This window comes from Strix uralensis, chromosome Z (genome assembly GCF_047716275.1).
Source record: "Strix uralensis isolate ZFMK-TIS-50842 chromosome Z, bStrUra1, whole genome shotgun sequence".
Taxonomy (NCBI): Eukaryota; Metazoa; Chordata; class Aves; order Strigiformes; family Strigidae; genus Strix; species Strix uralensis.
The window spans coordinates 17,800,699-17,941,540 of NC_134012.1; the positions used below are offsets into that span (position 1 = coordinate 17,800,699).

A 140,842-nucleotide genomic window follows, 5' to 3' on the forward strand; every position below is an offset into this window, starting at 1 on the left:
AAGAAAAAAAAAAAAGCAGGTGAAACACACAGGGGATTCCTATTCCGTAGGTACCTGAAAGGGAACTACATTTGAGGTACAAAAACCATGGTACCCAGCTGCCTTTATAAATTAAAACCTGTAATGCTCACAAGAGCTAAAGATGTTTTCTAAGACTAACAATTTCCAGATATTCAAGTTACAACACACGTACTGTCACATAGCCGCTATTTCCAGGAAGAAAAACTGACTTCTTTGTGACACTTCTGCTTCAAAGCAGTATGAAAGGCATAAGCTCTGTCCCAAGCCAGATGGTAGAACAAGACTAAACTACCGCACTAGAGGTTAAATCTGGACCCGTCTTCTCAGCATGTTTTCTGAAAGAAGTTTTTTGCTAAGATTTTTCTGTGAATAGCTGTCTAAAAAGAAGGGGGTGGTGTCTTTAAACCAACATCTGGTCTAAGAAAAGAGGCAATGAACAATTTTGTAATTATATTGGAAATGCTTCATCTACAATAATTAGAACATTCATACAGAATTTTCCAGAGTCAGCTTAAAATAACGCACACAATACATTAACTTCAGAGCATCCTAGATCCATCAGTTGGTTGTATTCACTGACAGCGACTTTCTCATCTGCAGGTTCACGTTTGCCCAGCAACAGGGCTGATGCCGCTTTCCATGACACACCACTGAGGGGTATCTGATTTCAGTAATCAAGGTGGAAGTTAAGTTTCACAAGCCAGCAGGCTGACAGATTCCAAACTACATCTGTGCTGATAAAGCCTGGAGGTTTTTACTCATGCACGGTAGCAAAGGAAGCTCCTGCAGCAGCCAAGCAACCACTGGCTCTGTAGGCAGTATGGTGCAAGACAGCAGCCAAACAGTAGTCAGCAATGAACCAAAGCAAGCTTCACATCTAGCTCCAGGGTCAGGACCAAAGCTGGCAGAGGGACTATTTGACTGTAACTGCAGTAGCTTTGGAGAGCTTGTGGATTGTCTCACTTTAATGGGCCTGTGAAGACTGACCACAGCCATGTCAGCTTCACACTGTGTGGTTGTATTAGAGCCAGTCCCTATTTAACAAACACCAGTACAAGCCCAAAACATTAACATGTTATCCTAACTGGTACAAAACTTAACTATATCTTACCATGAATTATAAGTACTTGTGCATACTTATATTAACAGAGTATAAGATCTAGAATTCCTAAAAAGAACACCACAGAATCTTAGTTTAAGCCTGGGCAATTGCACACATACAGGAATTACAAGGCTTGGAATAAAAGACAAGCAAGTAAGGGAGTTTTCTTGACCAAGAGGCAGGGTGAAGTGCAATCAACTTCATTTGAGCTTGCATCCTGAAGCTTTATATAAATTGCAAAGTCAGTTTAATTATTTAGTTTATTTCTTTATGCTTTTAGAAACAACTATGGCTGGATAGAACAACAAATAGCAGGAAGGGAGCGTGAACTGCTTGTAGTCCTTCACTCATCCACTAATGCATACAAAACAAGCATCACAAAGTTATTCACTGGCCCATTTACGATGTCTGACATTGCACACCGCCTCTAGGGTGATGCTCATCATCCTCATAGACTTCTCCGTTATAGTGGTGTCTTCTTTTTTGAGATGGATCAAAGTCCACTAAATCCACTTGTTCCATTTCCTCAGTTTCTTCTATTTCCTGCCTTGTAGGTAGCAGTTTTTCAAGTAAAGACAGCTTATCTGAGGAGAGGAAGCCACTCTCTGGGAAGTTCACCTGAAAGCAAGAACTCTGGTTACTCAAGTCTGCCTGAATTGGTCTTTTTCTATCCCACTACAGGTCAAATATCTGCCAAAGTCAGCTTTATCATCACAGTTGACTTAAACCCAGTGCTTAAAAATAAAAAAAAAATCTAAGTCATTAGGCTATTTTTTAATGCCTGTGAGAAACTAGCTTCTAATTCTGGCACCTTAACCAAGTCTTAGCCAACATTTCTTCTGTCTCAAGCTGCCCTCCGGAATCACCCTAGAAGCAAAGCACAGGATACATTAACATTAGCCATATGGTCGCATCTCCTCTAAAACCATAGCAGACAGTGCCTGCTGCCACAGTTCTCAACATTAGCTTCTCTCCAGAGAAGAAATCAGCATCTTCCAGCCCAATCCTTTGCTCCAGCACAGGGGAAATTACTAGTCCATCACGACGATAAAACATGATGAGAGAAACTAAAGAACATGTCAAGCTGCCGTGGTTTAAACCCAGCTGGCAGGCAAACACCACGCAGAGCCACTCGCTCACCCTCCCCTGGCCCAGGGGATGGGGGTAAATTGGAGGGGTGAAGGGAGACTTTAGGTTGAGATAAAAACAGATTCATAATTGAAATAAAGTAAGAGAAAGTACAAGCGGGTAATGCACAATGCGACTGCTCACCACCTGCTGACTGATACCCAGCCCATTCCCGGCTAGCGATCCCGAAATACCAAGATCCAGCAATTGCAATCCCAGAAGCGAGAGACAACCCCCTCCTTCCTAGCGGACCCCTCTCTATATACTGAGCATGACGTTACATCAGATGGAATATTCCATTGGCCAATTTGGGACCAGTGCTCTGGCCGTGTTCCCCCCCAGCTTCTTGTACACCTGCACACGGGCAGGACATGGGGAGTTGGAGAGTCCTTGATCTCTCATCAACAACTGAAAACATCAGTGTGTTATCAGCATTCTTCTCGTACCAAACCCCATACTGAATCCAAAACACAGCACCACTCTAGCTACTAAGAAAAATGAACTCTATCCCAACCAAAACCAGGACAGAAGCAAATGGAAATTCCAAGCTATCTGAAGAAACTATTCTGGTACTTAACATACTTTCAGCACTGAGTGCTTCTCTTTGAACTGTAATTCCGTTTGATGGATTACATGTTGTCACCACTGTCAAAAACAAATACCAAACCACAACATCTGATAATTGTTATCTCTTCTTGATTGAGGTAATGCTTAGAGGTTAGATTTTGGATGGATATTCAAGTGCTGAACTGTGACATGGAAGTAAGTTGATGCACTTACCCTGAATTCTATGATCAGACGTCCTTTTTCATATGGTCTGCGATAAATTGGCATACCTTCATTCAACACACACTTAATAGCCCCATGCTTGACAACCTGGCCTAAAAAAAAAAACCAAACAAAAAAAACCAACAAACCACACCAAAAAAAGGAATGGATCCATGCAGGCAACAGAAATAGCTGTAGTTTTTAACTCCCTTGAATATTTATGTAACCTTCTACATTGTGTTAGACAGCTACACCAACATGTAGTAGTCTAATAGGGACTTACTGCCAGGTTGACATCTACATTACATTCTTGTAACCTTGTTATGCTTCCCAGAGGAAGCATACTTACAAATTTATTAAGTGCTCCATCAGTTCCAAGGCTGAAAAAGTGGTTTTCAGAGACCCACGGCCTTCAAGTCTCATGAGGTATCCTCAGGATACAAGTATGTCCATGAGGTAAGGTCTGTTACTATATCATGCAAAGAGAAAGTTACTGCTGACTGCTATCCAAAAATCCCTTTTTATTTAAAGATTTGTGCTGCAAAGACTAGGAAAAAAGCTTGATACCAGCATACATCCCTTGTGCATCAAGATGGGATGTTTCTGTTCCTTTAAATTTCCAGCTTATGTTCACTGTTTGCTTGGACTTCTAGCAGAAAGCAAACCAACACTTACCAGGATGGGAGGTAATAATAATAGTTCTATTATCCAGCGTTGTGATAGGCTTTTGAAAGCCACACAGTGCTTCAACCAGTTGAATATCCATAGACATCAGAAGGTCTTCATCTCGTCTAAGGCAGAACCAATCAAAAACAGTTACAGAGAGGGAGAAGCAGTAAAAGGACCATACCAAACTTCAGTATTTACCTTGGCAAGGACAATAAAGCTGCAATTTTAATAGAAGCACAGGCAATTAACTGAATATTGATGCAGCATCTCAAGTGAGCAATTACAGGAATGATATCCACACTGAGAGCCATTACTGATCAAGTCTAGCTATACAAGGTGTAGAAGTGTTTATTGAAAACAAATACTGCAAGGCTGTGAGACAAATTGTAACTCCCCAAAACAGGGCCTAAGAGAAACAGGACTGCAAGAAAAAACAGCCTGAGAGAGGTAAGGGATGGGGGAAAGCAGAGGCCCTCCGAGCAGAGGAACGTCTCAAACGCTTGCAAGTAGCAAAACTATAGTGACGGGGTGGATAGTGTGGAGTTTGGAGCTGATAAGGTGGCCTGGATAGCACAGGATGCGGCTGGAGGAGGGAGCCCTGTGCAGACAGGATGGTTCTGCTCTGGTGCATCTTGTAAAGTTTCAAGGGCCATCTGTCTGGTGAACGACCTTTGCTTCATTATCCACAAAATGCATATTAAAGTCGACACCCCTGCACATGTTAATAACGATTAACAAGATCATGCTAATTACATCACCCCATGAAGCACCTTACCCCTCCCCATCCATGGGATATGTAGGTATGTGGGTTGACCTAGGGGACGGACCCAAGGAAAGTGGGTATAAATCGAGGCAGGGTGAGGAGTAGGAGCAGGAAAGAAAAAAAGAAGACATGAAGAAGTGAAGAAGACAGATGCATTCCTGATGAACTTGGACTGGACCAACGCAGGAACCCAGGCTGGTGATCTCTATTTCTCTATTCTATTGCCCTCCTTTCCTTTTTCTCTTTTCCCTCACTACCATTAAGTTATTGCTTGCTCTAACTCTTGATATACTTAGCCAATTATTGTGTATCCTATTAGTACATTGTGGGAAGTTAATAAATGTCTGGACTTTGAGACCTGTCTTAGCATTGTCCACTCCGCTGGGGATTTATGAACCTGAGTCACTTGTCTCCCCTGTCTGAGCAGGACCTGACAAAGGCTCACTTGCATCCACTTTCAGTTGACTGCTCCTTCCCAATTCTAGAAAAAATTTATCTCTCAGCCTCCTAAACATTGCAACTGGGACAATTAATACCTTCCTTTATGCAGATTAACACTTCCTTAAGTGCATCAGATAGCTTTATATTACTCTGTTACACTTGCTTTCTGAAGATCTGGTACTAGGTAAGTCCGAACAGATGATGGCTACTCTGGGTTATGACGAAAGTACCATCTAGAAAGCACTAAGAGGTATCAGGAGGAGATAATGTAATTGTTTTAACTGCCTATTCTGACTTCAGTATGGCAGTGCTAGCAGTATCTGGATGCACTGCATAGTCAAGGGCTACAAAATCCTCCAGCCTATTCAAAGAATCTAGTTATTTCACTCACCCTGTTTTAAAGGTCTCTGGGAGAAGACTTGCCTGAAAAGTTAATTTTAGACTCTGACAGGAGAGGGGGAACATACCACGTGTCCCAGAGCAACATGACCCCACAAGACCAGTTAACATTAGGGGTTATCTAAGGACACTAGCACTGAAGGCAGTAGGCAGAATGATGGACTGGACAAAAATAAGCCAGTGGAGTTGCGACTTCCAAGTCCCAGGTAACCATGCAAACAGTTTGTCCCAAACTGTCCCTTTGGCATAGGTGATTCAGTATCTGGTTTCACTGTAAGTTAAGAAAAATCAGCTGAGTAAGCTTATCCAAAGCAAAAAGAACTCATTCTTAGCCTGCGAGCTTAGCGTTCTTTGGCACAGATTTCTGGCACCAGCTTCCAGAGCTCAGTACCATATAGGACAGTCAGGCAGACCAGCTGCAGGTTTCCCAAGAACCTTTGACTCACTGTTCCTATTTACAAGTACTTATCAGTGGTTGGTTTTGAGACAAATCCTTTCTCTAAATCCACTGATTCCTTGTTACTGCTACGAACAGAAGCAGTGAGACACCAAGCACAACACATTTCTGCATGATGCCCAGTGTTGCTTTTAACTGGACCTAAATGTACTGGACAGACTCATTCCACAAACCGTAACTTGAAACAAGGAGGCTTGCAACACCAAGTAGTACCATCCAGTAACATGAAATATTTGAGACATGGTCAATGCTGCTTGAGTCACTTTTGCTTTCGCAAGAAAGAACAGACAGGACTGATTACCCTGCCCAGTGCACTCCGGCAAGAAATGGAAGTGTGGGAAACCACCTTTGGTCAGAAGGGTGCATGCTGTATTTCAGTAAGTTTGTCATAAATAAATCCCTGAGCAAAAGTGAACACACTGTAAGTTTTCTGTGCCTTGAAGCCAAGTGGGCAATGAACAGCCTACATGAAATGGTAATTTTCTGAGGTAAATAATGGAATGCTATCCTAAAATATCACAAATATTCACATCTATTAAGCAAAATCTCAGGATTTTAACAGTTTTTAAAATTTGGGATTTGTAAACTCAGTAACTGTAACTGGTTTTGTTTGCCTGCCATCCCCTTCCACTGTCAAAGCTCACATAAGAATATCGTGTGCTACTAAAACACGAGTGACTGGTACTAGTTGTACCAGCATTCCTGCAAACCTCAGTGCTCTCTTGGTCACCCAAAGTTCTAGCCACATATCCTATCTACTGGTATTTTCAGTAGAGAAAAGGTGAGTGGTAACCAAGGAATCACACAGACAAGCATCTTGAGAGTTAATACAAAGAACTTCCAGAGTTTTTACCTTGTAAATAGAGAGTGGTCTTTTTGATCCAAGACAATAATGATGTCCCCTGGCTCTAGTCCTGGCTCTTGGTCCCCTTCACCATGGAATGTTATTTTCTGACCATCCTTCATTCCTATTGCAGAAAACAAACACATATTTTTTCATATTTTTAAGTGAAAAACAGCAATAAAAAATACTTTTATAGGCACAAGCTGGTACCAGGAAATCTCTGGATCTTTAAATTAGAACATCTGGACCTTTCCTTGAAGCACTCAATTTTTTTTTTTTTTTAATCCACTGACAAATCCAACAGTGGTGCTAACCTCAACTATGTCAAGACTATTAAGCTTAACTGTAGTGAAAAACAGCCACCTGCCAAGATAAAGTCCTCAAGGGAAACATTATCAAAACTGCTTTCATTAGATGCACAAGTACTAAAAAAAAGAAACACTGCATGCAAAATACATTCTGAGAACAAGTGACCAAGCAGCTTTTATAAATCTGCAGTTTTAAAAAAATATGTAGCAGAGCTACTTATGAAACACCATCTCAGTGCCTGCTGAGTGCAAGAAACACTCTCCCCAGGATTGTAACCATCACAGAAGAAACCCATTTCACCCACACAAAACTCTCCACCATAAATTCCAGCTGTCTCATGCTAGCCTACAGCAAGTTTTTCTATAAGGAAGGGAAAATAAACTCTTCTCAGTAATTTCCCTGTTTAAAATGTCAGTAATATACCCTACTAGTCCTCATTTAATGCTACTGTAGGATTTTCCCTGTTAAAAATAAATCCAGGCATTGTATAAGGTGTGCTTACACATACCACAGTTGCAAGTGATAATCAGGCACAAGTCTGTAGAAGCCATGTGCTTGTCAGCTTGCTCTATCTTACAAGCTGCACTACAGAGACTTCTCCCACCAGCTTTTGAGCAGCCTCCTCAACAGAGATGCATTTAACACTCAACACTGTTGCGTTCACCAATCACTGCGAGGGTTTGTGTACTGAGTTGCATTTTGCCAGGCAAAGACTCCCTGCACTGAGCAGTGCTGTCAGGGTTGCGTAGCAAACAGTTCTAAGCATGAGAGGCTTAGCACTGTCTCTGCACCGTATTACTATAGCAGACCTGGTTCCCCTTCACACTGAAACACAGTAGAAGTGATCGGAGTCTGCAGGGAAAACTTATTAGTCAAGTTAAGCCAACAAGTGATGAGTTTTATTTTAATCTGTCCAGCTACCTGATCAAGACTCAGGCTTATGACGTTGCTCAAAAATAACTCACCGCTTATAATACTGCAGGTTTTAGAATTAATTCTTAGTTATGTGCACAGGTATTAGATGCAAACAGAGAAGTAATCAACTTTCTCTAAAAAGAAGTCTACTTTTTAAAGGCAGCAACAGGCAATTTTGCTGTATATGTATTCAGCAGTGTTACTCACCAAATCAACACCATGCATTTGCTGAAGCTTCTGTTTTAGTGCTGCAAAGTCAGTAAATACATCCAAGTTCAATACTTCATCTTAGTAAGACATCTCACCTTTGTCAATGTGAACTTCTAGTATCTTCTTCTCTCTCACAATTTTTCTGCCAGTGCAGCTCTTACATCGGTCCTTGGGGCTGATACGCTCCCCATGCCCCTGACACTCCATACACACAGACTGGATTTGTTGCACCATTCCTGGCCCAATCTGATGAATTCTGATCTGCATACCTGTTCCTCTGCAATTAGGACAGCATTCTACTGCACCTTTCTTACCACCACGACCTGAGAATGAAAATTGGAGACAGATGGTTATGTGCTGCCAGAAAAGAAACCCAAAAACTTTAGAAGCAACTTGTGTTTATTTCAGCTTCAGTTACCTTCACATTTGTCACAGATAACATTCTTCTGCAGAGCAAGTTTCCTTGTTGCACCATTGTACATATCTTCTAAACTTACTGACAACTGATGGACCACATTTTTGCCTGCAAAAGAAAACAGATATTTACTCAAGTTTGAAAGCTTGGTCTCCCAAGTAATAGTAAACTTCCCATGTCACTATGCTCAAGTCATGATAAACCAAGTATATGAGCTTTAACACCCTGTTTTAAAATAGCTTTATCTTGTTTTGCTGGTATTAGTCAGTAACCCCTTCCTATCCGATCTCAAATTAGGTAACAATTCTAATGGCTTTGTCAATAACACTATTCTGTTAGAGGTAATCAGTAGAATAAGCTTTCTATGAAACAATAACAGAGACACTTAAGTTTTATAACACAGGACTTCAATTTTAACCCAGTGACTGAACACATCTCCTACAAGGAAGCGGGAGACGCTGTCTAGAGTAAGCAAAGTACTTTCTTCTTCTCACCACAGGACTTTCTGGAAACTGAATTGAGTAATTAAATTCTTACACTCAGGAATTAATTAGAATTCCAGCTACTGTAGGCTTAATTTTGTGAAGAATACCAAAGTTCTGGCTTACTAGGCATACTTTGATAAAACACTGTAACATTTTAACACAAACCCTTTTTAATTCCCTTTGTCACCAAGTTTACAATAAGTGACGGGGTCAGCACCACTCTTAACCAGTTTGTTTAACACTGGAGTCCTTCTCAGTGTAGTTAACTGGACTTTAATTTCTGAGCAGTATTTTACTGCAACTTCAACTCAATTCCACTGAACAGTACGAGAAAACAAAAAAGTTTCACACACCGAACTTGATTTAGCTATTTTATTTAGACATAGTTACTTATGGCAACTTAGTTTAAAAATTTTTAAGCTTTGTTACCGTTCTGTTTCCTGTTCAGCCTAACAGCAGCTGGGCTTACACTCAGCTAAAGGCTTTCCAAACATGAAATCTGGTTAGCTATTAACAAGAGACAATACACAAGAGACCAAACTACCACACTATGAACCAAATGCCCTCCCCTCCTTGTTTCAGGTGTTAAAGGCTGGAAACATTGTCTCCCATTTTGAGATCAAGCCTGTAACTTCATTTTAACGCTGTTTAAAGCCTTACGTCCACAGCATTCCCCTCAGAGACTTTAATCGCGTCTACCACAGCGATTATGCTATAAAGCCTAGGAGTGCTGGAAAATAGCACGTTACCTCGTCTCTCTCTCTGCATCCTCCCACCGCCGCCAAAGAACATGTCAAATATGTCCATCGGTGACCCGAAACCACCACCAGAGCCACCCTCTTTGATGGCCTGCTCGCCTCCTTTGTCATACAGGTCCCTCTTCTTTGGGTCTGACAGTACCTCGTAAGCTTGGGAAATCTGCTTAAACTGCGAGAAACATACATCCTGTCTCAGACACCAGTGCCTTGAAAGCCCAAACAGCACCCCGGCGAGCCCCCAAGAACCCCCGGCCACCTTCCCGCTCTCCCCAAACCCTCCCCAGCCGGACCCCTCATCCTCCGTGTCAGCACCCCCTGGGGCAGGCGGCCCCGCAGCCCCGTCCCGTCCCGCCGCCGACCTTCTCGCCCTCATTGGGGTTCTTGTCAGGGTGGTACTTGAGCGCTAGTTTTCGGTAGGCCTTCTTCAGCTCCTCAGCGGAGGCGTTGGGCTTCACGCCCAGCACATCGTAGTAGGTAGTCTCCTTCACCATGGTGGAGGGCGGCCACTGAGCAGCGGGCAGTCCCGCACACCGCGGCGGCTGCTCGCCCAGCGCCGATCGCGACTTTTCTGGAAAGTTCCGAGCCGGTCCCGCATCCGGGCGCTTTTGAGCCGGCACCGCTCCGCCCCGGAAGTCCCGCCCTGCCGGCCGCCACGCTTTGGAGCGCGGGCAGCCAATAGGGGTGGGAGGCGGAAGGCGGCTGGCCAATCACCGCCGCTCCCCGCCGGCCGAGGCAGCCCGCTGACGCCACGCCCGGCGTGCGCGGGCCGCGCCCCGCACTGCGCCTGCGCCGGGCGGGCGGCGGCTGAGGGCGCGGGGGCGGGCCTTGCGTGTCGGCACTCTGCCGCCGCCTCGCGTTGTCCGTGTGCACCGGGCAGGCGCTACCCCCGGTACCTCCTGCGCACGGCGCGGGGCCGTTCCTTGCGGGGAGGCACCGAGCCGCGGGCGGGTACGCAGCGGCACCTCGTCCGCCGCCTTTCCGGCCCCGCTCCGCACATTCTACCCCTCCCCCCGGGGGGGCCTGGTACCGCCGGGCGGGGTTCCCGCGCAGGCAGCCCGGCATGCCACTGCGCCTGCGCCGAGCCCCGGCGCGCGCGGGCCGGGGGCGCCTGCCTGCTTGGTTACGCTGGGCCTGCGCTGCAGCAGCCCATTGGCTGGGACAGGGGCGGCGCGGGCGGCCCGCGCGCGCGGCGGGGGCGGGGCGGGGCCCGGGTCCCCTCCAGGCCGGCGGCCTGCGGCGGCGCGGGCCGGTGGCTGACGCCGTGCGGCGGTGGAACAGGGGCGCTCCCGGCCGTCCGCATCGGCTGTGGGGTGCTGGCGGCCGTGGCTGTGTGCGGGGCCCCCGCCCGGGTGGTGGGGCATCGCGGGTAAAGGCGGCGCCCTGAGGCGGGGCGTGTAGTGAGCGGTGGAGGGGGCCCGTCCTGAGGTGCAGGCCGACGGGGCGGTGCAGCTGGGTGGGACGGACTAGCCCCTCGTTTTTCTCAGTGTGTGACAGTGGTGGGTTGCTTTCCACCGGGATAAACTCACCACAGAGTTGAGATTAGGAGCGTTTAGCCCCAAGCACCAGGCGGAGGGGAGGATGCGGGATCTTTACTGTCCAGAGTCAGGTTGGTGTAAACTTGAGGGCCCGGTTTCGCGGCATGGTCCATCTGCAGACTTGCTGCATGAACCACTCCCCCTCCCTCACCTTCTCGGTCTTCAGCCACTTTCTTTATTTTGGTGGGTAAATAAATCGCTCAGATCAACTCTGATTCAGTGGGAAACAAACCACTTTTTTTTTTTTTTTTGTGGGTGGGCTTTTCTGTCAGATGGAACTGTTGATCCAATTGATTTTTCCTGTATATGATCCGTGGATGTGAGAATATATGGTGATGTAGAAGGAAGGAAAATAGGATTGCCCTTTTAAGAGCAGCTTGCGCTTAGATCATGCTAGTGTTAACGCTGTGCTTTGCCTTGAATTTCAGAAACATGAACCCAGTTAGCAGAAGTGACTGAGCTAATGAATGGGCTGGCAACAGAACTCCTGGACCCCCTTCCACAGGAGGGTGACCCATCGGGAAGCTGCATGTTAGTAACATACTCTTTCTTTTCCTCTACAGCACAGTGATGAGTGTGTGCTGGCTCGTGGAGAAAGAGAAATGCAGTCAGCGAATGAAACTGCCACACTTGGAAGCAGTTGTAATTGGGCGTGGCCCAGAGACTGGGATAACAGATAAGAAGTGTTCACGGCAGCAAGGTAAGGTTTAGCTCAAATCCCACTTTCTACATGCAACAGCAACCAAACTTGTGAAGATACAGCATTCTTGTATTTGGCTAAATTACAGTGAAGCTAATGGACCAATGTTTTGGCCTAATTTCTAAGCCTGCTTTCAGCAGGGTCTAAAAGGAAAATAATTTTTTTCTTGAAATTGAAGCAGGCTTTCCTTAGGCTTGCTTCTGCCGTCACTGACTTATGGTCCCCTTTCTCTCGATGGTCCATAGCGTTGCCTGGTTCTTGGAAGTCATTGTTCTTGGAAGCTTTTTTTTACAAGCACTTATGGAGATCTCTGGGTCCTAAAAAATCAGAGGAGACACCTAATAACAGGCTTACCTTCGTAAACTAAGACATTGAACCTTAACATGAGTCCCCAGGCCCGCAGTCATGTTCCGCTGCCTAATGTCTTGCTTTGTGAGTGGCTCTTCATCTTCCTAGTCTTCCACCAACTGATTTTTAATATGACTTTTATTAATATGAGTTATTTTATAGATGCCCTGGCAGAATATGTAAAAACATCTGTGGTCTATAAAATACTCCCCTTCACGTCTTTCCTGCCTTATCTTCCCTCTGGACCACAGTGAGAATAGCAAGAATGTGTAGAAGACTTCCACAGATTTCACCTTTATTCTGCTGGTCCATGATGTGAAATACATGCAGTAATTTTGCTGATCCATGATGTGCAGTACTCAGGTGTGGCTCAGTGTATGGGTTGGTTCCATTTTACCTGTGGTCTGGGAAACAGAGGATGAGGCAGAAGTATTCTTTGTGTACATTCACAGAGATCAGCTTCAGAAGGTAGCAGATCTTAAAATACAGGAGTGTTTTCTGCAAGAGCTGGTTGAGCAGAGTTCTGGCCTTTTTATTTACACTGTTTTGTGATGCTTTGTTCTTTCTTTCCAGTTCAGTTAAAAGCAGACTGTAACAAGGGGTATGTCACAGTCAAGCAGGTATGTTTTTAAATGGGCGTACAATATTTCTGATACTAACTGGGATGGTTGCTGTACTTAAACTCCACAAATGCTGCAAGTGATGATTCTGATCACCGGGTCTGTAGGGCCTGAAGCTGTTCTATGGCTGAGGAGAGCATAGCAAGTGGCCCTTAGAAGGGATCTGCCTTTTTATTTTGTTTACCTCAATGGAAAGACTGCACTAGTCTCAGGCAACCAGGGTTGTAACATCAGGGAATGCTGTTGTGAATCCTCAAGTTGTTCTTCCAGGTACTATGGGAGATTTTGCAGTTCTTCCCCTAAACTTGCTGATCTGCCTCCTGATCCTTAAACTTCTAAAGCTGAGGCAGCCCTTCATTTTACGTCATAATTGGTTCTTGTGTTAATGGGACTGAGCAGTTGTGGAAGGTTTTTGTTTTGATGGCTGATAAAGCCAAAGGTGTGGTCACCTCTGGGATGGGATGGGATGGAATGTGAGACAGCACTGAAGGCATTCTCATGTTAGTAACTGGATGGATGTAGGCCTACTCTCTCATACTTAGGAGGACCAGTATCCCTGAGATAGCATGAAGGGAAAATTCTCTGGCTTCAGTGCTGGAGTGTGTATGTGTGCCTGCAGCATCAAGCATATGTGGACAACACATCAGCGTCTTTTGCCTACTGAGAAGTAGAGGAGTAACAATCTTCTGTCAAAATGCCTCCAGAGCTCAGTAAGCACAGGGACCCTACCAGAATCTGGTGGATCTGGCAAAGATCTCTCAGGCAGTTTTTCATAGAAGTCAGCCTTAGCCACAGTTTGAATAATGTGCTAATTGAAATCTCAGCACTGGGAATACTTTCTGGCAGTGGGTGCTAGCATGTTTTTGCTGCCTGCTCTAGAGTTGCTTCCCAGGTGATTTGTGTGTGGCACAGGGTTCCAGTGACCAGTTGTGTGGTAGCGTATTGGCCCAGGGGATGTGAGGTGTACTTGACTTGAGTGAAACTGCAGAACTGTAGACTGAAGAGATCCTGACTGGGATCAGGTGGGTGCTTCGTCACAGTGAATACCAAGTGATGAGAGGCACAGTGCTGTCTTGCGAAGCAGGCACGTATCTCAGTGACAAAGCTCCAAAAACATTCTGTGACAGAGTTTATCAGTCACAGGGAAGAGCTGTTTTCCTAAAGCTTGTTTCATGCATAAACATTAACCAAAAGCATTTTGCTGAAGATGGAAACTCCTAATTTCACTAGGGTCACCCTCATTCATGATCAGGCAAAAGTCATCAATCAAGCAGTCACTGTAGGTTGCCCATGTCACTTTGTGTTACCAGTTATGCCTGAGACAGAAAATGTATTGCTTTTCAATTATCAGCTAAACTTCAGGTAGCTTCTCAGTCTTTAAAACACTGTTTTGAGGGGAACATTATTTTAGAGTTGAAAAGAGCTATAAACTGATGCAGTGAGAGAGATAAAAATTTGACCTTGCTGTCCTAATTTTCCACTAGAACAGAATAAATAACAGAGCTGCTTTTGTGAAAGTATAAGATGCAAAATGAAAATAAAAGTATTAAAATACAGATAGGCTGGTATATACTTTGCACAAGCTGAGGTGGACGGAGAGGTTTAGCTTTTCAAAGGAACAGGCAGGTTGTCACCATATTTGAACAGAGTCTTCTGTGGGCTGAAGTAAGGTTATCACATTTGGCTTGGGAAATTAAAAAGAGACAGGAGGAGCAAGGAGTATATTCCTGTGTAAAGGACTCTTCTGGGGGCTCAGAGATACCTTTTTCCTGATTTCCCCCCACCCCCCGCATGAGAGGGAGTGTATTGCAAGTGTTAGCAGTGGGGTATGCTTGGTGAGCCAGCGGTTATGAGCCTGAACTCCTGTTTCTATTGAAATGAGCCAGGGGACTGTGCTTGTGTATTTGAAAGCAAATGTGTTGAAGTGACAGCATGTGGTAGAAACAGAAAATGTAGTAAAAAGGAAAAGAAAGAGAAAGTAAAATAATTTGAAAACAGGAAAACTTCTGGGGATGATTGGACTGAATATAATAGTTGTTATTATAAATTATTGTTATTAGAAATAATTGTTACTAAGACTGTTATTTTAACGGTTGTTTAATAGGTTGTGAATTTTTTTTGAACAAAGCGCGGCACAGGTCTTGCTGTTACTCTGTAGTCAGCTGCCACAGCACTGTCAGGTCCCTGTGACACCATGCTCCTGAGGGTTGTGTGCTGACAGCTGTGATTGCAAGACTGGGACACAGAGAGGTGTCTCCAGCACTGGACTTCCCTGGTCCTCTAGAGCGGGTTGGTGTGAGGAGGGGGTGCAGTGAATATAAAACGCATTTGTGTTCCAGGATAGTGATATTCCAGGACAATGAAGTGGTAGTTACAACATCATTTGCTATTTTTTTTTCCTTTTTCTCCCTACCAAAGATAGGAGTCAACCCAACTAGTGTTGATCTCGTGACTATTGGCAAGGATGAAGAGGTGAAAATGAAGCCAGGCCAAGTTCTGCATATTGTGAATAAACTTTACCCCTACACAGTGCAATTTGCTGAAGAGTCAGGGAAAACTATTACAGAAACAGAAGAGAAAATACAAACCGATGAGGTGCCATGTGAGGACTCCTGCGAGAATGATGATGTAGAGCTTGTGCCCAGAAAAACAATGAAGATGGAGGTGGTGGGCACACAAGGCAGTTCTGCAAATCCCAAGCTAAGCAATACTGGTGTATCTCCAACTTCGAGCAAAAAGGCAAGTGTATTGGTATTAGTACTTGTGCTGTTTCTCCTGGGGTAGTCTCCTCCATCAGGGCTTTGGTCTTTTACTTTTGTAGGTACTACTGCTGGGGAGATGTCTCAGGTGAACACAGATCCTCAGAGCATTCACAGCATGTGAGCTGACATGCACTGAGGCAAAGACTCTGCTCCTGACATCACTCAGGTCCTGAGAAAGTTACCTGGGACCCATTCTAACGTGTGCTGGGGGGTGTGTGTGCAGGGGCTTGCTTCTGGTGCCTGAGGATTTAATCTCTGGTTCCTGCTGCAGTTTCTGCTAGAAGAACAGTTCACATGATCTCAGTTTAGCTGGAGTCACACAAGGATACTGTGATGGCTCTTGAGATGAAATCTGCTGTGTTACAAATAGAGCAGTGGTTATCTAAAAGCGTATGCACAAGAGAATGGAACAACTTGACCCTACTTTTTTTTTTTCCTTAATTACTCTCCCTCCCACTGCCACCTCCGCCTGCTTTGGTCATTACTTTTGGTAAAACCATGTTTAAATTAATGAATGTTACCAGCAAAAAAATCTTTTGAAAGGGAGTTATTAGCCCTGCTCACATGGACAAAGTAAAAGACTGCTTAGTGCATCTGAAACAATGCAGTTGCTGGTGGAGAAGGCACAGAAATAAAACCCCTTAGGACAAAATTTCAGTCCCAGGTTGTGGTGGATTGACCACTTCATTTCTGAATTATATTTCTGGTTATATTAGGGCCAGATTTGTGGTGGTATGAGTAGGGAGACAAGACAATTCACATTGTTTCTCTGCCAGCACTATTAATAATTAAACATCTTCCTCTATAACAATACGATGAAGCTCATCGTTAATAATGCCTGTAAAGGGATCTGAACAGATAAAACATCTGTTTTGAAAAAAGTGCACTTGAGACACCTTCTGTTAGGTGTTCAGTAACCAAGTTAAGAGATCTCTGCTAGTGTTGGCTTGATCTCCTATGCCTTTCTTGTTTCCTGTACAAGCCACTCCTTGCACAATATCAAAAAATAAATGCATCTAAGAGTAGGGCTGCACACCACAACCACTTTGTTCTGTGTAGAGCAGCGTGTGGTAGGACAGTTAATGGACATCCTTGTACTTCCTTTGGCCCTTGTATCCACAAAGCAGAGTGTATTGTAGTAAAATAATCTGTCATCAATAATAATCAAGGACTGTGCCATAACATATGTGTGCAAATTATTAAATTCAAACAGATCTAGAACTCCCATTTGGAATTTGTTAAATTTCCAAACCTGGAAAGAGTTAACTTTGAATCTTAACAGTATCTTGTTAAAAGTTTTCAAAAGTAGCTTTGTGGGGGCAGTTGGAGCAGATGTGTTGGCATTTATAGAAAGGAGGTAATTCAGATGTCATTCAGCTGTTATTTTATTGCTGTATGCTAATGAAAGTACTTAACTGAATGCTTTAAAACATTTAATCGGATTCTTAATTATCTTGTAAATTATTTTTTTCTTTCTGTGCTTTAGGAACCTTTAGGACACTGGAGTCAGGGTCTAAAGAGCTCCATGCAAGATCCAAAAATTCAGGTGAGAGCTGTACACTGTACTTTACAGTAGTTCCTGTTTAACAAAGTTGAATGAGCTTGCTTTCTTCCTCTTACAGTTTAATGATCTGATTAACCAGTGGAGTACCGCATAAGGACTGAATTGTTCTCGCATCTCTCCCTGTAGCAGCATTAATTTGGGAGTTTCTACTATACTGATTTTGCAGAATGTCATTATCTTAATTATCTTTGAGCTCCCTACACTGTGCAATTTGCCCAACAGATTTCAAAAAGGTTGTTGCGAGAGCAGGCAAGTGGTACAGTTGCTTTGTTTCCTCAGGGAAACCAACTAAAATGGGGGTGTAGTTTGAAGCTGAGCAAGTAGCAGAGGTTCCTGTTTTCTGGCAGTCAGCGCTGCCTTGTTTCCAAGCATGGTGCAGTTCCCTGGTTCCCAGCAAACTCTTCACTGCAACACCTCTGTGCCAGCTGACAGGATGTGACCCCTGTCTCCTCCTCCACCCGGTTTCTTTGTACCAACAGGAATTTCCTGGGTGGTTTCTTTTAACCTGCAGATGCTCCAGATGCACCTCCCTCCCCCTGCTTCTGTGTGGCTGCATAATGGTTTTCCTTGAGCTCTTTTTTTGTTGTCTACTGCGTGCTTTTCTGGAGGTCAGACTCAAGATGCAGAAATCTGACAAAGGTCTTCGTGGCTGCACTGTATACATACTTTCTCATTACTGTATTCTGAGAGAGCCCTGAGAAAATCTTCACTATCCGTGTATAGAAACTACTTTCATTTTATTTTTAAGTTAAAGCAAATATATAGGCAGCTCCTTCTCAAAACCAAGCTTTTTAGCTCAAATCCAAAATGGGGAGAATGATCTCCATCAGTATTCCACTGTCTGGCAGGGTAAGGCCTGAAACTTGGGTCCATTTAGCTTGGGTTTTGGCTGGCTGGCTGCTGCATGTCCACCTTAACAAGAGTATGTGTTCAGGAGGACGAATTTCACAGACACCTGTGATACCTGGTTCTTGAAATCACTGAATAATTTCAGTTGGAAAAGGCCTTTGGAGGTTACCCTGTCTGACTGCTTGCACTCAGCGATTGCCCCAGTCTTTGTCTATTTGAGCTATTTCCAAGGGCAAAGATCCCACAGCTTCACTGGGCCCCTTCAGTTGATGAACACCCTCAGATCACCCTCAAGCTGAAAATAATTTCCTTGATAACTAATCAGAAGGTCCCTGTTTCTTGATTATTTTTTTTTTTTAAATTCAAGTCTAAAGTGTTGAGTAAGAGAACTGGATGCCCATTCTCCTGGTGGTGCCAGCAGCTTCAAATGGGTATATGGGAAATGATAAAGCTATTGAAATACTTGCTTACTTTTTAATCATGAAGCTTAATCTTCATCCCTTAAGCAGAGTTTCATATAGCACTTTTCAAGACAGTGCTTTCCAGACCCAAAAGCTAACCTGGTTTTAAAACTGTTCTTTGAATGTTAGAACACAAATAACTGTTTGTGACTTAGTGTTAGCTTTATTAGTTGTGCTTCTGAACCAAATATGCAAACAACAGACATCCTATCTTTGCTTTTTAATCAAATATTAAATAAATGGCAATATTTCTTTCTTCTGAAAACACTTGATCATGATCCTGTTCGCACTGGCTCCATATGCAGACACTGATGTGTGTATATAAAAATATGACAGCATCAACCAGTCTTGCTGCTGAAAGAATCAGTCCTGTGATTTATGTGCTGATAAAATTTTAATCTTCGTTCATGTAGAGCAAGACTGATCAGCTCTGTATATAAACACATGACAATAATTAGCAAAGATGACAAAGACATCATCCATCTCTCACCAATAGATGCAGTGCTAAGAGATCAGAGATGCAGAACACAGTTCCTGCTTCTGAACCTGACAGATTTTTATTGCCAGGGGCAGGTTACCTGCCCCCCTGTTCTCCACCTGCTTTGCTACTGTTTCTCTTCATCAGCTGCCTCCAATTGTTGCAAAAGGCAAAACAAAATGAAAACAGGGAAAGAAGGGCATGATAGATAGGAATCTGTTCTTCTGGTGAGTGATCTTTACAAAGTAACACATTGGGTAGCACAAACTGAAATAGCTCAGACTTGAATGTTTTTGTAACACTGACGGAGGTCTGCAGGGCTGAGCACACTATTTGTAGCACCTCTGAGACTTGGGTTTCACTCCAGAAATCTGCAAAGGACGAGGCCCTCCAGTGCACTTCTGTGTGCTCTATATGGAGCACAGTGCTGTGATTTTTCTTTCAGTGACTGCAAAGCTTGAATGTAGCCTGATGGAAGTAGTGTTTCCTAGACCTCACTGGTATCTGAATCCAGGTGATTTTCAAGAGAGTTCATATTCACATGTAGCGATGGTCAATTTACTGCTATGTCAGAATAGAAAGCTTTTTCCTTAAAGTATATAAAGAGGGATGCTGGAACATCTCCCCGTAGCTGTCTGGTGCATGGTATGGAAGTGGGCATGTATCCTGGACCAGCTTAGTTCCAGCAAAAGTCCTCCTTGAAGTGGAATGCTGTGCTGCTTGATATTTCTTTCCATATAGTAATCTTTCCTGGATTTTTTCCTGGCAGTCCCAGTTGCACTAGCAACACGTATGTGTGCTTAGGGACTTCTGCAACCACAATAGGACGTGCAGATGTCTTACAGCAAAATCCACTAAATATAGTGCTTATAGAAATAAGATATTTAACTTTCAATCAGTAAATAATCTAGCTATTTGTTTTGCAAGGTTTACAAAGATGAAAAGACTGTCGTCATCAAGGATAAATATCCCAAAGCACGTTACCACTGGCTTATCTTACCATGGGACCCCGTTTCAAGCCTGAAGTCAGTCACCAGGGACCATCTTGAGCTCCTGGAACATATGCATGCAGTTGGGCAAAAAATGATCGAACAGTGCCCTGCCAGAGAGAGTCTCGAGTTCAGACTGGGTTACCATGCTATCCCCAGTATGAGGTAAGACCTACATGAGTCATCAGGTGGGGACCCTGTTCTCCCAGTTATACAGATTTGGGGCTAAATCTGTAACATGATCTGGCATTGCTAAAGTACAGCTAATCCTCCTTGTCCTGGTTTAGCCAGGATAGGGTTAAGTTTCCCCAGCAGTGGGGGGAAGCTCTAGCTGGGTTATTCATATACCATGCTGATGTCACCTCCGGGCGCCAGAGCACCAGAGCGGGAAGAATCGGTGATCACGTGGGTTTGTGCAGTTGGTCCTCTCACTGCTGTATCGGTACGTACCTTGCTCTGTTCATTGTTATTACTGTTATTGTTATTGTTGTTGTTGTTGGTTGTGTTGCTGTTGCACTGATGTATTAAACCTCTCCTTATCTCAGCCCTGGGGCTTTGTATTTCACTCCCTTTGTGGGGGAGGGGCAGTGGCTGTGTGGTCTCAGACCCCGGCAGGGGCTAAACCACCACACTCCTAAACACTACAAACAGGTCAGTGTCGTCCCGTGGATGCAGCTGTGCACATGCTGCTGTGTACATGCCAATGGGCTACAGGGGCATCTGGGTCTGGTGGGAAATGCCTCTTGGGTTGCCCTAGCAGAGCTCTGGAGCTGGGGCTACAGCATGCGGTACGCCTGTGGCCCAGTCCTAGCGACACAGGCAGCGTTGCCAGTGGGCAGGTGCTAGGGCAACCCCCTCCCAGGGCGCCGGGCTTGGATCAGGGAGGCTCTTAAGCCTATCAAGTCCTGCCTGATCCTGATCAAAGATTTGAGTCTTTTGTGTAAGTAGGTGCTGATCTTAGAGCATCCAAATGCCTGTGGGTATTGCAGTCAGTGTTCCTAAGTTGTTCTCCAGTTCTTGGATCAACTGATCAAGTTGCATTCAGGTACTTTACAAAGTTTAAACCTTTGGTTTATTAAAACCCCTGTCTCTGCCTTTCTGGAAGCACAGTATAGACTAGTTAGGGGCCAATGGAATATTCAGACTTGTGACTTGACTGTTCAGGTGAAACGCTTGGCATGAGGCAGGGCTTGCAGAACAGACTGGGTTTCTTCTGTCGCAGGACTATGGGTCAAACATGGTAAGACTGATCCCTAAGGCTGGCAGTCCGACTGCTGAATCATGTTTGCAACTGATACTACTGCAAAAGAACTTTGAACATTAACATTATTCTTCTTTCTTATCTATGTAATATATTTGTTTCAGTCAGCTACATTTGCATGTAATCAGTCAGGATTTTGATTCTCCAGCACTGAAAACCAAAAAGCACTGGAACTCTTTTACTACAGACTACTTCTTAAACTCTGAAGGTAATCATTAGAAAAGATATTTCATAACATACAATCCTGGTTGTGGGTTCTGACTTTGGGCTTTTTTTCCAAACAAATGTGTAAGCCGTAAATTCTATTGTAGTAAGTGAAAGGTTGTATGTAATTTGAAGTATTGGGGAATAGCACTAAGTAAAAGTCAACTGAATTTTGTGACTGGTTTAAATTAGAATGCAGTGATGACGTGCTGTGCATGCGAAGCAGCGCACAGAGATTCTGCAGTGTCATGTGTTCCATGATGCTACATGGTCCAAATAACTCTGGTCTCTTATTTTTTTTCAGATGTGATAGAGATGGTACGAAACAAGGGAAAAGTGATGGTGAAAGATCATGTCTCTGAACTTCTCAAATTGCCCCTCAGATGCCATTGTTGCAAACAACAGCTGTCCACTATCCCACAGTTAAAGGAACATCTCAGGAAACATTGGCCAAAATGACTTTGCAAAAAATCATCTTACAATCTGTCTTCAGATTTCAGGCTAAAACAAAGACCTCAAAATGTTAGTGGACATGTATGCTTTTTGTTAACTGGAATGTGGGGAAAAAGTAGCCTGGAAACAACAGCATACTAACTTTGTAATAGCTTAGACAAAAAAAGCCCCATAAAATAAAGTGACTTCTGAAATGAAAGGTGTGTTTGCAGCTTTGTTGTGGTACTGCCACACTAATCTGTATGTCAGCTGAAGTCTGGAAGAAGTGTTTGGTTTAGATGAAAGGATTTATTTTCTCTCAGAAGCTGAGGCACATGAGCCCAGATCTAGGTTTCCACGGAGAAAGTAAAGAAACTATTACTTAGACATCTTTCTCTTGATGTGTTCTGCCCATCGCTGAAGTTTCTTTCAAGTGGTAAAGTTGCAGAGGCTGGTGTGTCTGACAGCAAAACTGTCAAAGAAATGTACTGAGAGTGCATGGGAAGGAGCATCAGCAACCGTGTCCCCACTTCACTGTGCCACACCATGGTGTGAAGATTTCAGTGCTGCTGAGCTTCCCCTTAGCTGTGGAGCAGGCATCGCCCCTCAGCAGGGTGCCAGGGTAGGCGCTGCTCAGGATCTAAGAGAGGCAGCCTATCTTTTTTGTGTACATAGATATATTTAATAATTTATAAAAATACATGTAGAATAGGCAATGACTAGCTTTACTGCTCCCCAGAGTAATAAGCTATCAAGGTTTGCAGTTGCTTGGCTGTGTATGTTGAGATAGGTACAGTAATTGTGTGGTTTAATGCTGCCCTGTTTCTCCACATGGGGATTGTCGTTAGCCTCTATCATCTGATTGTTATCAAGGTGTGAACTCCCAGATAGGCAGCAGCAGAGTAGTAGTAATAAAAATCTGTTTCTGCATCCAGAACTGATTTGCAGGGTTCAATTTCATTCTAAGCCCAGCTTTGACTTGTTAAGATGCCCTCTGGGTGAAATGGCTTTCAGTAAAAGAGCACACAGAGCTTTTGTTATAGAAGGAAAAGTGCTGTTCATAACTTGATAATGTATTCTGTGGGGAGGCGGTGTCCTCTTCTGTGCCCCCATGCAGCAGCGTGTTATCACACACACTCTGATGGGGCAAACAGTGACCTGTTGCTGCTGGAAAAGAACAAAGATATTCCTATAGTGGAATGGGGGACAGTAAGGGTGGGGGGCTTGCTGTGGCCTAATTTCAAACACCAGTCACACTTTAGTTTTTGCTCACATTAATATGCCTTAATTTAGAAAGTAAAACTTAAAAAAACAAAACCAAAACAATGACAAAAGCAAAGCCAGCCTAGGGCTTCACTCGACAGTCAAACTAGGGCTTGATGTGGCTGGCCCCAGAGGTGAAGCAGTGCTAATGTTTAGCAACAGAACTATTTTGGACCAAGAGCAGTTGCACATGCTGGAGAACCACGCTCTTCATCACATGGCAGATGCAAGCCAGAAAGAAAAGTCATGTTGCTTCACAGTGAAATGCACTGTTTATGCCCCACAGCCTGTCATATTTGGGTGTGTGTCATGTTTTCTAGCACCTCTCAGAGCAGGTCGAAGTGAAGCACAAACATGTGCAATCCATCTCTATAGAAAGAGCGCGCAGCTGAGTCACGACTGTCACACGCTTGCACGCAGAGTGCTGGTTTCTGAGGGGCAAGCCTACGTATGGTGTGATAAGTCAGTAGCATCAGTAGAACCACTGCCACCAGGGCTCCAGCACACATCTGCTGCTGCTTGCGCTGATCCCCGGTGCAGTGCCGGCAGGGGAATGCGAGGGGCACGTCCAGCACTCACTGGATCAGGTCACAGCTGTTTGGGAAAGGTCTGCAAGAAGAGCAGCAACAGACACAAGCTGTTTGAAGTCTGTAAGGGACAGCCACATATCCATGACCACAGGCAGCCTCAAGGCCATGAAGGAAATGAAAGCAGTAGTTGTAGACATGGGCACAGATTACTTCAGATGTGGCTTTGCAGGGGACCCATGGCCTTTCTATACTGTTTCATCTACAGCTGGTAAGTCCACACAGGAGACTGGGAGCAATCAAAAAGAAACTTTTGTTAGAAGAGAGCTTCAGAGTAGCAGCATACCTTTAACACTCACCAACCCAATAAGACACGGCATAGTGGTGGACTGGAACTGTGTCCAAGATACTTTGGAGTGTGTTTTCTAGACAGAGATGAAGATTCAGCCAGAGGATCATGCTTTTCCGGGGTCAGTGCCTCCCCTGTGTTCCATCACTGACAAGGAGAGATATGCTGAGATGATGTTTAAAGGATTTCACATGCCTGCCATCAACATTGCTTACCAGTCCCAATTATCCATGTACTCTTACAGAAAAACCTCAGCTCTTGTGGTGGAAAGTGGCCATAGCGTTTCACATGTGGTTCCCATCTGTGAAGGTTATGTTATATGTAGCATCACTGGGAGAGTAGATTATGCTGGTTTGGACATCACACATTATCTCATGAAGTTACTAAATGAGTCTGGAAACGTGTTCACAGAACACCAGCTAAACATTGTACAAGACATCAAAGAGAAGTGTTGTTACACTTCGCTGGACCTTACACAGGACTTGAGTTTGCCTGTTTAGAAACAGCAAATGGATTATGAGCTGCCAGATGGACACCTTGTCACTGTAGGCAAGAAGAGATTCCTTTGTGCTGAAGCGCTCTTCAAATCAGCCTTACTTGGCTCACAGCAGCCAGGGCTTTTGCAGCTGACACTCTCCTGTCTCAAGAAGTGTTATGGCAATGTCAACAAAAAAATGGTGGAGAATATCCTCCTGTGTGGGGGCAGCACTATGATGGAGGGGTTTGCCAACCACTTCCAGATGGAACTGGCCAAGATGTGCCCCAGTGACAACCTCATCACAGCCGCACTCCGTCAAAGAATGTCTTCTGTTTGGATTGGTGGGTCTATTCTGGCCTTACTCCACTCTTTCCAGGAGCTCTGGGTTTACAGGACTGAATATGAAGAACATGGTCCTTCCTGCCTTTTTAAGAAGTGCCTCTGAGGAAGACGCTGGCTGCCTTAGAAAGACCAGTGTTGACAAAGGGTATCTGAATAAATCCAAGAGAACCCCCCTTCCACCCCTTGTTGTAACAAAGAGATTTCTGCTGGAGCTGTATTATTTTGGTGTTATTCTGTGCCTGAAAAAGGTTTTTTTTCTTTTGTATTTTGTATTTAATGAAGCTAGACAGCAAACAGGTGACAAACTTCTACTCTAATGAGAGAATCAGGCTTCCATACAGCCATGTTTGATCAGAAATTGGGACATTTCTTAAGCTAACTCCGTATTTCTGCATTAATAGCTTACTCTAATTCCTGATAACTGCATCGGTTCCTAAGACCCTCCACATAACTCAGAAGAGCAAATTCAACATGCCTGTAAAGTCAGCAGCTAAGGTAGAATATATTTCAAGATGCCATGCCTCACCAAGAAAGCAAAAGAGCATCCTAGTAGAAATCAAGGGAGAGCAGACTTCTGGCTGCTGCTGAAAAGAAGAGGAGGTTCAGCAACTGTCAAAGTTAGGATTTCCTAAGTCAGAGTTCACTGAGGGGAAGACAATGGAGTTTAGTGATGAGTTACAGTATGAATGATTTAGAAGACTGGTCTTCCATCTGGATAGCAGATTTAAAGTGATTTTTCCTTGACAGGAGAACAGGAAGACCAGAGGGTCTGCAGCTTTGACCATCACCATGATGGAAAAGCAAAAGAACCCATTACATACATTAAAGGAACTGCTTTGTTTAGGCACAAGCATGAATCCACAGTAAGCCAGTTTTACCTTTTCTTGGGTTCTTTAAAGAGGTAATCTCTTTCTAGACAATAGATTAGGCTGCACAAGACCTCAGCATTTCCTGGCATCAGATTTAGGAACGTCAGGGATTAGCGGTGTCAGTGTCACATTTCAGTTGCAGGGCCAGAGCCCTCCACATCATTGAGAGGACCACAGACTTCCGCATCACCCCCTTTTCTCCAGATCTGAAAGATGGGCTTCTACATTTCATCTTGGACTGTGTTCTGCTATCTGAAGACCTAGATCCAGTAGAACACTCCTACCCTGTGCAGCCTTTCACGTGTTTTGCCATCTCAAGGCTTTTACTCTTAGAGAATCTCCTTCCAGTGCAGTCACAGTACTTGACAAGAGGTTTAAGCCATCCCCACACCACTCAGAATAGGCCATGTAACTCAGAACAGCTGGAAATAAGACCACTCCGAGGCTTCACACAACACTGACAAAGGATTGTTTTACCACTCCACTCCAGAACCCCAAGCCAGCGCAGCACATACAGTGCAAGCCCACATGGCCATCCCAATATTATGCAGTTCTTACATAGCAAAAAACAATGATCTGCAGCACTAGACACATGCTAATGCAGTGCAGTAAGAACACAGCCCATCACTGTGTCATTAGATACCTCCAACAGACAGGAAGTGAGTGCCCTGTTTGTGTAGGTATTTTTCCACAGCACCAAACGAACTGAAATGGCTTGCACTGAACACAGCAGCTACCATGCCAAAATTAAGCAAGGGAAATGGGGGCTACTACTGCTGAAAGGGTTTCCAGCCTCACCTGCACAGCTTGTCCCCCTCCTCTGCTCCCAGGACTACTGCCATTACTTCTCGAGTCAGATCGCAGAAGTATTCTGGGGTAAAACCTAATTCTCAGGTATGAGCTTAGATCGGTTTCCAGCTGAAACAGTTCTGCAACAGCTCATAACATTATCAGAGTACACCTGCTGATCTGTCAGTGCCATACAGCAGCATTAGCTGATCTTCTTTAAACTCAGATAATTAGGGTAGTAGTACCCAGCAGTGTCTGACACTGACACTCCCCACCCCCACCCCCGCTTTTCTTCATGTTTTCTTCTATCCGCACTCTCCCTGGTGTGAATGGGCACTTTCAGAACAGTAATGACTGTTGGTAGTGCAGGGTTCACTCTGATTTAACAAAGTGGTTCTGATGAAAATCTGGCATTACCAACACCCAGCTTCAACAAAAAAAACACCACTCATTTGTTTAGCAAATACAACAATTTGCTATTGCTACAGACATACTGGGGGGATCTCTAAACCACGCTAAAATGTGACCTGTCATCACAGCAGGTACCATCCACAGGAGGGAGTGAAGGCAGAGAAAACAGCCTGTCCAACACTGCTTTGGTTGCTTCATCCAGAAGGGAGGGAACAGTCATGGGAGATGTTGGATTCGACCAGCAGTGTTCAGAGCTGCAGACCCTGTTACTCCCCAACCTCACAAACCACCTCTGCCATGGGACGTGAGTGGCTGTTCCCATTAGTGTGATGCCATACAGGTCACAGTCACAACTGCATCAGGTGGGGGGACCCTTCACTTGCGCAGCCCTAAGAATAGTGTATCAGAAACACCAGGACAATGATTTCTGTAAAGATGTAATGAAATTATATGAAAAGTTACAATTCAGAGTCCACTGGGTTTCCTTGGCTTCGTTATTGGAGAAGGTGCAGTTTCCACTGTAGATTTTTATTGAGTTTTGGTGGAATAAGTAATTCTGGATCTGAAAGGCAAACAGGACAACTGTCAGAACAGAGGGTAGCAGCAATATGGTTTCTTCAGGAGCTGTCAACTACTTAGTCTACTTTTCTTTAAATCAAAGGACATTGAGAAGTCTCTGACACATAACATTTCCCTTTAGTGACTGATCACCAGTATGTATGGAAGAGTCCCTCCAGCAGAACCTGCTTACAGAAATAAATCTCAGAGGCAAATCAAGTCCCCTCTTCGTTCTGTGTTACCATTCAGAACAAGGAGGCAAAAATCAATAGCAGAAAGCAGAACTCCATTCATTCACCAGTACTGGGACATACACAACAGCCAGTTGGCTCTGGTAAGTGTGAAGTCAGAGACACCGTCTGTGTGCGGTGTGATCAAGTAAATGATCTGCTCAGGCAGGTGATTGAATTGAGGAAGGAGGTAGAAAGGTTGAGAACAATCAAAGAGTGCGAAAATGAGATTGACTGGTGGAGCCACACTCTGAGTCAAAGACAACAGGTAGAGGCTCTACAAGAAATACATGACTCCCTCCCCTCCTCTCACCAGGCAGAAGGCAGGCATGTGGAGGGCAGGGGGGAATGGAGTCAGGTCCTTCCTCGGAAAGGCAAGTGAAAACCTCCTCCACCCTCCTCACCTTCCCAGCTGTCATTATACAATAGGTATGAGGTGTTGGAACTAGACAGCCAGCCAACTGAAGATGGAAACGAGGACCCACCTGGTGAGTCATCCACTGCTTGTCCCTCAGCCCCAAGACTTATGACTTCTTCAAGTAAGAAGAAAAGGAGGGTAATTGTAGTGGGTGACTCTGTTCTGAGGGGTACAGAGGGGCCCATATGTCGACCAGACCCATACCATAGAGAGGTCTGCTGCCTCTCTGGGGCTCGGGTCAGAGATATTAAAAGGAAAATCACTAGTCTGGTGCAGCCCTCTGATTACTACCCCTTATTGGTTATCCAGGCAGGTAACAATGAGGTGGTAGAGAGAAGTCTTAAGTCACTCAAAAAGGACTTCAAGGCGCTGGGGTGGCTAATTGAAGGATCGGGAGCTCAGGTTGTGTTTTCATCAATCCCTCAAGTGGAAGGGAAAACCACTGATAGAGGGTGGAAAACGTATCTGATTAACACGTGGCTCAGAGACTGGTGCCACTGTCGGAATTTTGGGTTCTTTGACCATGGCGACGTTTATAAGGCACCTGGTCTGCTGGCGACAAATGAGAAAGGTGGAATGCAGCTGTCCCAGAGGGGGAAAAGGATTCTGGGACAAGAGTTAGCAGGGCTTATTGACAGGGCTTTAAACTAGATATGAGGGGGGAGGGGGAGATGACTGGGCCTGTTAGGAACAAGCTTAAGGGAAACGTGCCAAAGCTTGAAGGATGATGGACTGGTGAGGGCTCTCCCTCTGCCACTTCATTTGAGAGAAAGGAAAGATGTGGAATCACCTGAGAAGGGTCTGGTAGGGAATGGGGCCCATGCTCACAAGAGGGTGTTGGATTCATTAGCTCATCTCAAGTGCATCTATACCAATGCACGCAGTATGAGCAACAAACAGGGTGAGCCTGAAGCCATGATGCAGCATGAGAACTATGACATAGTAGCTATAACAGAAATGTGGTGGGATGCCTCACACGACTGGAGTGCAGCAATTGATGGCTACAAGCTCTTCAGGAGGGATAGACAGGGAAGGAGAGGTGGTGGAGTGGCCCTGTATGTTAGAGAATGCTATGAGAGCTCAGAAATCAAGTACAGTGATAACGGGGTTGAAAGTGTGTGGATCAGGTTAAGGGCCAATAAATTAGATCTTGCTGTGGGAGTCTGCTATAGACCTCCCACCAAAGCACTGAGGTGGATGAAGCTTTCTACAAACAGTTGGGAGAAATCTCGCGGTCACTTGCCGTTGTTCTTGTGGGGGACTTTAACCTCCCGGGTATCCGCTGGGATCACAGCACAGCGGAGAAGGAACAATCCAGGAGGTTCCTGGAATGTGTGGAGGATAACTTCCTCATACAGCTGGTGAGTGAACCGACCAGGGAAGGTGCCCTCCTGGACCTGCTTCTTGTGAACAGGGAAGAGCTTATGGGGGAGGTAAAGGTTGGAGGCTGTCTAGGGTGCAGTGATCATGAGATGATCAAATTTTTGATCCTTCAAGAAACAAAGAGAGGAGATAGTAAAACTGCCACCTTCGACTTCCGGAGGGCCAACTGCCACCTGTTCAAGAGACTGGTTAACAAAATCCCTTGGGAGGCTGCCTTGAAGGAAATGGGAGTCCAGGAAGGCTGGACATACTTCAAGAGCAAAGTCTTAAAGGCACAGGAGCAGGTTGTTCCCATCTGCCGAAAAACAAGCAGGAGGGGAAGGAGACCGGCCTGGCTAAACAGGGACCTTTGGCTGGATCTCAAGAACAAAAGGAGAATCTATCACCTTTGGAAGAGGGGGCAGGCCTCTCATGAAGACTATAAAGATGTAGTGAAGTTATGCAGGGAGAACATTAGGAGAGCCAAAGCACAGCTAGAGCTCAACTTGGCTGCAGCTGTTAAGGATAACAAAAAACCTTTCTATAAATTCGTTAACAGCAAGAGGAGGATTCGAGAAAATCTCCCTCCTTTATTGGATGCAGAGGGAAACATGGTAACTAAGGATGAGGAAAAGGCTGAGGTGCTCAACGCCTACTTTGCCTCAGTCTTTAGCTGTGGAACTGGCTGTTCCCTGGACACCCAGCCTCATGAGCTGGGAGATGGGGAGGGGAAGCAGAATGAGGTCAGCACAGTTAAAGGGGAAGTGGTCAGAGACCTGCTACACCACTTGAATGCACACAAGTCTGTGGGACCGGATGGGTTACACCCAAGGGTGCTGAAAGAGTTGGCAGATGTGCTCGCCAAGCTGCTTTCCATGATTTACCTGAAGTCATGGCTGACTGGGGAGGTCCCATTGGACTGGAGGGTGGCAAATGTGACACCCATCTACAAGAAAGGCAGGAAGGAGGATCCAGGAAACTATAGACCTGTCAGTCTGACCTTGGTGCCAGGGAAGGTCATGGAGCAGGTCATCTCGGGTGCCATTAAAAGTCATATAATGGACAACCAGGGGATCAGACCTAGTCAGCATGGGTTTATGAAAGGCAGGTCCTGCCTGACAAACCTGATCTCCTTCTACAACAGGGCCACCCGCTTATTGGATGAGGGAAAGGCTGTGGATGTTGTCTACCTTGACTTCAGTAAGGCCTTTGACACCGTTTCCCACAGTATTCTCCTGGCAAAACTGACTACTCGTGGCTTGGATGGGCACACGCTTTGCTGGGTAAAAAACTGTCTGGATTGCCGGGCCCAAAGAGTTGTGGTGAACAGAATTCAATCCGGTTGGCGACCGGTCATGAGTGGTGTCCCCCAGGGCTCGGTTTTGGGGCCACTTCTCTTTAATATCTTTATTGATGATCTAGATGAGGGGATTGAATGCACCGTCAGTAAGTTTGCAGATGACACCAAGTTGGGTGGGAGTGTTGATCTGCTCGAGGGTAGGGAGGCTCTGCAGAGAGATCTGGACAGGCTGGAGCGATGGGCTGAGGCCAACTGTAGGAGTTTCAATAAGGCCAAATGTTGGGTGCTGCACTTGGGCCACAACAACCCCCAGCAGCGCTACAGGCTTGGGGAGGAGTGGCTGGAGAGCTGCCAGTCAGAGAGGGACCTGGGGGTGTTGACTGACAGCTGGCTGAACAGGAGCCAGCAGTGTGCCCAGGTGGCCAAGAAGTTCCAATGGCATCCTGGCTTGCTTCAGAAATAGCGTGGTCAGCAGGGACAGGGAAGTGATCCTGCCCCTGTACTTGGCTCTGGTGAGGCCGCACCTCGATTACTGTGTTCAGTTTTGGGCCCCTCACTACAAAAAGGACATTGAATTACTCGAGCGTGTCCAGAGAAGGGCAACGAAGCTGGTGCAGGGTCTGGAGCACATGTCGTACGAGGAGCGGCTGAGGGAACTGGGGTTGTTTAGTCTGGAGAAGAGGAGGCTGAGGGGAGACCTCATCGCCCTCTACAACTACCTGAAAGGAGGTTGCAGAGAGCTGGGGATGAGTCTCTTTAACCAAGTAACAAGTGATAGAACAAGAGGGAATGGCCTCAAATTGCGCCAGGGAAGGTTTAGACTGGATATTAGGAAGCATTTCTTTACAGAATGGGTGGTTAGGTGTTGGAATGGGCTGCCCAGGGAGGTGGTGGAGTCCCCATCCCTGGAGGTGTTTAAGAGTAAAGTTGACTTAGCGCTGAGGGATCTGGTGTAGTTGGAAACCGTCAGTGTTAGGTCAATGGTTGGACTGGATGATCTTCAAGGTCTTTTCCAACCTAGATGATTCTGTGATTCTGTGAAGTAAGAGGCACAATGTTTTTTCTCTGGAGTCAGCCCTGGCAAATGGCAACAGACAGGTCACATCTAGAGGTTTATTAGAGGATTTCTCCAGGCAATTCCAGGACTAGTAGGGGAAAAGACTGTAGGACTAGTGGGGAAGAAGGAAGACAGAGAGGAGATGAGACCAGCCCTTGCTAGGTCTCTCAGCCCTAAGTTTGTGTGAGCTGCAAGGACTTCAAGATGGCAAAGCACCATGACAGACTGTAGCCTGGCCTGGTTAAGAGCCTGACCTAGCCACCAAAGCCAGATAGAAAAATTCAGCAGGTAAGTTACAAGCAGAGTTACCTAACACATTCCCTAAGAACTCAGACTTCCAATTCCCTCACAACAGACAGACACCACACACAGAGGAAGCCAGGAGTACAATTCAGACACAGGACTTCAGAGCAAGTAAAACCTTATTAAGAAGGCTGCTCACTTGCTGCCAGGTGGGAGGGTACAGCATAAAGAAAAGCAAGAGACTCCTACAACTGAATAAATGTTAAAACTGTTGGCATGTAGCAATGCTTGGAGAGCCTCAAAGCCCAATGATCTCACTGACGCTTCACACCCACACCTAACACAAAGCCTCAACTAACCTTTCATGACAGGAGTCATCATCCTCTTCTGCTGATAAGCAGCCATAATGCTGTTTGCAGTTGAATTGGGTCCCAGGACCTGTATGAAGAAGCAATCCCATGTTCCAACCTGCACAAAGCAAGGCTAAGAGCTGGGATACCTACAAAGAAAACTCTGCTGTTAGTCTCCAAAGGCAGAAGCAGCTGCCTGCAGGAGACCTCACACTACAAAGTGACTAGGAATATGTGATCAAAGCCCAGTAATGTCTCAGAGGCAGAGAGAGAGAAGTGCTTTTGGACAGCTTCTCAGGACACAAAACCCTTATCCCAGCACCTACTTCTTCACAGCACTGTGTCATGACTTGGCAGGCCTACTTTCATTACAGGGCGAGCAATATTTAAAATTCATCTGAGAGTCTCAGCTCCCTGTCACATAAAACAGTTATAATCGGTCCTTAGAGTCTTGCTAATCAGCAGTTAGTGAGAAGATACTGGGGAGTACCTTGTGCTCACCATGAACGCTCACAAACTACTTATTAGAAATAAAGACTTTTACTTTGGAAGGGAACTCAGTGCAGTCCTTGTGATCTCCTTATTTCACATTAAGCTGAAGCTTAGAAGCCTGACATAACCCTTCTTTTTGCAATGTACTCCTTATGATATTCTGGTTCAGACTAAATTGACCAGTCTGTTACCTTTTCACTTCACAACACCAGGCCAGACAACCACTACTCCAGTACATAAAACCTACGCTAACAGTTCAACCATCAGGCCTAAAAAAGAAAACAGTGTTTCTATGTTCTACAAATTGCTTACAATAGAGCTTACGAAAAGAAGTCACCATTAGGACAAGGTAACACGAGCCTTATGAGATCTCATTATGTCCAATGTGGCATTCAGTGCAAGGAACACAGGAGGCTATACTTGTTGTACACATCTAGAGTGTACCGACTTGGCAGGTACTGTACAGAGTGTCTATTTGACTTCTACAGAAAAAAAGCAGATCTGGAAAGCCAGGGAATGATTCCAGACTATTTGCTGGAGAAGGTAAAATACTGCTAAATGCTTGGTATTGCATAGCAAATGTGATGGGTATTGTGGATGAGCACAGACCGGGTTGACAGAGCTCTGCTGCAGGTCTGGAGTCCAGATTTCTGGGATCGAGGTCTCCATCAACTCCAAAACTTCTTCCAGGACTTGCTGCAGTGCCCCAGCTTGCTCATCATAACCAAACAGCACAAGCTGCTTCAGAAGGATGTGTATGTCTCCTGCAGGAGGGAACAGAAGCACAAGCAATTAACACAAGTATGCTAAATAAACAGCTGTATTTCTCTGGTATCAGGGCACAGGAAGGGGAACAGCAAATCAGAACTGGTTCTGTTCTTAGCGAGCCCCTACAGTGCCTGAGTACAAATGTCAGACAAATCTGTCACAGCACTGACAAAGCCTCACATCTCTGCTCCCAAACTTCAAATGTGGAGAGCTCACCCATGTTCTTCCAGGCAGAGGCAGATGAACTAAATCAAGGTCCAACACAGATGGTCTTATGGACCAGGCAGCTTCTCTCCCCAGCATATCCATTAAGAACAAGAGGGAGCACACTGCCTCAGCTGTCCTCACAAGATGTAGAGTGGATTAAGATTATCAGGTGTCCTACCCTTCACAGTCTCAACAGCACGAACATTTTCTCCCAGGACTTCCAGAAGGGCCATATCTTCAAAAGCACTCCCCTCCTTCAAGCTATATCTCTTCCTCTCAGCCTTGCGCCGGTTCTTTGAGGATCGCCTGAAAAGGAGGATGCTTAATTACAGTGTGCATAACAGGATTAGCTGTAACAGGGTAAGTCTGAAGGAACATCAACAGTGTGCATGAAACTTGTTACACAAGTCCTTACTCCTTCCAGCGAGAGGGGACTGTATGTAAGCTTATCTATCTTTGTGTCAACGTTTTCAGTGCTACTCAACCAATACCCTTTGTGGTCTGAAACACAATTTAGTAGTTGGGCTGTTTCTCTACTACAGAAAGGACTGCTCTGTGCTCCAGCAAGGTTAAAGTATTGCTCTAAGCACAAAGTAGGGTAAATTGTTTGGCAGTAGTCACAATCAGTCAAAGCTAAGCTCCACTTAAAACAATGTGGTGCCAGGGTCTGTGCTTGCCACGCACATTTTCATTTCTGCTATCTCCACAAGCTGTGCACTAATACAACTCAGTTCCTGCGCGTTATCACAGGAAAACAACTTCGAATCATAGGCCAATACTAGTTGCAGAACGTCCCCAAAAGATCAGCACGCTCTGACACAGGTATGCTGAATACTAAGGGTGCGTACTCTTCCTTTTTTCATCTGGGCCACAGAAATTGCCCTAAAAATTGTCCACGCTTTCCCCACAATTGTATTTTTCCACATTTCAGCTAGGGAATACAGAAGTGGTCCCACAGACTACACCAGCCCACCCCACACTGCAGCTCATATTCTTAAGAGCACTCAAAAGCAACCGACGCCCACTGTGGGAAGACATCGGTATGAGATTTAGTAGCAACCCCCACGCATGAAGTGCAAAACCTAGGACAAAGAGCACAAGCCATGCGCACAAGCTGTTAATGTTTGAGGAGCTCTGCCCATTTTTTGCATGAAGCTTCCTACAGCCAGCTATTCTGGACACGTGCCCGACACCCACAGAGCCAGTTCCTGCCCAGAGTCTGTGTTCACAGCTCCTCTGCTGGGCACTCAGTTCCTGTTGCACTAAGTGGCTTCTGGCATTTTCTGCTCTCTCCCTCCCAATGAGTTAAAATAACCAGGAAATGCCTGTAATTAAAGCAGCTTCAAGGCATTCACAGCTGCGAGGAGGAGCACGCCAAGCATGAGCAAGCTGCCCTCCCAAATGCTGATGCCAGTGCAGCCACTACCGAATTTGGAGGCAGATACTTACGCTGATATTCTTGAATTGCTGTGTGAATACTTGCTGTTCATGTCACTGGCTGTCACAACACTACTGGTTTCAGAGAAAAGATCCAATTCTGGGCAATTTGGCATTTCATAATCTGCAAAACATGTTAACAACTGTCACAGTATGGAAAAAGGTCACAGTTATTCCAAGCTTTCTCTCTGGGTAATCTACACAGCTTGCTGGAGAAGCAGCCTGGACAGATTCATTCTACCTGCTGGCATTTCAGAGCCTTATGGCTCTCAACCCCACTCAGCCAGCACACAAGAAACAGCAATTGTGAGATCAATGCTCCTCTGCCCTGGTGAGGATTGTGATATTAAACAGTACAATCAGAGGGATGACAATCTCAGTGCAGCAAATCTGGACCAGGACAAAGCATTCTGTTTTCACAAAACTTCCCTGAGTCCGTGTGAGATTGCAGGTGAATAAGCTTAGTAGGTACTTGGCATAAAGGACATGTTGAACACTGTCTGACCCAGCAAAGCTGGCACTATGTAGACAATGCTGTGTCATTTTAAAGAGCTTTCAGGTGACTTTTGATCCCATGAAAGCTGTGACACAGATAACACTGAAAATAAAGCTGTCTTTACAGAATGAGCAAGGTCAAACAACCACAATCCAAGTATGGTGTTAGGAGGGGGTGAGAAGAATGCTGTTCTACTGTTGTAGATACCACTGCAGCTAGAAGAGAGTATAGCTCCACCAGGACAAATGGAAACCACAAAGAAAAAGATGATCACAGTTACTTATGCAGGAGAAAGTCATATTCATTTCAATACCAACCCTGCAGGCTCTCACAAGCCTTCTTCAGCTCTTGGACCACTTGCAAGCGACTTTTATGGTGAATAAATGCTGTTTTCTGAGAATCTAGGAAGATCAGCTGATTTTTCTGAGCTGCTCAATAAGAAAACCAGAACATGAACATTTGTGCAAGAGAACAAGGAAAGCATTTTTTACACAAGAAGTCTGAAGAGCATAGTCCTTCAACAAGCTCAGAAGTCAGGTGCAAAGCACATAAAAGTACTCAAGTGTAAGGAAATTCAGATCTTATAATGCAGGAGCCCACAAAACAACATGCACCTGGATGTGGAGTGAATTAACCTGCCAGACAAGCATCTTCTTGAACAAGTCTGTTTCTGATACAGGAAGAGCAGAAAACTCTGTGGCCAATCTCTTCACATTAATTAGGTTTGAACTAAAGAAAAAAATCCCTCAACACATAAATCCTACTGCCCACAGCAGGAAAAGGAAAAACAACTAAGAGTAACCACCCTTCCCGGACAGAAGGGAGAATATAGCTATCAAATAATATTTTCCAAAAACTACTCATAGAGCTTATAGACAGCTAGCCATTTTCTTAGTCCATAGCTCTATTGCCACATATGCTCTGGAACAAGGACTGTCCTGGTTTTTTGTGGACATGCAGACACAGAGCCTTTGCTGTTTGTGACTGTGAGGCCTGGAAAAGCTCAAAAGAAGCTTGACTAAGCTAAAAAGAGCTGACATGACACTGCAGGGCTTCAGGCTGCATTGAGTACTGCCAAATGCAGCTAACTGGGCAGCAACGGTTAGGCAGAATCAAAGCATCCTTCCATACAGCTTTGAGTACTGGAGTGCTGTGACATCCCACGGACCCAGCAAAGGCCTTCTTCAGCCTCTATAGCACACAGAAGTCTCAGATTCTTGCACAGATTCACCTTCCAGAATAGCAGGTTTGAAGTTGGTCTCCAAGATATCCAGTCTACCATACTTGTGAATCTGGATCAGGGAAAGGAAACAAGGCATTATTTATGGATCTAACTCCACAGGGTTTGTGTGACAGGATTTTTTGTAGCAGGGGAGGGCTACAGTGGTGGCCTCCTGTGAAGAGCTTCGCAAAGCTCCCCTGACTCCCAAGTGAGACCTGCCCCTGGCCATGGCAGAGCCAATTAGCGATGGTGGCCGCGCTTCTGAGATAACATAAGGTGAACCTGGGAGGAGTGGGACTTGTGAGGTGTTATGAGGAGGACACCTATGCAAACACCAAGGTCAGTGGAAGGAAGGAGGAGAAGCGGGGGAGGTGCACCAGAGCAGAGAGCCCCTCTGTGTCCTGTGGGGAGACAGCAGGGCTGCCCTCCTGCCACCCATGGAGGTTCACAGTGAAGCAAAGGCCACCCTGCAGCCTGTGGAGAACCCCACACTGGAGCAGGCAGCTGCACCCAAGGGAGGCTGGGACTCTGTGGGAAGGCCCCGCTGTTGTAGTTCAGCACTGGGAGGCCTGAAACACGCGGGGGTGACCCATGCCAGAGCAACATGGGAATGGCTGCAGCCTGTGGGGAGGACTCATGTCGGAGAAAGTTCATGGAGGGCTGTCTCCTGTGAGAGGGACCCCACACTGGAGCAGGGGAAGAGTGTGAGGAGTTGTCCCTGAGGAGGAAGGAGCAGCACACTAATTGTAACACCCATTCCCTGCCCCACATGCTGCTCGGGGAGGGGAGGAAGGTAGAGAAAACGGTAACAACCCAGGGAAGAAGGGAGAGGTGAGGGGAAGGTGTTTTTAAGATACAGTAACATTTCTCACTGCCCCACTCTGTCTATTAAGTGGTGTTGTTGTTAGTGTTTGAATTAAAGTGATGTTCTTTTTTCTTCCCCTAATGAGCCTATCTCTTGCCTGTGACCATAATGGGTGAACTGCCCCTCCTTGTCCTTATCTTGATTCCTGATCCTTTTGCTTTATTTTCTCCTTCCAGTTCCTGAGGGGGAAGGGGTAAGCAAGCAGCTGCAGGGTGCTCAGTTGCCCTCTGGGCTCAAACCACAACATTAATGCAGATCCCATGCCTCTGCCTTGCACTCTAAAATAAATATTTCTACTCTGGTTCTTGTGTTCTGAAATGTCTTACCAGTCTTAAAGCCTCTTCCCAGAGAGTCCCTTCTAAGAGCAGGAGAACAGCCTCTTCATAGTCCTAGAAGGAAAGAGCAACCATGTACTGCTACAGATACTAGCAATACACATTCAGATAGTACCTATTCAGAGGTGCATTTCTTTCCAGCAGTATCACAGTCAGGACAGGAAAACACTACTGTGCCAGAAGTGCTCACATAAAAAAAACCCCAAACCAAACTATGTTACTTCTCCCATGCTAGGGGAAACCCCTCTGGAACTCTGCCTGCCTTACTCCAGCCATCATGCTTCAGCACTTTGAGACAAAAGCTTTTCATACCAAAGCAAAGGCAGCTTCGTGAGTGGAAAAACTCAGGGACACAGCATTCATCTCCACCCTGCTCACTGCATCACCTGGACCTGCTCTGCCCTCCCCAGGACAGCCCATGGCACAGATTGTTTTGCTGTCAGCATGCATGGAATCACATGTGGCCCAGGAGAACAGAGAAAACACAGATGTCTTCTCTCTCTGACAAAGGCTATTACTGGGGCACAGACAGGAGGGTGATTACATTACCTGAGTGTACTGCTCCAGAAGTATGGCTGCCTCTGCATGTTTTCTCTGTTCAACTAGTTTTCCTACAAGAAAAGGTGGAGTTCAGCTTTTCAGAAACAGATGGATTTTGTGCCACAAAATTACAAAGTAGAGGAAAATCCCACTCACTGAGGCACTACCTGCTCACATGCTTGCTTAATCTGCCTGGTAAAAAGAAGGGCTGCCTGATGCCAAGAATTTATTACCTTGCAACATTATCAGCCAGTTGCTTGTGAAATTGCTGGTGCACATCCCTCAAGGCCAGCTGGAGAATGTTTTCCCCCATCTGGGTTTGTGTGTGTGGCAGGGGTTTTGGTAGCGGAGAAGAGGGCTAGAGTGGCAGCTCCCATGAGAAGCTTCTTGAAGCTTCCCTGGCTCCAGGTCAGACCAGCCTCTGGCCAAGGACGAGCCAATTAGCGATGGTGGCTGCGCCTCTGTGATAATGTATTTAAGAAGGGGAGCCTGGGAGGAGGAGTGGGAGTTGTGAGGAGACGTTGTGAGGAGGACACCTATGCAATCAGTGGAAGAAAGGAGTGGAGGTGAGGTGCACCAGAGCAGAGACTCCCCTGCAGCCTGTGGTGAGAGGTCAGGCTGTGCCCTGCACCCATGGAGGTCACCAGTGGAGCAGATGCCCACCTGCAGCCTGTGGAGGACCCCATACCAGAGCAGGTGGCTGTGCCCAAAGAAGGCCAGGACTCCGAGAAGCCCACGCTGGAGCACTCTGTTGCTGGGAGGACTGCAGCGCACAGGAGGGACCCAGACTGGAGCAGCCTGGGAAGAACTACAGCCCGTGGGAAGGACTCATGTCAGAGAAAGTTCATGGAGGGCTGTCTCCTGTGAGAGGGACCCCACACTGGAGCAGGGGAGGAGTGCAAGGAGGAAGGAGCAATGGACTGACCACACACCCCATTCTCTGCCCCTCCCCGCCCTGTGCTGCTAGCAGGCAGGTAGAAAAATTGGGAGCAAAGCTGAGCCTGAGAAGAAGACAGGAGTGGGGGGAAGGTGTTTTTAAGATGTGGTTATACTTCTCACTGTCCTACTCTGTCTGTTAAGTGTTGTTGTTAGTGTTTGAATTAAATTGATGTCCTTTTTCTTCCCCTAGTAAGTCTGTCTTTTGCCCATACCAGGGAAGTCATCCCTCCCTGTCCTTATCTCGACTCCCGAGCCTTTTGCTTTATTTTCTCCTTCCCAGTCCTGAGGGGGAAGGGGTGAATGAGTGGCTGTGTGGTGCTCAGTTGCCCTCTGGGCTCAAACCATGGCACACCCAGTCTGAGACAGAAATAGTGAAGAGTGTTTTAAATGAAGGAGGCCAGGATGTAAAAATGAAATCTCTCTTGACAGCTTCAGTGTATCACAGCCTTGCTATTGCAAGGAGCACTTTGCCACCTGCTCTCTGTGATATGGACAGCAACCATTAAGCTTGTGGGATTCAGGGCTTCTAGTCTCCTAAAAGTCAGAACCAGCTTTGGCAGTGGTTAGTATACTAGATGCAGTGTAAGACAGCAAGTGATACACAACACCAGAAAAAAAAATTAAATTACCCAAGCAAAGCAATCTCAACCCAGACAGCTTGTGTCTGCTCATTTTGCTAAATTACAGTTGTGATTTAAGAGGGGGAGCAGAAAAAGTATTAAAGGCAAGACATGAAGAATCCAAATCACATTAAGTGACAGAAAAAGAAAATACTGATATCCAACTCTGGAAGACTACACTCCCAGGAGCCATATTCCCACTCCTTAAGCGGGCCCTTCATAAACTCTGCCTCTGAGTAAGGCAGAAGTCAGGATGGTGTTCCATTTCCCTTGCTGAAATATATGTCAGGTCCACATGAAGACACAGCTCTGAATTACCCAATAGCCTTTAGGGTCTGTGACTAGGCACAGTACATGTCAATGATGTCTAGAGGCCTTAGTCATGTCAGACACTTCAAAGAATCTCCATTCTCTGAGGTTGACCAAGGAGGCAATTTGGAATAGCAGTTCAGCAACCAGCTGCAAGGAAAAAGTGCAAGCAGTCATCAGCATGTGGCAGCCAAGGCCATACCTAGCTTGGCAACTCTTGGGTGCCTACCAGCTCAGCTCCAACATCTTTTGGTTCCTTTGAGAAAAAAGGTTATGTGCAATCACTCAAACCGTTGTGAAACATGGGATCTTTGTTCTCCCTTTAAGAAAAACACTGCTAAAGAGGTTTTCACTAAATTTCAGGAACAATCAGTATGAACCAAAAATAACAGCAGCTGGTTTTGCTCTGCACACTTCCATCTCCTCAAGGCCTACCTGCCATGCTCTGAGCCAGGCTGGACAGCTTATCCTTTGTGTAACCAAGCTGTGATGCCATGCACAAGGCTTGCTGCCAGCTGCCACTGTTCTGAAAAGCATCAAGTGCTTTTGCAAAGATGCCAGCACGAGCAAATATCAATGCAGCCTGTTCATATAGCTGTTTCTGAATCAAGTACTCCCCATATGCATCACTGATATCCTGCAAGAAAGGGACAAAAGAGAAACAAGAAATCAGCTGTAGAGTCAGTAGCAGTCCTCCATTAGTAAAAATTAAGTGCCCATCAACAAAAGCCTGTTTCCCCCTCCCCCATGGAACCTCCAGGCACAATGTTCCTACCCCACTTCAAACTTTATATCAAGCTAAGAGCTGCTCTTTAGCACTTGGGAGACATTTCACAGAGCTAAAGCAAGAGAGGGACATGGGGAGGTACCCAACTTTCCAAGCCAAAGACTGGGTACATACTGAAGGAAATCAGCCCCTTCTTCCCCACTCACATGAGCAGTTTTTGTTAGAATGTCTCCCTCTACCAACCTACTCCAGGAGTCAAACACTGGCACAAGGCAGGATGCAAGCCCTGCAATTCTATAGGCACAGGCTGCTGTGAACCAATATTCTGAGCTTCACTATGCTATTCAAAGTTCAAAATCTCCATCAAGAAGTGGGGGGGAGATGGATTTGACTGGAAGAATACAGAAGGAATAAAGAAAGACTCACAATGAGCCAGAGCCAGGAACAGACCTCCCTCATGAGGAGAGTCCCTTCTGCTTTCACTGTGTTGCAAACAGACTGAGTTTCTCTATTTCCCCTCTTACTTCTTAATCTACTTCTTTTACAAAGGCTTGTGAGTTATGTATTTACAATATCTAAATTAAATTATATTAAATGAATTCATTTACATTTTACCTTAGCTTTGGGCAAGCTAGAGTTCTTCAGTAGTACTGAAACCAACAAGGGACACTACCTGCTAGGAAACAGCACATCTACAAGCGCCCCAAGCTCTCTAGCACTCTTCAGAATAGTTTAAGGATGACAAAGTATCCCCTCCCCACACAACCTGCAAATGCCAGACAGAAAGCTGGTATCGCAAACGTCACGACAGGAAGAAAAGTCTTTCTGTGGTAATGGGAGTTCTCCAGCACAGCACAAGACAGTGCAGCGGAAACTGGACTCCCAGGTGCTCTCCCGGTCATGGGATCAAAGAAATAACTGCCACTCCTTCAATAATCAGACCTCGCAGGGTCAGTGCTGAGAGTTATTCCAGCTATTATCTCAGAGGAGGGTCTCAGACAACACAGAAATAGCAATGACCTGCAGAACTTGAATGCAAGCAGCTGCTGTCTCATTCCTGCCCTCACTCAAGATGCCAAGGACATGCAAACACACACGAGAAGATGAAAAGCCTGCCTGCTGCAGTGTCACATGCTTACACACCTTGTATTCCTGAGTGCTAGAGGGGTACAATTTCAGAGCTTCACAATACTGATTCTGATCCTTCACCAAGTTCAGAAATTCAGAGAAGTGTTCAGGACCTGCAGAAATAACATATTTTTCACAGCGATAAAAGACAAAGCACATGGCTTTCATGGCTCCCAGACAGTCTGGGTTCATTGCATTAAGAAGCAACTAGAGATGCTTGGGTGGAAGAGCCTGAAAGCACCTATTCTACTGCTGTAAAATTAAGGTGTTCCCTTTCTTGAGGTTTGCTCCACTTTTGCCAGCAATATTAACTGGGAACAGGTCACCTACAACAGGAACAAAACAAGACTTAAGCTTCACAATCACAACAGTAAGCATTCTCTCCCCATTCCCCCTTTGCCAAGCTACACTACAGAAATCATGTAGCAGTTAACTATGCTCTACCAGGAGGGAAGATGACCTTGTGCAATCCTTCTCTTTCTTCAGCTGTTTCCCCCCAAAGGCTCTCCAAAATGGAAGTGCTTAACTGCAGAATTTCTCCTTAGAGACACTGCATGTGCAGGACACCTACCACATTTGCTGAGGTGCCCAAGAGCTTTTGTGTATCTCTTCAAGTGTCTGTCTATTGTATATCGCTGATAATTGGTTTCCATTTTCTGGAGGGTATTTAAGAAGGGCAAGTATTCTTTTGGGTCCTGCAAAGAATAATAAAAACTGCAGTTGAGCTAATCTGGTAAGATCCTTACTTACTCCTATCTTCACCAACAGACAGTCCCATATTTGAAGTTGCACAATAATACACTAAAAAGGCGCTTTTTTTTTTTTTTTTTTTTTTTAAATGTAAGCCATCTTATGTATATGTACTCTTGCCAGGAATGACTAACTTAAATTACCAGGCTCACACATGGGCTTCAGCAGTATCTAAAGGATGGTGACATTCAAAATCCAAGGCTATGTATCACATCAAACATTGTTTTCTATTAGCTATTATCATGTATAAATTTGCAACTGTAACACTGATCAATTTCCCCGACACTAAAGGTCATAAAATTTGTTAACATGAATAGGGTATTTTAATTGATGGACAGCAGACTCTGTTGCAACATTAGAGAACTCTGAAGATCCTGATGGGTATTTCTATTCAGTGATTTCAAATTAAACCTGCTGGATGATACACACTATTATCATGGCCACCACCAAATAAGCAAGAATCAAAAGAGTACAGAACTGGGAATGTAAGGCATGAAGTCACACTTCAGACCACAGTCCCTCCCTTCCCCAAAGCTATGTTGCCATGCTGCTCTAGAAGAGCCCTATTTCACCTTGAGTGCAAGCACGTTTCCAAAGCTGCGCTCAAGAAGTACTAAAGGGATGCAGAGACATGCCACCTTTCCAGCATTATCCCAAGCACACAGAGGACTTCCGAGCAACTGGAATCCTGTCTGAGTAGAGAGCTATGACTAATAAAATGTGTGAGCTGATCTGCAGACTACAAAGAACCTTTGGGAAAGCAGAAAAATAGTTCCTTGGCTGGAACTATAAGGCAAGACCTTTTGAGACTTTTCTGCCACCATGATGACTAAATCAAAGTCGTATGTCCCCAAGGAATAATCATACAATTCATTGACATCCACAAGGAAAAGCAGATACTTCAGTGCTTCTTCTGCACTCACGGCTTTGACATCTGGAGTAACGTTTTCTGTAACAAGATAAAAGAAGCATACAATCAGTTACACCATCAGCAGTGGAACCCCACTCTGAGGGAGGGATGCATTAGCAAGCACATTCTTGACACTAGATAGGAACCATCAAACTAAGGTTCTATCTTGCAGAAGGGATTACTTTGCCTTTCCTGGGCAACTTCAAGGACCAGTCCAAGCACAGTAACTCACAAAGTGTGGAACACTGCCAAGTCAGAAGTGTCAGTACAGAATAAACGCAAAGTTTGCCAGTTTGAGATACCAGGACCTAGAATGGGAGCCTCCTATTCCATGCTAGGAGAATCAGAGTTCTGACTGGAAAAAGCAAACAGCTCCAACTCTGGGCTTTCTCCTGACATACCTAGAAAAAAGGATGAGCTGAGGGCATCTTAGCTGCTGTTCCATTATCACACAGCTAGTTTCAAGTACATTTCTGTTTTCTGGCTGACTCCACAAACAAGTCACCTTAAAATAATTCTCAGGGCGAACCATGCTAACAATGAAAGTTCCTGCAAACCACCCATTTTCAAAATATTGAGTTCTGCATACAACACCTTGAAGATCATGAACCTTTTGGAGAGCAATTTCCAGTTCTGGAGGACTTTTCTTTACATGTGCTGTCAGTATTGATAGGCAGTACCTGAAGAAAACAGAAGCAGGAAATGAAAAAGTGAGAAGGCAGAAACACTGCTTATCCCTATTTTAGCACAGATAGTGCAAGTTCTAGTTTACATTTTAGTAAAAACCACCAAACTACTCAGGTATTTCAATCCTTCTAAAGGAAGGCAGGAAAAATGGGAAGAGAACAGAATATACCAGAAATGTTTTTCTACTCAGCATGTGTTCCCAAACATGTCACAAGACTGGAGGTGTGTTTTGAATAGAATGAACTTCCTTACCATGACAGCCAGTGCAATGGAGAGAGAACATCTCTCTCTGAAAGCTCAGATAGCTGGACACAGTTTTCCAAATCAAATTTGGCATGAAAATGCTCTTTTTTGTAGAAGGAAAGCTTTCTAGGAGGTTATTTCCACTTTCATACATTTCACATGTACTATTTCAAAATAGCTTTCCAAACTAAAGGGATGCTTTGTTTTCCGAAACCATTTGCTGAAAAGTGTCTACATTTTCAGGGTTCAGCAGCAACCCACCATCTGTTGCTCCTCTATCCACTGTTTCACATATAAGCTGCCAATGGTTTAACACTGCTTCACTAACTACTGTTATTATCCTATTTTCCCACCCTTTATCCTTGTGTGGTGTTGATTCATCTAAGGAGGATGGTTATCACAAAGTTAATCATTCAGAAATATGCAGCTGAAGAATTACAAAAGTAGTTCAGTCTCAAATGGAACAGCTGAGATCTTTCCGAAAGGCCAGCTGCTCCAAAAAGTCAGCATCTCCCCAAGATGACAATCTTGCTCATGACTCCCTGTCCCCTGTGCACACAGACTGTTCCTAAACTGAGTGTATTTCTTAAACCCCTATAAGCATCCTGCATCTATTACTTTAACTTTTGCAATAAAAAGTGGAATTATTAAATTATTAAATGTTGTTGTTTCAGGCCAGCATCCTCAGCAGATGGAAGGTATAGCTACATAAGTTTTGGGGAGCACAAGCTCACCTCAGAGGATCTGAAGCAAAATAACTGATGTTAAGGACAGCTTCACTTTCTGCAAATGACTTAACAGAAATCTCTCTAGTGGCTCCTTCATCTACAATAAGAAAATGCTCACTTTTGAGGGTCAATGTGTTCCATGGCAACTCTCATCACATCACATATGACGTTGACTTTTTTCTGATCAGAATGTTGAAGTGGTTGAGCATTACAGGTACCATTCAGAGATGGGTACATACTCTTTGTGAAATCTTCTTCTCTAAATAAAAACAGATACCATGAATACCAGCGTGGTTCATTGCAGAGCCCAGCACAAAGACAGTAACATTAAGAAACACAAATACATGCAGAAAAGGACTACTCAACAAAATAGCTCATACGTCATTCAGTACTGACACACAACCTGCCACACTACTAGAGAGCTCTCCAACATCTCTCATCCATCTCAATTGATTCTCAGCCAAGACAGGCACTGAAAAAAGCTGGTCAGAACAACTGCTTTAGTTACACAAAAAAGCAGATTTTCAAGATACAGCTGTCTTCTACTAAATCCACTATGAAGATGCTGAGCAATAGAGCACTTCTGAAAACTAAGCCATTTGCTTTTATTTCTAGACAAAGAGTTAAGGTCAGGTCAAAACTGAAAATAAAAACAGAACAGCTAAGTGATAGCTCCAGCTGCTAAACATCAGCAAGCTTGAGAAGTCCTGAAGCTACCAGAGCCCTAAAGCCTCTTGTCACTCAACCCTTGAGAAAGAAATCAGGAGACCTGATTTGGGAATCTAAGTAAGTATCTTGGCCCCAGGCTTCAGATAAGCAGTGCTGTCTTGCTCCTCTTTATGAGGAAACTAAACTTTCTCTGTTCACATTTACCCCTGTACAGCAAACCAGAAGACAAGTCAAAGCAGTCATACAATGTACTAATCCTTTGCTGGAAAAATCTAATGGGTGCCTGCAATCTGGAATTCCCAACAAGACACACTTGACTGTCCCTGAAACTACTGAGCTTACTCGAGTCTTTATGACCCAACATGTCAGATTTCTGACTGATTCTTTGCACCCATCCTGAAGAGCTGCAAATATTTTGGCAAAATAACATATCACCACTGATTCAATGCATGCTTCCATTTGCAGAATTATACTCACTTCAGCTCTGTGAAAAACAAGTTGATAGAGCTCACAGAATCTATTTGCCTGATAAAGGTTTCTGCATTTTCCAGAAATAGCTGAAATGAACAAGAGTATTACTACTGTTATTCTGAACAAATACATTAAGAACAAATTCAAAGACCTTCTCCGAATGCATAAAATGAAGGAAATGCTAAATATGACCTGCCTGCATGAGGATGCAGCAGTGCAGAGCAGCCACCTCTGCTGACAGCACCACCTATGCTTTTGTGCCCACTGTTCAATGTCAATGGATTCCAGGCCAGATGGACATGGAAACCACAACAGAACTGGGCATACTTGCCTTGGGATTGTGGTCATAGAGAAGATTGAGGTTGATTCGCAGCTTCCTCATACACTGAAATGCTTCCCTGAACATAAGCCTGGAGGAATGAGTCAAGTGGGATAGTTTACATAGTGGATAGGTGCAATATCTGCAAATAAAGGCAACTGACTAGAGGTAAGCACAGATCCCCTGGGAAAGGAATAGCCTAAGCGATAAGCCATGTGGATTGCCTTCCAGAAAAAATGTGCAAGGTCAGTCCTGTTCATTGCCAGCCTCTGCAGTGGAGCAGACCAGCACACCAGGTTGAAGAAGCAATATAGGCCTTGCATTACTTTTTTCCTCTCTTAAAACAGAGAACTACATTTTAATCTAATGGACCAACTTCTGTTTCAGAAAACTTCAATGTAAATCAATTAACAAATAAAACGTGAAAAACAGCAAGCTTCATCATGAAGTGATTGAGATGTCTGGAGAATGGAGCAGACAAAGATTTCTCCCACCCACACAATCTCAGCACACCTTCAGTGAGAGACACCTGGGACTGCTGAAAGCTGGACTTCTAGCTGGTAGCCCCAGAAAGTTTCATTCCCACTAATGAAGTCAATTCCTCTGAGTTCAGCCTCCCTCCCTTCTCCAGCACAACAAAACCAGGCCAGCCAGGCTCTAAGAGCTTGGACTGGGGGAGGGAAGACCAGAATACTTCAGTGTCATTTACCTGTCTAGCCACTTCCGAATCTGGGCAAGCACCAGAGCTCGGTGGTAAACAGTCTCCAGATTTCCTCTCGGCATCTATAACACAAGATCCACACAATTATTTATTTGTAGTTACTCTGCTTACACTGAAGGCAAAGCAAAGACTGGCTAGTTTTCTAGGCCTGTCTGCTACTTGCAGGTGCATGGGCCTGTTTGTTCAAAGGACATGGCATTTCAACAACTGTGGAAAAATGTCTGAAAATTCTCTCAGCTCTGAAACATTCCTTCCTCAGGAGGCTGGACTCCACTCAACCAGGCAAGACCCAGAGGAGCCTGATCAAGCTTTCAAGCTTTCAGGTTGGCCCTGCTTTGAGAAGGATGCTGGGCTACCCACCTCCAGAGATGCCTTTCAAATGACATCTTTCTCCATTCTGTGAACCTCTGTTGGTTCTGAAAAGTGAGCTCAGCACTTCAAACTTAGTGACACAGCTAATGGAGGGCTGCTAGCAAATACAGCAAGTTCTAAGAGGTGAGTCTGAGATTCATCATGAGAGGCCATGATATGTAGCACTAAGCTATCTCAGCCATCATGAATTTGAATAGCCCTTCCCAGTTCTGTACATATCCAGCTGCCTGTGCTGAACCTAACTCCCACAGGCATGCTCAAAATCCCTCTGCATCCAGCCAGGCAGCTGGAGATCTGCGAGGTGCTGTGCTGCAGCAGTAGAGGGCAGGAGCTTTATAGCACTTCACACACTGTTTGCAGGTTGGCCAGCTGCCCACTGAAATGGCAACCCTACACCCACCAATAGCAGACCTCAGCAGACATAGGCAGAGCACTGACCTGCAGCACAACCTTTGTGTCCTGGGGCACAACGGTGATGATACGTGAACCTCGTTCCACCTTGCGCAGGGTCTCACTGTCGGGTGCAGCAGCACTGCTCAGGCCAGCCTGAAGGGCTGAAGACAGCATATTTATCAGCACACATGGCACACCGCAGGACAGTGCCCCAGGCAGGCTGTCCTATGTGGCCCTTCAAGGTCATAATGGATCAAGTCAACAATCCACCACTGATCTTCAATGGTTTCAGATATGAAGAGGACCTCTTGGTGCTAACCACTGCTGTACACAAAGCAGAGAGGTCCTCTACACAACAGGATCACAAAGCTCAGCAGATCAGATGACGAGCACTGAAAGATGTAAAGGACCAATAAGCTGTCATCCTGCCTTCCCCAGCATCCTTGTAACTCTCATAGCCAGATGCGACCAGAAACTCTTTCTACTGGGATCCCTTCTCTCCCACACACCCTCAAACACCCCTTTTTTTTGGACATGGAGGGAGGAAGAGAATGCAGGGCTAAGCTGTTGAAAACAATGAAGAAGGGACAACTACAGGCCAAATCCTGCTTCCTGGGAGGAGCATGTGATATACAAAGTCAGTTCCCTGTGCTCCTTGCTCTCTGATAGATTTCTGAAAGCTCTCTTCCTCAGTCTCTTAAGCAACTGCTCTGAGTAACCCAAATACAGCAGGTTTGGATGTGAAAAATGGGGACATCTTGTGGTTCCAAGACAATGGCCATGAGCTGCCAGCAGCAGGCAGCCAGAGCTGGCATTTACCTTTCACTGATATGTTCTTCAAGCAGAAGCACTGACAGGTGTGAGAGTGGGTTGTCACCAACAAAAACTCATTGTATGTTGCAAATGAAGTGATGTTGGAAGCGACCTGTAGAAAAATCATGAAGTTTATTGCTATATAGAGCAGCACAGGAAAGCTGCCTTTGGCAGAGGAAAAGGGGATATAATGAGGGGCAAAATCTTTGGTACCTCAATATCATTAACAAAAAACCGGTATCGATCTGTGAGGCCCAAGATCATCTCCTGGAAATAAAAAGGATGACAACTATAAGCTACCTGTGTCACAACCTCCAGTCTCTCACAACACTGACTAGCACTGCATTAAGTACCTTACAGTTAGGTACTGAGTACCTCATGTGAATTACTCAGAGAAGCTGGAGTCATACAACCGCTATACCAGGAGGGCTTACTTAAGTGCCTTTAAACAATTCTGGCTGGAAACCCAGCTTGGTCTACTCTGTAACAGAAATGGTACAGTAACAAATAGAAGCAGAAACCATGACAGATAACTTAGTTTTTTATTCAGCAGCATTTGGTCCAAAATACCAGAGGAAAAGCAATAGTACAGAGCAGAGCAAAGCAACTCCATACAGCACTCACCTGGATGCATGCTGAAGGAAAGAAATCCTCAAACTACAGGAAAATAGCTACTCATTCCTTAAACTGTTTAACTATCAAGAACCCATCTAATAGAAAATACCAGTAGTAGGAGATCTGCAGTAACTCAATGCAGTCATATTTGCTGATAGGAAAAGTTCAGATAAAACAGAGCAAAATGGTGTTTTCAACAAGAGCAGGGCAGTGACTGCTGGAGATTTTAAATCTGAAATTTCTTGCTCTTCAATGACATTATTAATTGTATTCATAGAATAAGGAGATGGGGTGTTAACTGCAAATCATCAGAAACACTCTAGAAGACACGTTCTCAGCTCTGCATAGGGCCTTATGAAGAATGCTGGTAAGAAGTATCATTGGGCCCTGGGCAGAGAATCACGGTGCTGAATTTAATCTGCTCAGTCTTACTTACTTCACCACTGATCCTTGTAATAGAAGTCTGCACACAAGGGTAGGGGAACTGAACAGCAGAGCCATTGCTAGTCTGCCAGGGCTCAGGGACTGGAGCAGAAGCCTCTGAAAAGCAAAGAAGATCAAACTGTATTCCATCCGATCAAAGATTCAGACATTATAACCACATGCATCTCAAGAAAACTAGAGCTGGGAATAAGCTACATCATTTGACAGAGGGGAGGAATGCTGACACAAAAGTCCAGGACACAGCAGACAAAAGGTGTTAACTTCTAGGGGCTCAGCAGCACCTTTATTTCACTGTAGGAAAGAGAGAAGTGCCAAGGATGTGGCAGTCAGTCAGCACTTCAGAAATCACTAAACTAGTCATCTGCTTTTCAAATCACTAATTTTGGCCCATTTCTGGGAGCAGAGGAAGCATGAAAGGCAGGACCAACTACTAGCAAGTCACCCATCTGCCTGAAGTCAAATCATCTCATTAAACCTTTTGAGAAATCTGTAATAACTACACCTCAGATCAGGCACTTTAATAGGGCCCAGCTTACCCCAGTCATATTTCAGGATCTGTCCATCAGCCAGCTGCACAGCTACAGTTCTGGTCACTGGGCTGCAGCACAGGCTGATCACTTCTCCATCTACAGGCACAGACAACCTGGATCAAGACACAGAAGACAGAACATCAAAACACAGAACATCAATCACAGGAGACACATTTAACAGCTAGACCCTGCATTTCTTGTGGTCATGTGGAAGAATGCACATCTACAGCATGGACAGACACCTTGTTCATGTAAGGATCTTCTCCAGTCTTTTCACACCTCTGTCAGCTGACATTGGCACCAAAGGTAGTCACTGCATACTTAGAGCACTCTGCAAAGCCCACACTTCTTTTGTTCTGATCTACAGTTCATATGCAAATCAGCCTCTCTTTGCTGTGTTGAGTGCTGCAGAAAGCAACTCTCAGGATCCCTTTGGGAAGGAGATTTCTATACGCCAGGTGGCTTCCTTTTGTGATCTGGTTTTAGTCAATCCCACAAAGTCCAGCAGGTGAGGAGGAGGTGACCAGTAACAAGTGCTACCAGTCCCCTTCTGGACCTTGATAATGGTGGGCAAAGGGTAAAATGGAGGAATTCAGTCCCCCCGAGGCCCTGCAATTCAGACAAAGAAACAGAGCTATCCTGAACTGACAGAGGCATGCTAGCATATGCCCTCTTGCCAGGCTGGGTGTAGGCATCAGGACTACAGGCAAGTGCTGATCAGCAGGCAGCTTCATGAGCTGTTTGGTTTTCCTGAAGGAAGAGAGTCAAATTCCCCAACCCACAGGCTCGAGGCTGCATGTCTACTGAGACTTAGTTCCTTCTAGGCACTGTACAGAGGTGCTCTCAGACTTCACCCACAACTGACAGGTCTCTAGTACCGTAAATTCAGATGCTCTTCTTCAGCTCCAGCCACATGAGGCACTGCAGTCAGATGGTGAAGGACAGATTGAGCAGCATGCTGACCCTGACCAACCACCAGGAAGCTGTCATCTGGCAGCCAGGTGAGAAATCGGAGCCCCAGAGGATTCATCACTTCATTGCTGTCACTGCCCACATCAACTCTGTCACAAAACAAGAGAGATTGGGAAGCAAACAGAACCTGATTTCCGTAGGCCACCTCACTGCAGAGGTGAAAGTCTTCCCAGGCACAGCCTGGCTTTTCAGATGCACAAACACACAGTCACCCAAAGCATGAATCCTGCCACAGGCTAGGCTGGAGATGAAGTATGAGACCCAGAGAACCCCATTTGTTTTCCCTAGGCTGTACTGCTCTCATGCCAACTGTGTATAGGAACAAATGTAGAGCAGGGTGTTTTTTTTTAACCTTGTCATTGTCCCTGCCACGCTAGCAGCTCTGTTGCTCAGAGTGCCACGATGACGGGCCTGGGCACTGCACAGCTGTTCCTCTGGGAGCAGGAGCATAAAGTGCAGCACCACAATGCCAAGAGTACCAGGCACAGGAAAGTCTGTCTCAGCGCTGTCACTGACAGTCTCTGTTCCCACTGGATCAAGACTACAGTCATGGACACTTCTCAGGATAAACTTCCCACTGTGTTGCTCAATCCTTAGCACTAGTTGCAGCCACAGTGTCAGCACAATGAAACCATGCTACCTGAAAAACTTCAAACTCTTGAGACAAGTGGTCAGAGCTGTGACCTCTAAAACATCCAGCCAGGCACTACCCTTTTCTCCCCACTACAGCTGTACTAGTTCTAGATTACCTGTAGGTTTTATCCAGGTATGGTGTTTCCACAGCTGCTTTAAATCCATTTCCACCCACAGCTCCAAACCTGACAGTGGGGTCATTCATTGTACTCTGTCCTAGTAAACACAGAACAAAGCAGAGTTTAGAGATCCTGCCAACAGAGTCCCTTCCATCTTCACTCTTAGCAAAAAGTACATGCTACAGGAAACAATTATAAAAGTCAGAAAATACCATCCATACACGTACAGTAAACATCCAATCCTCATTAACGTTTACCCTGAGAAACAGTTACTTCATAATGTCACAGTACAAAACTCAAGAGACAGCAGCAAGTCTCTTGTCTCACAGCACACCAAATATTACACTGTATATGTCACTGCTTTGGGAAGTGCTGGGTGCCTCAGATAGACCCCAGATAGCTATTCCCAGACACTTCGGTGACAATTAGCAACATGCCATCAGAACAGATTACACAAGATACTATTTGCTGCACTCTACTCAAGCCGAAGCTAAGCAGAGGGATATTACCAGCATAAGCACGTAGCCAAGTGCTGAACACTGCCTTCTCACAAAGTCAACGCACCACCAAAATGATCCCATGCCACTCAGACTACTGGAGATGAGAGAACTGAGCCTGAACACACAGTTGAACCAGACAGATCTTGCTCCTGACTACTAAAGGCTCAAGTGACCATCATCCTATTAATCGCCCAGGGTACTGCTCTCAGGGACAGAGGGTTTCCTTTAACAAGACAGTGCAACATGCTCTCACCATATCTGTACACAGAAATCTTGTTACAAGCATCCAGGACAGCCATGTCTCCACTATGTTTGGGATCTGTGTGAAATGCAACCTGATTGACTGCCTGCTGGAGCTGGAGCTCATAGGTACACATGGGTGGAGGCACCACAGCATGCTGGAATGCTGTGACAAGCACTTTATCTGTGGAAGAAAAGAAAAAAAACCCCAAGCTGTAACCCAATCCAAATGTTAGTGAAGCTCTTGTTAGTTGTTTACTGAAAACAGGAACAATGTTACAGGGAAAATACAGTTGCTGTGCCCTTAGCAGTAAACTCCATTGAACTACCTCTGAAGCTTCCATCAGTTACATGGTCCCTCTCACTAACAGCTTTGTAGAAACAGCAGCTAACAGAAGAACTACCATAATCCCATCCAGCCTGCATCCAAAAGGCTATGCCACCTCTTCTGACCCTGGAGCTGCAAAGCAGTCCCCCTGCTTACCTCCATCTATGACAGCCACATTTGACATATGCTGGCTATTCTCACCCATCCCATGGTCTGTGGTCCAGTGCCAGTCATAGGAGAGGTAATGCCAACCCTGGCAGAGTACATACAGTCTATACGGGTTCTCTCGGTCCCACAGCAGCGACACCAACTGATTTTCCTCCAAGCTACCAAAATGTAGACTTTGCTTCAGGTACCAGTGATAGTTCCCTGTGGTCCACAGCTGAACTATAGAAAAACAAATGGTTACTACAGACTACTGCTTCAGACCCATCTCAAGCCCTCCCCATCACCACTGCTCTTCTAGGGGTGTGTTAAGTGTAATGAAAATAATAGTTCTAGCCTTCAGGCCATGGGCTGTGTCATACAACACCCAGCACAAGAAAACAACAGACTGTGCAAAAGAGTCAATACTAGAAGTCTCTGAGCTCCTCTTGTGAGAAGGCACCCAAGTTTTACAAAGGGCTCACGCCTTTAGCATTCCATTAATACCACTTCCAGTTACAGCAGCCTGGAAGATGCTTTGAACTCAGGCTGAACTTCCAGTTCTTCCTGACATGCATAGGAGTCTCAAAGCTGTAGGTAAGCCTTCACAGTGTCTCCTAACTTGCAGAGGAATACCCACTGTGAACCACATTTGCAGGCAAGTGTAAGAGCCAGTCTCACGTAGTGCTCTTACCATAACTGTTTGTGTTGGAGTTTTCCACCTTCAGGTCTTCCAGCCATATAGCCAGGATCGTAGAATCTGCATTCCAAAGCAGTTCATTAACCTGCAGAAACAAACACGGCTCTTACTTATACTGTTTTTTCTGCATAGGGTGGGTATGCTCCCAACTGGTTTGCAACACCATGAGTTGCTCCTTATTTTCAACAACATAAGGTGCATGGGTTAATACGCTAATACAGCCCCTGTGTGTTGCAAAGCTCCCGACAGCTGGATCAAAGCATCATGAAGCAGAACCTACCACAGAGGTTCCACACAGCTAAAGAGGCAGTACAGCCACAAACATAACACCAGTGTTCTCTTTGCATTCCTTGGCACTGAGGAAGCATCTGCCTCTCAGCATCCAAAGGCAGGAGTTGAAGTAACACCCTAGCAGTAGCTTCTCGCTTCTCTTATTTGGGGTAACGTATTTCACTGCACAGCTCTTGCAACAGCTGATATCCTGAACAGCATTTTTGAAGCATTTGCCTGGTAGAAAGTATACAAGGCCAAAGGCACTCCAGATCTACAATCCCCCTGTACTTTTCCCTGTACTACAGGCCTGCAGAGGGCATTGCATCTTCTCCACAGACTTCTTCATTGCTGTCTTTTCAGGTCACTTTCTCCATTAGGACCAGCACTAAGTGTTAAGTTAAAAACTTCCTCCTAGAATCTCAAAAAAATCTAGTACTCCTCTCCATTACACTCTAATCAAAGAAGCCCAGACACAGCACTTACTTTGACCTGCCCCTTCTGGAATGGGAGGGTGAACTCTCCATGAAGAAGTCCGTTCTTCTCCAAGAAAATCACATCATGTCTGTTGGGCTTTTCTTGTGTGGATGCTATCAGGCTTCCAGAGGGCCTTAAAAAAGAGCCAAATGAAAAGTGGTTGCTCACATAATCACTGTCATTTTGAACACCAATCATCTTGCATTTTCTTCAGAGACACGAATAAAAGGGCAGCAGAGGACGTGCTTTCATCAGTACTGTTCAGACAAAGTCATAGGTCCAGCACAAACATTTTCCAGGACTCATGATATCCTCAGGTGTGCAAGTATATGTCAGTACTGGCAAGGGGACCTATTTACACAGTTGAGTCAAAAAACACTTGACACTGAGACTGTGCTATCCCTTATTCCCACATGTAATACAAGTATTAGGCTTTTCAGGGTTTAAAGGGCTACTCTTCCTCATGCTGGATCAGAAGTTAAGTTTTCTTTAACTTTTGGGAAAAACAAACACACACAGGCAAAATGAAATTGATGCTGATCAAAGGGAATAAAGCAACACACTGCTGCCAGCAGGCAGACTGCTTTGCTACTCACTTCCAGGACAGTGCTTGTTCTAATCTTGAGATAGGCTCACTTGTTGACTGCAGCACAAGCTCTCTGTTCCATACTCGGACCTTCCGAGCACCTACAGATTGAGAGAGCAGTAAGACAAAGGTGTAAGAACGCACTGGGAAGACTTTCCTAATTTTGTGAGGGCAGGAGAGAAAGTTTTGATGCACATGAATAAAAAGGAGATTTCTCTTGTATACCTTAAGGGGTAAGAACTTATTCTGTCTTGGGCAGTTCCCTCATAGTAACTGAGTGATTCTAAAGGAACTGAGTAGGAATTTCAGTCTGATGTAGCTCAGCCATAGCCATTTCCCTCTCCAATTTTCACCACAGCAATGTTAGAATCTTCCTATAAATGCAAGATCCTTCCTAATCTGAAGTACTGAAGGTAAAAACTAGTGGAAGAGCAGTGCAGTTTGGTGCAGATCAGTATGTTGACCAATATATTTAAACTGCTCATAATATTTATTATGGAAGACATCAATTACAGTCTTAAAAGAAATGTACGTGCTTGTCACCTCTTTGGTTTTAGGGCAAAACTTAGGGAAAAGTATTACCACTATTTAAACAAACTGGTAGTACGAGGGACAGTGGGTACGGCAACCCAAACACATTCATCCATTTGGCACTGGAAGCCCATCAGAAATCACTTAGAGTGTAAGCAGTGATTTGGTACCGGTGAAATAAGCAGTTCAGGTAGTAACTACTCAGTAGTAACCTCTCCTGGCTTCTCACTGGACTGAAAACCAAACTGCAAAGAAAGTGTTCAGAAGATTGTGTCTATAAAATGTCTCTGAGAACAGTAAAATAGAGAAAAGAGCAATTAACTAGCTCAACTCACCCTTGCTTTAAGTGGCCAAGAGACCACAAACACTAGTCAGTTCTTGCCTTGCCTAGCTTCTGCTTAAGAAGCCTCTTACACATGTCGGTATTTCAAAGAAGTTTGGTTCCATACCTGTCTCTGGACAGACAGCACTCACTGCAACAAACTGCCCATCTCCTCTCCATGTCACCCGAGGCCTGCCATCATCCCAGGCTGAAGTAGGTGACGCTTCCTGAAGTCATACAAAAGAAAGTTGCATCAAAGCTTGGGAAGGCAACTTCTGTCTTTCTCTAAAGAGACTGCATTGCTAAGACAGCTCTTTCAAGACCCTTGACATGAAATCAATTCATTAAAAAAATCTTAAGGCTGTACAGTTAAAAATTCATTACTTGGAACGTTATTTTAGGAAATACTATAATTAAAACTGTCTGAAAATTCAATCTGCTCCTCCTGCAAGTGCATATGACTGTCTATTCACATGATCACATGCTATTCTTCCCTTCCACCAGGGTCTGTGCTTACAGGCCAGCTATGCATAAGCTGGACACACAAGGGTGAATCACGGTTTGTTCATGTCTGACGCCTGGAGGCACAACCCCTTAGAAGGAGAAATGCCACCCAGGCAGTCTGTACAGCAGACAGAAGCTGGGATGAGAAGTAGTTTTCTTCGAGGCAAACAGGTTCTTTGCAGAACAACACAAGAAAAAAAAAAACAAAAACCAGAACTCACAAGAGGCAGCTGTTCAGAGGTTTAACATCATCAAACTGGGCATATTTTCCCAGATACAGACAAGCCTTGTCCTGTCCCTCCTAATAGTAAAGCTGGAACAGGTCACATTTAACGTCTCTGCACCCTAGCCTGAGAGGTTTCAGCAGGACAGTTTGAAGTTTGAAACTTAAACACATGAAGAAAAATCCAGCAGTGGAATGTTTTTAGCTACCTTTCACCACATAAAAAGTAGAGAAAACAAGATCCAAACAAGGAAGTGTCAAAGGAGCTAAGAGCTAAAATGTGCAGGAACTTGGAGCTGCCTCACATGACTGGCGATGATCAGTAGCCCAAATCCTTCTACTCTTGCCCTCTGGGAGCTCAAACTACTGTTATTTCTGCTCCTCTCAGCCAAACTGCATGCTATTTCTCTTGGTCATATGAACACTTTAGTATATAGCACACATTCAACAAAACCTGTCATGTTCATTTAAGGGTGGCTTTACTTCTGCAAGCACTAGTGCTTGCAAACCTTCCTGCTTTGAGTTCTGCACAAACAGTCCTAAGTACTCCCAGCTGCTGTCTTGAATTAGGAAGAGGATAAAAATGCTGGATTCCATGTAACAACAGAAACAAACAGAAGCAGCCTAGGAAGACAGCTACCAGAAAGGTGGTGGCAAACTGGCACCGCAGGAATAACAGAAACTCTCTTTATACATGTTTTCCCAGAGACAGCATGGGCCTAATATAAGAGAACTAGTATAATACCATCTGTTTGCGATGCGCTGCCTGTTTTCCCTCTGATCCATGGAACTGTGTCTCCTTTTTACCCCAGCCAAGAGCAACAAACTTTCCTGAAGAAGAAAGAAACATTGTAGTGGAAGATGTACAGCACTACTCTGCACAGTGTGGTAAACACAACCACAGCTTCAAGCCACCCGCACCTTCCATACAAGTTTAATTCTAAAAGCCTGCAGGACATTTACATAGCCCAGAAAGTCCTCTAATACAGGGAACTTACTTGAATTTATGCTGACAAGTAAAATACTGGCATTCCCCTTCAGCTGCCCAGCAGCATTACAGTCTAAAGTATGTCCTGGGGCCCAGAAAGTGCTCAGCTCCATTTCTTTACTTTCTACATGCTTAAAACACACCAGTGACATCAGTTTGAACAATTTCATTTCAGTGCACCTCTCACCTTCCCCAAACTCCTCTTGGTGGATTTGCTTCTCCGTAATTGGTTCAAAATCCCTTGTCATCATGATGAGTGTTTGCTGACCTGCAGCGTAGACATTAAATACACTATTGGTGATGGTATCTCCAGCAAATAAAATCTCAGTGTTCTCCTGTGTTGTCCTATTGTTTTGCCATGGACTTAAACATAGAAATATTCCTAATGGTAATGATACTAAAGAGAACACATCCTTCACAGCAGAAAATCTCAAACTGGAACAGAACACTTTCAAGTCTTTTTCTTCAAAAACATGCTTCCTGGCCTAACCTTAAAAAGTTCTTTCCACCTTCAAAGTAAGTACCTGGCACTCTTAAAACATTTTCTCTTGAGATATGAAGGACAAGATGACTGGGAGCAGTGAGCATGAATTTACGAAGGGGAAATCATGCCTGACTGTCCTGATAGCCTTCTACAATGAGATGACTAACTTGTGGATATGGGAGACCAGTGGATGTCATTTATCTTGATTCTAATAAGGCTTCTGACACTGTCTCCCACAACATCATCATGGACAAACTCATGAAGGATTGGAGAGATAAAAGGACAGTGAAGTGGACAGAAAATCAGCTGACTGCCAAGCTCAAAAGTTTGCTATCAGTGGCAAAAAGCCCAGCTTGAGGTCAGTCACCAGTGGCATGTCCCTGGACACTAGGGCCAATGTTTAACATCTTCATTAACGTCCTAGAGGATGAAACCTTCCAGGGGTGGATGACACAAAACTGGGAGGAGTAGCAAGTACACCAGAAGGTTGTGCTGCTACCCACAGGGATCTTGTCATGTAGGTGAGATGGGCTGTCAAGAACCTCATAAAGCTCAACAAGGGAAAAAGCCACATCCTGCACCTGGAAAGTAATAATCAGGCACTAGGACAGACTGGAAGCCAAGCAGCTGGATAGCTGCTTGGCAAAAAAATGACCTGTCTTTCCTGGGGGACACCAAGGTGAACATGAGCTAGCAGTATGACCCTGCTGCATAGGTGGCCAATAGCATCCTGGGCTGCTTTAGGGGTGTTGCCAGCAGGTTGAGGAAGGAAATCCTTCTTTACTCAGTGCTGGTGACACACGTGGAAAGCTTGCTCCAGTTTTGAGCTCCCCAGTACAAGACAGACAAGGACATACTAGAATGAGTCCAGCAAAGGGTCACACAGATGATTAATGAGTTGGAGAATATGTCACATGAGGGGAGGCTGAGAGAGGTCAGACTGCTCTGGAGAGAAGGTTCAGGGCAAATCTCATCAGTGTGTATAAATAGCTTATGGGGGAGGTGGGGTACAGTAAAGAAGAGAGACACAGACTGTTAATGGTGCCAAGTGATAGCACAAGAGGCAATGGGAACAAACTAAAATACAGCAGTTCCATTAAAACATGAGAAAACAATTTTTTACTGTGAGGGTGGTCACAGTCAGGAACAGGGTGCCCACAGAGGTTGTGGGGTCTCCATCCTTGGAGATATCCAAAACCTGACTGGGCACAGTTCCCAGCAACTTGCTCCAGGTAACCTGCTTTGAGCAAGGGGATTGGAATAGGTGATCTCCAGAGCTCCTTTTCAACATCAAGCATTTTGTGATTCTGTTTTGCTTGAGGCTAACTTGATTTTCAGGTGAGACACATCCATAGCTAAGTTCAGCTTGCAACACATATATTTCCTACCGGAGGACAAAAAGCTGTTTTTGTAACTAAGAAATCAAATGGGGATATAAAGCAGGAGTCTTTATGTTTTAGAGGCAAGACCAAATATAATTCCTTGGAAGATGTGAAAGACTTTACTTTTCTATAAAACTCAGCTTGGATCACCAAAGCACCTCATGGATCACGAAATGAAATCTCATATATAGGATCGGCTGGGGGTTTTTTCCCCCCTCTTTAAATCTTAGTCCCAATTTCATAACTTTGTATTTTGCTTCTCCTATCTTAAATTTAACTGCGTTTTTTATTTTGGCCATAGTGAGTTTCACTCCTAAAGGCAGAAAGCTTACAGGCTGTTGTTGATACCTGTTGCAAGCAAAACAAGCTCTTGGTCAGGACTCCAGCTCATGGTACTCAGACCGCTGTCCACACTTCCAACACATTCTACCTGCAAGACCGAAATAAGATCACAGAATTGCAGGAACACCAGTGCAGCACCATCCCAGCACCAAAGCAATCAGTCACCAAGGCAGGGAAATCCTCTCCCACTTAAAAAAGCCACAAGTCTTATTTTACCCTTTGTGTTAAATGAAACAAAATAAACATTTCTAACCAAAGATGGTTTGAGAATGTTTATGCATGAGAGCTCTGATAATCTAGAGATTAGAATTTTCTACCATACACAGTTTTAATACGAGCTTTATTCTGCAACTCTCAGTCTTATATGAGCATGTATACTGTTAATACTAATATTGTTTGATCGGGTGTGTGGCTACATTCATAAACACACTGAAGTCACAAAACACACACATAATGGCTCTTACCTAAAGCATTCCAACATGCAGTTAAGGGACACTATATCCATTACAACTCTGATCAGATTGTGCATGCTGAACTTGACAAGTGTATATAGCTGCACTAACTTCAAAATTTAGGAAAAACTGAGCCAGTTTTACTGTGCCATCACAAGTATATCACCAATAGCAGTGGGCAGAGAACTTCCGCCATGCACTGTTATCCTGATTCGCAAAAGGCATGGATCTGGGCAACTGTGATAAACAGCAAGATGATACCATTTAAGGAATTAAACTTGGGTGTCACCATCTTTTCAGGTAAACAAAGTGGGACTGGGCACCGGTGGGCAAAGTAACCATCACCCACATGCAAGAGGTCTCAGAAAAAGCAGAGTAACCTTCAAGACTTCTTGGTGCCCAGACTGACACAACTTTAACACTGAGAAAGTAAGCCAAAAAGCCTTGAGAGTTAAACCTCAACTCCTACCCACATATCAGTGCAAGAAAAGACTCATGTATCACATCTTCTGCTTATCTCTACTTCCTTATGACATGTTTTAACTTGCAATATGAGACACATTTCTGAGATACAGTTGATAATATATTGAAGTGGTATCTGCAAATCAAACCCAAACAGGAACCAAAACAGGTGAGCTGCAAATAACCACAATCTTGACAGCTAACACAGACAGACCACTGTCATCTCATGCCTACCTACACCTGCACTGTTGGGCTGGTATTGTGGGAGCTGATGCAGATTTCAGAGGGTGCTGCTGTGGTGTTTAAGTGTCTTGCTGAAGTTTGTACAAATCTGAGGAAGGAACAGAGAGCAAGTATCTCAGTTCCCACCATATTTACTCAGCTAAGATATTCTGGTTTATCTTTATTGTTTTCTAGGGCTTTTTTATCTCAACTGTTTTTCAAAACACAACACACACACTTTCTCCTCTTCAGTTAAGTCATGTGAGCATGATGTTCTGTATTGACTGATGACAATAATAAAAAGGTAGCTACACTGTGAATTATGAATGGATTACTTTATTCTGTACCTAGTCTCAGCAATATCCTATTTCTATAACTGTCCCGTGGTTCCCATGCTGCTGGGTGTGTGCCAACAGTCCCCTGAGCAAACACACAGGACTAGGGCTGTGGACAGGCAAGCGACTGTTTCAGTTCCAGTTCTTCTATGGAGTTTATATTCTGCCCTTAATCCTGCCCAAGGCTCCCACAAAAATCAGCTCAGTTGCCTAGAAAAGGGAGAGTAATCACAGCTCATTATGTAATAAGCGTACAACTGTCCCCTGAAGAAACTAAAAGTGTCATCCTTTCCTTTGAAATCCCTCAGTATTGTTGTGTCTTTCCTGCCATGTTACCTGCTTTGTGCTGAGATTGCACAGTAGGATGTCTCCAGCTGCTGTAGCAACACACACGCACTCCTGCTCTGGAAGATCTTCGATACCCACGATGCAGCCGCTTCCATCCTCAGGCATGAAACCCTCCGCAGTCAAGGAAACTTCTCTTGTTACCTTGACATAGAGAGGCCAACGACTTATCAACTACACATCACCCCATTGAGATTTTTGCAGAAATGACAGAGTAACATCCACAGGTATATTTCATCCTACTGCAATTTCATAAAGCATTGCACAGCAGAAGTCAGCATGTGAATGGCACCGGCACACAGCCAATGTGCAAGTACTTACCTTCACTTATCCATAAGAAACTGTGAAGGTCCTCTTATCTTAAAAGTGCTAGACAATGAGGAAACTCACATAAGGGAGCAAATAATAAATGGCAATACCAGAACTTCCAATTTGTCTTGCTAATCATCTTTCAACACCCTTTTCACACTTTTTCACATAGTGTTAACATTAAGAGGTAAACGAGGAGCTGCTTAAAATGTCCCAATACTTTTAAGCAGTCATTCTGACTTTACAGACACAGCACAGAAAAATATTGAAAGGAAAACCATTTGGATCTGTATTTAGGTACAGCAAAACAAGAAAATTTGATCCAAAAGAGCTCTCTCAAGCTTAGTTGCATGAATGTTTTACACATCCAGTCATCGGGGTACACAGTAATAAAGATCTGAAATAAACTGCCCCCAAAAACCAGAAAAGGAAGCTGACATATTTAGCAACTTAAGATAGGCTTCAGACAATTTTTTTAATTCTAAAAGGATTTTAGTTGATAGCCTTCACAAACAGACCATAATGGAGATTTTCAGAAAACACTCTTTAAAAATGACATGCCAGTAAAGCCTGGGAAAGCCAGGAAAGCTATTCTGCCAGCTAACTTCAGAAGTGGAGATACTGTAGGAATTAGATGCCTCAGAATTGCATAGTATGTTTCCAGAGAAGACACTGCAATCCAGATCTTATAGGAATTCATGGCTCAATAGCATTTGTTTTTCTTTAGCGATATGTATTTGTTTTCTGTTTGCTAGATCATGCTTAAGACTAAACCACTGGAATGACCCATGTCAAATACAACCACGCTCTTGGAGGCAGATTTAGTATTTTAAAAGCACTTTTAAAATCACTTCAGCCACTAAAATCACAGTGCAGCCTCACAGCCAACTTCCCAGGCACCATGAGACATCAGCAGGTGGTAGGCAGGGAGCAACAGGAGGCTCTAAAACACCGCAAACGCCACTACAAACACCGGGCAATACGAGGGCAGCCGCGACCCACTCAGACGCGAGCTCGTGCTGACGGAAACCCAAAGGCTTTATCCCAGCTCTGCAACGGGCGGACTAAAGCCTGCAGCGATGCGCTAGAGCCGACAGGCACCGGCACCCTCCCCGACAGTCACAGCCCGGTCCCGAGCCTGAGAGCGACAAGAGGGCGCGGCTCCCACTGCACCCAGCAGCGGTTCTCACCGAGTCCCGAGCGGGGCCCAGCTCCAGAAGGCCATGCTGGGAGCCCACGAGGACCCTGTCGGGCTCGGCGCTGAGGCAGAAGCACTGCGGAGCTCCCGGGGCGGCGGCGAAGCGGCACCCGCCGGTCCGCAACAGCCGCAGGTTCCTCATGGTGGAAGGATGCCAGGCAACGCCGCGCCGCTCACGGCGCCGCCATCTTCTCCGCGGCGGGAAGGCGAGCGGAGGCGAGGGCGCATGCGCGGCCCGGCAGCTGAGCAGGCGCAGCGCACAGAAGGCGCATGCGCAGGTGGGCTGTGTGTGCGCCGCTCGGCTCACGGGAGCGTGATCCCCCCGGGCTCGGGGCCGCCATTTCCCGCTTCGGACTGCGGCCTCGCATCAAACCCTTCCCAAGGGCTCCTGGAGGCATTAGAGCCTTCTTGGTGTGGGCTGGGGGGGACTGCTGCTGGAAAATGCCGTTCCTGGCAATGCTGCCAGTGCCAGGCCGAGCGAGCAGTGTCGCTCGTGTTCGGTGCAGATCGTCTACTGTTTGTTACCTGTTGCTCCTGTCAGATCTCTTGCTGAGCCCCTCCCCGAGCATCTCTCCTGACCTGCCGTGGCACAGGCGGCTGTGCGGGGCAAAGGGCTGGCACTTTCTACCCGTGTTAGGCTGGGACCCTTGTAGAGCAGGCGGGCCTGTGGTGGCTGCATGGCAGGCACCCCCATGCTCTGCCTTTGCTGCTGGTCCTACAACGACCTTCCCCTTCGTGAGTTATGCAGTGCGTGATGGGCCTGGAAGCTGCGTGGGGCTGCGGTTTAGGCAACAAAACCAGTGCTTGTGGTTGTGTATGCCTGTGACAGGGTATAAGGTAGCGCTGGGAGCAGGATGGTTATTTTGCAGCTATGCTGGTGTTAACCAGTTGAGGAAGTCCAGATGAGACTTCTAAGGCTTTCAGGGCAGCCTGTGCACAGACAGGCCACTGCTGCCCTGATGCCACCCTTTTTGACACACAGTCGTCTCCCTCCAGCTGCAGCTGAAAGGAGAGAGGGCAGCTAAGGCTTCAGAGGAGAGAAGGACTTGATGCAACTGCAGGTACAACTTTTAACTCTTTCCCCTTTTGCCTAGTGGAGCCAGACCCCATCAGCACTGATCCAGTTTAATGGCCAACTGCCATGCAAGCTTCATTTGGGTCAAATGGGTTTTGGCCACAGAAATGTGTAGAGTTTGCATGCTGTAATCAGCTTCGTGTGCACTACCATTTGGCAACTTAGATCACTGGATGGGTCACCAGACATCTGGACAGTTTTGCTTCTTGCTGCTCAGGTACTAAACTTGGCTAATGTTGGTGATAAAACTAAAGTTGGCTAAACTCGGGTGCCTTGAGAACAACAGAAATGAGTTGCATCAAGGCTCAGCTACCATTGCAGGCAGAGAAAGTCAAAGACATACAGATTCCTTATGCTGGGGACAGGGCGTAAGTGCCTTCCCAGGCCAGGCGAGGGCCCACCAAGCCCAGCAAGCGCCTGGCAGGGCTGGCGGGAGGAGAGACAGCTGCCAGAGAGCGGGTGAGCCTGCCTGTGCTGTGTGTCCAGTCCTCTTGTGTTCCCCCAGCACCTGCGCCGGTGGCTTAGGGCAGTCTCTGACAACTATTCCCTGCAGAACCTCTTTTGGAGGCTTTTTCTGAGGCTTGATCCTTCCAGCCTCTTGTGGCACCAGGTACCACCGTTTCTACAGTGTGAAATTTGTTCACCTTAGCCAGTTTGCCCCAGCTGACTGCACGGCTGTGACTCTTGTACTGCAGGGTCTGGGAGTGGCGGGTCTCCATCCACTACACAGGCAGTTTCGCAGGCTTGGGGCGCATTCCTCCCAGCAGATGAGACCTGCTGGTCCCCTCCAGCCCATGAGCTCTCCCACTCTGGGCTTGCCTTCAGCGTGCCGCATCACCCTGGTGAATCATTTTCTTCCCGATACCCGGCTGAAATCTCCTTTTTAAACTGTTGTTTTCGTGTCTGCAGCTGCCGTCCTCCGCCTCGCAGCCCTCCTGCTCCGCGCCCCCGCCGCCCTCCCCGTGCCGCGCCGTGCCCAGCCCCGCCCCGCCGGCCCCCGCCGGCCCCCGCCGCCAGGAAGCGCGGGGCGGCGGCGGCCGGTGCAGCCTCTGCGGTCGGAGCAGGTACCCCCGGCCGCGGGTCCCCCGTACCGCCCCTCTCCCGCCATCCCCTGGCCAGCTGCCCGGATGTCCCCCCGCCCTGGCCCGGGCGGTACAAGTGGTGCCAGGGTCCGGTCGCCGTCGTGCCGCGCCGCGCAGCCCTGTGCCAGGCTCCAGCAGCCTCCGCCTGTGCCCAGGCGCGGTGCAGCTGGGCTGGGAGGCGCTTCTGCGGCGCTGGGGGAGGCACGGGGAGGGGCGGTAGGGCCGCCTTGTGCTGCTCACAACGGCAGCTCCAGAAGGGTCTGTGCAGGGTTCACCCTGATCTCCTTTCGTTGATGAGTCAGCGTCAGAGCTGCTTTCAGCAGAATATCTCTTTCAGACCCCAGGCAGCGACTGGACCGAAGGAAACTTGAGGCAGAAGCCCCTCTTCTTTAGCGGTTGGATTTGTTTTGGAGGCTGCAGTTACCTGCTTGGTGGTGCCTGCAGCAGTAGCTCTATGCAAGCAGATGGTGACTTCCAGGGGCATCTCTCCACTTATCTTAAGGAGGTGAGATCTTCTCTAGAGTGCTTTGCAGTGCAGATCTGACATGACTCCTTATAACTTGGTACTTGAACCCAAAATGCTTACTTGATATTGTTAATGGTGTGGACACATGGACCATAATGCTGGCAAGAGGTGAAAGTGTGATGGAGTCTTCAGGTGGTACAGGAGGTCCTTATGCTGGTACTCCCATAAAAGCCCCAGGTTAGAGAGACTTGAGACTGTTTCTTTCTTATGATGATGATTCCTTCATGCCAGGCAAAATTGGCTTGGCAATGAAGCTTTTGGGTGTTTCAGAAGCTTAGCTGAGGCATTGTTTGTTCCTGGCATTTGTGAATGTGTTCAGCAGCAGGACCCATGGTGTCAGGGGAGTGAACTAAAAGAAATTTAGAGGCTTTCCAAAAAGCAGGAACATTATCTATAGTTGTCTAAAAAGTTAATGTGGAAAACAGGAGCGGGGACAGCAGTAAATGTGATGGGGCTTAGCTAGCGCTAGGATGGGAAACCCTTCTTTCAGTCATGAGGATAAGTCGTTCCTAAGAGCGTGAGCTTGGGGAACATCTCTGTGTGCTGCACTGTATTAATCTCCATTCACCTGTTATCACGCAGCTGGCTGTCATGTTTAATAGTTTTGTGTCTGCAGTTGGACTCCCACTAACTTAACACTGCAACAATTTATTTGTTTACACATTTGTTTCAGATACCTTAGTGTCTGAAGTCTCTGAAAGTCTTTTAATTTATTGATCTGCAAACCATGTTTTTACTTAAGAAAAAAATGCAAGAAATTATTTATAGGTATTTTTCAGGGAGTTTTAGCTTTCTTTATACAAGGGCCATGGGTGTCTGCACCTCTGAGCAAAAAATCACACCCACCATATGGTTAAGCACTTGAAAAAGTGCCCAGAAATACGGCTGAATTGCCATCCTTGTATATGATCAAAAATCATCTGAATGTGGACCTAAGTAGCTGGCTATGGCTTTGAAGTCAACCCATTCTCTGAGAGGGAAGTTGGACTAGAGTTCTTCACTGATCCCTTCCAGTCTTATTTTTCTATTTTACTGTTGCACATTATGTTCCTCTTGGGAATCCAGCAGGTTACTTTGGCCACTGAGCAACTAAGTCTCTTTTGCAAGTATCACAGAATTACTTTCTCTGGTGCATAATCCATCATATGAGGCCTACTGATTGGAGACCTAACACATGGCATGCAGGCTTTTTAATAGCAGTCCTCAGCTGACAAAATGATTTATAAGGACTTAAAATGGTTTAAAATACTAGCTGAACATTGAGTGGAAATGCCAGGATACACTTACCTGAAATCCCTTGACCCAAGTATGTGCCCTCCCAGACCTTGTTATCTTGCCATGTTTTCTGCAGCTGTTACTTAACATTGTTGTCTGTGGTTTCAAATGCCCTGGTTATTGTTATTGATTTGGTATGCCCACAGACTGTACTTACTTTTCACTCAAGAGACTGGGGTACTGCTTCTTGGCTGCTAGTCCAGACTAATGTAGGAATGAAGAGGGAGAAACCAGTCATGTACAGGTCAGCTGATCTGACCAAGGCAGGGAACAATGACTGAAACTAGAGGTTGGAGACCTTGGCTGGGCACTTTGAAAGCTAGGGAATGTTTTTTGTCGTATGCCAGACCTGAGCTTATTCCTCCTTTTTCATTTGCTGCAGGTTCTATAACAATGATGATATAGTCGGGATCTGCTGTTATTTATTTACCTAGAGAATTTCCTGTTTCAATCTGATTCTGAGTATATTTCCTGAAAGAGATGAAAAAAGGACCAGAAGGTGGAGATTGTCCCCTTGCCTCTCCAGGCAATTTAGTGAAGTCAAATCCAGACAATAATGGCAGCAATGGCGCCTCAGCAAAAGAGAAACATATGCTTTCCTCTTCTGGAGAACCGGAAAATGTACAGCTAAAACCCAGCAGAGAAACATCCAGAAAAAAACTCTGTGGCTATTTAAATAAGCTGGGCATCAAGGGACCAATCAAGACCTGGAAGTCTCGATGGTTCTTTTACGATGGAAACAAATGCCATTTACTATACTACAGAACTGCTCAGGACATCAACCCTTTGGGGTCTATCGATCTCTCCAGTGCCAGCTTTGACTGCAAGCTGGAAAATGGGGAAGGGGTTTTTGAGATCAGAACACCAAGCAGAGTTTTTACTTTGAAGGTAAGGGGCAGCATCTTCTTGTGGGGTCTGTTACAAAACATTCCCCATCAGGACAGACACATCTCTGCTAAGATACCTCTTAGCTTGAGTTTCACATTAGTCCTCCCAGCCTGGACTGTTACCATTTGGACCTAAATTACTTGCACTGTTTTGGCAAGACTGGGACTCTGTTATCTGTGAGATGGCCGTTGTTTAACAGAGTAGGAGTAAAAATTGAAGTGGGTGCTGGATTAAAGTCATTGAGGAGTCCTGCAGTCCACATGTAATTTGCTGAACAGAAGTGAGCTCCCCTGTCTGAAATGGTTGCTCCAGCAGGAACCTTTGCTAGATTTTTATCTCTGTGAAAATCGCTATTAAGAAGCTCTGTGGGTGATTCCTGGCTGAAATAATCATGACATTTCTGCTTAGCCTTGGAGGATAGTAAGCCAAAAAATGTTTAATATGAGGTCAGTGGTGCACTGAGGTTCCTTTACTAAGGCAATGCTGAAGATTTACTCTGTCATCCCAAATCAGTGTTAGGACCAGAGGATATAGCATAGGCTTGACACAACTGGCCTTTATTTCTGCTGACTTGGGCAGTGAAGTGGTCAGCCTTTCAGACTGTGTCTCATGCTAATGAGATTACTTCCCTTCCCTTCCTGTTTTGTGTTATGTTAGGCAATCAGCAAACAGGCAATGATGTACTGGCTGCAGCAGCTACAAATGAGACGTTGGGAATTTTGCAACGCTCAGAGCAGATTTCCTGTGGGCAGCTCCCAGCTTGTCAATGAACCTCTGGCTGGCAGAACAAGTAGGTGTTGCATATGTCAGCCTTTCTTTTGCTTTCAGCCCCCCAGTCATGAATGGCGCTCCTCATCTGTAAGTGGGCAGAGGTTTTGGCCAGGTTTTTAAATGCAGGTGCCCACTATCATGCTTGGTCGATGTTTGGAACTTCTGGCCTTATTATGGATGAATGTGAATGGGCTGTCTCCTAATCCACAGCATGTGGTTGGAGATGCTCAGGTATCTTAGGAATTCCCTCTTGATTTTCCTCATGCATCTGAAGTGTACACATCTGGTATATCGTCTTCCTCTTGAGAAGCCTGTGAAATTTACATCAAGCAAGTTTTTTTTCAGCGGTGGAGGAATGAAGATGTGCATTACTAGCAGTGGGAGTAAACAGGCTGATAGATCAGGGGAGAGCACAAGCAGGGTGTCCACTGTGTAGTTATGACTAGATGCACATTTTGATTGAAACACATAACCCCCTCCCTAGTAGGTGCTCTAAAAGTTTCTGGGTACCTTGGCATTTTGGTACAGCAGGCAATGATTTAGTAACAAACTGGTTTTGTGGAGTATTATCTGTACATTAAAACTATGAAACACTGTTTGGGATGGGGGAAAAGAACAACAACAGCTCCCTTCCTTATTCCTTTAGGTGGTTAATGTTTGATTCTTTATGGTTAGTCATTCTCATATACAAATGGTTAAAGTCACTTGATTGTCCTTGAATAGATGACTCTATTTGTACATGGAACCTTCTGTAATTTGACCTAAAACTAAGGAAACCTGCTCTGCTGTCCTTGTTCCACCTGGCCAGTTGAACATGGAATGTACCTGTAGTAAAATGTTGTGGCTCTCAAGTCTTGTGAAGGAGCCAAAGTCCCATGAAATTCTGTCTTGCTCACTTGTTCTGTGTCCTGGTTTGTTTTTACATAGATGTTGTTGACAGTGAAGACTTTCTGCCTCCAGTGAAAACACCAACAGAAGCAGTGGGTTTAAAGGCAGCATCTTTGCCTGCACCCCAAACATCTACTGCTTTGCAGAACATCTCCCTTAAGCACCCTTGGACAGAGCTACAGTAAGTGCATGAGGAGAGCTGCAGTGTGGCTGACATGCTGGTCTGTCAGTTTGTGCCTTCCTTGCCTGTCACATATTGTGTGAAGTGGAACTCTTGCCTAGGTGGAATAACCATGGAGCAGGTTTTTGAAGGATATTTCAAGCAAAAGTAAACTTCCTGCCAGAGGGTCTTTCACATCCCCCTGTTCCAATGCATTTCACATCATTTAGCTCTCTTAGCAAAGATCCTGGTGACAGACCTAGGGCTTGGTTAAGCTTTCTAGGTAGTGGTTTGCATGCCTACTGTGATGCATCTGCACATCACTCTTGGAAAGGCACATGGGCAGGTTGAGCTGTAAGTCTGTAGGCTAGTGGTAGAAGCCCATTAGCACTTTTCATTGGTTTCAGAGGACCTTGAATGTAGTGCACTCTCTAAAGGAGAAACTCCAAGCACAAGGCGCTTGAGCCTGTAATATGGCCCAACACTGCATGGCTTGCTACTCCTTGCTGAGTTCCAAGTATGTGAACCTTCCGCTGCCTACAGTGATGCTCCTCTCTGCAGTTGCAATGTGTAGCTCCATCAGGGCTACAAGTTACAAGGCTTGGGCAGTTACAGTTGCACAAAGACAACCCCCACCAGTATCTCCGTAAGTATGTCCTAGTCACTTATTTACATGTAACCAAAAATGTATAAGTGGCCACCAGTGTGGTAGGTAGCCTGGCAGCTGCCAAATGTTTTTGGTGGGGAGGTTTGCTGTAGTTCTTTACCACTGATACTGTGGCTACAATCTGATGCCAATAGGAAGAAAGATCCCCCATATGATCAGAGAGGATCAGAGTCAGCTGTACTATTTTGCAGGCTGTGCATTCTCTCCTCCTCACTTTGATTAAAACTAATATGATCGTATCTCCTCCCCCTTCCCCAGCCTTGCTTTTGCTAGCTTGAATAACAATTGCCTCTGTTCAGCTTCAAATTGTATGGCTCCTCTGGTTCTTTAGGCTGGGTCTTCATGAGTGTAGCATGTCTGGTTTCAGCCAAGTTCATCAGATCCATGAGCTGCTGCTGTCTCCGAGGAAAAACAAAGTGCAGCATAAGGTACAGAAAAGTAGGAAGGCTGCACTGGGTGACTGCCAGCTGCAGACTACAGGGAATGAAGGTCTGCTGATCTTATGTGCCAATATGTTCTCTGAGGTCAGATGTCTGCTCTTCTGCTGTGGAGCCTTAGAGTAGCAAGGCAAAAGGAGAACAATATCTAAATGCTAACTTCATTTACAGTTAGGAAGTAGCTGACACTGAGTTTTTTGTAGACCTCAGAACAACAGGCTTGTTTTGTTTTAGCTGGTGGACAACACAGGAGGAGAAGGGAAAAGACCTGTGTAGAGATAGGCAACTGTCTCACCTTCTTGTACAGGTTTTAAAGAAGATACTTGTGCATTTGTGGTTCTGCATGATGCTGTAAAGTGCTTCTGGCAATACCTGATAGCAGCAGCTGTAACAAACTGGTTCTGGGTCTTACTGCAGTTTTGTTCCCGAATCTCTTTACTGCATCAAGGTCTACTGAGTTTGTTGTGGCAAGGTTATTGAATGTGGTTCAGAGCACGGGTTCTCCGTCTGCTTCAGATGTGATCATTGTGGCAGTTTTGCCTGTGCTGTAGATAGTTGAGTTTTTCTTGGCACCTGGGGATTTCTGAAGTGAGCTAAGGAAAGGGACAGAGGGAGAGAGGAAAGGAGGAGGAGAGGAAGGGAGAGAGGGAAAGAAGAAAGGAAAGGAGGGAGAGATGTGGTTGGTCTACTGCTACCTGTGATCCCTCTGTGCAGTCTGATGTATTCATGTGAAGGGCTCAAGCATACAGGTAAAGATCTCCAACTAATTTACACTGCTGTGCTGATACTGATTTTGTGGCACCTTCATGATTTACACCAGTTACAACCTTACTCTCCTCAGATTGACCAGTGCCATGAACAGTTCATTCTCTTAGAACATGAAGGTTTTGGGAGAAGGGGTAGAAGATGAGGTGTTGAATACCTTGAATATGCACTGGCTGCAGTGATCATGACTTTACCTGTTCACTAGGTTGTCTTGATCTCTTCTTGTTTCAGAAACACTGTCTACAATATCTGTGGCTCCAAGCAGCTCTGGGGGAACAGTGGGAACGTTTTTAGCTTCAGTGAATTCCAGGAACCTCCTGAGAAGCCGGATGAGGAGCAAGAGGCAGAAGTGGAGGCAGGATGTGCAGGTGCTTGTTACTGAGCTGTGTGGGCTGGTCTGAGTATGATGCCTTCTAGCAGGGAGTCAGACTTAGCAGGAAAGGGAGGGAGAGGGTGGCAAGTCATCATGGGACATGAAAACTCTATCACATTGTCTCAGGTCCCTGCCTGTGTTGTTGGCACAAGACTGACTCTTTTGGCTCTGCTTCAGACTGCATCTATCTCCTACGTCTGGAACCTTCTGCAGAGGCAAAAATATCAGCCATGGTGTCAACCCATACTGGTATTTCTTTGCGGTAGAAGTTAAATTTTTGCACGGTCACAGGCTAAGCTCAGCAGCTCCACTGCGTGCTTGGGAAGTTACTGCTCCATGGTGTTAACTTGCATTTGCTGTGTGCAGGATAGATGGGTGGGGTGCAAAGTGGGTTAACAGGTTCCATAAAATGTCATGGCTTTGTTTATTCTGGGAGTACCTGTGACTGACGCCTACTGTCTGTCCTTCAACCCTGTGGATCCCAGCAGGTCAGTTTTCCTTGTCCTGTGTGTTGGTCTTCTCTGATGAACTGTTGTGAGTCCCCCCATAGCAAGACTCAGGAGTCCATAGTAGCAACCAAATTCTGTGTAAATTAACCCTGTTTCCTTTCAGTTAAGGATGGGACCACAGAGGACAGGAGGATGGAGCCCGGGATGAACTGGGTTAGGAAAGCCAGGTGGATGAACAGTGGCTTCCCGGGCTTGCCTGAAGAACTGTCCAGGGAGAGGAACCCAATGGATAAAATGAGTGTCCTACAGCAACAGATCCTGACACTCACAGAGGAAGTCAAGTCACAGAAGGTGAGTGTGGCAAAAAGTCTGCTGCTTCTAAGGGCAGAGCCCTGAGACTGGTGACTGACTCCCTTGTATCTTGGTGTTAGGCTGAGAAGTGCTCAGCAGACACTCACTGGGGGCCATTTGAAGCTCCTGGTGTTACTCCTTTGTGTGTGCCTTATTGTGCCCAGCGCAGGGGAGGATGGGCTGTCATTCAGCCATTACTAGGAAGTTCAGGTAGCAGGTGGGCTGGTAAAAGGAAGTAAAACAAATCCACGTGTGTTCTGCAGGTGTCTTGCTCATGCATCTTTATTGCTCAGTGAATGTACAAAGTACCATCCTGAATAGGTACTGTGACACTGGCAGGAACTGTTAACAGCAGGTCGTTCTTTTGAAGTGATCCACCATTAAGAAGTGATTTGACTGTAGAAATCAGCACATGGGTCACTGCAAGAGGTGTCTCTCCTGAACAGTACTGTTCCTCACAAGCACTGAGCAATGCCAAGCTCTCCACTAGTGATGTTGGTAGCCCTTTCAGCAGAAAAGGCAGGAGAGCCAGGTCCCATGGTGGGCAGTCAGCTGCATCCTTGATTTGCTTCCTGAAATGTCTGAGATGACAGAGCCTGAATCAGCAGCATGTTGCTGGGGCAAGTTTTTATGCCTTCATGTGGGATGGAGTGAAGGAGAACTGTGGCAGAGGGAAGGTTAAAATGGATACAGCAGTTTCCTTCTGGTAGCACAGATAGATGAAGACTGCATTATTTCCCTCCCTCCCTCCCTCCCTCCCTCCCTCCCTCCCTCCCTCCCTCCCTCCCTCCCTCCCTCCCATTTTGCCACACTGCTGACCAGATCTCTGGCTTCTCTGGTCTCTGCTGGTCTTCCCAAGAACGATGACTGTAGGAAAGCCAGAATTCAGACAGTGTGAGCAGCAACTTGTTTTAGCAATGCACCTAAAGTCAAGTCATCTGCAGAGACCTTGGAGGTCCAGCTCTGAGAGCAGAGCTTCCCTACTGGGGAGACACTGTGATTTCAAGATTGCTGCATTCAGTTTTGCTTCTGAAAGGAGTCAGTTTCAGGATCCTGACGATCTTTCACTGTTCAGTCATTACTGGTTGGGTCTGTGCTGCTACTGTCCTGGGCAGCACTGTGATGTGATGGATTTGCGTTCCCTTTCCAGGAGCTGGTTAAGCTTCTCCACAAAGCTCTGGAAGCAGCCCAGCAGGAGAAGCGAGTATCTAGCATGTATCTCACTGCAGCAGAAGATAAAGACAGACTGGAGCTGGTGCGCCACAAAGTGAGACAAATTGCAGATCTCACCAGTCGACTGGAAACTCTTGAGCAAGAAAAGAAGGAACTGGAGCAGATACTGACTCTGAGAGACAGCCACATCCAGGAACTCAAGGAACATGTGCAGCTTCTGATGGAGAAGAACCACGCCAAACAGGAAGTCATCATGGTCTTGACGGAACAGATGGCCCGAGAGCTCTCTGACCCCCTCCAAGAAGGCAACACTATCACTGCAGAGACATTGTATAAGCAGCAGGAGGAGATTGACCACCTTAAGGTGTGTGAGATGGCAGAGGTCATTTGGGGTCTTCCATTTCTGTACCCTCTGATTCAGTGGGAGGGTGTTTCCTTGTGGGAAGCACAGAATATACTTCTGGTAGTTGCTCTATCTGTCTCCAAACCAGAGGCAGACTGGAAGGGCTCACCTGATACCAATAGGATGCTCAGAAGCACCTGGGTCAGTTTCAGCTTCAGCTCAGAGCCTATTTTGTTTGACTTCATGTCACCACTCAGTGCCTGCCTCTTTCTTCGCTCTTCTTTTGTTTCATAGCTGCAGTCTCACTTGCTGCCTTCACTAGTTTTGTTCCTCTGTGTTCCTCTTGCAGTTTCCTGATACATCCCAGTTCTCTCAAATCCAGCCTGTTGTATGTCACTGTATGCACAGTTATATTGACCAGTTAGTGTGGGGTGGAGAATTGCCAAAGGAGCCACTTACTGCATTGTGGGAGAGTGTTTCTTTTTGCTGCCAGCCTTTGGGCTGAGTTTTGTGTCAGTTTAAAAAAAACCACAAAACAAAACACATATGTTCATCGTCTTGCTTAGGTGCTTCTCTAGCTTTATATTACCCAGATGTCTCTGTGTTTTCTAAGCATGTACATGCAGTGCACTTAGCATTTTCAAGCATCTTGTCTATGCATGACACTCTATTTAATGTTGTGCCTTGATTTCCCTTGGAGGCAGTATTTGTCCTGGGGAGTCCTGTCTTCTCCCCAGAACACAAAATTGTTGAGATATTTTCTTGTCCTTTATACAATCCACGCCTGAGGTCCCTGAACTGGAAGTGGGTCCCAAGCCCCTCAAGAGCTCTCCTTGTGTGATTGTTTTGCTTTGTGGCAGGATGATATTGATGCATACAAAACCCAGAACCAATTTCTCAACTCGGAGATCCACCAGGTTACTCGACTTTGGACAAGCGTTGCTGAGAATGAAAAAGCCCTTCTGATGAAGGTAAGGCAAAATGACTTTTTTTCCTTGGTGAGAGCTGTTACTAACTTCTTTCCAAAGTTGGTACTGGAATGAATTTTGGTTCAAAACACACCAGGAATAAGTTTTCTTCCCAGTGTGTTTTTTTTTTTTAGTATGACCTTTTCTCTGCTTTGTGTTTTTCCCAAATGAGATGTGATCGTTTTCATTCTTGAATAAAAGTAAAATACCTGCAAAGCTCTGTCTTAAGGATGCTGAAACTTAACTCAGATTTCTGCATTTCAGATATGCTTTTAGATACAAATAAAAAAGCAACACTAGGTGTAGGGAATCAGAAAATTTTCCTGAGAGCTGGCAGACTGACTGAGCCCTGGCTCCCTCTAGTCTTGATTTTAATACTGGGCTTGGCACTGTGAGGGGCAGCACTCTCAGGTTCTGCAGCTAGATCGGAGTTCTTATGTTTTCTTCAGCTTTGTTTTTATTTCTAGCCTTGTAAGTATGCATAACCTGGTTACTCTCAGACTTGTCTAATCCTACCTTCTGGTCCTGAACCACTGCCCCAGGCTGGTGATGTGTGCTGGCATTTGTTCTGTGGGTTTTCCCTGGGTTTTACTTCCCTGGGTTTTAAGGTATGTCTCCACAGTCTTGGATTCTGGAACAGGGCAAAAAGCTGCTTCTGATGTATTATTGCCATTCTTACATCTGTTTGCTTTCTAGTCCTCTGAAACCCTGCCTTACCTCCTACCTTACTGCCCTTTTCTGATCCTGAAACTGCTGTAACCTCCAGAAAGGAAGTAGTCAGACCACATGCTCAATGTAAGGCAAAACACTGATTAAAGTGGTAGTTTGACAGTATCCCACGCTCCTTCCTGTCCCCTCTATATGCAGCCTAAGTCTGTCATTTCTGTTTTGTTTTTGTTTTCAACTGCTGCTTCCCACTGAGCAGGTGTCTTCACTGGGCTTCCTGTGAGACACTGGGTGAGTCTTGTCACCTATGTGGCCTCAGTTCTCCACTTGTGGAGTGGGGATAACAGTCCTCATTCCTTTATTTTGCTTTGCGTGCCCAGGAATGTGGTGGTGGCTGGGACTGTCCTGCTGTTTGAACTCAGTTGGGTTTCATGTGTGTGAGAAATGTTGTGTACCAGTGCCATGGGATGGGCGTTGCTGAGGGGCATGTGGTGACTTTGCCTGTGCTGCTACCATGGATCCTGAAAATGGTATGGTCATAGCTCAGTCCTAGGAGCAGTGTGTTTTGTCAGGATACAGCTCAATGTTGGGTAGAGAACTTGTCTTAAGAGCAGGGAAAAAGCCTGCAGAGAACTCAGCTGCAGTGGTGACTCTTCAGTTGTGTCCTGAACTGAGCTGGCTGGGATATGGCCATCCACTGATGCAATGCAGTAGCTAAAGTAGGTGATGCTGTAGTAGGTCTTCCACTCAATAAGCAACCCCTGTTGCATGCTGGCTACTGCAGCTTGTACTTGTTCATAGACCACAGTGATTCATTCACGGCTGCAGTTCCACTGAATGTAGAAAACTGCTGGATGTGTTTTCTGGGGCTTTGCTGTTTAGAAGTCTTCACTTTATGTGCAGGCCAGGCCAGTAGATACCAGTGGCAATGCAGGAAGAACCATCAGTGAGCTATTGTTCCCTCTTGTTTCCCCATCAGTGTGCCTGCCTGCAAGCACGAAACTGCCAGATGGAGAGCAAATACCTGACAGTCTTGCGGAAGCTACAGGAGGCTGTGCCTGGCCTGCCCAGCTCCCATGCTGAGTTGGTGAGGAACCTCATCCAGGAAGCGCTCCAGTGGGATGTGAAGGAAGAAGCAGAAGAAGGTTTTAACCTGAACCCTGTAAGGTAAGGGGCAAGAGCATGGTGATATTCACAACCTTGTAGGAGTCTGGCTGTGGAGGGGAATGCACAAGCAAGAAAGATCGGGGACATTTCTATAGCAGGGACTTGGAACCATGACATAGGAGTGGAGGTTGAGGAGACTGGTTTGGTTTGGTGGTGTGGACACCACGACTATGTGTCCTGGTTTAGCCAGGATAGGGTTAAGTTTCCCCAGCAGTGGGTGGGAAGATCTAGCCGGGTTATTCATATACCATGCTGACGTCACCTCCTGGCGTGAGCGCGGGAAGAATCGGTGATCGCGTGGGTTGGTGCAGCCGGTTCTCTCACTGCTGTATCGGTATATATGTTGCTCTGTTCATTGTTATCACTGTTATTCTTATTGTTTGTTGTGTTGCTGTTGCACTGTTGTATTAAACCTTTCCTTATCTCAGTCTCGGGGCTTTGTATTTCACTCCCTTTGTGGGGGAGGGACAGCGGCCGCGTGGTCTCAGACCCCGGCAGGGGCTAAACCACCACAGTATGTGATAGCAGCTTATCACTGTAGGAAGGGGAAGTTAAAGATGATACAGCTAAACTTTTCTTGGTAGTGGCAGAGTGTATGGCAAGTGACAACAGCCATGGTGTGCCTGGGAGGTAAACACTGGGACATGAGAATAAATTCCTTCTGTAGGAGAGGAGGCCACCTGGGAGGTGGGGGATCTCCATCCTTTGGGGTTTTCTAGTCCCAGCTGTACAAAGCCACCTTTGCCCTGTTCTAGTGCTGGGGACAATGAAGTGCTGCAGTGAAGTGGTGCTGGACTGGAGACTTCCAGAGAGTTTTGCCACCAGCGCTGCTGGGGTCCTTGTGTGTATGCTTTCCTGCCCAGTTAGTACCCCAGTTCTGTAGCCATTTCCATTTTATCTGATTGATCAGACTTGCAGGTTCTCCCGTTAACTTTGGAGTTGAGACTCCAAGGCCAGGCTTGGTCTCTCTGTCAAGAATATAATGATATCTTACAAGTATCCCAGCCTGTGGACTGATGATGCACAAACCCTCAATGAGCTGTACTATTAGCACTCCTGGTGTTTTCTGATCAGTAGGAGATTTGCATTGTGTACAGGGAGACAACAGAAGGGGCTATGGATCTCTGTTCTTTGGTCTGATGCCTCAAAGCCTTTTCAGTCCCTTCCTACAGAACTGTCTCTGCACTAGGATGTGGTAGGGAGAAGGTACAGAGGTTGGGCTAGATACTCCCTTAGGGGCAGGGGAGCAGGCAAGGTGAGAGAGGTCTGATGGGGTTGGGTTGTAGCTCAGAGCAGAATTACAGTTGAGTTTATGTGTGTATGCCATTACTGCAGGCTCTCATTTGTCTTCAAGGCTCTGAAACAGTGGGCATGGCAGGCTCTCACATGTAGCTTCCAGAGAAGTGAAGGAGGAGTACCTGTGCTCTGGTGTGGGTGACAGGAACCTGGCAGCAGGCTGTAGTTAGCATGGCCCCAAGCAGTGAGTGGCCCTTGATGCAGGTACTAGCTTCTCCTTTGAACTAACCTCTGCCTTGTGTCCTTCCAGTGAGTATGATGAGTATGGGTTCATGACTGTACCTGATTATGAAGTTGAGGACTGGAAACTTCTGGCCAAAATCCAAGCCCTGGAGATAAAGTCTAACAACCTGCGGAGCCAGGAATTAGTGGAGAAGCCCCTCCGTGACAGGTGGAACAGCGTTGGAGAGCTGAGCCCCTCTGCAGAGCTGAAGAACCTGATCCGAAGTGGCATTCCAGTGGAGCATAGGCAACGGGTCTGGAGGTGGATTGTCAGCCGGCACTGTAGCCATCTGCCTGACCACTACCAGCGGCTGTTACGGCAGAGCAAGAGCACTGAGCAGCCTGCCTGCCGGCAGATTGAGCTTGACCTGCCCCGCACACTGACCAACAACAAACATTTTTCCTCTCCCACCTCCCAGCTCATCCCCAAGCTCCGGAGGGTGTTGCTGGCATTCTCCTGGCACAATCCTGCCATTGGATACTGTCAGGGACTGAACAGGTGAGGAGCCAGGTATGCTGTTGCTTCATGGGATAGCACTGAGAAGGTGTAGACACATACTCTAGGCTGTGATTCAAGCAACCTCAGGCTCCTGCCTCTCTATCTGTGCTGGCTACAGGTATTTTCCTCCATTTTTCACCCAGTGTTGTTGCTGGGATCAAGCAAGCATCAGGATGCACTTGTTTCATGTATCCATAGTTACAGAATAGGAAGGAGTAGCTATAAGAGGTAGGGTGAGGCAGTCCCAGAATAACAGCATGAAACTGGGACTGAATTTCTAAGTCTTAATGTGCTCAGCAGTAGAACACCCTGGTGATTCCCCTTTTTGCTGAGAAGAGTTGGAGAAAATGTTGGGAAGTATTAAGAGATGAGGGAGTTGCAGCAAATGACATGAGGAGAGGCTGAAGAAACTGAGGTTGTTCCATCTGGAGAAGAGAGCGTTCAGGGAATCTAAAGGCTTCTTTCACTTCCCAAAGAAGGCTATAGGAAAGATAAAACCAGACTTCTTAGAAGTGTTTTGCCAAGTAAAAGAGTCACTAGCCACAAGAAGGGAATTTCTGGTTGGACCATTTCACATGAGGGAAGTCTGTGTAAGCTATTCTGATTGTTTTCTGGATGATCTTCAGAAAGACATTTTCCGCTCTAGAGAGCCCTTGATATTAGATACTATCTTTCCAGTCTGCTGAAAGGGGATAAGTCAGAGCTGAAGGTGGTAAGGGCTGTAGAAGAATGTATGGGAAGGTGAGCTATGTCACATAATATGGAGTATCTCTGAGCTTTTTCCTGTATTGAAATAGCCAAAATCAGCACACTGCTAACTTCAGCAGATCTACAGAACATCCCATTAGCTGGGGAGTCTGGCTTTGTCACACCAGTTCTGTATTTGATGCTTCCTGTTTGCTGACAGAGGCACATAGGAAAGAAAATCACAGCTTCATGGTTCCTTTAGAAACCTGCAGAACAGATCACTTGCCTCTCTGATCAGTTGTCCTGCCATGTTTGATGTTTTGGATGCTCATGGAGCTAGAGACATGCCAAGAGGAATCTTGGATTCTCCAGTTCCTGTGCTGGCCTATGTCTCCTGCAGTAGTGCGTTGCCTCACCATGTACTGTCCATCACAGATTGGCAGCTGTTGCCCTCCTGGTCCTGGAAGATGAGGAAAGTGCTTTCTGGTGCCTAGTCCATATTGTGGAGAACCTAATGCCAGCAGACTACTACAGCGACACACTGATAACGTCACAGGTGAGCTGGGCGCCCTCACATCTGCTTGGACTGTGATACAGTGATTACAGTAAAGGTTTAAAAGCAAGTAGTCAGCATGCAGTGTGTTTGATTTCTCACAGGACAGTAATACCACCTTGCAGTCCTTTCCATTGCAGAGGTGTGGCAGACTTGAGAGTACAAAGCTGTTACACACACAGGAGCAGCAAAATTGATCCCCAGCACTAGGAAATTGGGCACTGCTCCTGAGTAATCACTTGAAGGTCAGGTTAGTCAGAAGGAAGGTGCCTATTAATTGCACAGTTACTTATTTTAGGGAGGGTCTAGTAGAGGTGAAGCAGCAAACTCTGGCATGTGTAGAACTAAGTATGAAGAAAGCACCGTCCTGCAGCCCTTCAGATGTTTCTTTGGAAACTGCACCCTATCTCTGGAGTGCCATGGGCAGATGCAAGAAAATACTGAGATTTTTATATTCACTGTACTTGCCTCAGTTCATGATCTGGCTTTGGGGTTCCCTGTAGATCAGGAGGCTCTCTGGCCATTTGATGTAAAATGTTCTGTGAGTAACTTACCCTCCTGGTTCAAAGTCACTGGATTTCAAGGTTTTCAAGATGTGTTGTCTTGTATCAGATATGTCCTCCCAGGCAGACACAGAGCCAAGGTAGATCCCATACAGATCAATGGAATTGTAGTTGTCTGCCCATACCACCTACTCCCAGCAGTGCCCGGTCTGGTGAGCCTGGCTGTGACCTTGGTGTCTATATTGTCTGTGGTCCTTTCAGAGAGAAGAGGGTTGTATCTGTGGGCCCACAGTAGATGAGGCTACAAACGTCAGTAGCCGAGAGTGACTGATTGTGCAACTGAATTGTTTGACTAATGTTTACTGGGACAGTGGTGTGCTGGTGGAGAGGCCAACCCACAGACCGGGGAAGTAGCCAAATCACTGTGTAAATAGCAAAATGTCTATCCGGAGCAGGTAGTGTTAGCTGTGAGATTTAATAGGCAGCGCTCAATACTTGACAAATAGTGATTGACAGGGAAAATATGGCAAACTGAAGACACAGAGGCTCCCCTACATTTGGTGAGAAAAGACTGTCAGGTGAGGACCCTTTTTTTAGAAAGACTTCCTGACCTCATCTTTGGTCTCTGAAAGTCTAGCCAAGATCCACGTAGAGAGGAAGGTCTATGGTGATGCTTTGTGGGTTGGCGTGATAAAGCAAAAGCTCTGAGTTGTCTGGAAAGCTTATGGTTTAACTCCTGCAGATTTTAAAGACCGAACATATTACCTCATCTGGTTTCTACTACTGTGCCAAAGTTAGGTGGGCTGGCACAGCTGGGGCAGTAGTATGATAGGGCATAGGAGAAGACCTAACCATGATCTTGCTCCTTAGCACCTCCCCTCATGAAACTTCGCAGAAGTGAAGCCTTTATAAACCTGGGTCAAGAATCTTGCCAACTGCATTCCTGTGTCTTGGCTCATGCAACCAGAATCAGAGCATAAACAGTACTCGAACCACAAAGAGAAGCTAAGTGAGAAGATCAGGTCATGCTTGTGAAATCAGGGGGATTCTAGGTGTTTATTCTGTGGGCCGTGTACAGTCATTCAGACCTGAGCAGGTTTTAATCCTTGTCATACAATTGAATGCTCTTGACATCACAGGAAATCCCAGTGAGACCAATGCAGGAAGATGTTGCAGCATTTTCCCTCTTGACTTTGAGTCTGGGAAGAAATGCGATCCTCTAACTGAGAAGAATTTATGTATCTCTGCTTGTATCTTGGCCCTGTTTCAGCTACATACCTTGCACTGGGTACAGCATACAAGTACACTGCTCAGTAATTTTGAAGGGTTGGGAGACAAAGGATGCTCTGCTGTTCCTACGGTGTGGTTAGACTAGAAGGCAGCAGCAGTGATTACTGTGGCACGCGTGGGCCGCTGACCTGTTGCACTGCTCCCCTCCTCCAGCACCAGGACTGCTCTTGACTAGGACTTCATTGTTTTCTTTTTTGTCAATTTTAGGTAGATCAGAGAGTCTTCAAAGACTTCCTGTCAGAGAAGCTGCCTCGCCTCATGGCTCATTTTGAGCAGTATCGGATTGATGTCTCGCTCATCACCTTCAATTGGTTTCTGGTGGCCTTTGTGGACAGCCTGGTCAGCGACATCCTCCTGCGAGTGTGGGATGCCTTCTTGTATGAGGGAACTAAGGTGCAACTCTCAGTCTAGGCCTTCCTTCCATCTGCACCACCTTTGTGACATGATGGCAGGGCGATGGGCATACACGTGTCAGAAATGTGGGGTTGAGCCTCTTGTGCTATCCTGCCTGTTTCATGGGGTGCCTTGATGCCTCCCAGCCTCTATGTTGTCTGTGTACTTGCTGCCGGTAGGCAGACCTAGTCCCTGATACTGTGCACAGTATCCCTGGCACTTCTTAGCAGGTAGTCCTGCTATGAAACAGCTTTCTGACAGGCGATGGTGTCTTCTGCTCTGTGACCTGGACACAACTGAGAGTATGACAGGTACAGGGAGCAGAAGATGGGCAGAGTGTTAGTATCTGAAAATGTGAGTCATGCATTGCCCCTATGCATAGGGAGAACTGGAAAACCCTTGCGAAATCCCTGTGGGGTCCTTTTGAAGGACCTGGTATGCTCTGGGGTTGTAAATTAGCTTACATTCTCATGGCATCAGCTCTGTGCTTCTTTAGGTGTGTCCTAACGCAGCCTATTGAGAGCAGGAGAAGCCCAGTGTCCACTGGGTACTACAGTGCTGTGTGCCCCACCCCATGTTTTATGCCAGGAGGGTGTGATCCCTCAACTGCCTATGACTTCGTCAACTCAAATACCTTTCAACCTTCCAGGTGATTTTCCGTTATGCTCTTGCGATTTTTAAATACAACGAGGAGGAAATCCTAAGAATTCATGACAGTGTGGAGATCTACCAGTACTTACGCTTTTTCACGAGAATGATCATGGATGGCAGGTAGGACTGTGGGTTATAGACAACCTTCCATCTTGGGTTTGTACTTGCTTGCCTGTTAGGTCAGCCTAAAAAGAGTTGTGACCAGTCTGTTAAGAGAGATGCATGCACATTGGCAGGTCCATGGGACATGGATCAGCTGATCTCTTTTTGACTTTCCCTTCATGGTGTTACTTAAAGTCTTTTTGGCTTGGGCAAAGGCATGCTACAGCAGAGCAGGCCACAAAGTCTGGGCCAGCCTTCTTTTTGCAGAAGCTGGAACCTGTGCTTCCACTTGCTGGGTTTCTCTCAGCTGTAGCTGGGGTATCTGGGATCACAGCACCACTCACAACCTTTAATGGCAACATGTATCTGAGAGGAAGATTTCTGTGATCAGAAGAGCTCAATGCTGGGAATATTCCTCCCCCAGTGACCATCAGAATTGTCATCTGATCCACTGTCTCCTGACTGGTGGCTGCACACCAGTACCTTAAAAAATGGTGTGGTGTAAAGCTGTTGAAGTGTTGCTTGGGTTGGTGTTTGTGTGAGAAGGAATTGCCTGTGATTTCTTTAAGACTGCTGCTTGCTGACTTTTGAGCTCAGAGAGCTGAAATTTGAGGCCCTACTTTTTGCCTACCCCAAGATGCACTTGGTGTATCTGTTACCATCTGTTACCAGCCAGTAAATTGGTTCACCAGACCTGTCTTTTCCATTGTAGGAAGCTGATGAACATTGCCTTCAATGACTTAAACCCGTTCCCCATGAAACTGCTGAGGAACCGACGGTCAATGCACAGGGAAGAGCTGGAGGCAGAGCTGTGCGAGCTGGAACAGATCAAGGCAGCCTATGTAAAAGAGAGAGCAGAGCAGGGGCCTCAGGACCTGAAGGAGGTTGTTAGTGAAGAGGAAGAAGAGATTTAACAAAATCAGAATTCCTCATTACTTTCCTCCTGCCTTGCAGAAGGTTTTCAGTAGCAACTGTCTGTAAGAGATGGAGCAGTGGGGGAAAGGTGGTCACAGCAGGAGTTCATCTGACCCAGGAAGCAAGGCTGTAGGTATAAGACCATTTGGATACCAAGCCAAACTTTGTAATGGATTGGAAGGTGTCAAAGTTTATCCTCTTCACTACTTCTCCCCATTCAGCCCATTCTGTCCTCTGCAGTTCAGGATTACAGCTGAAGGTTGATAGGAAATATCAGTTGTGGTACCACGACAGAAGTTGACATGGTGCAAAAGACCCATCCAGGCAGGGATTTTCTACCTTTTCTGATGGAGGCTTGAAAGAGATCTTTATGTACAAGTAAAACCACCAGAAACAGTGAACTGAGAGCACTCCCTCATTGGTACCTAAAGCTTTTGAATTGGAAAGGAAGGAAACCTGCTCTTTGAAGGCATGATGCCTTGAGTGACTAGCCTGCCAGGAGACCATGTGTTTAACATTGCAGTTACTGAGTCCTGACACTGTCTCCAGATGAGTGTTGGGCCTGAGGACGTCCTGGGAGCTGGAGGATATCTTTCCATGGATCTCAGACTGGGACAAATGAAATGGGTTGAGGGAGAGCAGAGTTGCCTCTCTGGTTTATTTTGGTTCCTGTGAAAATGCATGGGAGTACAAGGTGTGCCTCCCTGCCTGGCTGTGAAGTGCTGGGAGCTACTTCTCCTCTTTACCTTTGAGCAGAGCCATCTATGGTTTGGCCTGACCCAGGCAGCATTGTGCCTTGCAGAGGTGAGTTTGCTCTGTAGAGGAGCTTTCATCTCAGTGTGAGACCAACCACAGCCTGACTCCAGACAAGGCCTAATGTTATGGAGTCTGACTACTGGAGACACCTGGATCTTCTGATCACCTCACAATTGGTCAGGATGAGTGTGTGGCCACCTCTCTCTGCCTCACAGTTATGCTCCTCCTGTGTCAGATTTCTGTGTTGATATTCCTGTCTCTGATGCCCTTTCATGGGAGGGAGGAGGTCTTTTCTGTAGGAGATTCCAATATTGAACGTGCTTGACCTATGCAGTATGGCACCCTGGGGGTGAACCTGCAAACCCCTTGGACTAGGTCACAAAAGATGGCTTGATATTCTTTAGGAAAAACATTAATTTCACCTGAACCAAGGAGCTGGCCTCCATGGGTCTAGCACACGGACATGCCCTGCCTACCTCTGGGGATGTGGTCTGATAGCTTTCTCCCCTGCCTCCCAGGGTCACCCATCCCCTGGGCTGGATGCCTTGCCTGTGCAGCTCAGTCTTCCACAGACCCAGGATGAGTCAAGTGCTTCAGATAAATACAATTTACTTTCCTTAACATGATGCCAGATCCTGCTGCCCCGCTTTCCTGCTGAGTGGTGCTTTATTCCAGGTGTGCCTGCAGCGCTGGCACTGACAGCATGCAGCAGACCCCACTGTAAGGGGAGCTGTGCTCTATGTTTTTAAACTGACCTTGAACCCAAGCCCATTCAATGAATGATGCCTCCTTTAAACCTCTTGTGGTATAAACTCATCAGTGCTTGCAGAGGAAGGGAAAGGAAGCATTCATAGCCTATACTGTTCTCAGCCAGGTGGGCCGTAGCCAAGATCACTGACTCTAGTGCAAACAGCACCAGCCTCTATTCACCTGAGACACATGGTCTGCCTCAGACACAACTGGACAAATCAGCCAGTTTCAAAGAATTACAGAAGTCTGAGCTGGGAGAGAGCCATGGAGGCCAATCACACAGTATGGAAATAATCAAAGTGGAAATGAGGTTTTGAGGAGAGTGGAAAGATAGGCAAGAGTGAGGTAGATCCCCTGCATGTCACTGACAGCTGCACGCACTGTTAAAGTGTGGGACGAGAAGGAAATGTTACTGGAATCTTGCCACAGTATCTTGGAAAAAAATACACTGGTTTTAAAATGATGCCACCTAGCTATAGAAGCTCAAAAGGCAGAAGGTTTTTCTTTACAGATGATATTGCTAATCTAATTTACTCATACTGTTACGTGCATGGGTGCACACAAATGCAGATTTTTGCTACTGTTACGGATTTTTGAAAGGCTGTTACAGATCTTTGAAATCAAGACCATGGAAATTAGAAGTGTACTTACAACTGTATTTTTCCTAGACCCTTTTGCAACAGCTTAAAAATCTTTTCTTCCATCCTGTCCTTATGTTTTTTGAAAAAGGCATTTGAAATATGCATTATTAGACCAATGTTTACTTATATACTGTAGAGATACATCAGGCTATGGTTTGGTCTATGTGGTATATAATGACCTGTTAAAAAATAAACTTTTCTGAAGAAGGTGCAAAGATCAAGCTGTTGTCCCTGATGGGAAATTCTGAAAATAATTTTTAATTGAAATCAGAAGGTAAGGATATCTTAGGGTTCTTAGTTGTATCTTCACCAGCCCTTGGTTTTGATCCACATATGTATTCGTTGAGGGCCATGTCCTCTGGTCATACTGCCAATCAGTCACTTGTGGTCATTCTTTACTAAAATGTGGTGGATGCAGGAATATCTGCAAGGTCTGTGCAGACCTGTGTCTTGGAGCCAAGCTAGCATATCCTCATGGGCCCTGCTCTACTTCCCTTCTGCTTCACAAACTTTAGAGCTACTGAAAAGCACTGAACTCATGTTACAAGATGCCAGCTGCACTCAGACGTTAACTTAGCCCTATGCAGGTTCCTTGGGCCTCTGCAAGACCTCCAGTGATTATCAGTCAGTGCCACGGGTGTTTTGAACAGAGGTTACCTTGGCATGAAGTGCACAAGCATAATTTGTGCTGCCATGGCCAGCTGTTGTGTTGAAAAACAGTTCGACCTGGTTGCACAGCCCAGTAACTTCCTCTGCCTGTGCATAAAACAGGTGTCTTTCCACCCCGGAGTCAGCCTTTGCTGAGCTTTGATGTATGCATAACATTACTTGTTAAATTAAGCCTTCTGTCTCTGCATTAATCTAAACCTTGGGATACCAACTCCAACCCTAAAAAGGATGGTAGAGATTTCTGCCCCTACCCCCCCTGAATGTGCAATTAATCTGTAGTTGCAGACTTTGGGGCCACCAAGTGTTTATATGGTTTTGAGAGGACGAACTGGTAGACGATGGCCAAACATACAGAAAACCACTGCTGGCTCATTAAGTCCCTGAGCTGCAAACAGGGGTTTGAGCAGAAGTAGAGGCTGGGAGGCTTCCCTTCTTCACCCCTTTTTGGCCCTGTGTGATATTGGGCTGGCATGATCTTTGGTCTGAACCACCGTTACCTCTATATGCCGGAGCTAAGATGTCGCATGCAAAAGTGCGTGTGCAGCAAAGACACTTGATCCACTCCTGTATCCTGACACGCTGCCCCAGAAAGAGGCATTCCTGGGGAGGTTGTTTCTGTGTTGGGTTAATGTTTATCCCAAGGTTGAGCTTCTCATCCTGGGTGAAGGAGAGAGCTAAGCGACAAGGCATTGCCCATGAGCAGGAAGCAACAACACCCTGTAGCAGGATCTATCCCACAGTGCTGTGTTTCTCCTCCAGCTTGCAACCTCCTGCCACCATCACAGACACAGACCTGGGGCTGGCTGTTTTCCCAGGTAAGAGCTGAGTTTGGTGGCCTGAGCCAAAGCTGGGACTTCTCCAGCCGTTTCTCAGTGCTAAGAGCTTTTCTACAGGACATTAGCTCTGTCTGGCTGAGATGTGCCAGGTACAAGAAGACAAACCACTTTCCTACGCCAGGGCCATAGTAGTGGAGCTGATACAATTTAATGCCCTCCAGGGTAATTTAACCCCTTTCCTGGAGTTCAGTGAGAGGCTGCGGGCTGCGCTGAGATGCAACACTGTGAGAATACTCCTGTGTGCTTTCTGCTCAGCTTCAGGATCTCTACAGAGAGGAAAATGGCACTCCAGGTTAGTCAGTGGAAGAGGAGATATCACTAACCGTGGCAAGTGCATTTGGGGTGAGGGTTCCCCTGTCCCGCTGCAGCCGGGATGCTTGCTTTAGGCACATGGTCCACTGCCATTGAGACAAAGTCCCCATTTCTTTTTGTTATTAACTGATGGCTTCCTGTCAAGTGCAAAGCTGGTGGATCAGTATCTGCTCTGGTTTTAAGCTTAATTTTCATAATACAGAACCTCTTTTGCACGTTTTGGTGTCAAGCTGTTAGGAAGCTTTGAGCCAACATGCAAAGTAAGTAAAATTAAGTTTCAAGGTCTTGGGAAAAGGTAGTGCTCAGCCCAACATCACAGCCTCCTGCTGAAAGTAATACCTTTGTTTTTTCTTTTATGAAGTGATTCTGTTAGTATAAAAGTATTGTTTATGGCAGCATTTTCCAGGAAGGAAAAGTTCCAAAGGAAATTAAAACCAAATGATGTACTTTTTGCTTCATCTTGTGATAATTTAAAATTTTCCAACATGATAAAAGCTCTTGCGCATTGAGGGGGAATGCTGGTGCCACAGACACTGAAAAGATTTCCAGTTTTGACACTACCACTACAATGGCATTTTAAATCAGTACCCAAAGCTGGTAGGTGTTGTGTGGGCCCAGCTTCCACCCTACCCCTCCACACCACATGTCCCCATACATGTGGCACAGCCAGTGATACTGAACTTTGCAGGGCTGGAAATAATTATAGCAGAATAGGTGGGAACTATGGAAGTTCTTGTTAAGTATGATGCTAACTGTTAGTGATTTCCTTCATGTGGCTCCATCCAAACCTACCACAGGCATGTCAGGCCCCTTGTCCTCAGTGCAGTGCCTCCGCTTCAGTGCAGATATACTGGGCTGTGCACTGGTATAATGTGACCTTAAACTAAATTGACTTGAGGATATTGTGTCTGCAAACTGGTCATGCCCTTGCTAGGGTTGCAAGGCATATCACCAAGCAGAAAGCTGTTTTCCTTCTGTCTCATGTCTTCTTCAACTTCTGCAACTGCTCCCTGCAAGGCAGGACCCTGCTCCCTGGGAGCTGCCCCCAGCTAGGTGAGAGGTGCACAGGTACCACAGATGTGGCCACACTGACGTAGCTCCTGCAACGCAGAGCAGCCTTGACAGGTGCCAGTTCTGCTCTTCCTGGCAGCTTGCCACAGGCTGCAGTCAGTGCTGCACATGGTTTCTGGCTAGCAGTGGGCTGATGGTGGTGTTGGATGGTGCTGCTGTCAGGCTCCCCTCCATAATGAACTCTGCTGTCTGTGGTGGTAGCTTTCCTCTTTTCATTAATTTGCACAAGCTGGGAAGAGGTGTCCAGAGGTGACACTAGACTGCATCTGGCCTGATTTCTGTCACTTAAGAAAGTGGGATGGCAGAGAGTTACAGGGCTGTCCTAGTTTAACCCCAGCCAACAACTAAGCACCATGCAGCTGCTTGCTCACTCCTCCCCCCTCCCAGTGGGACGGGGAGGAGAATTGGAAAAGAAAGTAAAACTTACGGGTTGAGATAAGAATGGTTTAATAGCTAAAATAAAATATAATAATAAGAACAATAATAATAAAATATATAATAATAATAATGAAAAGGAATATAATAAAAAAGAGAGAAATAAACCCCAAGAAAAGACAAGTGATGCACAATGCAATTGCTCACCACCCACTGACCGATGTCCAAGCAGCGATCCACCCCCTGCCAACTCCCCCCAGTTTATATACTGAGCATGATGTTCTGTGGTATGGAATATCCTTTGGCTAGTTTGGGACAGCTGTCCTGGCCATGCTCCCTCTCACCTTCTTGTACACTGCTTGCTGGCAGAGCATGGGAAACTGGAAAATCCTTAATTTAGGAGGAGCGCTACTTAGCAACATTTAAAACATCAGTGTGTTATCAACACTAATCTCACACTAAATCTTAAACACAGCACTGTACCAGTTACTAGGAAGAAGATTAACTCTACCTCAACCAAAACCAGGACAAGGGCACATTGCTTCAACTTCTGCTGTTGGATCCCAACAGAAAGTACTAACAACACTGTTTTCTTCAGGACTGCTGGGAGGCCCTTTACACAGCAGGACAAGTATTGTGTGGGGGTGCTCTTTGCCACAAGCCACCTCCATGGACACAGGCTGTCAGCAGCGGTTGCTCAGCCAGGCCCCTGCTGTTGGATGACCAGTTGAGAAGTCCCAGGAAAAAAGACAGAGAGTAGAGTTCACCTCAGTCACCAAGGACACCCCAGTACAGACACCAGTCCCAGTCATCCAGTCTTAGGCTGCAAAGTGGAATGGGAGCAAAACCATTCACTTTGTTGGCACCTAAAACAGCTCTGAGAAATGGCACTTGTGCATGACTAGCATAGCTAGAAGCCTACAGTGGACAGGGCTGCAGGCGGTAGAAATGTTTCCCACCAATAACATCAAAGAAGGATAATCTTTGTCCCTCTGTAAGTCCTGCATGCAATCTTCTACAGCTCAACCAGGGCCAGAGCACAGCGCGTGTGTGAAAGCAAGCACTGGAAATCATCTGTGCATCAGCACCTGACCTGTCTTGTACTTCTCCATGGTGAAGATGTGAGCATGCACTGTGAAGGTCCTGAGGGGTTCCAGAAGTCATCTCCATTCCTGTAGGCAGAGTAGGTCCAGGACAGCTGCTGCACAAGCAGCCACAATTTGTGTCCACAGCTGGATTGCTTCCTGCACTCCATCCATGGACATGCTTTTCAACAGCTGTGTTTCTGCTCGAGTGCCTCTGTCTCCTAGGTTGTCCTAGCCTGGCACCTGGCATCAAGGCATGGAGATCACTCTTAGGGGCTGCTGGTTGCTTCTGAAATTTTGCTCAAGTCCCTTGAAGGATTTGGTGGGACTGCTTTTGTCAAGGGTCTGCTTTTCCTTCCCCAGAATGACTTCAGCTGCCCTGAGGGATTGGCAGACTCCCATATCACCACCACAGAATCAAATCAGAGACATCTGAACTGCAGCATCTCACTTGTGGAGGACACTCAGTCTCATGGTCTTGTCACACCTTGCTGGCTCAGCCCAGAGCTGCCTGCCCCTGCTACTGATGCGCAGAAAAAGACTCTACAACTCGAATAGAGTTATACAGCAGGTGTGTTTACTCTGGCTGGGGTGCAAGGGGATTTCTCCACAAAGCTTGCACCCCAACAGCACATTTTACCAAAAACTTATAGAGTGTGGATATACATATTCATTGGATTACATAACACAAACATACATATGCATGAGTAAGGCTGGGTTAGTTCTAGAGGCTGGTGTCAGCAGTTTATGTTCTCTTTGCACCTGCGCATTGCCTCCTGGGGGGCGTCTTCGGGGGTCTTTGGGAGGAAGGCTTGTAGTCTTTCTCACCTTGTTTTTTCCCCGGAGCATGCGCAGATTCTCTTGGCCAATTTCTTGACCAACAAAAATGTTTTTCAGCTAGTTTACTCATCCTATCTTCAAAGGGAACCAATGAAACTTCTACCATCCGTATATGGCTATCTTTACTCATTACCGAGGCCCAATGAGTTAGAGCACACCTGTTCCTCAAGAACAAAACCATGATATTTTGCTGAACACTGCTGTTCTTGGTAGATTTTCACAGTAAACTGCTTTGTTTTGATGGACACAGTAGTCCTTGGTAAAATTCCACAGAACAGTCTGGGCAAGCAGGATTATTAGCAATATTAAAAAAATACTGTAAGTAATACTATAACTTGCTGTAAGTAAGTAAATAAGTTGCTAAGCAGTTTTCTATAAGTAAATAAGTAAATAAGTCTTAAAACAAGTAATCATTTCTCTGTATCACTACCCTGACTGGTGGGACTAAAGCGTGGAGATGAGCCAGCTGTCTCAGTCTCTGTTCACAGATGACTAGAGTGGTGTTAGTTGAGTGGGTGACCTGGTGTACTGCGTCTGGCTGAGCCAGAATTGGTTTTCCCCTGTAGCAGCCCTCATGGTGCTGTGTTTTATGTTGCGAGCTGGCAGGGTGTCGATAGCACACTGGTGTTGTGGCTACTGCTGAGTAGTGCTTACACAGCACCAAGGCTCTTTCTGACATTTCCCCCCCCCCACAGTGGGACGGGGTGGGCAAGATCTTGGGAGGGGACACAACCAGGACAGCTGACCCGAACTGACCAAAGGGATATTCCAGACCATATGACGTCTGCTCAGTATAAAGCTGGGAGAAAGGAGGAAGGGGGTGGGGTCACCCTTGGTCCTCCGAGGCCACCACTGCACGTATTGGAGCCCTGCTTCCTGAGAAGGCCCGACATCACCTGTTAATGGGAAGTAGAGAATAAAGCTGTTTTCATTTTTTTGCTTCCGCGCGCGGACCTTTGCTTCGCTTTGCTTATATTAAAACTGCTGTTGTTTTACCCACAAGGGTTGTTTTGTTTTCCTATCTTATTTTCTTTCCCTTCTTTGCCCTGTTGAGAAAAAAAGGGGAAAGGGGGGGAAGTGATAGAGCGACTTGGTGGGTACCTGGCATTTAGCCAAGGTCAAACCACCACACCTGGCCAAGGAAATCTTCTCTGCCCTTTGATCTCGGGCACTGCTGTCCAGGTTCCTCATCCAGGTGGGCTTGTAGTGCTGCCAATGTACCAGCTAACCCCAAAGTCTGAGCGTGAGCTCTGCAACCATGAGAGGCTTTCTAGAGCCATTTCCCCTCAGTGAAGGACCTGCAGCTTTGGGCCCACATGGGCCAGTGTCTCTCCACCTGCCAGGGACTGCTGAACCAGACAGAGCTGCCAGCTAAGGTTGGCTCAGTAATACATGTTGCAGGGGTGTGTGCAGTGTTCAGGGTGCCAGGCCCACTACTTGGTGGTCGCACGGAGGATACGGGAACGTGCTGCCATGTCCTCAGCAGCTCTGTGAACTAAGGCAAGGCCTGTGGGTGCCCTCTGTGCAGATGACAGCAAAGTCATCAAGATGATGCTGCCAGGATGATATCCCTGGAAAAGCACCCAGCCTGCACGGTGTACCCCCGGGCACAGTCCCGGGGGGCCTGCGTGCATGGTGTCGGGGAAGTGCGCACGTCGGCCCAGGCGGGCTGGCTCCCCGCGCCCAGGGAAAGGAGAGGTGCTTGACCCGTGGTTACGGAGAGGCTCCCCCCACGACTGCAGCAGAGCAAGCCCCACGCTTTCCGCGGCAGATCGCGCCCGGGAGTTGGGCACAGCCGCGCTGCCGCACCGCTCCGCACCGGACCGGACCTCCCCGGCCAGGCGCTCCGTACCTCCGCCGGCCCCGGCCGGGGCGGGGGGCGGCGGGCAGCCCCCGAGTCCCGCCGGCACCTCCCGGCTGCGGGGCGCGGCGCAGGGGGCGGGCCGGGGCGGGGACCGCGGGCGGGCGGGCCGGGCTGGCGCGGCTCGGCTGCCCTGCGCACAGGCTGCGCGCTGCCGGACCCCCGCCGCCCGCGGCAAGGTACGAGAGCGGCGGTGCCGGTGGGGGGTCGCGGGGCCGGGACGCTCGGGGGCAGGGCCGGCCGGGGCACCTGCCGCAGCCTGGGGCCAGCCGAGCCCGGCGGTGCCGCGGAGCGGGGCGGGGGGGCGGCTGCCCTACCCGTGCGCCGGGGGTGCCGCAGCCCCCGCCGGCCCCACCCCGCTTTGTGCGGAGCCGCCGCCGACACCCGCAGCCGCGGGGCACCGACGGGCGGGGGGATGCGGCGGCCGCACGGTGCCGCGGGCCTCGGGCATCCCCCGGCGCGTGGGGCGGGAGCGGGGTTTCCCCGCTGGCCGCAGTCGGGGCGGTCGCTGCTGGTCGCGCCCTCCCCGGGCAGGATTCCGGCTCCCCAGCAGCGCCCGGCCCTTGGGGTGTTCCTGCAGGTCGCTGCGGGGGGATTTTCTGTGCGGAGCGTGACAGGCCGAGAGCCGGCCCCCGGCAGGAGCCGGCCAGCCCGCGGGGTCTGCAGCGGGCCGGGCTCCGCTCCCAGGAGCAACAGGGCCTCTGGCCGACTCGGGGCAGGGAGGAGTCAGCATCCTGCCGGCTGCTGCCAGCCCTGCCTGCCGGGGCAGCGGGCGGCACGGTTTGTCGCCTGTGTAACTTCGCTTAAGATAGAGAGAGAAGCCTCACCTACATCTGTGTGTGTGTCTACGTCTCTGTGCTGGAGTCATGGGGATTTTGGGTGCTTGATGTCAGGGCAGGTCCCGTCTTGTGCAGAGCATGATGACAGCCACATAAATGACATCTGGGCCATCCCTTCTGGCAGCCGGGTCTCCTGGTGGCAGTTCCCCCTTCAGGGCAAGACCTTGAAGGGGTCTTACTTTGAGGCAGCACAGCTTTGGAGGACTGCTTCTTCCCCTGGGTCTGGCTTTGATGCTGCAGCCTCTATCAGGGACAAAGGCAGGGCCTTGCGAAGGCGTATGAAATGATGATAGCACTTTGCAAACAAGTCCCCCGTGACCTGGGGAGGGCAGCTACGTGCAGTGTCTGGCTGAACATCCATTGTTCACCCTGCAGGGAGTGGTGCCCTCCTTGTCTTGCGCTGGAGCGCAGAAAAGCAGCCCTGCAGCATCCTGGCTGTTCCTGACCCCCCCTGTTCACTTACACCTCCTAAGAAAGCACTGTGTTTGCTGCAGTGACTGTATAGAGAATTTGCCTGGACAGGCTTAACCTCTTCTGGCTTCTTGCAAGGTGCTCAAGGGAAGTGATTTCTGCAGAGGATTTGGAGAACACTTTGGGCGGAGGTTGGGTGTTCTGCTGCCTTTTAAGCTTTGCAACACAGGCTCCCTGGTGGGTTAACAAAGGAGCGGCCTGTGTAGCCCTGCAGTTCCCTTTGTTCTCCCACTGGCTGTGCCCTCTTTGGAGAGCTCTGATCTCTCCTGGTTTGATCAGAGATAGGGAGTGACTGGTGGAGACACACGGGGAGTTCATGTTATGGTGTGAGCATTTCAGGAAACTCTAGAGCAAAGCTTCGGGAGGTGGGATAGGGGGCAGCTGGTTGCTTCTTAGAGACAAGGCAAAAAGGAGGTGTTTTCATCTGTGCTGATGTTGTTTGGTGAATTAGCATTATTGTAGACAAGCTATAGCTCCATCAGTGAGGTATTTCAAATTCATTTGATCCATTAGGCCAAGCAACAAATCAAATTCTGTCATCTCCTTAGAGCTGCTGTAGACCTGGGAAATGCAAGGCCCAGGCGCTGGAGACATTTGGACAAAGAGGCAGACAGTTCTGCTGCCTGCACTCCAGCTCTGCTCTGAGCTCTTCCTCACCTCTCTTCCTCGGAGGCAAAGCACCTCTGCATGAGGTGCGGGTATTGCACGTCCGGGGGGGAGAGGGAGACCGATGCCCTCTGCGCCAGCTGTGTCAGCTTGGCCAGCAGTGTTGCTCATCTCTGTCCTATTGATCAGACCGGTTGCTGGCAGTGTCTGTGCAGCAGGTGGGCTTCCTGATAGCAGGTCAGGGTACGTCCAGGTGTGGTGGGTTTGTCACTTTTTTTTTCCCCCAGGGTAATTTCTGCCTGTGTCTTGAGTATGTTGGTTTGTCCCCTCCAAGCAGATTTCTTGCTCAGAAAATGTCAGTAATGGATAATATTTTGAATGTTTCTGTGTCTGCTGCATTTGTTAGTAGCTGGATAATGAGTGTATTTTGGGTTGTCTGATTCCATGGCAGGTTTCAGTGAGTCTCTTTCTAGGTAGGTTGGCACTGGGCAGGCTGCTGGTCTCTGGAACTTGTTTGTGGTGCCTGTGTAAGGGCAGTTCTCCCTTGCCTGGGGGCTGTCTGGACCGCCAGATGCCTGAGTGCTGTGTGGACCGTGTTTTGGGGGTGTATGCTCGAGTATGGAACAGGTCCCCATGCTGTGAGCTGAAGGTGTGCAGGGGTGCTTCAGTGTTACAGAGACAGGCAGAGAACTGAAAGCTCTGGCAGATCCCCAGAAAGTGAATGTGGTGTTTTAGAGTGAGAGACAGCTGCCTCAGGGCAAGCTAAGGTAGATTTTGTGCATGACCTTGCAGGTTCCTCAGATGTTGTGGTCAGCTTGCTGCCTCTGATGTTTTTGTATTCCTTCACTCACAGCGGCTGCACACCCTGGTGGGCCCTGATTTCCACAGCAGGGATTTTGATGGGGAAACTGTTGGAGGGTGTGTTGTGACAGGGTGTGACAGAGACCTTCTGTGAATAAACAGGGTGGAGGGAGACTGTCCCAGATCAGTTCCCCACCATCTGCTCTTGGTTGGTCCAAGGGGACCTCAGCAGATTCCTGATCATTAATGGCCAGACCCTGTCCTCCACTCTCATAAATAAATCTTCTCCAAGGAAGTTTGCTTGAAGTGTTTACTTCAATTAAAAAAAATCCCACCACCTTATCTGTGTATTCCCATCTGCCAGTTATAAACAGCAGCAGTCTTTTTTGGCAATAAAATGGTAGCCAGTATTACAGTTGGCTGGTGGGCTGATGTCTGGGTGGCTGCTCAGGAACTTGCTGCTAAACCTCCTGCTCAAACCCAAGGGGACCTGTGGACCCATCCCTGGTGAGGCTGGACAGCGGCTGCTCTTTGAAACAGCTGGGGCTGACCAACTCTTGATGCACAATAGAGCCACAGATGGTCTGGTCTCTTGCTCCTATGGCAAGAAGACACTGGAGCAATAATGTGGTGAGGTGCTTCACATGTACTCATTACTGGGCTTCCATTAAGTGCACGATAAGCTGCTCTGGCTGCAGAGAGCTCATTGAGGCAAGCAGCCTGCAGCACATAGCAATTACACTGACGTGCTTTCTGCCTCTCTGCAGGAGAAACAGGAAAGACCTTTAGATCATCCAGGAGACTGTATGGTCTGAGAGGGTTTCACACTCACAGGGTTATCCTGACTTGCAACTAGAAGCCAGACTGGCCTAGTATTTCCAGGGATTTCCCCTCTGCGGTATTACAGGCTTACCCGCAATTCTCCATTTTGAAAATACACCCTGCAGGGCTCTGTTAGGGTAATGCTGATGCTTACTATTTCCAAAGCACTTTGAAATTCACGAATAGGACTTTCTGACCCTCAGCCAAGAAAAACCCTTTCTAAAGCTTGGAGACATGCTGCTGCCCATGATAGGACCAGTGCAGCTCCAAGCCCTGTTCTCTCTTCCCCTGTTGACACGCTCCCTGTTCTCTTTCACATGATTTCACATTTTCCAGGGCAGTTTGGCCTCTTCCTCCCTCTCTCTGCTGAGCATCCTTCTGGGCTTTGGTTTGTGCAAGGGTTTCTTTCCAGTCTGGTGAGTCACTGTGCTCTTTATCTCTGTGTCAGGACATCCCTACCTGCAGAGAGGAGATCTCTCACCAATGACTCTCCCTCAGTGGGACAAAGTCACTGAGGAAAATGATAAGGAAGACAAAGAAGCAGAAACTCCCAGCATTTGTGATATTTTTATCACTGAGATTGAGACAAAGTCCATGGAAACCGATTAGATAGTTTCCAGAAAAGCAGGAGAGGCCAAACTTCATCTCATTCTTCCTCCTGCAGCTCTGGGAGCTGTGCTTAAACAGGAGAGGAGGCAACACTGGGGGAGAACTCCTCCCAGGAAAAGGTGGCTGCGCAAGGCTCTCCAGGTCAGGGTAAAGCGAATATGAGCTTTGTGGCTTCCAGCTTGTATGCAGAGTAGAACAGGGACAGTCAGAAAAAAGGTGCAGACAGGAGCCAAGGCAAATACTGGGCTTACTCCTGAGAGCAGAAATTAGACAATCCTTGCTCTACAGATACCATGATTTAAACTCTCCTTGCAGAGTGCCTGTGCAGACGGCTGAAATCCTCCTTGGGAGAGTCAGAAAGTTCTGGATCCCATTCCATGTTTTCTGGGAACCACAGACAGGGTCTATGGGTAGTGCTCGGCAGACAAGTGCCTTTTTCTCTGACGTTGCTCTCTCCCTGCATTGGGGTATGGACTGATGCAGCAGGCGAACGAGAGCATGTGCAAGCGTGGGACTGGGAGCACTGGATCTCTTCTGAAGCTGCCTGTCCGACTGCAGCCTTGCCTGGGTCTTGCTTAGCCAGGGAGCATTTGGATGTCTCATGTTTGCCTGTCTGCCAAAAGGACCCTTGAAGTGCCCCTGAATGCCACCCAGTGTTGTTGTCACACTGTCGATCTGTGCTGAGTTCAGTGGTAGGCTTTTCACCACCCTCTGTAGCATGGTAGTTCTTCTCCCATTGGGCATCTGTGGTGTTTTTCTTTCCAGGCTGTGGAAAGTTCGGCTCTGCCAGTGCCGTTCAGCTCTCAGCCACCTTCTACATGGTTACGTGTGAGGTTATTTAAACCCAGTTATTTAAACCAGTGTTTCACAGTGTTTGCCCTAAGCAAGAATACACAAATCTTGAAAAATAGAAACTTAGAAACATAGAAGAGTGTAGCTACCATTTTGCCTGAAATGCTGGCACAGTTGCAGTGCTCCTTTCTAAGGAACCTCACATTGATGTTATTGGGAATGCTGTCTGGTAACGTGAATGATGCCAGGAAGGACCAATCTTCCTTGTCATCCTCTAGTTTCTTCCATTCTATCTGGCCACTGAAAGGAGCCTGTGCTGTCAACAAAATTGCAGGGTAATAGGTACAGAGAACCCAGACAGCTCTTTAATTGCATTAGACAAATAGAAGAAGTCAAAGATTGTCTTGCTAACATCTACTTAAATGTAATTAGTTCACATTATTTTTCTCTGCCATTTTCTCTAATTTAATTTGAATACTGAAATACATACACAGAGGAACAAAAACAAAATCAGAATAGCATTGCTCCAAGTTCCTGCTCTCATAATATTCAGGTCCTCCTACGTATAAGAGGCTCTTTTCCTTACAGTCAGGGAGGATCAGAGTCTCTCTTCTGACCCCTCCTGCCTGTGGTCATGGTTGTGGCTCATGTTTCTCTTCGAATTTGCAAAGGTCTTGATGTCAGTAACTGATGCCTGAAGTCTTAATTGAAAAGATTGATTTTGCCAATGATAGCCTGGCATCTGACATCTTCCATAGAAATCAATAGGAGTTCAGAGTCTCACAGTTTTAAAAATCATGGCACTCATTTAAAGGCTTAATAGGAATTGAAGGGCTTGACTTTATGGCCCCTTGCATCTATCTGAGGCTTGTGCCCCCTACCATACATTAAGCTCTGTGCAATAGCTACAGGTGTGATGCACCTGCCAGGCAAACCAAGTCTTGGAGCAGAAAAACCCAACCGCTCACTGATATTTTATAAGTAAAAGCTCAAGAGGAAAGTTGATGCTTTTGTCTTTCTTGGTGTCCAGGTTGTGTTTTGGTGAACTCTTTGTTCCTGTGGAGTTGAAAAGATCAGAAACCTCTTGTATCTTTATAGATAATGGATTCTTCAAACTGGCTGACAAACCAGAACAAGAGCCAGAAGCTGGAAACAGAAGTTGTTATTGGGCAAAATAATTAGGCAGTTGTGTTTTTAGCAGCAAAGAGGAGGAATCGTGGGAAGAGTTTCCCGGGATGATGCATTGCTAGAAACTTGAACAGGATGATCCTCTAAATATCATCACTCAGTGCAGGCAGCAGTGTTCTCTGGAAGTAAGTGACATCTCTCAGCCTGCCATTAGCTGAACAGCAGCTATCTGGCATCCTGCAGAGATTTTTTCCCCAGCTTGTCACCCCCAAAGCATCCTGTATCACCATGGTGGAGAGCATGCACTCCTCTCTCCAAGCTCTCGGCATATTCTGCTGGGCTTTGCCTTTAGTGCGCCAAGCTGATATTCTTGTTCCCCAACACATCATCTAACTTTCTCTCCTGAGTTTTGTTTTATGGTCACTGGAGGGATGACCATTTGAAGGCAGGAATCCTCTGAGCCACTTTGGATATTGACTGCAAGTGGAGATGGACTTCATTGATTGTGTTGGCTGGAGATCTGGAGAGGAGGAGGTACGTGACTCATCCTCATGGAGACAAAGCACTGTGTAGGACTAGTACCTAGTACCTGCCTCTGTGGCTGGTGTGTATTGACTGACTGAGGTCATAGTTATTAGCCAGACAGGGGCTTAGCTTGCCTGTAGTACCTTCACCTTTGGATATTTTCAGAATTCATGTGGACAAGGCCCTGAGAAACTGGCCTGATTTTTAGAGGCTGACCCTGCTTTGACCAGGAGTTTGGGCTACCAACTCTCAGAGGCCCCTTCCAGCCTGAATTTGCTTGTCATTCTGTGATGTGACAACCTGGTAATATATCAGGAACCAAAGTTCAAAGGAGTTAAACCAGGGAAACCCATAGCTAAATTCCACATGGAAAGTCTACCTTGGTCCCTATCTCCCGTGCTTCTTTCCCAACGCTCATGCTGAGTATTGAACTTGGATGAGTGGTGAGAATCCCTAACTTTCTGCTGCAGCACATGTATCTGCTTTAGGGGTCCATCCACTGGATGGAAGCAAAATATCAAAGGATGTCCTTGCGTATATTGTGGTCATCCTTGAAGTTTCAAAAAACGTTTAAATAAAGCTTATCTTGCTGTTAGCTTGAGGAATCTCTTCCTGCTGAGAGCTTGGTTTTTGTGCCCAGGCCTTTGTGGGCTGTTAGTGGAACAGGACTTCTTAAGCTTAATTGAGAGTAGATCTCTTTGATGTGTAAAGAGGAAACTGACAATTTCTCTACCTTCTCATTCAATTTTGAGAAACCAGTAAAACCAGTCATAATCTTGTGTATGGTTTAGTGTATTTCAGAAGAGTTTTAGAGTGTCTTACCTACTCGTCCTTCCCTGACAGCATGACTTGCAACATTAATTTTTCTGTGGCTTCATGATAGCTTGTCTCTTACATTTAAAAAAAAATAATAGTGTTTATAGTCTTGTTTTTGCCTGTCTTGCAGTCAAACTCAGTTGTGGGGGTTTGGAAGATTTATGGCACAGACACCGTAAGTGGCACTAGAAGAGTTTCACACACTTTCGCTGTTGTGGGGTTCTGCTGCCACTGGTGCCACTGGCAGTACAGGCAGATGATTGCATGGTGTCTTAATCTATAAGTCTGGAAATCCACAGTTGTCTTGAACACCTGCAGAAAGGCAAGTCTTCACCAAGAAATTCAGATCTTTATTTTGAGGACTTTCTAAAAACCTTTCCCTTTCTATACTTCCATATCTTCCTGTGTCATTGTCTGCTGTCCTTCCTGTGCCTGGGGTTCCCTGGCATTGCGGGGCACCCAGGTTGTCACTCAGGGTAGCGGTAGCACTCACCTGCAGCCCTCAGGTCTGCTCAGGGACCCCTTTGTGGGACCATTCCCACCTGCTGTCATCTCTGGCTGAGCAAGAGCTGGGAGTGCAGCGCTGACTCTCCTCTGGCTCTGAGCTGTCTGCAAAAGTTTCCTGGAGCCTGAAGACTTTCTCTGGTACTGAAAAGCCCTAGATGCAGATGTGATTTCATGAATACATAAAAGATATCCAGAGAAAGCTGCATATTCAGTCAGGTTCAGTATGGCACAGTGTGTCCTACCCAGGGCTTTTCTTCTCACTCTTCTTCACACAGACAGTCTTTGTTTTTGCTGCCTAAGGCATGGAAGTCATGGCCCAAGCTGCCTGGCCTGCATTACGCCAGGAGTTCAAATGCTGCTTAAATTCACAGGCCGACTTCAAGAGGTGTGCTACCTTTCCTCCTTTTTTTTTTTTTTCCCTCCTTTCCACTGATACTCTGGAAAGATCAAATACTGTCTGGATACCTCTACAGTGCGGTTGTGTCTTGAATGCCCTATGCAGTGCTAGCTTTCTGCAGGTCATTGAGGGCCTGGTAGTGCAGAAGAGAAGGCAGAAAGGGACAACTGTTTAGGTTGGAAAAGGTATGCCTGAAAAGGGATATGACATATGGCCTTTGACATATGGTTGGATGATGGGATGAAGAGTTCAGATAGGGAGTGATTGTTCCTCTGTTTATCACTGCCGAGGAACTACAGGATACAGATAAACAGTGGAACTCATTGACACAGGATGTTGGGGATTTGGTTCATGAAAAGCCATTAGATTAATGTATGCGGAAAATCCATTAGGGCTGGCTAAACAGACAGATAAGCCTTTGGCTCAAAAAGTCCCTGAGGCACTGATGCCCAGAGCTGACTCAAAGGCAGAGAAAAGATCATCTTGTCGGTATGGATGTTGGCTATGCTGGAGAAGTAGGCTTGCATGAAAAGTAGCAGTGGTAGAGGGACGGAGGGTGAGCCTGTATCAGGGAGCTCAGCTGGGATGTGGAGGTTCTGCCAGGGGTGCTCCCCAGCTGGAAGGGTTGGAGAGAGAGGTGGTGCATCAGGACAGAGCTGGAAGATGATCAAAACTTGTACTGGAGGAGATACGCAAAGAGGCTGGCAGGAATAAAGTATGTAGGAAAGAAACTACTCTATGGGAGAAGAGGCTGATCTACCTTGCTGATAGATGGGAGGTGTGAAGAGGGGGACTGGTCACAGGGAGCAGTGATGCTGAACGAAATGATCAGAGATGGAAGAACACCCAGAACTAGTATAAGAGGGCAATACTTGGAGGAGAGGAGGTAGAGAAAATACTCTGTCTGATGACAGGCAAGGCTGAAGGTCAGAGAGGGATGTGTATGGAAAAATGTCTGCATAGTGACTGATCTCACCTCTCTCTTAACTATAGCCACATCTACAATGCAAGAGGACTAGACCTGTGGAGTGAAAGAGGTGGTACCAGGGCTTCATATCCACAAACATTTTGGATGTTTTAATTTGACCCAGCTGCTCTCATTATCGGATGGTGTGCATTGGGTTCTGATCCTGGAATGATTTTAATTTCATCTGGAGGGAATCCTGTATACATGCTCCAAAATGGCTTTGCAATGTAAACTGGAGTGCAGTAAATGGCAGCAATAAGGAGATTTGCTTCAAAAGCGTACTCCCAGTCTGAACCAAGCACTACTTCTGCACTTGTACCGATGGATTTGGTTCAGAGTGATGCCACTGGTTTCCCAGAGACTGTGCATTTGCCAAGCCCAGTGGGTGAATGAATGGGCACAGAATCTCATTTCCCTGGCAGGGAAAGCATGGGTAGTCCTCCCACTTAGTCAGCATCAATCAAAACCAGACTAAGAACTGAAACAAGCAAAACTGAACGCGCGATCTCTGCTCTAAATGGTGAATTGATTTTAAAACTTGTGATGTGGCAGAAGAAAGTGGTGGCTATTGTGTCTCTAACACCTGCCTTTGCCACACTCTCTCGCTGGCTTGTCATGCATCAGATAAATGGGGCCTGCTGTTAGAGAGCTCAGAAGTGTGTTAGGCATTTTCCAAGGAACAGAGAGATGTCAATTATGATTTAATCAGCTAGTCAAAGAGAAAAGCCTCAACTGGAATCATAAAGCAATTCCACAGGCGCTGCATGGGTGTGGGAGAGCTCCCCATACTTCTCTTTTCTGTGAGCCTCTAAATGTTTTTTGCATGCAGATGATGCTGCAAAGGAGGTGAACAAACTCTGTAGCTACGGGCTTCAGAGAAGACGTCTGGTGCTGCCCGCCACCTTTCAAAGAACAAGGTCCTGCTGTCATTGCTCCCAGAAGGACAGGGACTTTTCTCCTGGCTCCCCTTTGCTCCTGGCTCACAATTGGGAAACCCACAGCTGTTTCTTCTCTAGTCCATGGTAGTAGGTACCTGTGTCTTTTGCTGCCAAACCGATTTATTAACAGTGGGGTACAGCTCCTGGAAGGGCAGTTACAGAGCCAGACTCTTCTTGGCAGTGACAGATAGTGTAACAAGGAGAAAAGGACACAAGCTGCAGCTGGAGGGAAGTAGGTCAGTTAGAGAAAGCTGCATCCCTAGGAGGGTGGTGCAGCCCTGGAATCAGGCAGGTGGAGGCCTTCATCCTTGGGGGTTTTGAAGGCTGCACATCTGCCCTGATATAGAGCTATGGGCAGGTTCACTTGAGGCTGGACTGGAGACCACCAGAGGCGAGGTCCCCTAGACTGTGTCCTTGTGTGCTTGTGCTTTCCTCCCCAGACAGTCAGAGCCAGGTTAGTGCCCCAGCTCTGTAGCAGCTTCCATTTTCACCCGGTTGATCAGACTCTCAGTTTTCCCAGGTAGCTTCAGAGGTTAGATCCTAAGGCCAGGCCTGGTCTTGCTGGCCAGAATCTCATCATGTCCTGCAACCATTCTAGCCTGTGGGCTGGTAGGTACACAAACATTCAGTCATGGGGGAATGTGGTTATATTAGATCATGTTAGTTGTAAGGGCTGTATCTTCAGACATTCAAGTGAAGAGTGTAGCCTCCAAACCTTCACTGAACTCAGGACAAGCATCCGCACTTGGTTTATTTCCAGTGCCTCGCCATCTTACTGGCCACTTCAGATTTCCTAATGTATCTGTGTCCTGGTGGCAGCCACAACTCCCCAGCTAGGCAGAAGAGGTTTGGGAAGAACTCTGCTTAGCCCAGTGGACCCACTTGGACTCTTGTGGGCAACTAACCAAGGTCTTGGGATTCCTTGAAGGTGGTCAAACTCCCAAAACTGGCGATGCTCAGCTTTGCTGCAAGGAAAGCATTCTGTACAGTAGCCTTTAGCAGAGACACCCCATCTGCCAGATGTCTGCAGGCATGCTTAGATGTCACAATAAAGAGCAGTGGGACCAAGCATCCCTACCTTCCCAAACAACGTGGCAGGCTACTGAGACTCAGCTGCATCTTTTCAGTGGGGAGCTGAACCTTGGTTCCTGAAACTCAGAAGCTGTCTTGGCCTTGAATATCAGGAAGCTTCTTCCTGTGAAATAGGAGAGTGAAAGCATGGTGTTCTGGTTTCAGGAGAAACTGTTGAGCTTGCAGAGGGTCAGATAATGAGTTTTTCAAGGCTGCCTTTCTGACTAGAAATGTGACAATGTCTCTTAAAGTTTGTGCATTTCACCACTTCCTTTTTTTAATGAGTTTTTGCAGGGTGGGGGCGTGGAGGAGGCTTTCAGTTTTTATTGTCCTTTGAACTGGGATTGTTGTATTTGCTTTTCTTTCATAACTGCAAGCCCTTGCCAGGGTAGGAAAGCTCTGTAAGGTGGAATTTGCCCTCTCATTGAATTCAGAAGCACATTAGTACTCACAAGGAAGTTGATAAGCAATAATATTTTCTTTGCTGCCCAGGTAACCGGCAGAGTGAAAGAGGGTATTGTCTCTGGAGAATGTGGGCAAGTCAGCTTTATCTTTCTGCTGGAGTACACAGGCTATCTTGGAAAGCTGGAGGTGAACCAGGGGAAGGAGGGGCTTGCTCTCCAAAAAGGCTGGGGTGGCCCTGTCCTCTGCTTCAGTCATATTGTCTCTTGCCCTTCATGGGAGCTTGGATAAGCCTAATGAAATTGAGTTGAGTTTCAGGGTCATTTTGGGTTTTGCCAGCCTTTCACACTTCCTCAACCCACTACTGTGTTTCTTAAAGGCCATGTTGGCTGAAGCTGTTTGTGTCCTCAATACAACATCTTTCTTTCTTGCAGAGTAGGGGCACCACATGAAGCAGACATGGTACACATGGTGAAGGGGGCGGTTGAACTGCCGGAAAATGGTGCTGCCACCAAGAGTGGGATCATCCTTGGAGGATTCCCCTGTCCCTTCTGGGACGCACAAACTGACTTTGCATTGACCGAGTACAAGTTTCTTCACACTTGTTGGAGGGTGGGCTGTGCCCTTCAGCTTGATTTCTGGCTGATGTTGGCTTAAAGATACTCATGAAGCAAATTCTCCTGTGGCCTGGGATAATTCATGTGTAGTGAGGTGGTGTTTCACTCCCAATGTGTGAGTGAGAGGTGTGAACCTTCAGGAAGTGGAGCTCCAGGCACTGTTGGCAGCAGAGTGACAGTGAGGGTGCCACAGATGCCTCAGGCTCCTTCGCTCCTGGTTGAATCACTTTGGTTGTTCATGGGAAGAGTGATGCTTGTCGGGCCACTACAGGGAAGCCGAAGGTCTGGCAACAGACCCTCCATGGGCACTTCCCAGCCCCTGAGGAGTTCCCAGCCCCATGGCTTCCTAACCAACCTGTATGCTCCCAGCCTGCTTTATGCCTCACATGAGGGGAAAAACAGCCCCTCATGAACTTCAATAAAGATAAATGTCAACTTCTGCCCCTGATTTGCAGCAGCTTCCTGTAGTGGGACAGGCTAGGTCTGACTGGCTCTTCGTGAAGGCCACAAGGGTTGTGATGGGCAGCAAGTTTGACCAGAGTCATCTGGGTAACTTTGCAAACCCTGCAGGCAGACTGCAGCCTGGGCTTCACCACAGGACTGAGAGCAGACAGATTTCCCAAGGAGGCTGTGGGATCTCCAGCCTCGTCAGTCTTCCAAACTCATCTGGACAGTCCGAGCAACATGACACGCCTTTGTAGTGAGCTTTGCTGGGGGCTGAGGATAGGACTCGGAACCTCCAGAAGTGCCTTCTGGCCTAATTTTTTCCTGTGATTCTGTATACTTTATTGTTATAATTTCTTTTTGCTTCTGCCACTTGTCCCAGGGGAGGCTCAAGTACACATTCAGTGTCAGGCTTGGAAGAGACCCCAGCAATAAAATAAAGAATGGGTGACAATTCAGCCAGTGCTTCATGATGTGGCTTTGCTTTACAATGTTCTGGAGGATCCTACCCAAAATACAGTCTTGGGCTCCTCGTCGGGTCAGGTGATAGGAGAGTCTGAGACTCTTGGCAGATGCCTGAGGCTGTGGTCTCTGCCAGTTTTTCTCTTTGCTTTTTTTCCCTGCTCCTGGCCATTGCCGCTGGCTGTGCTGGGATGACCCAGTTAAAAATAACCTGGCTGAGCTATTTTTATGAGGCACATATGCTCCCCTGTCCATTTCCCTGCTGTGCCAACATGACAGGAGAGTACAGCTATGGAGTAGTACCAGGTGGTGGGGATGTGGCGATACTCTGAGCAGGTGTCACTATCAGAGATTTTTTTATGCTGGACCTGGTTGGATGTTGCTGCCTACCTTGGGGAATGCACTGTGGTTTCAACTTTGACTGAATACAATTGCAGTCAGAAAGCTCATCCAGGATGGCCACTGTTTTTTTGCTGTCTCAACCCTGCCTTGTGGAGAGTGGTCTTGTTTCACTCCTGGCAGCCCTAGCCTGCCCCTGGACATAAGTGCTTAAAACTGTTTTGAGTTTCACAACACTTGGTGTATCTTCTAACATGAACAAAATTTGCACGATATGCGTTTTGCCAAGTTTGGAGCTTTAGTATGTCCTTGGCCCTTAGTGGGCTGCTTTGAGGGTCCTCACTAGAAGGATCCTCTGAGTTGATGTAGCACCAGCTGGTGACGATGTTTGTGGGGTGCAGAGCTGCAGTGGACTCCTGGAGTCTTGCTGTTCAGTTCAGGCCAGGTCTCTGTGTAATGTTTCCCTTCCCTGGCCCAAGAGGCAAAAGTACTGGAACCCGTTTCTGCTTGTCATCCAAGCAGATGATGCCTGTGTTAGCAGAGGAGCCACTGTCTCGCCTCTCCACCTAGTACCCTCTGCGTAAGCTTTGACCTACTGCTAGCATGGGGGAAGGTCTGACATGCCTCCTCCCAGGGACACGTGTGATAGCCCATGTCCTGCCCTGGCCAGCGTGCGCTGAAAACAAGGGGCAGGAGGGACTGCTGTGTCTGCTCAGAGAAACGTCTGGGCCTCGCTGTTTTGTGGATGAGGAAATCAACACGTTTCCATCTTGAGTGACTCTGTCACCCCCTGCCTCATCTCCTCTCATTGCCTCAACCACCAGGAGGCAATGTGCAGGTGCAAAGAGAACATAAACTGCTGGCACCAGCCTTTCGAACTAACCCAGCCTTACTTAGCATATGAATGTTTGTGTTATGTAATACAATGAATATGTATATCCACACTCTTATAAGTTTTTGGTAAAATGTGCGGTGGGTGTGCAAACTTTGTGGAGAAATCCCCTTGCACTCCGGCCAGAGTAAACATGCCTGCTTTATAACTCTCTGAGTTGTAGAGTCTGTTTCTGCGAATCAGTGGACATGGACAAAGCATCACTTTTCATTACCTGCTTTGCCTCCGAAAATACAGAGGTTTGAGCTTATGACTGAGGCTTGGTTTGGTGAAGGGTCTTTGCCCCTACCCTTGCATTGGGGAAGGGTTCTTTGATTATGAGGCTGCTTTACAGCACAGGAGAGGGATGTGACATGAGCGCTGTGTGACTGGTGGGGCTACCTTGTCCCTCTTGGGAAGGAGAGGGTGCCTGGGCAGGCTGCAGGCTGTGAGCTGCCGCTTCTGGGGGGTGGCACGTGTCTGTTTCTGAAACTGGATTGAAACCTTAGTCTGAGCTCCCTTAATCTGAGCCCCGTAACGGTGGGTGTGGATCCTTTAGGAGCAAAAGACAAAGAAAGGCAATTGATAAAATCAAGGCCCATCGCAGGATTGCTGATTTAAAAGGCTGGTTCCCAGCTGGCCGATTTAAAAGGCTTCCAGCTCTGGTAGCAGATAGGGTTGTTTTTCTAAGGATATGCCTCAGAGCAGCTGTAAAAAGGTCCTGCTGCCTGATAGAAAGGCGTGCTGAAAGGTTTTTATTTGCTACTGTGGATTGATTGGAGTACAGATGCTCTGGAAGACGTACTGCATTATTCATGTGGTAGATACCTTTGCTAAAAGCTAATGCACAGCTTGGAGGCTGTGAGAAGTGGTACAGTCCTTTGTGTGGTTTTGTTGAATCACTGGAGAGCCTGGATTGCTCTTAAGCTTTTTTTTTTGAATACTGAGATTGATAAAGCAAATTGAGGAATGCGAGATCACTTAGCTAATGGCTCTCCACCTCCTTTCTTGTTTACAAACTATTCCCAGCTTCTTTCTTTTTTTTTTTTTTTTTTTTTTTTAATGCATTATTCATACAAAACAGCTTGCTAGACTGGTCCTGTTTGTGAGACTTCACCCTAACTCAGTTTTCTTGTGGCACCAATTTAAACTGCTTCCCTGACGGGGCTCAAGTGTCTGAGATGCGGTATGCATGCCAACACGTGGTTTGAAAACCAAGCGTCTGCAGTAACAGTGCCCCAGGTTGGAGTCTCCATTAATGCATATTCAGTAGTCTTACCCGTGAAGATTCCTGCTGTTGAATGTAGACGCTGGGGCACCCACCACCAGCAGCAGGGCTGTGGGAGACAGCTCCTATGTTTGTGTGCTGGCCTCAGGGGGCCATCATCAAGCATGGGCTCTGAGATACAGGGCCCTCTTTTTTGGGAAGAGGCAGAACTGCAGCATGCATGCTTGTCCCAGAGATCTCCTTCTGAGCTGCTGGCATCTGGCAGTGTGCACTTCTTGCAGAAACAGCTTATACTGCAAACCCTGGAGTCAAAGACAGGAAATGCTTTTCCTGCTTGCACCACATCTGGTGGGGAGAAGACCTTACTGGACTGAGAAAGGCAGACTTTGTTTTCCAGTTGTGGCCACTGACTTTAGTTGCATTAATCTGTGGGTGGAATGCATAAAAAGCCAGCCTGGGAACTACGAGGAGCGGCTGAGGGAACTGGGGTTGTTTAGTCTGGAGAAGAGGAGGCTGAGGGGAGACCTCATCGCCCTCTACAACTACCTGAAAGGAGGTTGTAGAGAGCTGGGGATGAGTCTCTTTAACTAAATAATAAGCGATAGGACAAGAGGGAATGGCCTCAAGTTGTGCCAGAGAAGGTTTAGAATAGATATTAGGAAGCATTTCTTTACAGAAGGGGTTGTTGGGCATTGGAATGTGCTGCCCAGGGAGGTGGCGGAGTCCCCATCCCTGGACGTGTTTAAGAGTCACATTGACACAGCGCTGAGGGATATGGTGTAGTTGAGAACGGTCAGTGTTAGGTTAATGGTTGGACTAGATGATCTTCAAGGTCTTTTCCAACCGAGATGATTCTGTGATTCTGTGATTCTGTGATTCTGTATCTTTCTGTAGCTCCCTTTGCTGTCTTTTAGCAACTGGCTGTCAAGTGACATGGTCAGTGCCATGGTCCAGTGGCCAGGTTGTCCATCTGGGGACTCTGAACTGACAGCCCTCACCTCCAAGGCAACATCCTTGTAGGCAGGGTTTTGCTTCTCAGTCTACAGTTGTGGAAGAGGCAATTGCCTTTGTTTGCCCTGCATTAGGCGGAACCAAGCTGTGAACGATGAGGTGAAAACCACATTTATTACTCTCATAACAATAAATATGTAGCCTCTGAGCTTGTAGTATGGTTTGAGATGACACGTACATATGGTATTTAAAGCTCTGGGTTGCTGCATAATCATGTTGTCTGGTCGACTTTGGATCCAAAGGAATTTATTACTGATAATTTCTCCTTGATAGTGTTGTTACAGCAGAAGTGGAATTTGGACAACAAGGTTCATCTGGGGGTGCGTGACCTGCTCTCTTGCAGATGTGCCTAGGAGAGCATCCATGGCTTGAAAGAAACCTCAGCTTAACCTCTGAAGCTCAAAAACCATTTGGTGTGGCAGGTTTGAGAGAAGTTGGACCAGAAAAAAAACGGTCTCTGCTTATTTGGCACCCAATCCAGGAGGCTGATGGCTGGTGATGAAGTTCTGAGGACTCTGATTTTGTCTTGAAGCAGTAGATCAACACAAAGTGTGATAAAACATCTGTAAAAGGCAGGATACTGTTTCATATGTGTGTGTCTTACAAGTTGTAGATAACACTGACATTCCTGTTTGCCTTCAGGGTTACCTTTTTGAGGATGTACTCATCTTACCTTTTGAAACTTTGAGGATGGAAGTGTGGGTGGATTTTTTTAAAAAAATACAAACGTCAAAATGTAAACCTGAAAGTCTCAAATTAGTGAAAAATATTGCCTGGATGAGGGTTGGAGCCAGCATACCAGCCTGTAACATGGCTGTGGCAAATCCATGCACCGGGGAAAGTGAAATGCCTAGCGTAGACCAGCAGGGCCATATGGCGCAGCTGCTGTGTGCATATGCTGCAGGGAAATGACTGGCAAAGGGCAACAGATAGACATGCTGGACCTAAGAGGTGCATGATAGATTACTTGCAAAAGCAATCAAATTGGCAGGAATGCATAAATTTTCTGAAGAAAGTGTTCTCTGGGAGCTATCCCCTACCCCTTTCCGGTGCAGGAAAAGACAATTTCTGTTTCGAAATTAAAGAGCGGTGGCTGCAATAAAAGGAAGAAGAAAAGAAAATGGGATTGATAGTGTTATCTGCGGAGCTGTGAAGTGTGAGCTGTGGTTGTTCTCTGGATTTCTAGAGCTGTTGCTTTCCGTGTACTGCAAGGCACAGACACCCTTACTTATCCTGTTATTACTGCTGGGCTTTCCAGGCCTATTTATGTGGGAATACTGTTTCAGAAGAAGCTAAAGCCTGTAATTGCATTAATACAATCACAGCAGTGTTGCTGGTCCACCTTGCATGCAGAAACTAATCCGAAAGCGGTACTTCTCACAGGGCAAAAGGTGAAGATGCTGTTCATCCCCATCTTACCTGTAGATAAGCATGTCTGCACAGGGGCATTTGTTGGTATGCTGACCACACTCAGTGCAGACAGGGGTGTGAGGCAGTCTGTCCTGCAGAGAGCTGCTAGGATGCACAGCACTGCGGGCAAGACTTTCCACAATAGGAGCAGCAAGACTTTGTGCAGGCTGAGAAGGTGTGCTGTGACAGGAGGTGTCCTGGCTCACTGATTTGGAATTTGGACTCCTGGGTGTTGCTCCAGATCTCCAGTCACAGGTGAGACAGGAGCTCTTCTCCTGCTGCAGTTAAGACTTTCTGTGAGTGACCTGCTGACAATACAGATACTTGATGTACTGGACCTGGAGCTCAGTCTTGTGTGTTGGAAAAACCTCTTCCCGCAGCCCCATAAGAACAAGAACTTGGAGATCCCGAAGAACTTGCACTCCTAGTAGGCTGTTAGGAACAAGCAGCAGTGTTCTGTCCTGCATGCACTCCAGTCCCTGGACCCCAGTGGATAGTGGGGTACTGGTTGCTTAGCCAGTGAATTGCCCCCTAGTTGGCTGGGCATGCCCTGTGATCACTGCAGCAGCACAGTCCCGGCTGGCAGCTTCCAACCATACTGGCTTCTTAGATGGACAAATGCAGAGCTTTTCCCAAACATGGCTAAATTTCTCTGCAACAGCGAGAAGGAATGAGTGGTAATTTGGGCTACAGTGAGGCAGGTGAGGTTAGGCAGTGCTCATGGCATCTGTATGGGGACCCCAGTCAGTGTGGGCTGCAGGACACAGGAAGAACCATCCAAAATTAACTCAGAGCAATTAGCAAGTTGTCTCTGAGGACTCTGCAGAGGTTGGAGGACGTTTCTGAGTTCTGGATGGAGGGAAGCTCGAGCCTATCCATGAGAATATCAGAACAACAAGAAAAAGTGAAACATGTGGCAGAAATAATGAGCCGAAAGAAGCAGGATAAGCATGGCAAAATCAATGATGTCAACACATTCTGATTTCCTCTTGCAAAGGGTGGTGAGTGCAGTGAATGTGGAGAAGCAGGAAATGTCATTTATCTTGACTTCAGGAAAATGTTCAGTGCTGTCCCACACAATTAAGATAAGGGAATATGCTCTAGATACACCTGTCTACGGTAAGGTACATGTAAATCTGCTGAGGGAACTATAACTATACAGGAGAGCTTATGTGACAGTTAATTATCAAAATGTGAGTATTTATTGAGAAGAGTTTTGCAGGGTTCTTCCTGCTGTCTGATGCTGTTTGGTATTTTTGTTAGCAATTAGGACAAAGGAATAAATAATAAACAGGAAACCAGGTGGAGCAGGAAGCTTGCAGAAGGACAGGGCTCTCATTTGAAATTGCCTTGATGAGCTGAAGAAATAGCATGGGAGAATCAGGATGCAGTTCAGTAGTAACAGGTCCAGGTCTTCAGATGATGCAGTACCATCAGACCCAGTGCAGTTCTGATGAAAAGTGTCCAGGGGCTGCAGTTCATTCCAGGCTGAACATGATCCAGTGACATGCTATAGCAAGGAAATGATAAATATGAGCAGGAGAGTATCTGGTAAATTATAAACAAAGCATCTGTTCATTCATGTTAGTAAAACAGATGTATCCAGTTTTAGGTGCAACTCTTTTGGAAGAATACAGATCAGCCAAAGAGAGTGGAAGCGAGGAGAACAAATTCATCAGCTGTTGAGAAAATGTGGCTGACAGAAGAAGAATGAGGTAAAAATTGGAGAAGACTGATAAGCTATGTGTCAGCTGTGGAGGAAAGCTTGCTGCAGGAAGAAGGGAATAGTCTTTTTCCTGTGATCTGGCTAAATAGGATAAGCAAGGGGCACTGACTGCACAAAAGGAGATTTAATTTTGTAAACAGTGAAAAGGTTTGTAATCTTAAAGGCAGCTGAAGTGCAGAGATAAGTTTCACAGGAAGATGATGTCTGTCCATTACTGGAGAATTTTATAAAAAGATCCTTAGGGAAGAATGTAGAGAAATGAATGAGAAGAATAGGAAAAAAGATGGACTCCCAAGATATGTGATGATCTGCCTCTGTTCTATGAATTTATCCTTCCTGGGAGTCATGTAGGCACATAAATAGGGTAGTGAGAGTGTATTTTGAACTTAAGCCTGCAGCACTCAAAAAGTAGATATTTCCCATTTTTCACAAACCACTTATCCATTTGAGGACCTTCTTGCTAACCTCATGCTGCCTTATCACCGTGGTGAGGTACAATGTATTGGAAACAGAGTACACAGAAATTTTGGCTTTTGTTTGTGCAGTTTGGCTGGTGAGGCCTGGCACGTGTTTACAAAAGGTGTGCTGGCTTTCCATCTATCTCATTTTTATCAGTATATCTACTAACTTTGTTCTGTTTTTTACTTCTTTGATGTTGTTTTCCTTTCCCCAGCCTCTCCTGAAAACCTAACATTGATTTCTTGCTTTCCTCCAATGGTTGGATTTAAATGAGTGCACACTGTAGTAGTCCAGCTATTTTTGTTGCTTTAAGTCAGCTGTTTGAGTGGCTGCTTGTTTTCCTTCCCCTGAGCATGGACAGACTGATGAGTCCCTGGCAGGCAGTGTTGTGTAACGGGAACTTCTCCCATCTCCTTCATGGTGTAAGTACACAGAAAGTTCTGGTTCTGGTCTGCTTTCACCATATCTGCTCGGGATGCTCTCCCTAAAGATCACTGCAGATTTCACAGGGTTGTAGCATGGCTGAGGGTGAAGGCACCTTTGGCGAACATCTAGTCCAACTGCCAGCTCAAATCAGGTTCACCTACAGCAGGTTGTTCAGGGCATTGTCTGGTTGGGTTTTGAGTATCTCTAAGGATAGACGCTCCACAGCCTCTCCCAGCAACATGTGCCAGTGTTTGACCACCCTCACAGTAAAAAAGTTTCTTCGTACATTTAACTACCTGATCAAGCTCAGGCTGAAGGGCCTGTTGTTCCCCAGAGCCTCTGTCTAGCCCTTTTTGAAGATAAGGGTGACATTTGCTTTCTTCCAGGCCTCAAGGATATTCCCTGATTGCCGTGACCTTTCTGAGTAAACCAAGAATGACCTTGCAACAACATGGGCCACCTTCCTCAGCTCCTGTGGGTGCATCCCCTCAGGCTCTTGTGCATGTTCAATCTGTTTAAATGTTCCCTGACCTGATCCTCTTCCACCAAGGGTAAGTCTTCCTTGCCTTGGATTTTCCACAGGTCCCAGGGGCCCAGGATACCTGAAGTCTGGTCTTAGCAGTAAAGACTGAGGTGAAGAAGGCATTCAATGCCTCAGACTTTCTGGTGTCCTTTCTCACCAAGGCCCCATTCCCATTGCTCAGCAGGCCCACTTTTCCCCTACTAGTTCTTTTGCTGATGATGTACTGGTAGAAACCTTTCATGTTACCCTTTACGTGCCTTGCCAGATTCAACTCCAGGTGGGCTTTAGCTTTCTTAAGACCAACCCTGCATCTTTGAACAGTGTCTCTATATTCCTCCCAGGACACTTGTCCCTGCTTCCCCCTCCGGGGTGTATGCTTTTTATGGTTATGAATCTTATGAGGATGTCCTGGTCTCATGCACGTCTCATGCTGTCTTTGCTTGTTTTCTTGCATTTTGGGATGGACCATTATAAACTTGGAGGAGGTGAACCTTGAAAATCCTGCTGTGGTTGTGCTTGAGAAAGAATTTAGTAGCTTTTGTGCCGTTTAGAAATTGTTTCTCATCCCGTTAGTTGTGCTTTTCTATATTAAATCTGCCTAAACTTGTGAGTCCCTTTCTATTTTCTTCATTTGACTGCGAATTGAACCTCTCTTGCTTACAGTATATTGCTTTTGCTCTTGAAGAGCTCTTCAATATTTCCATGCCACCTGTAAGGACTTAACTATTTTAGCTGCTTCTACCATTCCTTTGCAACAAACTTCCTCATTTGTGCTTGGAACTACTTCCTGAGCCAAAACAGAGTTGCAGTTAATGTTTGGGCTTTCTGCCTTCTCTGGGCAAAAGAAAAGGTTTCCTTTAAGAAAGGAGCTGAAATGCTGGAGATCTGTTACAACACCTGCATTTTCCTGGTGCACCAGCAAGCAGCCTCCTAGGTACCAGAGGACTGGAAGATGGCCTTGTGCAGTACTGCTGCCTGCTGTTAGCAGTTGTTGGGGACAAAATAACCTGTTAAATGTCCATCTCCATGATCAGTTCTTAGCAATATTTCCTCTGTAGTGACAGCAGTGTATTTCATACAGCCTTACCTAAAACCTTTCACACCCTAAGGCGAGGAATGCTTAAAATGAGATAAGACAGCATGACCCTTTTAACACAAGGTTTGGATGGATAAGGGAAGAGCAACTGGCGTCATCTACCTGGACTTGTGCAAAGCATTTGACACTGTCCCACAAGACATCCTTGTCTCTAAACTGGAGAGACATGGATTTGATGGATGGACCACTTGGTGGATAAGGAATTTGCTGGATGGTCGCACTCAGAGAGTTGTGGTCAACAGCTCAATGTCCGAGTGGAGATCAGTGATGAGTGATGTTCCTCAGGGGTTGGTGTTGGGACCAGCGCTGTTTAACATCTTTGGTGGTGACATGGACAGTGGAATTGAGTGCACCCTCAGCAAGTTTGACGATGACACCAAGCTGTGGTGCGGTCAACACACTGGAGGGAAAGGATGTGCCATCGAGAGGGACCTTGACAGGCTTGAGAGGAGGGCCTGTGCAAACCTCATGAAGTTCAACAAGGCCAAGTGCAAGGTCCTGCACATGGGTCAAGGCAATCCCAAGCACAAATACAGACTGTGCGAAGGGTGGATTGAGAGCAGCCCTGAGGAGAAGCACCTGGGCGTGATAGTGGACGGAAAACTGACTATGAGCCAGCAATGGGTGCTTGCAGTCCAGAAAGCCAACCGTATCCTGGGCTGCATCAGGAGAAGTGTGGCCAGCAGGTTGAGGTTGAGGGAGGTGATTCTCCCCCTCTACTTCACTCTCATGAGACCTCACCTGGAGTACTTTATTGGGCCCCTGACATAAGAAGGACATAGACCTGTTGGAGTGAGCCCAGAGGAGGCCACGAAGATGATCAGGGGGCTGGAGCACCTGCCTTGTAAAGACAAGCCGAGAGTTGGGGTTGTTGATCCTGGAGAAGAAAAGGCTCTGGGGAGACGTTATAGTGGCCTTCCAGTGCTTGAAGGGGGCCTACAGAAAAGGTGGGGAGGGACTCTTTAACAGGGAGTGTAGAGATAGGATGAGGGGTAATGGTTTTAAACTGAGAGAGGGTAGATGTAGATTAGATGTAAGGAAGAAATTCTTCACTGCGAGGGTGGTGAGACACCGGCACAGGTTGCCCAGAGAGGTTGTGGCTGCCCCCTCCCTGGAAGTGTTCAAGGCCAGGTTGGACGGGGCTTTGAGCAACTTGATCTAGTGGAAAGTGTCCCTGCCCATGGCAGGGGGGTTGGAACTAGATGATCTTTTATGGTCCTTTCCAACCCAAACCATTCTAGGATATGATTCTATGGCTGTATGAGGGTTTGGCTTTGATTTATTGATGTACACTCTCTTGGAAAAAGCTTCTTATAAATGAGGTGTCACTGAGCAGGAGAGGACAGGAGAGGGGAGCATTTGCCTTTGTGATAGGGATCTTCATCATGGGGAAGCAAGAGCTGCTACTGGGATGAGATGAGGATGGTCCCAAACCAATGGAGCAAAGGGGTGTCTTGGCAAAGCCTCTATGTGCTCTTGCAGCAGTCCAACAACGTAGTAATTCCCTTGGTGTTTTGAGGGGTCTCCTAGTTTCTTTGCAGGCTACAAACTAGGGACTGCCTCTCCGTCTGCCTGGTGATGCATAGGACTTGATGTTTCTGAGTACACCCATACCATTAGTGACCCTGTCATTAAGAGAATTACAAGCCCAAGCCAGCAGGCTTCCCCCAGGCTGCTAGTGAGTCTTCTCTGGGGGCAGTAGGTGGGTGTCTCAGAAAGTACTCCCTGCTCAGCTTGTTCTCCAGGCCATGCATGGAAACCTGTGAGCAGAAGTCTCAACCTAAAGATGTCAACCTAAAGAGGGTGGTGCAGGTCACCAGGAGAGTGAGGGAGTCTCTCCTGGGGTTTGCAAGGCACAACTGGAGAAAGCTGCAGCTGTATTATGGATGTGTCGCTGTGGGTGGCCTTGCTCTGAGCCAGAGGGTTGTTCACTAACATCTGTGATAAAACTGTCCCTTACTGCTGCTTCTGATGAAAGGGGAAAGAGAAAGGTGGGAACAGGGTGAGGTGTGAGGAGCTGACTGTTCTGGTGAAATCACCTGGGAATATTTGCGTGGGGTAGAACAAATGATGACTGGACCAGACCATGCTCCAATGGGCTGACTGCTCGTGACTGAGTCTGGTCTGTCTGTCCTGTCTTCCAAAACTCTCCTGGGATGAGTGTGTGCTACTTGCAGAAAACTGTATCTTATTACAATACTTGATTTAGCAAGAGGGACATGTTTGCCCACTGTTCTGTTTTTAATGAAGCCCTTTTCATTGCCATGAAAGCTGGTGGCAAACAAGGACACATGGGATGGGAAATTGAAACTCAGCACTAGTTGCGTGTAGCTAGAAAGTGGCACCTGCAGACCAGTGAACAAGGAGACACCTTTCTCACTGCTTGCTTGTTTTGTCATCACTGTGCTCCTATCAGGGTTGCATCCAACAGCCTTTTCTCTGCATAAGTCAAGAAGAAAGGGTGAGAAATGCTTGTGGAGTGGTGTGAGGTTGAAAGTTTTAAAGCCATCTGGAAGTGAGAAGTTCCTCTACATGCTGTTTTCTTAATGCCTGTCACTGAATGCTCTTGTTTAACCAGGAGAGAGATCTTTGCCCTGTGGGAGAAGCATTGTTAACATTATTCAGAGTAAATACAATTATGTGATGTATTTGTCTTTGCCAAAATCCTTCAAGTCTAGCTGGGTGGACCTGGGGCTTTGTTGGCTTGGTTGGTTAGTCAGCTGCTAAGAGCAGCCATTTCCCAGTCAAAGTGCTTGTATGTGACTCTTGCTAGTGTACTGCATCCAGGTGACAGATGTCTTCTGCAGGAAGTGTAAGAAATATTGGCCTTGCTGACCTGATGTGTGTACTGCACTGCTCCCCAGCTGTGCCCTGATATTGGCCTAGGTAAGAGCAGAAAGTTTTGGAGCAGCCTGCTTTGCAGCTCTTTCTCTGCTGAGATTCAGCAAGAACCAAGATTCAGCAAGAAGCATGCCTCTCTCTGATGAGAAGAGGGGCCAACAGTCTCTAGAAAGTGGAGACACTGAAACCAAGACCTTGTGCCTGTGTGAAGACTGCACAAGCCTGGTTTTGGAAGCAGGTAGCAGATGTCTTCCTGCTTCAGTATAAATCTATTGTGGGGACAGCAGAGTGAGGAGAGAGGGACTACATTTTATGGAGATATCTTGTACAGTCTGCTCCATATGGAGTCATGTCATGAAATTTACAGTGCATATAGCTGGCTCTCAGGCAGAAAACAAGCAGTATTTCATGATGTATTAATTGCCTTATTTAAAATCATGTATTTAACTGCTTCCTTGCTACAAGTCCTGGGTATGGGAATGTCTCTCCTGTTTTCCATGCGCAGCTTGGTGTACAGTGTAGGGCAGTGTTGAAGCTGACTTCATGTACATCTCTCATCATCTGGCTCTAAGCATTATCTAATTGCCATTGGCAGAGACAAGATAGCTGAAAGGGCTTTTCAAGACTCCCAGGGTGACTCTTGTCTTTTGGCAGCATGTTACATTATTCATTTTTGGATGGTGAGGGGTGAATCTTGAGAGGATCAGCTGTGTGGAGGAAAAGGACAGGGAGGAGAGGAGAGAGAATTTAGCAGGAGAGAAGGATAAGATGAATGAAAGCGAGTGTAAAACAGTAGGAGAGAAGGGGCCAGAGAAGATTGTGGACCTAGGCAGATTTTGGGAAGGCCAGTGATTCTTGCTTTTGCTTGATTTTATTGGAGCTGAGTGCATGTAAAGATTTTATTTCATGGACTGTTGGTACAGGACTGAGAAGAGGATGTGTGTCTTCTCTGGACCCTTCTAGTTGTGTATCCTCGTGCCAGTTTCAGTCTGCTTATTTGCATGGAGTTGGAAGTTTTAATCTCTTGTGACACTCTCCTTGGATACTTGCAAACGGTGCTCTCAAGACACTAGCAAGGGTGCCCTATGCATTTTTTGGCCATAGAAACATCACCTAAAAATGATGAGATTGAAATACATTACCTATGCAATACAAGTTTAGCATTCCAAAAGAGAAAATGAAGACAGAAATGAAAAGTTTTCAAGGGCATTTTAGATTTAAATGTTCATTTTAACTTTCAAAATCCTCCTTATTAGCGCCTTCCTTTCTCCCCTTTTAATCTCTTTTCTTGAATGCGGGGTAAATTTATTTTTTCGTGTTGGTTTCTCTGCTTTTCAAATTATCTCCAGCTTTCAAAAGATTGGGACCTCAGAAAAGTTCTTCAGAACTGTAAATTCTCTTGATTCCCTGTCAATAAGGACAAGAAAGGAAGAGTCCACCTTGCCAGGTTGGATCACCTGATCATCCAAAGTGCTTTTCAGAGTGACAGGTGAAGTATAGGCAGAGTTTGGAAACCTGCTTATGAACAATAGAAAACAGTACTTAAAAGTGTTTTGAAGACCGAGATGTTATGTGCTTTCCTCAGGAGCGCATTGGGGCAAGGTGTCCAATGGTATGGCTGGATTTCAGCCCGTGTCTCCTGATGCCAGGGCAGCTTTCACACAGGAGTGTAACATAGGCCATGTGGAGCACAGGTCTCAAGCAGAAGGGAGGCTTCTTGTATGAAATGGGGGGGTGTGAAGCAAACATAACCATTATTGATTCACTAGCATGTATTTGTACCCTGCTCAGAAGTGAGCAGCACAAGAAAAGAGAAAACCATTGTTTGGTGAGGGGCATGTGCCACCCACATTGAGCATGATGAACTGGAAGGCTCTCAGCCCAGGCATGGGGTGTTCTGAGGAGTGTGAGCATCTCAGTGTGTGTTTGGATGGGGAGAGGATGCAAGTCTGTCCTTTCAGGAGATGCTGTGCGAGATTCTGGTCTCCAGAAACAATATGGCCATCCTTTGATCGCTGCAATAGTCCTGAGACCAGGGGCAGAGAGAGGCAGTCTGTTCTCCCCTTGCTTACCTGAAGGCAGGCAGAGCTGGAGGCCTTTCTGTTAGAGCTTACAAACTGTTATTCAGCCTATAAATTCTGCATTGGCTGAATTAAGTGCTGCTTTTATAATCCATGCAGCCTTTATGTACCCCGCTTCCATACCAGGATTGTAATATCATCTTGTGTTGCTCTAATGCATCTAACGTGATGTTCTACAGAGATCTTGTGCTTGCACAGGCTTAGTTTGGATGAAACTTGTAAAAAAGGCTTTGAATAAAGGTGATCTTATAGCTGGTGGAGTAGGATGCCTGTTTGTATCACTGGACTTAACAGTGGGTCTCCTCCCTCTACAGCCTTCAGTCAGTGAAATGTTAATATGCCTTGGTGTGGGGACAGAAGGGGCCAAGGACTTCTGTCTTGATGGATGCATGTTGGGTGGATGCATGCTGGGTGCTGCCAGGCCCCTGGATGCGCTATGCACAAAGGTGGAGAGAGTGACTTAGTTTGTGTCTGCAGCCTGGTCCCACAGGAGATGGGTACTGGGATGGTCCGGGGGCAGCTCTGGTACAGAGAGCCAGCTCTCTGCAAACGAGGAGATGGTTTCCAGCCTGGTTAGCTAGAAGAACTTTCTGTAGCCAGAGACCTCAGATACCTTTCCTGAAGGAGCTCCAGGTGGCATACAGAAGAGAAGTTTCTTCTGCGCACTGGGCTTGTTCGACTCCTGTGAGTTCTACAGATGCTGTTTTGAATGGTTTTGTTGCCTCAGTTTCCTTCCTTTTCCGTGATGTCATGTGATCTCTGCTTCTGAAACCCCCACCCATTTTGCTTACCATCATCTTCAGCTCTGCATCTAGATGGGATGGTCTCTTCCCTCTATGAATCCTTTTTGCAGTCCTGTACAGTTATTGAGGTTAAACTCTGGGAAATAGGGCCTGCTTGTTTTCACAAGCGCAGTAGAGGAGGCTTCAGCTCAAATGCTGCATCAAACAAATGAACTCAAATTAAACTTTTGGCTTTCATCTACTATTATACCACTCTTAATAGTGACTCCTTTGAAAGGAGCTACTCTGACCTGTTAATGGCAGGAATGATGGCCATTGCTCAACAGCTTGGCTTGCAGCACAACTCTTGGTACCATAATGAAACAGATTGTTCTGCAGTAGCTGTATCCGATGCAGCTGTTTTGCCCTGGATGTTAAGAATTGCAATTTTGACACTAAGTATTGCAGTTGAAAATTGCTTAAAATGGAGATATTGGGTGATCTGCTGAGGGGGTTAGTGCAGCCAGTATGAGCGGGTGTAGCCCTGCCACACTCCAGACATAGCAGGCTTACTGCACATGAAATCACAATATTATGTGATTTTTCAGTTCCAGCTCTGTCTGTCTCCTGTCCAAATCAGGGTCAGCTGTAGCTCTGTTGTCATTGCTAGGCTTTGACCAAGTCTGCTTGGGAAACACTGCTGATAGAGATTCATGCTGTTCCCTCTCCCACTCCTGTGACTGTTAGAAAATTTTACTGCTGCCTAATTGGAGACTCCTCTGATGTGGTTAAAACACATTATTTTCACTCTCTGTCACCCCTAGACTTTGAAAGCAGATGATACATATGCTCTTTGTAGCAACTTTTTCCACGTTTGAAGCCTACTGTCATGGCTTCCCTCCATCTCCACCCTGAAGCTTTTAGGCTGTCTGAGCAGGTCACACACCTTTGATCACTGGTCCATACCACTCTCCACTGAATTCTCTAACTGTCTGGCACCTTTCCTAAGAGCAGTGCCTAGAGCTGAAGTCTTTTGTCTGGTTTTTGTGTTGCTGATGATAGGAACCACAAGCTGAACTGAAAACCCAGTGCAGGCATGTGGAGTCGGGCAGGAGCACACAGTCCAGCATCGTCCTCTGTGCACACTTGTTGTGTATTGTTTCTGTCCTGGAAATACAGTTTATGCCACAGTTAAGTATTTCAGCACAGAGCCAGTCTACCTCATTCCTTGCTTGTATTTTCAGAGCAGGGAACATGCCTGGAAGGAAAGAAAATACACAGAGAACATCCAGGTTTGTTAATGACGGGATTGCTCAGCCTTTCCCCTTGCATAAAGTAAGTGGAAAATTGTCACCAATACTAAGCCAGTTGCTGAATCAGGTTGGATGGCAGTGGACACTCTTGAGTCTGGAAGGAGTCATGCATATTTAGCCTGTGGTGTCTCTTTGCAAGGATGGTGCTCTGTGCACCTGGGAATTAGAAAATGAACACCCTTCCTGGAAGCCAGCAGCGGGATGCATGGAGGTCCTGGCTCCCATGTCTTCTGGTATCACCACTCCCCTCCCACAGTGGTGATCCACTTACATTTTGTGTGTGTGACGTGGAGGGAGATACTGGGTGACAGATGGTGCGTGCCTTGGAGTTTGCTGGTCCCTCGTGACTGGGAAAGAGCAGAAGGCTGGCACGTGCTGAAGGGTGTGCAGGACATGAGCCGGGCATGCCCCCAAACTTCTTGGTAAGGTTACAAACCCATCTCCCATCTGACCCTGATGTAGTAGAAATTCCTCTCTGCTCCATCTGGGTGCAGCACCACCCAGGGTGTGTGTCCCAGCAATTGCTCGAGATGTGCACGCCTGTTCACAGGAGAACGAGACCCGGTCTGGTTTGTAGCTACTCCTCTCCTGGAATGACACTGTCATACCAGCTGGCTGTGGTTCCTTGCGTGAGCTGAGGGGATATCATCGCTGCCAAAGACACTCCAGTTCCCTCTGCTTCCAGCTGTGATGTGACCTCCATCCATTTGTGCTCTGACTCACATCAGATACTTTTTTTTTTTACACTTCTCCCCCCTGCCTTAATTTTCTGCTCTTTGAGCAAGAGAAAGCAGCTCATGGATGGGACTGAAAGTGCCAGAACACAAATAGGCCATGAGTGTGTGCTGAGAGGTCAGCTCATAACAGTGTGGCCACACCCAAGAGCTGCTATTTCCAGGAGATAAGCTGCCCATCAATCTTCTTTCAGGCCTTCCTCAGGTTGTAAGGAAAATAACTTCCTGTTCTGTACACCCTCCAGCTCCTGGCACTATCGATGCCAAGGATATCAAAGATAGAGGATATCAAAGGCAGAACAAAGTGCTGCCAATGTCTTGAGTTTCTAGACTATTAGGGCTGACCTGACTGCTCTGACTCTTTCACAAAATGCTGTACACCAGAGGAGAAAGTGCTCTCGGTTGGTTGTGGATTAGATGACCATATGTCTGGGTTTCCTCAAACATATTTTGCTTTTTCCATGTGGTTACTTTGTCCAGGAGCAAGAGAAATTAATCCAGAATTGACAAATTTTCATGCACAGTGCAGGCAAATCACTAATCCTAGGGTAAGTGGATGCAATAGGGCAAGTGAGAACATGCTGGCCTATGGTGAAGCACATGTTCAGTCAGTTGGAAATGCATATGCCTGTTTGTTTTGTCTGACATTTCCTGGAGAGTAGTAAATATGCCACAGCATAGCTCTCAAAACTGCTTCTGAGTGCTGTAGACATCCCTAAACTTCATAACCTTTTTAGGACCTCATACCTCTGTCAAGGAGCTAGGACCTTTCCAGTCAGGTTTCAGAGATGAGTCATGAAAAGCTAACTTTTCATAAACAACATCATAAAAGAGAGCTAAAGTAGAGCAAAGTCTCTTCAGTGCTGCTGCATCATATTTCTGAAGACAAGTGGTGGATCTGGGTTCTCCATCTTTAATTGTCTGCTCTTTAGAGGTCACATAAGCATCTCCACTTTCATGTCTGTTACGCGTGAAAGAGCTGAGTAGGCTGTGCTTAAGGGTATCAAAGTACTCCAGTGGTTTTCTGGCTACCTTTTCAGGTGGCAGGAAGAGGAATCCCACCTGTTCTGAGCACTGGGCTAAGAATTGCTCAGCTCTGCTGTTTTATGTTACAGTATAAGACCCAACTGCTGAGCCACGGAAATAAGACTCTGTCTTAAAAAAAAGGAACAAAAGGTCTTGCAAACATCAGACTTACAGATCAACTCTAGGTCAATTCCCTTCTGGTCTTCCTTGCATGAGCCAGTGCTGACTGTGGTTGCTGCATCTGTGAAACCTGCAGAAACAGTAGGGCTAGTTGCAGGCCTATTTTTCAGCAAAGCCTGCACTCTGCTGCACATTGACAACATCTCCAGAGGGTTCTCTGCCAGTTGTCTGAATCTCTACTGCTTGCAAGGGACTGGACCAAAGTTTTCATGGTCAGAGACCTTGGATTCTAGCAGGTGGGAGAAGTTACAGCCATTACCTCACTTTCTCTGCCTCCTCCTGCTGTATCTGGACCTTGGACAAGAGATGAGGATCTTTTTGTATTTTGAGACTAGATTGCATGAAGGATCCTCTGCTTTGTAGTTGAGGCTCTCCACACAATCAGATCTGTCTCTCAGGGTAGTCCATGTTATGTCCTCCTTCTTTCAGCTCAGAGCCATGCACCCAGAAATGCCTGTTGTGAGAGGCTTCAGGCTGATTTACAGAAACAGACTACAACTCAGAGAGAGTTATACAGCAGGTATGTTTACTCTGGTGCCAGGGTGCAAGGGGATTTCTCCACAAAGCTTGCACACCCCCAGCACATTTTACCAAAAACTTATAGAGTGTGGATATACATATTCATTGGATTACATAACACAAACATACATATGCATGAGTAAGGCTGGGTTAGTTCTAGAGGCTGGTGTCAGCAGTTTATGTTCTCTTTGCACCTGCGCATTGCCTCCTGGCGGACGTCTTCGGGGGTCTTTGGGAGGAAGGCTTGTAGTCTTTCTCACCTTGTACTTTTCCTTGGAGCATGCGCAGATTCTCTTAGCCAATTTCTTGAACAACAAGAGTGTTTTCAGCCGGTTTACTCATTCTATCTTATCTAAAAGTACCGGAGTATCAATTTCTACCATCCATATATGGCTATCTATTCATTACAAAGACTAAACTAGTTAAAGCACATCTGCTTTCCAAGGACAAGAAACATATTTTTGTCGAACATAGTAATTCTTGGTAAGTTTCCACAGAAAACTGGTTTGTTTTGATGAACACAGTAGTCCTTGGTAAGCTTCCACAGAACACTCAGGGCAAGCAGGATTATTAAGCAATATTCAGAAATCATTATAAGTTGCTATAAGTAAATAAGTTGCAAAGTAGATGATCATTTCCTTGTATCAATTGAATAATTTAAAACTGTCTGTACGTTCTTGCTATATCTATTGAAGTTGGATTATCCTATTTAGAGAGTCAAAGGAGCTGCTTCCTCTGTTTATGCCAACAGTGAGGAACTATGAAGCAAAAAATTTCATATAGAGCACTGCATATTCTTTCATGAGATAGTGCTCCCAGTGCTAGGGTTGCACATGTCAATGGGCAGAAGCTGTCTAGGAAGAACTGTCCAGCCAGAAAAAGCTTGTGCTGATTGCCCACTGCAATCTAGTAAGCAGACATCTGAGGAGTGCTTGCAGGGATCATTGTATCCTACTCCAGGACCTCTTGACAGCTTCAGAAAAATATCTCCTTAATGTTCTTTTTTGGAAGAGGTGGGAGTGATAACCATAAGCTCCCAGGACTTGGTCTTTGAGAGCTGGGTGAGGGGAGGATGGTGCTAAACACATTCTTTGCATCAGCTGTATGGTTAGAAAGATACAAACACTAGTACAATCTGCAGTGTCTCCCTCCATTCTAGTTCCCCCTCCTTCCACAGAGAGGCTGGTGATACTGGGAATTAGGTAGGTCAGGATGATGGGGAGGGAAGGCAAGAGGCTGATTCTTGGATTGCAAAGGCCATGCTGCCTTCCGCCTTTCTCCAGGATGCAAAGGGCTCTCTGCCATGCTGGCAGAGGGCCGATGGTGCCTTCATCAGTCCCTTTCATCTTTCTGTCAGTTCAGCATCAGTCTCTGCTGGGATAGTGACAGCAGAGCCCTGAGCAGCAAGTGAGGGGGGATCTTCCACCTCCTTGACCAGATAAGGAGACCCAGATCTCAGCTCCAGCTGCCTCTTAAGATGGGGATATGCTGCCTATGGTCACTGCCCAGTGTGCAGGGATGGTCTGCATGCCCCTGCTGTGGGCACCCTGGCTCCTTGCTGCCCCACAAGCAGGTGAGGTGACCTGGGGATCCCTGGGCTGTGGCTTCAGGCTTTACCTGTTGCTGCACACCCAGGATTTTCAGGACTTTGTGCTCTGCCCATGCTGGCTCACCCTGCTTGGACATGGCTGTGCAAGGAGAGACCCATGGTACACTGGGGGCCAGCCCTCCAGTGAAGGGAGAAAGTTAATCCTATTACTCCTAAAAAACATCCAAGGAAAGCATATTGTTAAGGGACTATGCAAAACATTTAATTGTGGGGCTCTGTAAAATGCACAAATACGCCTTTTTTTTTTTTCTTCTGAGGTGGTGATGTAAGTTTTTGCAATGAAAAACCAGTCCTGTTTTGTTGACAAAATGTTGGTGTATTTTCCCTCACTTTCTACCCCCCCATCCCTTATACCAGTTGCTATTTGCACAGTTTTGAAAATGGTTTGCCCCTCCAAACAGCAGTTATCATGGGGAGAATTAGTTTATTACCAATCAGATCAGAGTTGGGTAATGAGAACCTGCTACCAAAACCTTGCCATGCAAACCCAATAGAGCAGTAAAGACTGAGGTGAAAAAGGCATTCAGTGTGTTGGCCTTTTCTGGCAAGGGCTCCTGCCCCATTCCTCAGCAGGCCTGTATTTTCCTTAGTTGTCCTTTTACTGCTCTGGTACTTGTAGGAACCTTTCTTGTCGCCCTTCACATCCCTTGTCAGATTCAACTCCAGGTGGGCTTTAGCTTTCCTAAGACCAGCCCTACGTATTTGGACAGTGGTCACCTTCTTTTACTTCGTGTCCCTGTGTGTTCTTCTGTACTATGGATGGGAGAGGAAATCTGGAAGGAAACCAAGTAATTGTGGCTGGCAAAACTGGAAAACATAGAAGAGGGAAGTGAATATTTGAAAATGGGAAAGAAGGACCCTGCATAGAACACTGAGCAGAACGCCCTGGCAGATCCCACCACCCCAGGATGAGCCTGGTGAGGTAGTGGGTGCCCAGGGCTCTGCCTGGGCCTGTGAGCAGAGGGGGATAGGGGGGAGGGGGATCCCATGGAGGTGACTCTGCCTTCTGCTCTAGAGAGGATTTTGCAGCTAGCTCCCTGTGGCCCATGGAGTCAGCTCTGACGATGCTGCAGCCCTGCTGCCCCTGCCCCCAGCCCCCAGAGGACCTGCCTCTTAATGTTGGGGTGGTAGGCAAGAGTGGGGCATGGAAGAGGTGAGATGAACATAGAAATGTGTTGGTGTGGCACAGCGTGGACTGACCAGCTTGATGTGAAGTGTGGGGGTAGGGGGTCATCTGGGGAGCTCAAAGGCTCTTATGGAGAAGGTGGGGGCTGCCCTGCTGCAGGACTCACCCAAGATGGGAGAGGATTCAAGCTGAGCTTGCCTTCAAGAGTGAATGGTGGGAAGTGCTGCCAGTGGCCCAAGTGGCCATCTCTGCTCACTGCCAGGAAGCTGTTCTCCAGCGAAGCTGTTTTGAGTAGCTGACAATCTTGCAGGGGTGGAGAATAAAAGAGGAAAGACCAGTTATCTCTGCCTGGTACAGGAGTGCAGCAGATAACATTATGTTGTTCTTCCGAAACAGGCACTTGGGAGCTGCTCAAGTACAACCCTGTAGAGAATTGTTTTGCCAGCCCAGCTCTTCCCAGCTTCTCTATGTGGGCTGCTGCTTGGCTCTCCGTGTCTCTCATCCCAGCTGTGTTGAGAAGTGGCATCTGGCACTTTTGCACTGCAGACGTGTCATGGCACTTCAGGCCACACTGCAGCTCCTTCTGGGAGCAGGAGATATATCAGAAAACGGCATCTTGTAAGCTGAGGACACCCTGTGTCCCACACAGCATTCACAGAGCTGCCTTCTCTGACACCTGTGTGTCGTGGTTTAACCCCAGCCAGCAAATAAGCACCATGTAGCCCCTCATTCACAGAATCACAGAATTGTCTAGGTTGGAAAAGACCTTGAAGATCATCTAGTCCAACCATTAACCTAACATTGACAGTTCCCAACTACACCATATCCCTCAGCACTATGTCGACTCTACTCTTAAACACCTCCAGGGATGGGGACTCCACCACCTCCCTGGGCAGCACATTCCAACACCTAACAACCCCTTCTGGAAAGAAATGTTTCCTAATATCTATTCTAAACCTTCTCTGGTGCAACTTGAGGCCATTCCCTCTTGTCCTATCACTTATTATTTGGTTAAAGAGACTCATCCCCAGCTCTCTGCAACCTCCTTTCAGGTAGTTGTAGAGGATGATGAGGTCTCCCCTCAGCCTCCTCTTCTCCAGACTAAACAACCCCAGTTCCCTCAGCTGCTCCTCGTACAACCTGTGCTCCAGACCCTTCACCAGCTTCATTGCCCTTCTTTGGACACGCTCGAGTAATTCAATGTCCTTTTTGTAGTGAGAGGCCCAAAACTGAACACAGTAATCGAGGTGCGGCCTCACCAGAGCCAAGTACAGGGGCAGGATCACTTCCCTGTCCCTGTTGGCCACACTATTTCTGAAGCAAGCCAGGATGCCTTTGGCCTTCTTGGCCACCTGGGCACACTGCTGGATCCTGTTCAGCTGGCTGTCAATCAACACCCCCAGGTCCCTCTCTGACTGGCAGCTCTCCAGCCACTCCTCCCCAAGCCTGTAGCGCTGCTGGGGGTTGTTGTGGCCCAAGTGCAGCACCCGGCATTTGGCCTTATTGAAACTCCTACAGTTGGCCTCAGCCCATCGCTCCAGCCTGTCCAGGTCTCTATGCAGAGCCTCCCTACCCTCGAGCAGATCAACACTCCCACCCAACTTGGTGTCATCTGCAAACTTACTGACGGTGCACTCGATGCCCTCATCTAGATCATCAATAAAGATATTAAAGAGAAGTGGCCCCAAAACCGAGCCCTGGGGGACACCACTCGTGACCGGTCGCCAACCGGATTGAATTCTGTTCACCACAACTCTTTGGGCCCGGCAATCCAGACAGGTTTTTACCCAGCGCAGCGTGTGCCCATCCAAGCCACGAGCAGCCAGTTTTGCCAGGAGAATGCTGTGGGAAATGGTGTCAAAGGCCTTACTGAAGTCAAGGTAGACAACATCCACAGCCTTTCCCTCATCCAATAAGCGGGTGGCCCTGTCGTAGAAGGAGATCAGGTTTGTCAAGCAGGACCTGCCTTTCATAAACCCCTGCTGACTGGGCCTGAGCATCTGGTTGTCCCACATGTGCTGTGTGATGGTACTCAGGATGAGCTGCTCCATCAGCTTCCCAGGCACCGAAGTCAAGCTGACAGGCCTGTAATTTCCCGGATCATCCTTCTGACTCGTCTTATAATGGGCGTCACACTGGCCAATTTCCAATCTGTCGGGACCTCCCCGGTCAGCCAGGACTGCTGGTAAATGATGGAAAGCGGCTTGGCAAGCACCCCAGCCAGCTCCTTCAGCACCCTCGGGTGTATTCCATCAGGTCCCATAGACTTGTGTATGTCTATGTGATGCAGTAGGTCACTGACTATCTCCTCCTGGAATCTCATTCACTTGGAAAAGGAAAAAAAGGAGAATGGTTTAATAACTAAAATAAAATATAATAATAACAGTAACAATAATAAAATATAATAATAATAGTAATTAAAAGGAACATAATAAAAAAGAGAGAAATAAACCCCAAGAAAAGACAAGTGATGCACAATGCAATTGCTCACCACCCACTGACCGATGTCCAAGCAGCGATCCACCCCCTGCCAACTCCCCCCAGTTTATATACTGAGCATGATGTTCTGTGGTATGGAATATCCTTTGGCTAGTTTGGGACAGCTGTCCTGGCCATGCTCCCTCTCACCTTCTTGTACACTGCTTTCTGGCAGAGCATGGGAAACTGGGAAATGCTTAACTTAGTAGAAGCACTCACTACTTAGCAACAACTAAACATCAGTGTGTTTTCAGTATTAGTCTCACACTAGATCCAAAACACAGCACTGTACCAGTTACTAGGAAGAAAATTAACTCTATCCCAGTCGAAAGCAGGACACTGTGTAAGGAGGCAAGCCCAGCTTTTTGCCAACCGCACCAGAATAGGTTCTCTGACCCCTGGATGGGAGATGCTGTGAAAAACCATGCTTCTTCACCTTTCCTCGCCATGAGTGTTTTTTTCCCATCTCTGCCTTCGTTGTGGTGCTTTCTGCTCTCCTTGTTGAGAGGAAGGAGTGGAGATGCCTCTCTTCCCTCTGGCTAGTCCCTCTGCTACACCGTCAGCCCTGGAGAGTGGACATGGCAGTCAGTCAGATTGTCTCTCCCAGGAACAAATATGTCATTGCGTCTAGCAGAACAAAGAGTAGAGGGTGGTCAGGATGGCTGAAGTACAAGATGAGGAGCGAATAAACCAACCCTTTCTGTCCGGGAAGGTAGAGAGAGGAGGAGGAGAAGAAAATTGGAAAACCTGCTTCTTTACGAAGAAAAATGAAAGAAGGGACTTGTAGCTGTAGGCTGAGGCACCTTCTATCCTGCCATGCAATCACAGGAGCTGAGCAAAGAGGCTGGGCCAGGACTGCTGATGGAAAAGGGCTACCAGTGGCCCATGACTGGTTCCTGTATTGTCCTGACAGCAGTGGAAGAGCAGATCTGAGCAAGCTGCATGAAGACAGACTGCACTGGGGATCTGCTTGGTGTATAAGTGTTTCTGTAGTCCTTTTAGTACCTATTCACCCACCTATGCATTTGGTATTGGGCCTTTATACATAACACAGCATTTGGTGTGTTGACAGCTTTGATGGAGAACTTCTAGGAATGGTGATCTCTTTCCTCTGCAAGGATCTTCTTGCAGGCACCATAGCTTGCACTGTCTAATATCTGAGATCTGTCAGAGCCCTGGCCATGCTGTGCTCATTAACAGCCAGCTGGAAGATTGTCTTCTGCTGAGGAGCCACATCTTGTCTGCAACTCCTAGCAGACAGGCTGTACACACAGGGGCTTATTTTACTTAGTGAAGATGTGAGCTTTTTCAGTTGTAAATTGTAAAGTTTCAGTATGGTTTGGTGGCACCGTGCCCTTGGTTTTCTCCAGTTCAACCTCCTGTTCAGAGCAGGACTGTTATGAACATTAGATCAAGGAGGATATGGCTTTGTGTAATCAAGTCATGAAAGGATTTCTGGGAATGGAGACCTATCACCACTTGAGCAACCTCAAGTGCAGAACACTCCTCCACACTCCTTCCAAACAAGTTTTTCCTCATGTCCATATGTCCGCTTTATTTGGAATCAGTGTCTCCCACTGTATGTACCAGATGCAGTCTCCTAATGCTGCCCCTATTCAAGCTGTTTTTTGCCATATTTTATCCAAGAGTTAATTTTCTTTTAATGCTGAGCTTTCTGCTGTGGCTGCAATCATGTCAAGAGGGACACTGTTTTCCTGGGATTGTCTTTGCCAATTTTATGATCTTCCCAGTCATATCTTGCCCTGCTGTCCAAATTGCAGGTGCTTTGAAGTCCAGTCCTGTGGCAGCTGAACCTTGATTCTGTAAACTGAAATAGGTGGGAGCTGTCTTTCCTAAGCACTGTCCAAACTTGGGCATTTAATTCCTTTTATTTCCTTTATTCCTTATTTGCCATTAACAGGTAGTCTGCATGGGATTTCAGTATCTTGCTGTGTGTTCCTGCTCTCCATAGGAACAGTATCATAGTAATTAATGTCTTCTGTGTGCTTGGCGACTCCTTTCTGCAAAGGAGCCTTGAACCTCCAGACCACACGCTCTCTCCCACCTCAAAAGCAGTTTAGCTAGAAGTTCCTTTGAGCCAGTCAATTCATTTCCTTTTGGAAAGATAAGTTCTGCCATAAGAAGGAATAGGTGCATCCAGACAATACAGTGATTTTTTTTTTTTTCCCCAGTGTGAGTAAACCTAACCACTAAAACTGTAATGAGCATGAAGTTGTTTGAGAATGCTGCACCTCTGGGGCTGTTTGGGGAGCTAGGTATATCACCTCAGCTTTCTTTCTGCCTGTGAACATCCCTTCTTCCAAGACTAGTTTCCCAGGATCGCTGCTTTCTTTGTCAAATAACTTGCATTTCTTTGTTTTTGTTTGGGATAGGTAGTCCTCAGTATCAGGAATCCTTTGCATGTAATGTTTTCTGCACAAGCAATCTAATCAGCTAAGAATATGGACAAATGCAGGGTTAACATAGGAAAAACATGCCACGGTAAAAGAGAGCAACAAAAATGACTGTGAAAGCAACCAGTGATCTGCCAGGACTGATTTTTTACAGGCATGTGTATTTGTCCAAGGTGGGGTTGGCTCTGAGCTGTGCCAGTATATTGGGAGGAGGCAGGGAATAGGACAGGACTTTTGTCCTAGCACTGTTCGCAGCCCAAATCTTCCCATGTGACGTGGGATGTGAGCTTAGTGGATCTTTGTGTTGATGGGTGCTTGTAAAGCTCCAGTTTGACTAATCAGGATCAAGCAATACAGATTCCTAGCATTTAATAGTCATCCCAGGAGGATGCAATACTGTGCCAGCAACAAGGACATTTTGGTTTAGAATTGCTTAGACCCTGCTTGTCAGGTTATGATGCACTTGGCTTCCTGCCACTGAGTGCATGCTTCCCTTCAAACGCTTACCCGCACGACTGAGCGGACTAAGTCTTGCTGTAACTTAAAGCTGCTTGGTTGGGTTCCCCTCTCAAACTGGAGTACCACTGATCCAGCATCACTGATAATACCATTCACCACATGCACGTTAAACAGATCTATATGGAGTAAAACCAAGCCCTCTCCCAGTCTTTGCCCATACTCCCAGCTGATTGTGTGGGGTTTTTTCACCCATAAGCTTCTTGCCTGATCTGCATTTCTTTTCCTTTGGGCAGCACAATTTTCTCACCATCCCCACCGTGTGCCTTTTACTGTCTAGGTCTTGTGGAAAGAGCAGGAGTTAGTAGTCTGAATTGCCTTTTCTGCCCAACGCCGATAGTTTCCTATTTGAAACCTGTTGCATGAGTTCCGTTAAGCTTCACAGCTCTCTATGGGAAGGGATTCTTGGGTTTAGCATGCTTTATGTATCTCGTTTAAACACCATTTAAAATGCTGTCTCTCAGAGGGCTGTGGTGCAGTTATAAACCAGACATGCAGAACATCATTGTCAGTGGGAAAAACACTAACAGGTGACTGTAACTATTCCTATGATCGGTCAAACCTCTTTTTTCCCTTCATGTGAGCAAAATTCAGGCTTCTTCTTGGTCCTGAACCACCTGAGGGATAAATGAAGCATGAATCCAGACTGGCCTGCTCATTAACCATCTTTCAGGCTTTCCTCACCCAAGATGTTTTATCTTTCATGCTTCCTGAGCTCTGTGCTACCGGGATTCATCTCCTCTTAAACTTGCTGCCATGTGGCCCTGCCCCAGCAATAGGGACTGCGAGAGAGGACTTGTAACTCCTTGAAACAGAGCCTGAGAGAAACAGGTCTGCAAGAAGAAACAGCCTGAGAATATTCTAAGCCAAGGAACGTCTCAAACACTTGCAAGTAATGAAACTATAGTCACAGGTGGATAGTGTGGAGTTTGGAGCTGATAAGGTGGCCTGGATAGCACAGGATGCGGCTGGAGGAGGGAGCCCTGTGGAGACAGGATGGTTCTGCTCTGGTGCATCTTGTAAAGTTTCAAGGGCCATCTGTCTGGTGAATGACCTTTGCTTCATTATCTACAAAATGCATATTAAAGTCGACACCCCTGCATATGTTAGTGAAGATTAACAAGGTCATGCTAATTACATCATCCATGAAGCACCTTACCCCACCCCATACATGGGATATATGGTTAGGTAGGTCGACCTAGAGGAGAGGTAAGTGCATATAAATTGAGGGGGGGTGAGGAGTGAAGGGGAAGAAGTGAAGTGAAAAAGATGGATGCATCCCTTGTTGGCAGGACGGATGCAGGAACCCAGGCCGGTGATTGCTATTTCTACCTCTCTCTTTTCTTTTTTCCCTTTTTCCTTATTATCATTAGGTAACACAAGACATACTATATTGCTTGCCATAACTCATTATATACTTGGTCAGTTATTGTGTATCCAGTTAGTACATTGTGGGAAATTAATAAATGTTTGGACTTTGAGACTTGTCTCGCTGTTGTCCACTCTGTTGGGAATTTACGAATCTAAGTCACTTGTCTCCCTCGTTTGAGTGGGACATGACAGGGACTGCTGGTGCATGCACAGCCCAGCTGGCGGGTGATGGAGAGACCTGTCTTTTCTCTCCTGCACTCTCTTCTCTTCATCAGAGATACACAGTGAGTGCAGAGACAGGGCATCCAAAGGGCTGAAGATCAGCAGAGAAAAACAGGGCTGCCACTTGCTTGCTGAGGGCTGGTGTGAGGAGCCCAATGGGGAGGGTGAGCCTGTGCTGGGGAGAGGGAAGTGGGGGTCTGCAAGCCTTGCCAGGATGGCCTGTCCTTATGTCATGGGGTGTTGTGTTTCTTCCCTTGCAGATGTCGTGGCACCCACAGTACCGCAGCTCCAAGTTTCGCCATGTGTATGGCAAAGCCGCCAGCAAGGAGAAGTGCTATGACTGCGTGCCCATCACCCGCAACGTCCACGACAACCACTTCTGTGCCGTGAACCCCCACTTCATTGCAGTGGTGACCGAGTGTGCGGGTGGGGGGGCCTTTCTTGTCATTCCCATCCACCAGGTGAGCTCCACCGAGGCGAGCTGGCTTTCAAGAGTGCATCAAGAGGCTAGAGGAGAGCTGGGCTTTCTAGGGAGCTAGATTGCACAGAGGGTATTCAGTTCATGCTGTTGCCCAAATTGCAAAATGATGGAAGGGGCCCCAGATGCCCTGACAGGTGATTCCTGGGATGTGTGTACATTACCGCTTGCAAAGTTTTAACACCTTCCTTAATTTCATAGCTCATTTGTCTTTCTTGTATAAGCAGCAGGAACTGTGCTGTTCAGATGTTTGTCTCCGCAGAGAAATTGTTAATAAAAGCAGTTAGTAGATACAGAGGGCAAAAACTGAAAGGTGCTTTAGTGTCATGACTTCAGCTGTGACCAAAGGAGAATATGGTATGTTTTGCTCTATCTTCTCCTTTGTGAAGGAATGGAGACATGGCTATCAGGCGATGAAGCTCCTAAACTTCAAGTACTGATGCTGGAAAAAATTTCTTTTCAGAAACAAATCCCATGTTTATGGGTTTTGATGGCTTAGGGATCTGATGAGAGGGAGAAGCTGGCTGTCTGATGTTTATTGCTTCAGAAAAATTAGGCATGCACTAATGTGGATTAACTTCAGTATAAGATTATGAGCTTTCTGGAATCAGGGCAGAACAGATGAAAGACAAAAGTTCAGCCTTTAATTAAAAGTTAATTGATGGTGCTATTGCAATGCCACTGTTTCAATATATATTTGCTAAGGATGAAAGCGAACTGGCTATGCTTGAAGAACCTAGCACAGTTCTGGGCCCTTCTAGACTTTGTTTATTCATCTCCTTCACCACTGGTGCTGTTCAGAGACTGTCCTTCTAAAATTAACCACTACCCTGTTTTTCTTGACTGAGTCACTTCTGCCCCCTTGACCATGATCTGTTGAGGCTGAAGAACTTGTCTTTATCACAGAGCTGCATCTATAAGCAGGCAGCAGGTGAATGTGGGACATGGGGTGGGACCTAGCTTTCAAAGAGTTGGCAAAATGAGCTGAAGGTGCTTGCAGTGCTTACTATTAATTCTTCTGTCTTCTCACCTTTTCTCAGCTTGGCTAGTCTTCAGTAGCAATTCTTCCATTCTTAACATCTGCTCAGATACTCCACCCACATCTGAAATACTGCTTGCAGAAGTCAAAGGCATGGTAGAACTAGAAGATACAGAAAAGAATAATTTAAGTATGTCAATGAAAATGTGAAATGGCTTTCATGTGAGGAAAGACTCTATAGGTTAGGCTTCAATCAGTCTGGGAAAAAAGACAAATTGGCAACATACATAAAACTGTGAAGAAGGTGGGGAAGAAGCATAAGGAGCAATTTGTCTTGATTTGTGTGGTGAAGGGAAGGGAATCCTGGAGACCAGGGAGCAGACCATTAACAGCAGATGGGAACGCTTCTGCAGTTCAGATGTGGAGCACACTGCTCTGGGTACTGACAAGCCAGGAAGAATTTGAGGGGTTCCAAACAGGATGGAGTTATGGAGAGGAGTTGGTTTATGAACTGTTTGTTCAGGTAGTTCAGGAAGTCACTTGAAGCTTGACCTTTGGTGGTGGATCAGGGAGAGCATCTGTATGCACTGTGCTTTGTACAGCCGTTCTCTGAATACCTGTTTGCTGGTCTTGGACCAGCTGGGATCGGGGCGATGTGCTGAGTAATGACAAACTCACTCAAGTTTGTTGAAGGGGGAGCACTGCCAAGAGCAAATGCTGCTGCACTGTATGCAAGCTCCCAATTTATTACCACCTGTTTACATAGGTTTTTTTTTACTTTTGCATCCTACTGACCTCCAAGTTTTGCCTGTTTACTGCTCACACACTCACCACACTCTGCAGGTGGTCTTTTTTAGTGCTGTTTTTCACACAACGTGGTGTTCCATAATGTTGCCTCAGTTATCCACAATCATTCTTCTAACCTCAAGATCAGTTTACATTTTGCTAACCACCAATTCTTAATTCCCACACCTGTTCCTGACCCCATGCTGTGGGGGGAGAGCAGCCTCAGCCAGCCACAGAAAGAGGTCCCTTGAGTCTGGGGGCTCTGATATCAGTTACTTTTTTTCATTATATGCTTCCAAACTGGTGCCTCCTGGTGAAAAGCAGCAGCTTTTGACTTGTGCTCCTGGTGGTGGTGTTTCTTGCTGCCACCTCCTCCTGTGGTGGTGACCCATGGTAGATTTGTACTAGGATCTTGGCTTGTGCCCCCAGCTGCCAGGGCACTGAAGGCAGCCCAGTCTGGAGATGTGTGCCTGGAATGGTATTGCCCTCTCATGATGGACAGCTGATCTGTGGTTACTTTTGACTGGATTCACAGGGAGTAGCCACATCCGGAGCATGCCACAGTCTGGAGGAAGAGCCCAAGAGCCAGGAGATCATGTTTAACCAAAGCGGGAGATCGTAGCTGGGACAGGGAAAGCTGCACTTTCCCAGGGAGGTTGAACAGCCTGCCTGGGAAGTTGCTCTTGTACCTCCAATGCTGTTTTGAGTTCATTCTGCATGTGCTACTGGAGGGGCTGCCTGCCTCAGGACATGCTCAAATGCAGGCTCAATCTCGCTTGGTTTAACCATGCCTCCTTGCTTGTTTGTTGTCCTCCTCTCCTGCTAAGTCATGGACACCCAACTCTCTCTTACCTCCTTGAACAAATACCACTTCTTGCCTTCTCCACCATTCTTCCTCTCTGAGAGCCTGGGGGTGAAGTAGGGTTGGGAGCAGCAGAGGTTATTTAGCAAAGAGCTCTTTGCCATAGATAGCCTCCTTTCAGCAGACCTTTGCATTCAACCTGAAGAAGAATTAGTTGAATATTTGCCACCACTTGGAGAATGGTCTTCTGTTGCTGGATGTGTCAGGTCCTTATGAAGATGTGCTATTGAAGCCAGCTGGGTGGAAAGGCAGGACAGCTCACCAGGGAGGGAAGTAGCTGTGGCCACAGGGCCTGCCTGGTGCCCAGAACAGACTGAATGCCTTTGTAAATCTTGCAAGTCTGAGGAGGCATGGGCTGAGTGACTGTAACTGGGAGATGAGCTGTTTTCCCACAGTGTGACCTGGGTGTAGGTTGGTTTCTGACAGATGTGCTGGGGAAGTACATGCACCGCATGCCTAGGAAGGATCTTGACTCAGAGGGCAATTTTGTGGCTTTTCTTTGAAAGACAAAGGCCTGCCTTTATCCTTCTCGGATGACCAGACTTAGTTGAGACTGTGTCTGTCTCTTCCTTTGCAGCATAAAGCAGAGTGATAGCAAAATGAGAACAAAGTCCCAAGAGACAGGGAGGTATTTGTGTCCAAGTCTTTGCAGTCTCCAGTCTTTCAATGTGTCAGCACCAGGTGTGAAAGGGAGGACGTCTGTGGTTGTGTAGACCTCCTAGACACAAGCCCTGCTCCCTTCTCTCTGGGGCCAAGGTCTATGAAATGGAACCTGTGATGACCCCTCAGGCCTCATCTAACTGATGCCATATGTGAGTGCTGTGCCGTGATGTGATGTTAAGGTGTATTAGTGCCCTTTGGAGAACACCTGAGAAGTGAGGCTGACCCATCTCACAGTAATCTACCTTGTACAAATCTGCTGGGAGAGTTTTAACAGCTGTCCCACTAGAAGTAGTTTTTGTCAAGGAACTTCGACTTTGGCTACTTTTCAAAAATGCTGGGAGTTTAGAAAGCTAGTGGTTGAAAAATTACTCATTTTCAAGCTCTGCACATAACTTCAGGTGCCTCTGCTTGAATGACACCACCTCTAGTTACTGAAATAGTTTTCAATCTGTAGAATTCAATTTCCCCCAGCTGAAGATCTTCACTTCCACATGCAGATGTGCATCTGAGACCAACAGCTCTACCTGTCATATGTTTGTTGGCAGCCTGGGGGTTCATGTGTTGTGGGTCCTGCTTTGTCCCAGGGCTGCAGGGTTGCACTGGGGCAGGTGGGACTGGTGACTGGGAGGGCAAGGGCTTCTTTTCCAGGGCCAGTTGAGCCTGCTGGGGACAAGGGCGTAGGAGAGCCTTGCAGGATGGGGTAGGCAGAGCAGGCTTGGGGCAGCCTGGGAGTCTCCCAGATGGAGTGGGAACAGACAGGCAGCCAGCTCTGGGAGGGGACAGAGTTCCCATAGGGATCAAGGGATCCCTGTGGAGCTGGCTGCCCAGCCCGTTGAGTTGCCAGCTTGAAACCAAGCCCTGAAGCCTACAAAAGGACACCGTGGGTGGGGGAACGCTGCTTATTAAAGGCCTTTTATCTCTCTTCTGCCTTCCCAAGTCACTTTGCATTGTCGCTGTTATAAAAGGGAATTGTTTTAGACTGTAGTGTAAAAAAAGCAGTCTTTTACATTTCAAAGCCCTCTGAGCGTTCAGTTTAA

General features: G+C 46.5%; 6 protein-coding genes across 16 annotated transcripts in view; 4 read left to right on the plus strand and 2 right to left on the minus strand.

Moving 5' to 3' along the window:
* Positions 1-456: 456 nt before the first annotated feature.
* On the minus strand, positions 457-10,305 carry DNAJA1 (DnaJ heat shock protein family (Hsp40) member A1). The gene is made up of 8 exons (XM_074855283.1): positions 10,044-10,305; positions 9,676-9,853; positions 8,445-8,549; positions 8,122-8,349; positions 6,602-6,716; positions 3,695-3,810; positions 3,032-3,132; positions 457-1,741 (listed from the first exon to the last, which is right to left on the minus strand). The coding sequence occupies exons 1-8, from the start codon at positions 10,173-10,175 to the stop codon at positions 1,523-1,525; spliced, it is 1,194 nt and encodes a 397-aa protein (XP_074711384.1). The 5' UTR covers positions 10,176-10,305; the 3' UTR covers positions 457-1,522.
* A 202-nt stretch (positions 10,306-10,507) lies between these two features.
* On the plus strand, positions 10,508-22,107 carry APTX (aprataxin). 7 transcript variants are annotated; one of them, XM_074856304.1, is made up of 8 exons: positions 10,508-10,632; positions 11,783-11,919; positions 12,841-12,887; positions 15,306-15,626; positions 17,136-17,195; positions 19,929-20,155; positions 21,356-21,459; positions 21,760-22,107. In XM_074856304.1, the coding sequence occupies exons 2-8, from the start codon at positions 11,790-11,792 to the stop codon at positions 21,912-21,914; spliced, it is 1,044 nt and encodes a 347-aa protein (XP_074712405.1). In that variant the 5' UTR covers positions 10,508-10,632; positions 11,783-11,789; the 3' UTR covers positions 21,915-22,107. The 7 variants fall into 7 exon arrangements, with proteins under 7 accessions (XP_074712405.1, XP_074712403.1, XP_074712408.1 ...); XM_074856302.1 differs by lacking the exon at positions 10,508-10,632 and adding an exon at positions 10,897-11,050; XM_074856307.1 differs by lacking the exon at positions 10,508-10,632 and adding an exon at positions 10,916-10,953.
* Positions 22,108-23,441: 1,334 nt separating this feature from the next.
* Positions 23,442-25,300, plus strand: LOC141937648 (actin-like protein 7A). Its single transcript, XM_074855646.1, is given in 1 exon segment — positions 23,442-25,300. A coding segment is annotated over 1 exon segment (1,128 nt). The 5' UTR covers positions 23,442-23,821; the 3' UTR covers positions 24,950-25,300.
* A 2,033-nt stretch (positions 25,301-27,333) lies between these two features.
* On the minus strand, positions 27,334-64,454 carry ELP1 (elongator acetyltransferase complex subunit 1). Of its 2 annotated transcripts, XM_074855532.1 has the most exons (36): positions 64,244-64,454; positions 62,736-62,888; positions 60,935-61,016; positions 58,908-58,988; positions 58,478-58,563; positions 57,133-57,232; positions 56,163-56,253; positions 55,576-55,699; positions 54,814-54,904; positions 54,132-54,362; positions 53,661-53,831; positions 52,905-53,004; positions 52,062-52,244; positions 51,190-51,296; positions 50,646-50,749; positions 49,808-49,861; positions 49,601-49,706; positions 48,827-48,942; positions 48,005-48,078; positions 47,308-47,386; positions 46,983-47,062; positions 45,955-46,095; positions 44,773-44,858; positions 44,069-44,217; positions 43,090-43,213; positions 42,534-42,631; positions 41,099-41,300; positions 38,805-38,866; positions 38,247-38,309; positions 37,065-37,125; positions 36,151-36,261; positions 35,350-35,461; positions 34,079-34,206; positions 33,535-33,689; positions 32,443-32,521; positions 27,334-27,477 (listed from the first exon to the last, which is right to left on the minus strand). In XM_074855532.1, the coding sequence occupies exons 1-36, from the start codon at positions 64,391-64,393 to the stop codon at positions 27,410-27,412; spliced, it is 4,002 nt and encodes a 1,333-aa protein (XP_074711633.1). In that variant the 5' UTR covers positions 64,394-64,454; the 3' UTR covers positions 27,334-27,409. The 2 variants fall into 2 exon arrangements, with proteins under 2 accessions (XP_074711633.1, XP_074711634.1); XM_074855533.1 differs by lacking the exons at positions 55,576-55,699; positions 56,163-56,253; positions 57,133-57,232; ... (3 more) ...; positions 62,736-62,888; positions 64,244-64,454 and having other exon boundaries at positions 54,132-54,357.
* A 1,783-nt stretch (positions 64,455-66,237) lies between these two features.
* TBC1D2 (TBC1 domain family member 2) lies at positions 66,238-87,748 on the plus strand. Of its 4 annotated transcripts, XM_074856446.1 has the most exons (15): positions 66,238-66,390; positions 66,746-66,913; positions 68,592-69,097; positions 69,755-69,887; positions 70,796-70,937; positions 73,017-73,153; positions 73,771-73,958; positions 75,109-75,495; positions 76,335-76,445; positions 78,088-78,275; positions 79,822-80,292; positions 81,415-81,535; positions 83,533-83,718; positions 84,368-84,489; positions 85,184-87,748. In XM_074856446.1, exons 3-15 carry the CDS (start codon positions 68,690-68,692, stop codon positions 85,383-85,385), a joined length of 2,796 nt encoding a protein of 931 aa, XP_074712547.1. In that variant the 5' UTR covers positions 66,238-66,390; positions 66,746-66,913; positions 68,592-68,689; the 3' UTR covers positions 85,386-87,748. The 4 variants fall into 4 exon arrangements, with proteins under 4 accessions (XP_074712547.1, XP_074712548.1, XP_074712549.1 ...); XM_074856447.1 differs by lacking the exon at positions 66,238-66,390 and having other exon boundaries at positions 66,677-66,913; XM_074856448.1 differs by lacking the exons at positions 66,238-66,390; positions 66,746-66,913; positions 68,592-69,097; positions 69,755-69,887 and having other exon boundaries at positions 73,776-73,958.
* A 48,549-nt stretch (positions 87,749-136,297) lies between these two features.
* CORO2A (coronin 2A) overlaps positions 136,298-140,842 on the plus strand; it is a 20,002-nt gene continuing 15,457 nt past the window's right edge. The window contains exon 1 of the mRNA XM_074855432.1: positions 136,298-136,498. Within this exon, the coding sequence (XP_074711533.1) occupies positions 136,298-136,498 (201 nt within the window). The remainder of the gene's footprint in view (positions 136,499-140,842) is intronic.

Coding starts and splice junctions, on each gene's coding strand:
- DNAJA1 (XM_074855283.1), bottom strand. CDS start 10,175: ATGGTGAAGGAGACTACCTACTACGATGTGCTGGGCGTGAAGCCCAAC. Junction 8,550..9,675: donor GATGCAGAGAGAGAGACGAG/GTAACGTGCTAT, acceptor TTTCTTTTGCAG/GCAAAAATGTGGTCCATCAG. Junction 3,811..6,601: donor GACCACTCTCTATTTACAAG/GTAAAAACTCTG, acceptor GTTCTGCCTTAG/ACGAGATGAAGACCTTCTGA.
- APTX (XM_074856304.1), top strand. CDS start 11,790: ATGAGTGTGTGCTGGCTCGTGGAGAAAGAGAAATGCAGTCAGCGAATG. Junction 12,888..15,305: donor GGTATGTCACAGTCAAGCAG/GTATGTTTTTAA, acceptor TCCCTACCAAAG/ATAGGAGTCAACCCAACTAG. Junction 15,627..17,135: donor CTCCAACTTCGAGCAAAAAG/GCAAGTGTATTG, acceptor TCTGTGCTTTAG/GAACCTTTAGGACACTGGAG.
- ELP1 (XM_074855532.1), bottom strand. CDS start 64,393: ATGAGGAACCTGCGGCTGTTGCGGACCGGCGGGTGCCGCTTCGCCGCC. Junction 53,832..54,131: donor TGTGGCTGTCATAGATGGAG/GTAAGCAGGGGG, acceptor TTTCTTCCACAG/ATAAAGTGCTTGTCACAGCA. Junction 51,297..52,061: donor GAAGAGCATCTGAATTTACG/GTACTAGAGACC, acceptor GTCTTGATCCAG/GTTGTCTGTGCCTGTAGATG.
- TBC1D2 (XM_074856446.1), top strand. CDS start 68,690: ATGAAAAAAGGACCAGAAGGTGGAGATTGTCCCCTTGCCTCTCCAGGC. Junction 69,098..69,754: donor GCAGAGTTTTTACTTTGAAG/GTAAGGGGCAGC, acceptor GTGTTATGTTAG/GCAATCAGCAAACAGGCAAT. Junction 76,446..78,087: donor AAAAAGCCCTTCTGATGAAG/GTAAGGCAAAAT, acceptor TTTCCCCATCAG/TGTGCCTGCCTGCAAGCACG.